Source organism: Cottoperca gobio, chromosome 11, assembly GCF_900634415.1.
Source record: "Cottoperca gobio chromosome 11, fCotGob3.1, whole genome shotgun sequence".
Taxonomy (NCBI): Eukaryota; Metazoa; Chordata; class Actinopteri; order Perciformes; family Bovichtidae; genus Cottoperca; species Cottoperca gobio.
Genome location: NC_041365.1, coordinates 14,748,795 through 14,874,167, shown reverse-complemented (window position 1 = coordinate 14,874,167; position 125,373 = coordinate 14,748,795). Strand labels below are relative to the sequence as shown.

The 125,373-nt window shown below is 39.9% G+C and overlaps 13 protein-coding genes and 1 long non-coding RNA gene across 28 annotated transcripts; 9 read left to right on the top strand and 5 right to left on the bottom strand.

The window, feature by feature from the left end:
* Nucleotides 1-2,507: 2,507 nt before the first annotated feature.
* LOC115015364 (tubulin beta chain) lies at nucleotides 2,508-11,673 on the bottom strand. Its single transcript, XM_029442574.1, has 5 exons — nucleotides 11,542-11,673; nucleotides 7,904-8,012; nucleotides 6,862-6,972; nucleotides 6,305-6,549; nucleotides 2,508-5,405 (listed from the first exon to the last, which is right to left on the bottom strand). The coding sequence occupies exons 1-5, from the start codon at nucleotides 11,596-11,598 to the stop codon at nucleotides 4,593-4,595; spliced, it is 1,335 nt and encodes a 444-aa protein (XP_029298434.1). The 5' UTR covers nucleotides 11,599-11,673; the 3' UTR covers nucleotides 2,508-4,592.
* A 1,483-nt stretch (nucleotides 11,674-13,156) lies between these two features.
* flot1a (flotillin 1a) lies at nucleotides 13,157-22,830 on the top strand. Of its 2 annotated transcripts, XM_029443742.1 has the most exons (13): nucleotides 13,157-13,296; nucleotides 13,769-13,832; nucleotides 14,161-14,236; nucleotides 14,886-14,976; nucleotides 15,707-15,850; nucleotides 16,131-16,250; nucleotides 18,013-18,108; nucleotides 18,357-18,509; nucleotides 18,627-18,808; nucleotides 20,689-20,734; nucleotides 20,928-21,065; nucleotides 21,552-21,716; nucleotides 22,602-22,830. In XM_029443742.1, exons 2-13 carry the CDS (start codon nucleotides 13,790-13,792, stop codon nucleotides 22,620-22,622), a joined length of 1,275 nt encoding a protein of 424 aa, XP_029299602.1. In that variant the 5' UTR covers nucleotides 13,157-13,296; nucleotides 13,769-13,789; the 3' UTR covers nucleotides 22,623-22,830. The 2 variants fall into 2 exon arrangements, with proteins under 2 accessions (XP_029299602.1, XP_029299603.1); XM_029443743.1 differs by lacking the exon at nucleotides 13,769-13,832.
* A 5,024-nt stretch (nucleotides 22,831-27,854) lies between these two features.
* Nucleotides 27,855-41,391, top strand: znf384a (zinc finger protein 384 a). Of its 6 annotated transcripts, XM_029443542.1 has the most exons (12): nucleotides 27,857-27,987; nucleotides 29,130-29,183; nucleotides 30,033-30,100; nucleotides 33,106-33,397; nucleotides 33,828-33,950; nucleotides 34,555-34,706; nucleotides 34,813-34,889; nucleotides 35,078-35,302; nucleotides 36,825-36,992; nucleotides 37,712-37,790; nucleotides 38,083-38,241; nucleotides 39,834-41,391. In XM_029443542.1, the coding sequence occupies exons 2-12, from the start codon at nucleotides 29,135-29,137 to the stop codon at nucleotides 40,251-40,253; spliced, it is 1,812 nt and encodes a 603-aa protein (XP_029299402.1). In that variant the 5' UTR covers nucleotides 27,857-27,987; nucleotides 29,130-29,134; the 3' UTR covers nucleotides 40,254-41,391. The 6 variants fall into 6 exon arrangements, with proteins under 6 accessions (XP_029299407.1, XP_029299403.1, XP_029299402.1 ...); XM_029443543.1 differs by lacking the exon at nucleotides 29,130-29,183 and having other exon boundaries at nucleotides 27,856-27,987; XM_029443546.1 differs by lacking the exon at nucleotides 33,828-33,950.
* Nucleotides 41,392-43,627: 2,236 nt separating this feature from the next.
* Nucleotides 43,628-51,683, top strand: kifc1 (kinesin family member C1). Of its 4 annotated transcripts, none has more exons than XM_029443165.1 (17): nucleotides 43,628-43,752; nucleotides 44,578-44,670; nucleotides 45,250-45,349; nucleotides 45,647-45,700; nucleotides 45,897-45,980; nucleotides 46,186-46,375; nucleotides 46,514-46,679; nucleotides 46,919-47,086; nucleotides 47,294-47,407; nucleotides 47,667-47,753; nucleotides 47,911-48,108; nucleotides 49,051-49,215; nucleotides 49,435-49,573; nucleotides 49,785-49,924; nucleotides 50,103-50,176; nucleotides 50,478-50,553; nucleotides 51,096-51,683. In XM_029443165.1, exons 2-17 carry the CDS (start codon nucleotides 44,581-44,583, stop codon nucleotides 51,138-51,140), a joined length of 1,890 nt encoding a protein of 629 aa, XP_029299025.1. In that variant the 5' UTR covers nucleotides 43,628-43,752; nucleotides 44,578-44,580; the 3' UTR covers nucleotides 51,141-51,683. The 4 variants fall into 4 exon arrangements, with proteins under 4 accessions (XP_029299025.1, XP_029299027.1, XP_029299024.1 ...); XM_029443167.1 differs by lacking the exon at nucleotides 43,628-43,752 and adding an exon at nucleotides 44,126-44,311 and having other exon boundaries at nucleotides 46,192-46,375; XM_029443164.1 differs by lacking the exon at nucleotides 43,628-43,752 and adding an exon at nucleotides 44,128-44,311.
* A 685-nt stretch (nucleotides 51,684-52,368) lies between these two features.
* zbtb22b (zinc finger and BTB domain containing 22b) lies at nucleotides 52,369-63,216 on the top strand. Of its 2 annotated transcripts, none has more exons than XM_029443066.1 (5): nucleotides 52,369-52,525; nucleotides 54,255-54,485; nucleotides 55,672-56,421; nucleotides 56,975-57,250; nucleotides 57,641-63,216. In XM_029443066.1, exons 1-5 carry the CDS (start codon nucleotides 52,502-52,504, stop codon nucleotides 58,736-58,738), a joined length of 2,379 nt encoding a protein of 792 aa, XP_029298926.1. In that variant the 5' UTR covers nucleotides 52,369-52,501; the 3' UTR covers nucleotides 58,739-63,216. The 2 variants fall into 2 exon arrangements, with proteins under 2 accessions (XP_029298926.1, XP_029298925.1); XM_029443065.1 differs by having other exon boundaries at nucleotides 54,249-54,485.
* Nucleotides 63,217-63,533: 317 nt separating this feature from the next.
* daxx (death-domain associated protein) lies at nucleotides 63,534-74,489 on the bottom strand. Of its 2 annotated transcripts, none has more exons than XM_029443069.1 (11): nucleotides 74,103-74,489; nucleotides 72,522-72,779; nucleotides 71,531-71,971; nucleotides 70,857-70,988; nucleotides 70,604-70,720; nucleotides 69,457-69,688; nucleotides 68,628-68,797; nucleotides 68,063-68,213; nucleotides 67,304-67,847; nucleotides 66,422-66,557; nucleotides 63,534-66,030 (listed from the first exon to the last, which is right to left on the bottom strand). In XM_029443069.1, the coding sequence occupies exons 2-11, from the start codon at nucleotides 72,759-72,761 to the stop codon at nucleotides 65,971-65,973; spliced, it is 2,223 nt and encodes a 740-aa protein (XP_029298929.1). In that variant the 5' UTR covers nucleotides 72,762-72,779; nucleotides 74,103-74,489; the 3' UTR covers nucleotides 63,534-65,970. The 2 variants fall into 2 exon arrangements, with proteins under 2 accessions (XP_029298929.1, XP_029298927.1); XM_029443067.1 differs by having other exon boundaries at nucleotides 74,107-74,488.
* Nucleotides 74,490-75,141: 652 nt separating this feature from the next.
* tapbp.1 (TAP binding protein (tapasin), tandem duplicate 1) lies at nucleotides 75,142-81,946 on the bottom strand. 3 transcript variants are annotated; one of them, XM_029443072.1, is made up of 8 exons: nucleotides 81,553-81,945; nucleotides 80,265-80,456; nucleotides 78,681-78,929; nucleotides 78,137-78,496; nucleotides 77,461-77,784; nucleotides 76,361-76,462; nucleotides 76,169-76,197; nucleotides 75,142-76,026 (listed from the first exon to the last, which is right to left on the bottom strand). In XM_029443072.1, the coding sequence occupies exons 1-8, from the start codon at nucleotides 81,614-81,616 to the stop codon at nucleotides 76,015-76,017; spliced, it is 1,332 nt and encodes a 443-aa protein (XP_029298932.1). In that variant the 5' UTR covers nucleotides 81,617-81,945; the 3' UTR covers nucleotides 75,142-76,014. The 3 variants fall into 3 exon arrangements, with proteins under 3 accessions (XP_029298932.1, XP_029298931.1, XP_029298930.1); XM_029443071.1 differs by lacking the exon at nucleotides 75,142-76,026 and having other exon boundaries at nucleotides 76,066-76,197; nucleotides 81,553-81,656; nucleotides 81,876-81,941; XM_029443070.1 differs by lacking the exon at nucleotides 75,142-76,026 and having other exon boundaries at nucleotides 76,067-76,197; nucleotides 81,553-81,946.
* Nucleotides 81,947-82,081: 135 nt separating this feature from the next.
* On the top strand, nucleotides 82,082-83,847 carry LOC115015602 (uncharacterized). Its single transcript, XR_003833009.1, has 2 exons — nucleotides 82,082-82,369; nucleotides 83,276-83,847. It is a non-coding gene; the product is annotated as an uncharacterized LOC115015602 (long non-coding RNA).
* Nucleotides 83,848-88,011: 4,164 nt separating this feature from the next.
* On the top strand, nucleotides 88,012-95,739 carry LOC115016195 (class I histocompatibility antigen, F10 alpha chain-like). The gene is given in 10 exon segments (XM_029443883.1): nucleotides 88,012-88,084; nucleotides 90,177-90,233; nucleotides 90,236-90,375; nucleotides 90,377-90,443; nucleotides 92,496-92,774; nucleotides 93,246-93,548; nucleotides 94,277-94,329; nucleotides 94,331-94,373; nucleotides 94,778-94,872; nucleotides 95,339-95,739. Coding segments are annotated over 9 exon segments (1,068 nt in total). The 5' UTR covers nucleotides 88,012-88,026; the 3' UTR covers nucleotides 94,846-94,872; nucleotides 95,339-95,739.
* A 1,767-nt stretch (nucleotides 95,740-97,506) lies between these two features.
* On the bottom strand, nucleotides 97,507-101,848 carry psmb8a (proteasome 20S subunit beta 8A). Its single transcript, XM_029443885.1, has 6 exons — nucleotides 101,554-101,848; nucleotides 101,058-101,199; nucleotides 100,518-100,629; nucleotides 99,753-99,882; nucleotides 98,818-99,022; nucleotides 97,507-98,020 (listed from the first exon to the last, which is right to left on the bottom strand). Exons 1-6 carry the CDS (start codon nucleotides 101,701-101,703, stop codon nucleotides 97,932-97,934), a joined length of 828 nt encoding a protein of 275 aa, XP_029299745.1. The 5' UTR covers nucleotides 101,704-101,848; the 3' UTR covers nucleotides 97,507-97,931.
* A 471-nt stretch (nucleotides 101,849-102,319) lies between these two features.
* Nucleotides 102,320-107,231, bottom strand: LOC115016196 (proteasome subunit beta type-7-like). The gene is made up of 8 exons (XM_029443884.1): nucleotides 107,090-107,231; nucleotides 106,757-106,844; nucleotides 105,607-105,704; nucleotides 104,320-104,460; nucleotides 104,013-104,128; nucleotides 103,537-103,595; nucleotides 103,054-103,205; nucleotides 102,320-102,741 (listed from the first exon to the last, which is right to left on the bottom strand). Exons 1-8 carry the CDS (start codon nucleotides 107,149-107,151, stop codon nucleotides 102,630-102,632), a joined length of 828 nt encoding a protein of 275 aa, XP_029299744.1. The 5' UTR covers nucleotides 107,152-107,231; the 3' UTR covers nucleotides 102,320-102,629.
* Nucleotides 107,228-110,544, top strand: psmb12 (proteasome 20S subunit beta 12). The gene is made up of 6 exons (XM_029443886.1): nucleotides 107,228-107,299; nucleotides 107,770-107,840; nucleotides 108,145-108,276; nucleotides 108,676-108,805; nucleotides 108,892-109,036; nucleotides 109,580-110,544. The coding sequence occupies exons 1-6, from the start codon at nucleotides 107,252-107,254 to the stop codon at nucleotides 109,705-109,707; spliced, it is 654 nt and encodes a 217-aa protein (XP_029299746.1). The 5' UTR covers nucleotides 107,228-107,251; the 3' UTR covers nucleotides 109,708-110,544.
* Nucleotides 110,545-110,832: 288 nt separating this feature from the next.
* psmb9a (proteasome 20S subunit beta 9a) lies at nucleotides 110,833-114,493 on the top strand. Its single transcript, XM_029443085.1, has 6 exons — nucleotides 110,833-111,129; nucleotides 111,285-111,352; nucleotides 111,763-111,894; nucleotides 112,291-112,420; nucleotides 113,138-113,279; nucleotides 113,462-114,493. The coding sequence occupies exons 1-6, from the start codon at nucleotides 111,079-111,081 to the stop codon at nucleotides 113,587-113,589; spliced, it is 651 nt and encodes a 216-aa protein (XP_029298945.1). The 5' UTR covers nucleotides 110,833-111,078; the 3' UTR covers nucleotides 113,590-114,493.
* Nucleotides 114,494-114,765: 272 nt separating this feature from the next.
* Nucleotides 114,766-121,514, top strand: tap2a (transporter associated with antigen processing, subunit type a). Of its 2 annotated transcripts, XM_029443083.1 has the most exons (11): nucleotides 114,767-115,355; nucleotides 115,675-115,789; nucleotides 115,883-116,013; nucleotides 116,454-116,659; nucleotides 117,317-117,514; nucleotides 117,660-117,788; nucleotides 118,596-118,784; nucleotides 119,038-119,211; nucleotides 119,690-119,843; nucleotides 120,134-120,270; nucleotides 120,976-121,514. In XM_029443083.1, exons 1-11 carry the CDS (start codon nucleotides 114,779-114,781, stop codon nucleotides 121,159-121,161), a joined length of 2,196 nt encoding a protein of 731 aa, XP_029298943.1. In that variant the 5' UTR covers nucleotides 114,767-114,778; the 3' UTR covers nucleotides 121,162-121,514. The 2 variants fall into 2 exon arrangements, with proteins under 2 accessions (XP_029298944.1, XP_029298943.1); XM_029443084.1 differs by lacking the exon at nucleotides 120,976-121,514 and having other exon boundaries at nucleotides 114,766-115,355; nucleotides 120,136-120,158.
* The last annotated feature ends 3,859 nt before the right edge of the window (nucleotides 121,515-125,373 follow it).

The following is a 125,373-nucleotide window of genomic DNA, read 5'->3' as shown; positions in this document are numbered from 1 at the left end:
CTAACATTTCTCAAACTGCGTATTTTTTAACAATGTGTAAGAAAATTGCTCAACTTCTTTAAATGTCCCTATAGTGCCCCCTGCTGGAGAGAGAACTCTCCTCATCTTTACTGCGCTCCTGACTGATAGCCTCAACTTACATGTTCTAGATAGGGCATTGAGAACATAAATACAGAAGCAAACAACTATTTGCTATGTAAAGATGTAGAGTAATGTCTGCCTGAGTAGAGAACAAAGTCACGCTCCCTCTGTGTGTTGTAATCCAACCCTTCCCAAGTGTTCCACTGGTTAGCTAATGGCCGCTGCTCACTGCGCTCATACGGCTGTTACCGCTGATAACTAGCACTGTTAGCGCTTTTAGCACTTTTAGCTGCCAAGTGCTGGCAATCCATATCCATATGTCGTTTATTTTATGTTTCCCTATTTTTGATTTCAAAACTTTATTTGTGTTTGTTATTTTCATATTTTCAGTTGTATTTGGAAGTTTATTGTATTGCTGTTGTTTTTATGATTTTTGCAGAGGGGATGGGTGTTCTGCGAGCGCTGAAAGGAGGTGATAGAGCTTGCGGTAAAAGAGGTAAAGCGGGTAAAACTGAGCTATCCAAAATTGTAAGTGGAAGCAGCAGAGGCAGCATCGGAGGAAGGAAGTGACCTGCTGGTTGTGGAGGTTTCAGGAGAGACTGGCAGCTCTGCTCCCTCCTTTTCACTAATCTAGAAGGTGAGTATGGCTTCCAGGACTTCCTCTCACAATGTGAAGATCATTGTAAAAAAATGTGGTGAAAATACATACAACATCCGGCTAAAGTGACATGCTGCAAGCCTGATGTTAAGAAAGGCCAAGCTGATGAAGCCAGGATCGTAAAAATTGACAAAGCAAGAATATGAGCTGGTTAAAACTGCAGTAACTCCTCCGGTAGAAGACAGGCCAGACAAAGTATCCTCTGGGGGAAGCTTCGTCACTGAAACCATCAAATGTGTCAAGATGATTCTGGAGAAAGATATGACTTTTCAAAAGAGGAATACTCCCTGATTCTGTCCAGCATCTCCCAGGATACAGCTGATGCAGCATCTGAGATTGTGAGGCTGATTATCAATTAAATGAAAATGGAGACGACAGATGGCACACCTAAAAATGAGTCTGAAGCGGGGCCAAAGAGCAGGCCAAGAGAGTGAGTGAGTCGATTGCTGCCACTGATAAAGATGCCGAAGCTGCTCACGAGGCCAAAGAACACCCAGTACAGGAGTGGGACGAACTCTGCTGCCTGAATCAGGTCTCATTCTGAAAAAACGTTCAATTAATCTTTCAAGTGAAGCCATTGAAAGCACCATACTGACCCTGGAACAGATTATATGGGAAGAGGTTTCACAGGCTGGGACATTGCTGGCAAGCCAAGTGGCAGCCATATTTGATTTTAAAAAAGAGCACCATGGACCTGTGCAAGGAGTGGTACAGAGGAACCTTCTGTCATGGAATCCATTGGTTAACATATCTATAATTGAGACTCTAATACAGTGGTTCTCAACCTGGAGGTCGGAACCCCCAGGGGGGTCGCGAGAACATTCCTGAGGGTCGCCAGATGGTTGTGGAGAAAATTAAATTACATATTTTAAAGTGGGGAATGGATTTTACATTTATACTTAGCCTGTACCAGTGATAACATTTACCTTAAATTGAATGTATTTGTGATACATTTACACAAGCAAACACAAGTAAGCCCTACTCATTTAATCATTCACAGCACTGACGTCCACAGGCTTCTCTGTGGGGCTTACAGTAATCAGGCCAAAATGTTTAGACACCACAATGCATTAAAACACTTTCCAGCAAACATCTACCGCTACCTTTTTCACAGCGGACATTTTGACTTGTCAAATCAATCACAATCACGGGTGTAATTGATCATTTCACAATCTCTGAACCCATCATTAGCTTCTGGGACCAACTGACAATATTGTTGGTGTTCTGCTGTAGCCAGCGGCAGCAGATAAAGACTTCCTCTTCAGTGCGCTGGTCATTGTTTACAGTCCGATTAGTAACTTGAGACACGAGAATGGAGTTGAGAGACAACATCTTTGACCGGATTGTTGGCTATTTGGCTGGGACGAGCATAAGCACAAGCATAACTCCAGTTTATTATAGCTCGGGTCATGATACTGGAATTGTAAAAATAAACAAAATAGTTCCCTCCCAGACCTTTTTTAAGTTTTAATTCTATTTAAGGAGTCATAGACACTGTTAGTCACGGAGACTCTATATAAAAGAATGCTGTGTGGTGTTAAAAATTAAAAATAATAAACAGATTAATGATTAATGAAATAATCCTTAGTTACAGAGAACTAATCAGTCGTCACTGAAATAAGACCATGTTTTTGAGAAGTGAAAGATTTCAGATATTTTTGGATGCCTGCCTTCACACTGTATCTCTTACTCCATTTGTTGTCATCCCAAGAAGTGTTCAAACTTCCTGGAAGATCAAACTGAAAGAACCTTACAAACACACTAAAAACTTTGTTTCTGTTACAAATGCCTTTTTATTTCACACACACTGGGTTCCCAAGTCAAACTGTTCCACAGTAAATAAAAAAGGTACTAACAAACAATGTAGCACACACAGACATAAAGACAACATGGTTGATGATCACATACTGAACACAAACAACTTCTGTTTGCTTTGAATGCAAACTGTCGTAGTGGCTCAGAGCGTAAACATTTATCAGAAAGTTCAATTATGCAATTCTTCAGTCCAATTCTGCAAATGGGTGTCTTTTCAAAGAAATAAGAAGAATGAAAGAACCGAGCATTTTATTTTGAAATGCGTTTCCAGAAGCCTTAATAATTAATATGTTAAAATGACTTAGTGTGATGTCAAATATACCCAGGCTCCAGAAGGTGAGCTGTTGAGCTGAGCATATTTGGGGGCTTAGAGAGATACACAGAAACTGTGATGAGATCAAATAAAATGTGAATTCTTTGAACGCATGTCTGCTAAATAAAATACATATCGCTGCGAGTTCCTGGCAGTCAGTTTATCCCTTTTTAAAGCTGAGGTTTTGCATTATTTGTATTAGTTGTATTTTGTATTGACTTAGATGCAGGTGATATAACTTATGATATCCTTTTCAGCTTTCCTTATTCTTAGAAACATGGAGGTCACAGTCACGGTCTAATACTTGGATGATACGTGGTTCTAATCCAACAACAGCAAAGATGTTTCTAAGATGAGCTCAGGCCTGTTTGAGTCCAACATATCGTTGAATGGAAGGAAACCAGATCAGGCAAAGTTTAATATGCTTTCCATGACCTGACCGGGCTTCAGAGCATCCGCAGTGTGAGGTCCTCCGCATGACGTTGGCTGGCGTCTGAGAATAATCCTGCTACTGCTGCTGTTGCATTAAAACTGTACAAATGTTTAAGTCAATTTGTTTGTCAATGAAACAGACCTTTGTTCTGTTTTGCAGAATATGAAATTATTGTTATGTTGACTTGCCTGCAGGCTCAGGAACACATTTTATTTTAAACATGTCATGTCTTTATTATACCTATGACACTTATTTTTGGGCTTTGTGAATAAAATAAAATGTACAATTCACACGAGAAAACAATGATTATGTGAATTTGCCTCCAGCTTCTCCATGAAAGTTAACGTTACTACGGTGTGAAAGACGAGCCCTCTTTCTTTGTGTTTAACAGCAATGGAAAGAAGATGTTGACTTATAAAAACCCTGATCTCAGGAATTAAATGATTCTGCCAGCAGGAGACTGAATCCCACCAGAAGGTTTTCTCTTATCACACCCACAGTCTTAAAAAGGATGTGACAAAGGCAGTCCAAATGTATTTCTGATCAATTCACCTCCAGTACAGGCCTCAGTGAGGAACCATACGGACAGTCCCACCTACTACCAACACATCAGAATTATCTCCGAGATTGGATCTTTGAAGCTGATAAATAATTACAAAAGTAACGAACACTCATAAAATCAATAAACACTGATAATCGTTGGGAAGAAATAATCAAAAGTTGGATTTTTATAACTGCTTACTTTGCAATACAAATCAGTGACGAAGCACAAAGATTTCATTTTTCCAATGAGTGCAAAATACTGTTTCCCACGCGAGAAATAATGTCATGTTAATATTTGGCAAAATGTATAAGCTTGTTTGCATGTGTGAGTGTACGTGTAATATTGCATTTTAAATCAGTAATTTAAGGATTTAACATATTTGTTCAAGCGGTATTAACTTTACAGTATAAAGCCGCCATGATTACTTTGTTGAATTTCTTTTTTTTTTTTTCTAGAGGTAAGTTAAGTTAAGTTATTTTTAACAGTAAAATAAAATCCTTTGCAATGAAAGTGAAGTGGAAGAAGTTCTTCTGATTTGAGCTACAAGGCAAGATCTTAGCTTAAAAAAATATATATTTTGGGTAGGTCTGGTAAAAACCAGCCAACATGGCGTCAAATTAATCTTTTATTCCTATTTCTTCACATCGTGTCCATCCCTCCATTAAAGGGTTAAAGTGCTTCTCTAACCAGCGGGATCCGTTCTGCTAAATTATTTCCTTTCAAGGTTTTCTATTTTTTCTGAATTGTTTTAGGCATCCTCTTCCACATCTTCTTCAAACTCTCCCTCCTCCTCGGCCGTGGCGTCCTGGTACTGCTGGTACTCGGAGACCAGGTCGTTCATGTTGCTCTCCGCCTCGGTGAACTCCATCTCGTCCATGCCCTCGCCGGTGTACCAGTGGAGGAAAGCCTTGCGGCGGAACATGGCGGTGAACTGCTCAGAGATGCGTTTGAACAGCTCCTGGATGGCTGTGCTGTTGCCGATAAAGGTGACGGCCATTTTGAGGCCACGTGGAGGGATGTCGCAGACGGCTGTCTTTACATTGTTGGGGATCCACTCCACAAAGTAGCTGCTGTTCTTGTTTTGGACGTTCAGCATCTGCTCATCCACTTCCTTCATTGACATGCGGCCACGGAACACGGCAGCCACTGTCAGGTAGCGTCCGTGGCGAGGGTCGCAAGCGGCCATCATGTTTTTGGCGTCAAACACCTGCTGAGTGAGCTCGGGCACCGTCAGGGCGCGGTACTGCTGACTACCCCTGCTGGTCAGAGGGGCGAAGCCAGGCATGAAGAAGTGGAGACGGGGGAAGGGCACCATGTTGACAGCCAGTTTCCTCAGATCTGCGTTAAGCTGGCCTGGGAAACGCAGGCAAGTGGTCACGCCGCTCATGGTGGCAGAGACAAGGTGGTTGAGGTCGCCATAGGTGGGCGTAGTGAGTTTGAGAGTGCGGAAGCAAATGTCATAAAGGGCTTCGTTGTCAATGCAGTAGGTCTCATCTGTGTTTTCTACCAGCTGGTGGACCGACAGCGTGGCATTGTACGGCTCAACCACTGTGTCCGATACCTGAAGACAAAGAGACAGGGAACAGCAACAGTTATGTCTGATCACACATAGTGTACACATACTGCCAACTTAAAGCCCGGTTATTTTCATTATCGATTAATCTGCCAATTATTTTCTCGATTTATCGTAATGCCATAAAATAATGAAGAATGTCCCTCCCAGTTTCACAACGTCCAAGGTGATGTCTTGTTTTGTCCAAAACCCAAAGATATTCACTCTAATATGATATAAGACAGAGAAAAGCAGGAAATATTCATATTTGAGAGGCTGAAAACTTTATGCTATTTTTGCATAAAAGAATTCCTTAAAATAACAATTAATCAATTTTACAGTTATTCTTCTGTCAATCAACTAATTGATTAGTCCCCTAATAGAGACCAATAGATGACTTTGTTTCCCCACAGTTCAAGGTGACCACACAAGGTTGCTTTTGCAACTGACAATCATTTAGCGGGGAGAGTTTTCTGGACATTCACTTGTTCTTTAGATGCTCACTGATGGTGAACAGTAAGACCCTGTTATGATGTTATACTTCATTACCTCCTACTTTGAACATTTGAATGGCTCTTTGATATTGCTTGTTGTTACCACTTTACAGTGTTACAGGTCAACAAAACTACTAATTACTTAACGTCAAGTTGGCATATATTTTAATATTTAAACCATATTGATTAAGCAAGAACTCACAGGATAATTCAGCATTCATGTTCCACTTTAGAAAACATAAAACTACAACATTATTACTATAACTATAATTATATTGTGTTTCCATCAGAGCAGCAACAAAGGATGGTATTAATATTTTATCTTGATGACAAATTTCTTAGGAAACAAAACGTAGACTAATGTCTAATTTGCAATGGTATATGAACACATTGGGTTTTCTTCTTTTGTGTTACCTTCGGAGAGGGCACCACACTGAAGGTATTCATGATGCGGTCAGGGTACTCCTCCCTGATCTTGCTGATGAGCAGGGTGCCCATGCCAGAGCCGGTGCCTCCCCCCAGGGAGTGTGTGAGCTGGAAACCCTGCAGACACTCGCAACTCTCTGCTTCTTTTCTCACCACATCCAGGACTGAATCCACCAGCTCTGCCCCCTCCGTGTAGTGACCTTTGGCCCAGTTGTTTCCTGCTCCACTCTGACCTGTATAGATCAAATTAAAAAAAAGCTAGTATCTTTTCTCAACAACCAAACAAATTCACAACAAAAACTTGAATCTGTGTTTTTTTTTCTCCATTTAAGTGATTGATGTTGAAGTATAATAACAAACGTTTTAAACAGAGTTTATGGCAGGAGTGGGCTTGTCTGTGGCATATAGGACTAAAACCACAAAATAGAGAAAAAGGGACCCCCAGAGTTCATCTTGTCCAAATTGTCAAAGTGTCCTTGTGCAAGATGATAAACGTAACGCGTTGGTGGAAAAGAAGGCCACATTAAAGAGTAATGTGTTCTTACCAAATACAAAGTTGTCAGGTCTGAAGATTTGTCCAAAAGGTCCAGAGCGGACTGAGTCCATGGTGCCTGGTTCCAGGTCAACAAGGATGGCTCTGGGCACATACTTCCCACCTGAACACACACACACACACACACACACACACACACACACACACACACACACACGCACACACACACACACACACACACACACCAACACACCCACACACACACACACACAGACGCACGCACACAAACAGAAACATGTCAGCTCAATGCACCATGTATTGGTAAACCTTTAAGAAGGTATTACAACTAGAAAAACAATAGAATTGTACAGAAAATGTGAGAAGGGATGTTATTTTACATGCAGTAGTAAGACTGAAAACTACTGGCAGCCAGGTTCTACCCCTGTGATGCTTCATCTCTTTATTTACTCTTGTCATTAAGTTGCCTTTAATAATAATGACAGTGTATTGAAAATAATTTAATCACATGTGCGTCAATTAAATACAGTGAAAAGATCAGATTATTGCTGTGCAGTATAACAGCTGTTGTATGGATGTAGTTCCACATGTGGCCACTAAGTAGAGTAAAACATATAACTGCAGGAAGCAACAGTTTGTGATGGTAAATGAACTATAAATTTAGCAACCAGATAATTTTCTGATAATTGAATACACTAACTACTTCTATGAACACTCATTTATTATTATTATTATTATTATTATTATTATTATTATTATTATCGTCATGATCATTGTTATTATTAGCAATAAGAATAACAATAAAGAACTTTTTGAAACAGTTTACAAGTTATAAAACATTGAGCAACAGAGCTACATGTTCAAGTGTTAGTGGCTCTTTAAAAAAGTATGGCCCTCATAATGAATCTCATCACGTGACTAGCACATGTGCACATCAGGCCTGTAAATGTGATATTGTTCAATATGCATAACCTGAATGTCTCCACATCGTTGCAGCTGCAGTGAGCCAGTGTCTCCACAGGTGGGCGTCTCACCTTATCAAACACAGACCTCAGTGTATGTCAGGATGTACCTACCAGTGGCCTCGTTGTAATACACACTGATCCTGTCCAGCTGCAAGTCGCTGTCTCCATGGTAGGTTCCTGTTGGGTCGATGCCGTGCTCATCGCTGATCACCTCCCAGAACTACACACACAAACACACAGGCCAATACTGCATCAGTAAACATGTTCTGTACTGTAAGGATGGTGGTATTACTATTAACAAATAACTGTGTGTTGTAACCTAATCCATCTTCCAGGGTTGACTCTGAAAAACAATCAATCTGCCAACTGAAACCTGAAACAACCATTTGCACTTTTATGATAAAATGCTGTGTACCCAGTGGGGGTCAGTCAGTCACTGTTCTGGAAACTTTCCTGAGAAAGAGGTATCTTTGTGTACTGATTAAAGCCATAACTGCAAGTCAATTTAGTGAGGGGAAAGAAGAGAGTGGTATACAATCACTCTCCTGTCCTCTGTGCTTCCCGAGGACACGCCGTTATCTGATTACCTTTTGCAGTCACAAGATCACCTAAAAACAGCAACATGTTCTGTAAAACAGCTGTTTCTTTCTTTGAAGCTGGTTAAATAAGGTTTTCTACAGTCAACAGTCACTCGGCTTTTAATCAGCCATGCTGATTAAAAGCCGAGTTCATGGATACACACTCATTGTATCATGTTTTTGGATGTGTGTTTAAATACAAGCATGCAGCGACCTGTCACAATGCAAATGTATTCTTTCTGACCCAGAGGCATGTTTGAAATTAGAAGGGACTGTAGCTTTGATCCAGATCTCAGGGCCACTGAAAACAGCTCAAAAAGATCTCTCTGCATTTGATTTAAATCATCTGCAAGATTTACAAATGAACCATAGATGTGTAACATCTGTATGAATAATACAGAAATTGCACAACCCTGAGTTTAAACCCTGGGTTTAACCTATCTGAGTTACTCTTCGTACCTTCTCATGAATGGCTTTTAGATTGTGTATGCTGCATAGTTACTAAGGCTACAAAAGGTTGAGCCATTTTGAATTTTTCATAAACACAACATTTAAAGATGTTTGCTCTCTGTACTAGAGATTAAACAATTAGTCAATTAATCCTTAAATCGTTCAACAGAAATGTAATAGATTCATCATTTAAGTCCCGTTTCAGCAAAAATGCTAAACATTTGCTGTTTACAGTTTCTGAGATGTGAATTGTTGTTGGACTAACACACATTTCCCATGGACTGAGATTGTAATGGATGTTTTCCCTATTTTCCAAATTCTTTTATGGCAAATGAGTTTCCATTATGAAAATAATTGTGAGATGTAGCTTTAGTTTAGTGCTAATCTGGTTTCTTAAATAAAGGTCACACGATGTTCTTATCTTCAACATGTGTGATTTAGATTATTACTTGAGATTTACAAAAGGGAAGGATGCGAAGGGAGGATGCTACTTGATTTGGATTCAAACTTTGTTCCCAACACCACCTCTATAGTTTATACACTGTCAGAACTCAAACTCCTTGATCCACTGGGAGTCGGAGGGTCAGTGAGGGCAGAGATTTCTCAGAGGATTCAGTCGGCCTCCTTTCTACATGCGGAGACATTAAGGCCAAACTCAGTTAAGACACAAGCACAGACTGTCACACCAGCTCAGTCAAATGACCCTAATCCGTGCCATGGACAGTGTGTGTGTGTGTGTGTGTGTGTGTGTGTGTGTGTGTGTGTGTGTGTGTGTGTGTGTGTGTGTGTGTGTGTGTGATAATTTACTAAACTAATCACTCACATTTACGCAATCTGGCCAAATATACATTGTGATGTGCATTTGGGTGTAACAATAGAACAAACTTCAAACTGTATTACAGACTTCATGCAACAAATAATGAGCAGGAAAACGAGTGCTGAAACCTGAGACCGTCTTTCATCGTATTTATAAAAAGTTGCAACATGAGCAGAAGCAGATTTTTGTTGGAACTAGATTTGGTAAGTGAGTTAATCCATCGTGAAATGAGGATGACCTCAGGCTCACTAAACCCTCTGTAAATACACTTGTCTTCACAGATCAGGGCCATTGAGTCGTGGAGTTTGAGTCACCCCATATGTTGCTCCTTTGGCACTTGGTTACCAACTGGTAGAACTCAGTATATGCAGCCAATAAAATGTTTGGCTGCAAGTAATGATCATTTACATAATTAATCAATTCAAATATTATTTTAAATGTGTAATAAGTTAAAAAACAAAAGTGAAAAAATAGCCATCATAAATTATAAATCATAAACCCAAAGTGATGTTATAAATGTCCAAAACATTTCATTTATTATTTTATATGATAAAAAAACCCCATCAAATATCAAAATAGGTGCATATTCATTTTCTTTTTGATTGATTAATCGACTAATCGTTGAGGACCTATTTGACTGACAGTCTCTGGAAGCTGAAGTGGATAATCACTTTATAAATCTATGTCCATGTGCAAACAAGGTTCTCAGGTTCGCTGGTGGTTTGGGTGTGCATGTGATACACTGACTAGGAAAGAAGCTTTTTAAATGACCTCGTCTGTACTTTTCAGTGCAGACACTGATCCATTTGTCCCGCCCCCCCCCCCCCCCCTGCAGCCCCCTGCTGCTGTGTTCCTCTGCACTGCCTCAGCTAATTTCTACTTTCTTTTCACCCTCTTGTTTTCTTCTCTGCTCTTTTCTCCGTGACAAAGAGTCTGGCTTACCAGGCGGCCAAGACAGCAGCTGGCCGTGCGTGTCTGCTTGAGTCTGGCCCGCTTCATTAATCATGAATTAATGACTTGAGTCACTGTTTTGTCAACAGTTCCAAATGTGTCAATTGTTAATGTAATCATATGCAAGATATGATTAGTTCACATCCCAGAAATACTGCAACACCACAACCTTCCTATGGGCTGTTCCTACTTATTAGCTATATAGTAGCTTCATTTAATCTTCTATTGTGTCACCCACTATAGAATAACACTTAAATACAAACTTGTTTATACAGAATTATTGTTGGTCTAGTGTATTTGGAGACACCTTTGGCACTTTGTATCAATCTGGTACTTACAGTATTTTATCATCCACTCTTTCAATAGGATTAAGTGTGATTCCCTCATTTCATGTCTATGTTGACTATGATTCGATTGTTATTTCAAAGTTGTACAGATGAATGTGTGCAGTAGTCTTGGGTTTATTTTTTATAAAAGTAAAACATTTATACATTTCCTTTGGACAAAGGTAGCTTACACTGAAAACAAATTAATTTGGTGAAGAAAAAACCCTAACTTACAACTTAAAAACACAAACTTCTGTTATGAATATTAAGAGTATAGAGATGATGCTTTAACAAGGATTGTGGTGGACCAATTACTTTGTCGTAAACTAAAAAAAATACATTTTAAACAAGTCATAGGATTTAAGATCTAACCTAGTGAATCAGAGAAAGATGAACACTTTAAATGATTTACTGAGTCTATGAAAATGGAGGATGGAGTGCAAACAATAGAGCTGCATAGTTTCTTGGCTCATTATATCTTTATATACAATATATATATATATATATTTTGTGAGATAGAAAGAAAGAAAGGCTTATTAAGTTTTAAGAAGGTAATGTTTAACATATGGAATAAACTGCTAATTAAAAAGAAAAAGCGCTCATAAGTTCTCACTACTTTTTTCTTACCTTTGCACCAATCTGGTTCCCGCACTGGCCGGCCTGGATGTGCACGATTTCCCTCATGATGGATGTTAGTTAGTGATGAAAGTAAAGTTCTGGCAGAGATAAAGAGGTGCTGCTGACCTACTGACAGACAGGCTGCAAAGCCGCAGAGTGTGAGTGAATCCTACAGGCGGGGCTAAAGTCTTGGGATGCGTCCGTCACACTGTTCACGACAATGATTGGCTGCTGTTGTTGGAGCCCCGGTGCTGATTGGCTGAAAGGGCAGACTTTTATTCTAAACGGGTTTCCTTATTTAAAAGGCAAGGACCGGAAAAGAAGCAGGAGTGCCGGGTTTGGTCATCCTGCCCCGTTGGAGCTTGGAGCCCCACTAACCTAACTGAAACAATAGAATAGAATAAATGACATTATAATGGGTAGATTTCATTCAATGTTATAATGAGGAAATAAAATTAACATGTCAATCTGATTTTGGCATTGTATATATTGTGCATATTTTGGATTTGCACCTTGTTTGTACCTCATTGTTATTTTTGTTTCAGTTTTATATTTGCACACTTTATATTTCCTATGAAGACAGTAATAATACATAATGTAATCATCCAGATCTGTCTTTTTATAACAAGCAGAAAATTGATAATCATAAAAAGCAAGACACACATTCTTAGAATTTAATATTTACTCCTACATCTGGATATATTGGCATCTGTAATTCCTGAGTATTTATGCATTTAAAATAATTGAAGTTTGGGGAGCATGTCTGTTATATTGATAATGAAGTAGGCTAAGCCTGCAATACTTTAAAATACATTTGAATAAATCATTTGCATTGGACCATATTTGTTTATATGGTTCCTATAGTTACTGCATGGATGAAAGTATTTTAACCATAAACGTACCATGTCAGTACCATAAACCAGTGGTGGAAAGTAGCCAAGTACATTTACTCTAGTACTGTACTTAAGTACAATTGTAAGGAACTTGTACTTTATTTGAGTATTTCCATTTTCTACTTCTACTCCACTACAATTCAGAGTCAAATATTGTACATTTTACTCCACTGCCTTTGCTTTATAATTTTACTTAAAGTTACTTTACAAATTGTAATCAACAAATAAAAGTATGATTACAAAATGAAATAAGATAAAAACTAAATAAAATTAGATCCACCTCTACAAGCTGCAATATTAACGTGATGTTCACATTCATGTATCAATATCTATATTAAAACAAAACAATATACATTATTGAGAAATGGGGCATTGTGCATGATGAGCATTTTTACTTTTGGTATATTTTAATGCATTTACTTTCCTTACTTATTGCTCAAATATTCCAAAAGTGTTCTCCAAAAAGGTTTGATAATTGTGTATTCTCAGTGTAGAATTTTGGATGTAGGACTTTGACTCGTAACCGAGTATTTCTACTTTTGCTTAAGTAAAAGACCCTGAATACTTTTTCCACCCCCGACTTTAGCAGAGAAACAAATGAATTGAAGCTGCTTCCCAGAATAAAGGTGTATTCATGGCAGTTCCCCACCGCGCCACTAGATGGCGGCCGCGCGCAGTTCGACTGATGGCGTGCTGAATAACAGCCGCTGAGCTGCAGTCTGTGTGTTTACTGTGCGCATCATCTCAGCTGTCTGACGGGAATAACAGTCACCTGGGACACAATTACATTACTTTTAACCGACACAGACCGCTACTTATTCCGCCATTTTCATCCTACTTTCCCTAAACCACATCGTTTATATAGTAACCGGTAAGTGTGTGGCTATATTACGCCTCTGTCCACATCCATTGTCGATTGTAAACACAAATATGGGAGCCACATTGATTTAGTTAATGGATAGTAAGCTAGCCGCTAGCAAAATACTCAGAGTAATGTTACAGCATTAGTGGCTCTAATGTATGGGTCTGTCTGTTATTCTTGTGGCTTTTCTGGAAGATTTTACTGCGCAACATTTGTGTAAATGATATTTGAGCTGGTCTGCTCTCGGGTACCCAACCCTCCCTCATCTTTACTTTGGGGAGTTGCAACATACAATCTTACTGATTTTGGAGGCCTTATTATTATTATAATATTTAAAACATGATAATAAAACAAATGTGTGTGTGTGTATAGTAGAATTGCAAACAATTGTTTGATTGAATTGAGTGTTTGTAAGGTGGGACTTTATTAGTGACTCATTTATGATTTTATGTTTTATTCCACTACTTTCTTTGGTGTTCAGTCTGAAAGAGGATCAGCAAACATGTTCTACACCTGTGGTCCCAACGAGGCTATGGTGGTGTCAGGTAAAAGGATGGCCCGTGTGGCAGCATCAACTGGTTTTTTTTTAACAATACAATACCATAATCATGAGTTTAACATTCTTGTTTTTCATTTATTTCCATCCAAGAGTGTCTCTCCAAAGTGGACAACATATACCACAATTTTAAGAAAACTTTGTAAGCAAATTATAAGAATAACTGCACCTGCAACTGATGCTACTTCACCAGTTTTTGGCTGAATATCTAATTCTGAAGTAAAACATGCTACATAACCTAAACATATTTTGTTCACATCACTAAGTCATGTGTGAAGTCTGATTTGAGGCTCTGCTCGTTCTCTTGTCTCTCTCAGGGTTTTGTCGTTCTCCTCCGCTGATGATACCAGGAGGCCGAGTGTTCGTCATCCCGTGCATCCAGCAGTTACAGAAGTGGGCAAATATGAATGTACACTGTTGTCTGTTGATCTTTAATTCCTGGTGTTGGTGCTTTTTAACTGACATTATTACAAGATGGCAAATATGATAAGATGGGAAAAAAAGAATTTCCTTTCTTGGAAAGGAAAGAGGTATTTTAATAAAAAGGTAATAACGATATTACAGGTCATATAAATATGAACAAATTAGCGATTATAGTGCCACTATGACTGTTGGACACATATTGGAAATAGTGGTCATATTCCTCCTCCTCACCAAATAAAAACAGTTAGTAACATCTAGATTTTGTCCATAATGTAATTTGTGCAGTAATCATTGCTTATCGGTTTGTCTACAACAACCGTCTCACAAGAGAAGTTTGATTTCTATCTCCCTGTCCAACCAAACATGTTCAGCCTGCAGGCCGGCCCGTCCAGGACAGTGCTCTTCCTATATTCATTGCAGTTCATCATCTGGCACCAGACTTAATGTTGTGTTTGTCTGTTGTAGCTGGCCTTGATCCTGTACCTGTAAAACGCTCTGTTCTCGCAACTCAATACGAGTTCAAAGCGGAAATAACTACTGTCTAATGTAAACCATTATAGTAGTGGATAATTAATCAATAATCGTCTTTTCCTTTCTATGTCTCATCCTGCCTCTCCAGGATTTCCCTAAACACGCTGACTCTGAATGTGAAGAGCGATAAAGTCTACACCCGCCACGGGGTGCCTGTCTCTGTCACCGGGATAGCCCAGGTCAGTGTGCATCCCTGCTGAAGGAGCAGCAGGCTATTCCATCGGTGAAGCAGGAGGAGGAAGTTTTGCTCAGGGGGACAGGTCTAGACTAATGGACAAATAGTTTCTGTGAGTCATCAGAAGGAAAACAACGGTCAGTTGCCATCTTAACGCAGCTAAACTGTATAATCGAGCTGTAGCTGGAGGGTTTGTGTATTTACTGTGGCAGGTTGCGCATCATGGCTCGTCCACATCTCCGAGTGTGTGACATCTAACAAACATGACAGAGTGGGCAGATACGTGTGAGCCTGTAGAATATGAACATCTCAGCATCAGGGATCAGTATTCTACCTGTTCCTATTCAAAAGCACTTTAGGCTCAAAGGGCTGGGCCATATCGAGAAAATAAAATATCTATTGACTATTGTTGCTTTATCATCAGTAATGTGGATATAAAGCTAGAACAGTCTGGTACGTTTAGAAAAGGACATCACTTTACTGTAATGCAGCCTTTAAACACACTTATGGGATATTACGATATCCAAACTCTAAACCGATATGTCGTCTCCTCACGATGGATATATTGCTGAGCCCTACTTGTGATTGTTCACGATCTCTTTTTAATCTGTCAGGTATTGGTTTGCATATAAAACAGCTGCTGTTTCGCTGTAGTCTTCATTGTGGGAATGAACCCAGCGATCATGTCAGTGTGTCACTGCAGTCACAATAAACAAGGCTGCTGTTTTCTACAGATGAAGATCCAGGGTCAGAATAAACAGATGCTGGCTGCAGCCTGCCAAATGTTCATGGGCAAGTCAGAGGCAGAGATCGCTCAGATCGCCTTGGAGACGCTTGAGGGACACCAGCGAGCCATCATCGCCCACCTGACTGTAGAGGTAAGGGGGCGGAGTCCTGCTCAGTCATTATAAAATGCTGCTTTCCTTGTTAATGTGCTTCAAATATTGAGATTTACTTAGATTCATTCAGTGAGTAGTATAAGTAAGTATCGTATAGTAATAAGTATAGTATAAGTGCAATAGTTGTCTATGTCAAAGGTTTGTTCATGTCACATTGCCTTCGAGGCACAGGTGCTTATAACAAGGTTGAAAATGTAAAATAAATGTAACTTGCATAGTTTTGATTCCATCGTGACCTTGAGTGAACTTCTTCTTACAGGAGATCTACAAGGACCGGAAGAAGTTCTCGGACCAGGTTTTTAAGGTGGCTTCCTCTGACCTGGTCAACATGGGCATCAGCGTGGTCAGCTACACGCTCAAAGATGTTCACGACGACCAGGTAACCACATATCTGCAAACAAGTCTCTTTTATTGAGTTATATTTCAAAAGAAGAAAAACTTTTAGCAACTAGTAAAATATGTTTGATTTGATGTTTTATTATGGGTTCGCTGGGGTCCTAAATTATTTTTAACAAATTGACGAGCAGTTTACCTCCTAGGTCAAGAACAAAACGTAAAAACTGCACACAAAGGAAAGACACAGGCCACCGAGCTGCACATCTCTCACTTTTTTATGCCTCTGCGCCAGAGACAGACGGAGGCATGTACATCCCATTCACGTAAACGCGGTATCTCGGGAGCGCCTTGAGGACATTTCTTCAAGTTTAGCACTGACGTCCACTTGGACTTCAGGATGAACGGATTAGAAATTGGTGGTCAAAGGACAAAGGTCAAGGGTTGTGAGCGTGATACCTCAGGAACGTATAGAAGGATTTTGCTTTGGTTTGGCACAAACGTCCACTTGGACTCAAGGGTTTTGGGGGTCAAAGGTCAATGTCACTGTGACCTCACAAAACACGTTTTTGGCCATAACTCAAGAAATCATACACTAATTTATTTATTTTTATTTATAACCTTTATTTAACCAGGATATGGCCTCATTGAGATTAAAAATCTCTTTTTCAAGAGAAGTCCTGGCCAAGATAGGCAGCAGCACAGTTACAGACAAAAAAAACAATCACAATCACAACATTAATTAAAACATTTACAGACACAGCAGCTTCAATGTCTTTAAGAGTTGCTTTAAGTCTGTTCAGAGAAACCAGCTCTCTGAGCTTCAGCTCATTCTGCAGCTGGTTCCAGGACAGCCGGAGCAGCGTAACTAAAAGCCCTTTTCCCAAGTTCTGTACGGACTTTTGAGACCGTTAAAAGAAACAAGTCCTCGGAGCGAAGCCGATACGGTCCACTACATTTCCTACTAATGTAGATCCTTAGGTATTGTGAAAGAGTACCCAGAATAGCTTTATAAATAAGGATGTGCCAGTGTTTCAGTCTACGGGTGGTCAAGGAAGACCATCCAACACAAGCATATAAGGTGCAGTGGTGCGTCAGGGTTTTGAGGTTTGTTATGACTCAGTGCTCCGTGGTAGACGGTATCCAGAGAGCTGAGGCACTGAGACGATGCATTCATATAAACAACATCTCCATAGTCCAGCACAGACAGAAACGTTGCAGAGACTAATCTCTTTCTGGCCTCGAAAAACAAACAGGACTTGTTTCTAAAATAAAAACCTTTATTCTTAATATTTTCAAAAGTTCTAAAATGTGAGGTTTAAAAGAAAGAGAATTGTTAATGATAATAACAAGATATTGGAACTGAGACACAGATTAAATCTCAGAACCCTGTGAAGTGGTGATAGGAGGGAGGTTCAAGTGTTTGGTTTTTGCTTTCGAGATCATCATGAGCTTCGTCTTTCCAGCATTTAAAACAAGTTTCAAATCACACAAATTACATTGTGCAATGTTAAAAGCAGTCTGTTATTATTATGTTATTAAATTATGATAACTTCACACAAATGTCAAATTGGATAAAATGATGAACTGATGACATTTTGGACAGACATGGATGTAAACAGCAGCTTGACCGGTTGGTGGACGCATATAATTCCCATAATTCCCAAATGTATTTTTCTGTTGACAACAGAACGAGCGGCCATAGCTACATCATGATGCCACCAAAGTAAAAGTAATTTTCTGTGGATTGGATTAGTTCTGTCTTGAATGAAGAATGCACATCTAACTTTAACATGTCTGGTACTCAGGATTATCTGCATTCACTGGGGAAGGCTCGAACAGCCCAGGTTCAGAAAGACGCTCGCATTGGAGAGGCCAAGAACAAGAGAGATGCTGTGATTAGGGTGAGATATATCTCGCTGTCTCCATCCTCCAGGATATTGTTATTTCTATGAAAGTGTTTCTTTTCAACACAAACATCAGGCAATAAACAGAGTTTATTTGAATTGTGGCGATCATCTTGTTTTTAGAGTAGTCAGTCACTTGTCTGTTGCTCAGTCAGCTGTGACATAATAATTGTCAGTTTTTCAATCCTTTTGATCCCTTTTTCCCCCTCCTTTCTCTGTTCATGTTTCTCGCTCTCTCCCTGCAGGAGGCCCATGCGATGCAGGAGAAAGTCTCGGCTCAGTACAAGAATGAGATCGACATGGCAAAGGCCCAGAGGGACTATGAGCTGAAGAAGGCAGCATATGACGTTGAGGTCAACACTAAGAAGGCTGAGTCAGAGATGGCCTACCAGCTGCAGGTACACAAGAGTGAATAAGAGCGGTGTGATTGCAATCGGTAACACATTTACTGACTGGATCTAGTATTTTACAATATTGAATGACGAAATACTATATGCATGTACTGTGCCTTCCAGGTAGCAAAGACGAAGCAACGTATCGAGGAGGAGAAGATGCAGGTCCAGGTGGTTGAGCGCACGCAGCAAATCATGCTGCAGGAGCAGGAGATCACCCGCAAGGAGAAGGAGCTGGAGGCCAAGGTGAAGAAACCTGCAGATGCTGAGAGGTACCGCCTGGAGAAACTGGCTGAGGCTCAGCGGTGAGTTGCAAGTTAACTTATAGCTGCTGAACTACAGTGTGGTGTTGTAAGTAGGCAGGCGGTCTTTCAGTTTTAGTACCAGAGTTTAAGCTTCCTGTGTTTACAGTAAATGTCTCTGCTCTCTGTCTCTGCTCTCTGCTCTATGTCTCTGCTCTCTGTCTCTTCTCTCTGTCCTCTGCTCTATGTCTCTGCTCTCTGTCTCTTCTCTCTGTCTCTGTTCTCTGTCTCTTCTCTCTGTCTCTACTCTCTGCTCTCTGTCTCTGCTCTCTGTCTCTGCTCTCTGTCTCTTCTCTTTGTCTCTGCTCTCTGTCTCTTCTGCTCTCTGTCTCTGTCTCTGTCTCTGTCTCTTCTTCTGTCTCTGTTCTCTGTTCTCTGTCTCTTCCTTCTGTCTCTTCTCTCTGCTCTCTGTCTCTGTTCTCTGTCTCTGCTCTATGTCTCTGCTCTCTGTCTCTTCTTTCTGTCTCTTCTCTCTGCTCTCTGTCTCTGTTCTCTGTTCTCTGTCTCTGCTCTATGTCTCTGTTCTCTGTCTCTTCTTTCTGTCTCTTCTCTCTGCTCTCTGTCTCTGTTCTCTGTCTCTGCTCTATGTCTCTGCTCTCTGTCTCTTCTCTCTGTTTCTGCTCTCTGTCTCTTCTCTCTGTCTCTACTCTCTGCTCTCTGTCTCTGCTCTCTGTCTCTTCTCTCTGTCTCTACTCTCTGCTCTCTGCTCTCTGTCTCTACTCTCTGCTCTCTGTCTCTTCTCTCTGTCTCTACTCTCTGCTCTCGGTCTCTTCTCTCTGTCTCTGCTCTCTGTCTCTGCTCTCTGTCTCTTCTCTCTGTCCTGCTCTCTGTCTCTGCTCTCTGTCTCTTCTCTCTGTCTCTACTCTCTGTCTCTGCTCTCTGTCTCTTCTCTCTGTCTCTACTCTCTGCTCTCTGTCTCTGCTCTCTGTCTCTGCTCTCTGTCTCTGCTCTCTGCTCTCTGTCTCTTCTCTCTGTCTCTACTCTCTGCTCTCTGTCTCTGCTCTCTGTCTCTTCTCTCTGTCTCTTCTCTCTGTCTCTGCTCTCTGTCTCTGCGTCTCTGTCTTGCTTCGTCTTTTCTCTGTCTCTGCTCTCTGTCTCTTCTCTCTGTCTCTGACGCTCTGCTCTCGTCTCTGCTCTCTGTCTCTGTCTCTCTCTACTCTCTGCTCTCTGTCTCTGCTCTCTGTCTCTGCTCTCTGTCTCTGCTCTCTGTCTCTTCTCTCTGTCTCTGCTCTCTGTCTCTTCTCTCTGTCTCTACTCTCTGCTCTCTGTCTCTGCTCTCTGTCTCTGTTCTCCGTCCCTGCTCTCTGTCTCTGCTCTCTGTCTCTGTTCTCCGTCCCTGCTCTCTGTGTATGTCTCTGCTCTCTGTCTCTTCACTCTGTCTATGTATCTATCTATCTCTTCTCTCTGTCTCTGCTCTCTCTATGCTCTCTGTCTCTGCTCTCTGTCTCTGCTCTCTGTCTATGTCTCTGCTCTCTGTCTCTTCACTCTGTCTCTGCTATCTGTCTATGTCTCTGCTTTCTCTCTCTGTCTATGTCTCTGCTCTCTGTCTCTTCACTCTGTCTCTGCTCTCTGTCTATGTCTCTGCTCTCTGTCTCTGCTCTCTGTCTCTGCTCTCTGTCTCTTCTCTCTGTCTATGTCTTTACTCTCTTTAATATATCTCTGCTCTCTGTCTCTGCTCTCTGTCTCTGCTCTCTTTCTATGTCTCTTCTCTCTGTCTCTGCTTTCTGTCTATATCTCTGCTCTCTGTCTCTGCTCTCTGTCTCTGCTCTCTGTCTCTGCTCTCTGTCTCTGCTCTCTGTCTCTGCTCTCTTTCTATGTCTCTGCTCTTTGCTCTCTGTCTCTGATCTCTTTTTGACTCTGCATTTCTTTCTCTCGCTGTCCAGTCTTAAATTAATCATGGAGGCGGAGGCCGAAGCCGAGTCCATCAGGGTGAGTCACAGATCACTTTAGCTGAATCCTAACTCAGCTGTCTTTTAGTTTCTAAATGGTTTTAAATGGATATCATGTTCAGAATTTACGGCCCTTACGCCTCACAAGTGTCCGTGTATGTGTGTGTGAGTTTAATTCACAAAGTATCTCTGATGGGAGTTCCCTAAGTTAGTACGTTTCTTGTCGCGTTCAGATGAAAGGTGAGGCCGAGGCGTTTGCAGTGGAGGCCAAGGGTCGCGCTGAGGCAGAGCAGATGGCAAAGAAGGCAGAGGCCTTCCAGCAGTACAAAGATGGAGCCATGGTGGACATGCTGCTGGAGAAACTGCCTCTGGTGAGAGACAACACAATAATAAACAGTCCAGCTATTTATACCTTTATACACAGCCTACTGTTATTGTATGCATCTGTGCTGTATGTGGGTGGTTTGTTTTGGTAACAAATCCATCCCTGGGTTCCATTTATTGACCTAATTACAGCTAATTATTTTTAAACATTTTTACAAAGACTTTGATATATAATCAAAAACATATTAAGCAGATAAATTGGAAACCAAAAGACAGGTATCATATTGTTTGTCTTTGGATACATAGTCACAGCAATACTTTGGGAACATTGAAGTACTGTTTTCATATTTTATTTGTCACATGCCAGAAAATATTTGAAACTAAAAAAAGAATCATTTTGATATATTGTGCAAATGACCATGTAATAAATCATGTATGTCATCTCTGGGTTCCTCAGAGTCACTTCATGTTTCAATCTGGCTAGATGGGTTGTAAAGGTTTTAACATTTGGTGATATCTGCCTCACCCACCAGATGGCAGAAGAGATTAGCAAGCCTCTGTGTGAAGCCAAGAAGATTACCATGATCGCCAGTGGAGGTGAGGAGGTGGGTGCAGCCAAACTGTCGGGAGAGGTGCTGGACATCATGGTCCGCCTCCCTGCGGCTGTGGAGAAGCTGACCGGAGTCAACATCTCCCAGGTAACATATCCACATATAATTACCCTCATTCCGCTGTACATGCTGACCCTGGTCTGCTGATACATGTAGGATGCAAGAATGTATATCAAAGCTGCAATAGTTGATTATTTTTGGCCAATAGGCGGCAGAATAACTTAAAAACACTGAGGCTGAAACACATACAGTCCAACCTCATTCAATTCATATGGATAATGTGTCAGCAAACAGTTTCCTTCTTACACATCCAGCAGGCCCAGAAACATGATGTTCTGAACGGAACATCTAGCAGCGCTGACATTTGGTGTTTGCCAGGTAGCCTGCAGTGGAGTTGGAAATGAGGTTGATCAGAGCAGTGAAACCACAGAAATATAATGAGAGGAGAACAGATTTTAACATTTAAATCAACATAGCAGTATGGTCAAAGCGGCGGCCATCTTTATGAGTAACGTTGCCCTTGCAAAGAACCTTTTTTTACCTTCACCGTTCATTCACAAGATGGATTTACAAAAAATAAGGCCATTTTTAAAATAACAACATTTCCATCCTTCTATTAAGACTGAACAGACACAACATTAGACATGAAACATTTAACCATAACATAAATAAATAATAAAGCTTTTCAAAAATATAACCATTGCAAGGAACCGTTGTAGCGGGATAACTTAATTTAACGACTAAATGAGCAGTGAGGTAGTGCGATGTCGCTGAGATTTCAGTTGTATTTTGACCTTTGGCTGGAGGAAAAAGACCCAAGGACTTGATAATTATGAATGTGATTATAGGACCAGGCCACAAGCTCGGCCTAAAAACTCTTATAAACTGAAGTTATAATGCTTTGAGCATTTATAAAAGAATGATACATTGAGCTCAAAGAAAGACCCTCCCTCTCTTTCCCTCTTTCTGCAGGTGACCTCTCGTACAGGCTGAAGAGAATCAACCAGTGTGGTGACCGGGCAGATCCTCTCTGCATGAGTGTGCTAACACTAACCGCCTCTCTCCTCTACTCACATTTCTGTCTTACATCATCTGTGATGTGTCTGTGTTGTGAACATGGCATACACATTCTTTTGTTTGTTGGTTAGTTTTTTGGACACTGATACCCATGTCTATCTATCTAAAGTACTTTGCTCCTCTGGCTTTGTCACAGTTGTTATTTCAGTTATTTGTTTTTATATAGTCCACTGGTTCTGCATTCAGCATGAACACAAAGAACTCCAATTAAAATATTTCCCACTTTTTTTCTTTTCAAAATCCAGGCTTGTGACTTTATAAAATGGTCTTGACACTTTTAAATGCTTTGACACAAGCAGCACATGTGACAGTCGCCCCTGTGGATCCCATACCTTTTTAAACCTTTGTTTTTACTCTTATGTCTTCTCTTACCTTCTTCTCTCCGCAGTATGTCACATTTTGTGTGTCCGTTTGACACCAATGAGAAAGTATTTATTTGTCTGAGTTACTCCCCACTGTCTGTGTTTACCTTTAATGTCTCCATAACTACCTGTCCAATGCCTTGCTGCCAAACCTTAAGTGCATCTTAATATGAACTTTTACCACAAACACACATTCAAATCCTTCATTTACTAATGCTACTAACATTGCATAGTCTAATACTAGACCAACACCACAGCCTGTGGTCATAACTAGCACTCATTTCTTATCATGGGATTCTGACAGAATTCATATTTTAAGTCATACATTTTGTCATGGATGGTTGCAAACTAACAGGTAATCAAAACGGAGATGCCATCTGTAAATCTGTCTGCCATTACTACATGTTTTTTATATCTGTCATTGTTTTCTATTATATATTTGTGTGTTCTCCATCCATTCTCTTCTGGTCTTGTCCTGCTGAATCAGTGTTAAGATTTTGAGGTTTTTTCATGGACTGTTTGATGACCCTTTGCTTAAGGCATACCAGTATTATATAGTATCAAACATTAAAAACCTGTGCAGCAGCCCCATAACACATTTTCTCTGTGACTTAAAAAAAACAATTAGCAATTGTGCCCACCTTTACTTCCATCTTCCCTGACTTCAGGTCCTATATTAAGCACTTAAACATGTTTGTTACCTAGTTGATATTTTTCTATCCTCAGAGCACTGCAGTGGTCACTTTAAACGATATGGCCCTTTCTACTGGATGCTTACATCGTTGGAAATTCAGCTGAATTTACTGTACCTCACTGTACGTGTATCTACACAGCAGCATATGTACAATATACATGCACAGTTGTATGTTTTAAGAGAATGTCGCTCTTCATTTGTAAATCATATGAATTAGCCTATGTTATGCTAAAAAGTTCATGGTCGAAGAAAATAGAAATTTAAAATGGATCAAAAGCAGTTTGTTGTCGTTGTAATCTGCTGCTGTAATGACCATCATAGGTAAAGTTGACAGTGGGGTCACAGGTCAGGGATTCTGTCTTTTCATAAAGACACTTAAACAAAACAGGAGCTGGAACCTGGATCTTGTGATTCAGGTTCGCTTGAGACCTTGCCACCTTGCTGCCCACTAATACATACACTGTACTGGATGTATACCTTAAGTAAAGTGGCACCATTTGTGTTATTATGGGAAGTTATGTAGCAGCTCTCATAAAGGTGTAGCTTGTGGAACAAATGGTAAATGTGGTGTAAAGTATAGCTTTAACCTTCTATTGTAGCAATGGGAATGGCAGTGTTATTTTGAGATAACTGTATGGAACTGCTGAACTGTGAATCATTATTGGGTTTTAAAAAAAGAACCTAATGTTAAGAAGTTTGCGCAAGATGCTAAACAGTCAGATATAATATTGATTGTCTAATGATGCCAGCTTGTTCTTCAGGAAAATGATTTTTTTTAAGCTTTGGTCAGGAATAATACATAGATTGGTGGTCAGAAATAGAGAAGATGGGAAGTCAATTTTTCTTGTCGAGCTTACTGTATTTTGTACTGTATTTAGTCACTTATTTGTTTATTATACAAAGTTAATACCAAGCAATCCATTGTAAGGAAGTGAAAATGTCTTGTATATTAGTCATTTCTCATCTTGTAATCAATGCATCTGTCACCCAGAATGATATGCTAGTGAAGGTTTAGGAGCTAGCTCTGAAGTGTTAGTTCCTAAAAAGTGCTCCAACTTGCCTTATACCATAACTGTATCACACTGTCACCCTCTAGCTCTACACTCTGGGGCTCGGGATTCAAAACAGGTTTTTTGTTGGAACTGTATTTCTTTTGTACCAGCATGCATTTTAAGGCATCAAACATTAAAGAATCTTACAATGAAAGCACATTTGCTTGAAAATGAATTGCATGTGTGATTTTGATTGACAGCACTAAATTGAACCAATAGTTGTTCTCCCTGATACCCGGTAAACACCTCACTATGTGTCAGTCTGTGACTGTTCTCTGCACTGCTAAAAACAGCACAGTATTGTATTGAAATGGCTTTCTGAAGTTACATTTAGTTGAAGGTGTATGCCAGTGTTATTATGCATGCACCCATACCTGTAACACTTTAACTGTCATTTTAATATTGCAAACGCATCTGTTTTCAGTCAGGACGCTGTGTACTACTTTACTGTGGAATTACCAAAGTAGGAGGAGATTTAATGGCTAGCTATAGAAAAGGAAATGTGATCTGTCTTCCTCTGTAATGTAATGTTTTAATTTTAATGATACTACATATGGATATTAATACAGTCTATATTTGATATTTAATACAGTAGCACTGTTTGCTTGACAAGCCACCATTAACTCTTAGTGTTTTAATGTAAATGTATTTAAGCTATAATCAGTTAAGTAAATTGTTCTGTGTTATTTGAACTCACTGATGATGTTCTGTCAAGGAAGGTAACTCTGTGTTGCTTTGTCATTTCTGTCTGTGCACTTTAGTAAATTTGTGTTTTTAGGAAAATGTTAAAAACCTGTACACAATAAAGTTAATATTAAATTGCAAAAGGGAATCCAATTACGTCCTTTACTATTTCTGAAAACAGAATTACATTCTATATTCGACAGCCAAATGTTACGCATCAGTCTTTACTCATATATTTCTATAACGGACTAGAGTAGCCCGCTAACATCAAATTTATCTAAAAGGTTCGGATTCCCGGCCACACCAACACAACGAGAATGACACCAAGAAACGTATAAAGTGATTTATTTTTATTGCCACATTACTTTAAAACACCTAGTTAATAAATAGTTAAAATAATGTTCAATGTGTTAAGCAATAGTTCAGGCAAATTATTTAAAAATATCAAAAGTCCAGTTAATATGGTTCAGCTGAGGCGGATCAGTGCGCAGCAAGGAGCAAACGGATCCAATTCAGTCCGATCTGCGGGGAAGCAAGGCAGCAACTGTCATGGGAAACATCCTTCAAGGTCTGGTTCACCAGACGAGGAGGAGCTGCGTAGGACCAGTGCGCGGCGAGGGAAACATCCTGTAAGGGTCTACATCCTTCCTGATCTGGTTCACCAGGTAATCTGGTGTATTTATAGGGGAGTGGAGTCGGCAACTGGCGAATGAGATCGCTGATTTTAGCTGGGTTCAGGTGTGTCAATTAGCACCGCTGGGTTCAGGTGTGTCAATTAGCACCGCTGGGTTCAGGTGTGTCAATTAGCAATGCTGGATTCAGGTGTGTCAATTAGCAATGCTGGGTTCAGGTTTGTCAATTAGCAACGCGTCTGTGTGTCTTTGTTATGACAGTTTGTGGAAAAGGTTAAAGGAAGCATGCAAATATTTATACACAACAAGAGTTCATCGCCATTATAGTGCACAACAACATAAAAATCAAAACAATATATATAACATGCAACAGTCATAAAAACGGTTAACCATACATCACACTGTCTTAAAATATGGCTTTATGACATTTACATCTAATTTGGCTTTGTATATATGTTCCCATTTATATTTATATTTTTTTATTTGTCATCAATGGGCAAGATGTGTTGCTTTTGAATTCTAACTGCATGATGTTTTTATGGGGACTCCATTAAGAAGCTCTCACATGCATGACGGAGTAATAAACTTTTTTTTCCTAATTCTTTTAAAGTTTTTTCTGTCAGTGATCTGTCACAGAATGGTAATGTTGATTTTAGGTGACTGGTTCACACTTACACATCCCTTTGAGCTGCAATTTTCTACTGCTACAGTGCCTTGCCTAAGAGTAACTTGCTGATGTTGCATCTCAATTTATTTTGTCCAGGGATTTAAACTAGCAAACATATAAACACAGCCCTACTGATAACTGTTTGTTGACGCAAAGTGGGTTTTACTGTGATATAAACTACATTTCAGCTGCTGTGGACATAAACTAAATACATTTGGAAAATAATATCAGTGATTGGATGCAAGAACAGCAATGGTTACCTTTAGACTATTGAAAATAATTTCAGAACTGTAATATACTGAATAGCCACAGCGTCCAAACTAAGACCAAAATGTAGATAGAAATTGATCATCGTAATGTTGTACTCTATCTCACACACTGACAGGATAATAAATACACCGGAAGGCACTGTATGTCCGTTTACAGCTGTGTTAAGTTAGCTAGAGATAGCTGGACTAGTACAGGAAGTAAGAGGATTTTGTCTTCAAAATTAAGACATATAAACCGCCTGAGAAAAACAGGCATTAATATGTGTTTAGAAAACAAAATTGAAAACACTCAGTGGAACCAACACATTACATATGGAGTGCATTGTCTACTGCCAAATAGATAGTCGAAATATTATTTTAATGAATGTTCTCAGGCAAAAGAGAACTGATAATTGTAATTATTTACAATTTCCACGTGTGTTCCACCAGTAAAAGAAAAGCAAAACTAAAAATATTGTAAGTCATTACAAAAACAAACTTTTTCAAAATAATGACTTAGTATCTCAAAATAATTATAAACTTTCTTAATAGTTTTAAATCTCATTATCTTTAGATACTAAGCCACAATTTTGAGGAAGCTTCTCATTATTTTTGAGAAAGCTACTGGTTATAATGACTTACATGATTTTTTTGGGGCATTCATGTTATATCATTTTTTTTTTACATTGGAACTATTATTAAAACGCAATGGATATAATCAATATGGGTTTTATTTTTGAAAGATGTGACCGGAAACGCAACTGTTTACATTTGACTAACTTGACTCTGCTGAGGAGAGCTGGAGGGAGAAAAAAAAAGGAAAAAAAAGGAAGAAAAAAAAAGGCATATCTGAGGGGTTTGAGGGGCGGATTTGGACAAAGTTTCCCAACTGTCCCGACCCGAGGAGGCTCCGGGGGGGTTGAAGGGGAATCGATTTAACCGGTAATTAACACTGGAGTTCATAGTCGGCTGTTAATTAACTGTTATTTTCAGTGTGTCTGAGAGTGCCGTCGTCCCCAACCGCCGGAAGTCTGCATGAAGCTGCGTCTCCTACAGAGGCGACGGCGTCGACGTTTTTTTTTTCAGTCTTCGTTTTTTTTTTTTATTCGAGACTTTTTTTTTCTCTTTTTTTATTTTCTCTCAGCGAGATGAGCAGGGAGTGAGGAATGGAGGCGTAGGGAGCAAGGATGTTTGTGTTTACTAAGCAGCAAGCTAGTTAAGCATATGAATATACAGGCCTCCTTTGTAGCTAGAGCGAGCCAGCGAACAAAAGGAGAAAATTAATGGAGGCAAGTTAGCTAGCTCCCCTGGTCTTGTTGCGTTAACCAGCTAACGCTCGCCATGTTTGTTTATAACCCAGATATCCCATTAAGCTCTTGGCAGCTGGTTAGGTGCAGTGTAACACATCTGTGCTGTGCGCTTGGCAAGGGGCTCCGATATTTAACGACTTGTGACAAATTCGTATTTACAAGACTTTCTCAAATAACGGCTAACGCCAGCTAGCTGTGCCCCTCGTCTATCATGGCTCTCCAGAGCACTGAGACATTGACTTTGTATTTCACTAATAACGGACCTTGAAATGTAAAATAGCTACAGCCTGTGGGAGTCTATTCAATTTGCCTTAGAAGCTTGCCCCATTATTTATTTATAGGTTGTGCAACTGCAGAGGGGAGAGGAGGCTCATGCAGACTCAACGTAAAACATGCATTGAGTTACGCATTGCGAATGTGTTGCATGGAATACATCGTTACCTCAGTTTCACAGTTAATTGTATTAGTGTATTACGTTGTTCTGCTGAAATTACATTTTCATGGGTCTATACTCCCCTAAAGGTCTTAACAGTTCTAAGTTATATTAAATGTCAGTTCAGCTTTACTAACATGTAATTACATGCTTGCTTTTCTTGGCATGTGAGCAATATGGCTATGCATGGCATTCACAATCTTCACATGCATACAGATCCAAACCTCAAAACTTATTTTTTACTATTGGTCTGTAACAGTAGCAAAGTATGTGGAAATAAAGTGAAAACGCATGCCAAAATAGAACAATGAAACTATGAAACTTCCTTCTTTGTGCTACAGAAAACATGTTGCCTATGTGTCAGTGGGAGATGATCGGGAAACAGAAGATCAGAGGTTTGATAATGAAAAGATAGACAGCAGTCTTTTAAACAGTCAGTTTTGTCTTCAACAAACCATATGCACTCTTAGAAAGGATATCATTTTTCAACACATAGTGTAATAGCATCTAGTTTGAAAGAACACACATCGCTGTGTTACCTTTCCAGTCAATAAATAGTTATAACATTTTGACACAGCGTTGGGTTGAATTCCAAAACTAGACTCGTTAACACTGATAAAGCAACAACTCTAAGATTGTGTAATTTGTTAATAGCAATGCAAACTGTGTAAGAGACTAGTGATGAAGTGCATGGGCTGTGTTGCAAAACATTATCAAAAGCCTCAAAGACTGATTATTGTTAGTGTTTTCTCAACTCTTGCCTCTTCTATCCTCCTGTAGATTATTTGTTTTAAATATATCCATCCACCCTGGGATTGAACATCTTTGCCTGATTCCTTTCACATCCTCTTCTCTATTAATCTGATCAAATATAACATCAAATAATAAATAACAGCATAAACCTAAAAACAATTCTCTTTAACCAGTCAGTTTTGTAACACCATCTTACACTTTTGAACTGGGATCCCTCAAAACAACGGTTGCTTGCCCATTAAAGTGGCTGATTTACAATCAACCAGCCACAACTCAAATTTAGCAGCTGCTGGCTCGTACTACTCACTGATCCTGAGACATGTTCGGTGTCATCCAAAGGAAAGGATACATGGAAAGGAAACAAACTGAGATGATTGAAATGCAGCCACGCATGGTCTCGTTTCACGTGAAAGTAAAAAAAAACAAAAAACATAGAAGGAGGAAGAGGAGGAGGACAGGTGATTTCTAAGTGTGTTGCTTTTTAATTACAGAAATAATGGACGATTCCCATTTCAACTCATCATACTTTTGGTCTCCCGTCCCCACTGTACAAGGACAGGTAGAGACAACCGTATTGTTGGAAATGTCTTGAAATACACATGGTGTAGTGGTATGTGCTGTCAAAAAGATGCCCCGGAATTATCACATTGACTGGAAATACTTTAAACATTACATAACACCAGAAAACGATTTGACCCTAAACATGTAGTTAACAACACCACGGAATAATGCTCGCCTAGTCGGTGAAGTTGGTTTAGTCTCACATAAAAGTGGTTTGAATATGAGTTCTTGACATGGGGAAGGTACACTTGATCACTCCTCTCCCTCTCATCTCTTCATCTCCCCTTTTTTCGTTCACTTTTTGCGTCTCACATTGCCTTTGTTCAATCGTTTCTCCCATTGCCTTCTTCTCCAATGCGGTTTTCTCCCCACATGGATCTTACTCATTATTATTCCCTCATTACCCCTCTGCTTTGCCTCCTTCTCCTTTCTCTTCTTACTTTCTTTGTCCCTTCATCACACATATTTTCCTTTATTGCCTCACCCATCTTTCTTGCCGCCTATATCACCTCCGTCTGCTCCTCTGTTTTTTCTCTAAATAAACGTAACCTATCCTTGACTCCTCTTCTCCTCCTCCACCCTTGTGTCGTCCTTTCCATCCTGTCCTTTATTCTCTTTCCTCCTCTTCTGTCCTTTCCCTTGTCCTTTGCATCTTCTTCCAATGTGCCTCGCCTTCCTACTTCATACACATGGTTCACCTTGTTTATCATCATCTTTCTTTTCCCTCACCTCTCTTTACTCCTCACCTCTCTTTACTCCTCACCTCTCTTTACTCCTCATCTCTCTTTACTCCTCACCTCTCTTTACTCCTCACCTCTCTTTACTCCTCACCTCTCTTTACTCCTCACCTCTCTTTCCTCATCTCTTACTCCTCCTCTCTTTACTCTCACCTCTCTTTACTCCTCACCTCTCTTTACTCCTCACCTCTCTTTACTTCTCACCTCTCTTTACTCCTCATCTCTCTTTACTCCTCATCTCTCTTTACTCCTCACCTCTCTTTACTCCTCACCTCTCTTTACTCCTCACCTCTCTTTACTCCTCACCTCTCTTTACTCCTCACCTCTCTTTACTCCTCACCTCTCTTACTCCTCACCTCTCTTTACTCCTCACCTCTCTTTACTCCTCACCTCTCTTTACTCCTCATCCTCTCTTTACTCCTCACCTCTCTTTACTCCTTACTCCTCACCTCTCTTTACTCCTCACCTCTCTTTACTCCTCACCTCTCTTTACTCCTCACCTCTCTTTACTCCTCACCTCTCTTTACTCCTCACCTCTCTTTACTCCTCACCTCTCTTTACTCCTCACCTCTCTTTACTCCTCATCTCTCTTTACTCCTCACCTCTCTTTACTCCTCACCTCTCTTTACTCACCTCTCTTTACTCCTCACCTCTCTTTACCTCCTCATCTCTCTTTACTCCTCACCTCTCTTTACTCCTCACCTCTCTTTACTCCTCACCTCTCTTTACTCACCTCTCTTTACTTCTCACCTCTCTTTACTCCTCATCTCTCTTTACTCCTCACCTCTCTTTACTCCTCACCTCTCTTTACTCACCTCTCCTTTACTTCTCACCTCTCTTTACTCCTCATCTCTCTTTACTCCTCACCTCTCTACTCCTCATCTCTCTTTACTCCTCACCTCTCTTTACTCCTCATCTCTCTTTACTCCTCATCTCTCTTTACTTCTCTTTACTCCTCATCTCTCTTTACTCCTCATCTCTCTTTACTCCTCATCTCTCTTTACTCCTCACCTCTCTTTACTCCTCATCTCTCTTTACTCACCTCTCTTTACTCCTCACCTCTCTTTACTCCTCATCCTCTTTACTCCTCATCTCTCTTTACTCCTCACCTCTCTTTACTCCTCACCTCTCTTTACTCCTCACCTCTCTTTACTCACCTCTCTTTACTCCTCACCTCTCTTTACTCCTCATCTCTCTTTACTCCTCACCTCTCTTTACTCCTCACCTCTCTTTACTCCTCACCTCTCTTTACTCACCTCTCTTTACTTCTCACCTCTCTTTACTCCTCACCTCTCTTTACTCCTCATCTCTCTTTACTCCTCACCTCTCTTTACTCCTCATCTCTCTTTACTCCTCACTCTCTTTACTCACCTCTCTTTACTCCTCACCTCTCTTTACTCACCTCTCTTTACTCCTCATCTCTCTCTTTACTCCTCATCTCTCTTTACTCCTCACCTCTCTTTACTCCTCATCTCTCTCTTTACTCCTCACCTCTCTTTACTCCTCATCTCTCTTTACTCCTCACCTCTCTTTACTCCTCACCTCTCTTTAACTCCTCACCTCTCTTACTTCTCACCTCTCTTACTCCTCACCTCTCTTTACTCCTCACCTCTCTTTACTCCTCATCTCTCTTTACTCCTCACCTCTCTTTACTCATCTCTCTTACTCCTCACCTCTCTTTACCCTCACCTCTCTTTACTCCTCACCTCTCTTTACTCATCTCTCTTTACTCCTCACCTCTCTTTACTCCTCACTCTCTTTACTCCTCATCTCTCTTTACTCCTCACCTCTCTTACTCTCTCTCTTTACTCCTCACCTCTCTTTACTCCTCATCTCTCTCTTTACTCCTCATCTCTCTTTACTCCTCACCTCTCTTTACTCCTCATCTCTCTCTTTACTCCTCACCTCTCTTTACTCCTCACCTCTCTTTACTCCTCATCTCTCTTTACTCCTCACCTCTCTTTACTCCTCACCTCTCTTTACTCCTCACCTCTCTTTACTCCTCACCTCTCTTTACTCCTCATCTCTCTCTTTACTCCTCACCTCTCTTTACTCCTCATCTCTCTTTACTCCTCACCTCTCTTTACTCCTCATCTCTCATGGCATTTAACCCTTCATCTTCCTTTCCTGTTCTCACTTCCTGTGATCCTACATCTCCCAATGTTTTACCCTCACCCATCCCGCACTTCTTTCCTCTTTATAACTTCATGCCTCCTCCTTTCCTTCCTCTTACCACCGACACGCCCCTCTACTCATCTCTATCTAGATCGAGAACGCCATGTTTCTGAACAAGGCAAAGGAGCAGTTGGGTCACGAGAAGGCCAATGCGTCCTCCTTCCAACACGCCTCTGCGTCTTCCGCCTCTTCCCCCCACTACCCCACGGCTGTGCTCGCTACCCCCGGCTCAATGGACGCAGTGTCCGGGGTTCGGTTGGTCCCCAAACAGGAAGGAGGTGGTGGCGGCAGTATGAGTGTGCTCGGCGGACACCTGCACCAGTCACACACCACCCAGAACATCACAGTCGTGCCTGTTTCCTCTACAGGTATCATGACTGCAGGTGAGCGGGCTGCTATTTCTTCTTCCATTCCTGAGTCATGGCACCCCCTCTCCATTTTTATACATCAACATCATGTCACTATATTTGTTTGTTGGTATCACTTTAAGATGGGTTCATGTGAGTCAGCAATACTATAAATATTCAACTGTAGCTGCTTCCTTTTCATAAATCTGTTTGTATTCAATATCAGTATTATCAGTTTGTAAGCAGTTTTAATGTTCAAGATTATAGTCTAAAAGTCTAATTGTGTTAGTGCTGTGGCTTGACCCTTATACAAAGTGTTTGTGTGGCTTTAATTGTTGTCAGTGTCTGTATTGAAGGTTATTCGGACAGTGAACCTATTGTTAGTTCCTCTTCGTAGGAATGTTAGCCGAATGTAAAATGTTAGTTTTGACCAACAGCCACATCACAGTTTGTCTCTTCCTCTTAGCGGGGTTAGTGATCACCACCCCTCAAGGCACACTGGTCCCCACTGTCTCCACACAGTCATTTGTAGCTGGACACCCCAATGCCACCACCATGATAGTATCTGCAGTGCACCACACAAATACAGGTAAAACACAGCCGCAGTTCACTGTCACTTCAGTCATTTCCACATGTGAAATGCAACTGCATTTAAAGGTATCCATATTTTCAAAGTTTATGCTATTCATATTTTAACAAGGAACATATTTTGCATGCTTTTACAGCAATGTCTTGCATTACAATCCGCACAGTTAAACTCAACAGCTAAAACCTTCCCACTGTGAACATTGCTGGCCATTGAGCAGCTCCAGTGCAGCAGGTGGGACTGAGCACTTTGCTCGAGGGCACCGTGACACACACTGATCCAAGAGAATTTGAAATAACTTTGATGAACCTTTTCTTTCTCAGTATTTTGAATTCTTAAAACATTTCATCTCCTGAAATAAGATCAAAGTGAATGAAGGCCAGACACACAAGAAATTCCTGTTTTCGATCCACCATGTATTGATCACACTTCTGTGTGTCGCTACTCTTTTGTAAGATTTGAGCATCGCAGCGCCTCACTACATAACAACTCTTGTATTGGATGTGTTGGACTGATCTCGTCAGATCTTTCCGTGTGACAGATGTTGTCTTCACACAACACTCACCAACTCTCCCTTCCTCTCTTTTTACTTTTCTCTTGTTTCCAGACAAGAAGGAGGACATCGCTGTCCCTTCCGCAGTCGTCATGCCGATGTCAAAGCGAGGCAGGAAGGGCAAACAGATGATGGGCAGAGTGGCTGGGGTCCTCCCTCCTGGAAGTGATGCATTAATATTGGCACACCTCGCCGCTGGTGGACAGGTGAGGGCCTCTTTTATTCTTTGCTTATAATCTTTTGTGTTAGCTGTTACTGTTATAGATTGTCAGTGTTTGTCCCGTCAAAACTTAAAGGTTGTTATTGTTTTAGCACCACACTGCTGACCCGTATGACCTGTCAAATGATGAGGATGAGCACACCAACAAAGATGGCCCCAAATCCTACAGGTAGTGGAAACATATTTAGATTAAAGAAAATCATTATCTTTTGTGGCCTCACAGATATTTTGTTGAACATTTAGAACAGGTAATCTGCCCAAACAGAAACTATAGTCTCTACTTTTTAAGCCTTCATCTAATCCTACATTAAATCCCCATAAAGGTTTTCTTCTCTCTCTTACTCCTCACTTGCCAAGGTGTCGGATGTGTGCAGTGACGTTCTTCAGCAAGTCAGACATGCAGATCCACTCCAAGTCCCACACGGAGGCCAAGCCCCACAAGTGTCCCCACTGCTCCAAGTCGTTTGCCAACTCCAGCTATCTGTCCCAGCACATCCGCATCCACAGCGGGGCCAAGCCCTACACCTGCACGTACTGCCAGAAAACCTTCAGGCAGCTCAGTCACCTACAGCAGCACACACGGTACTGGACTGAGTGTGTTTGTGAGGTCCTGTGTGTGTTTGTGCCTGCTTGTGCATGTGTCTTTTGTTGTTAAAGTGAGTGTGTGTGTGTGTGTGTGTGTGTGTGTGTGTGTGTGTGTGTGTGTGTGTGTGTGTGTGGTGACTGATGAAGGAGGGGGGTGGTGTTTTGGGGATGTGCCAGGGTCCTTTGAGAGTGTTGACAGTTCAGAAAGTCTAAACATCACCTTTGAAGGTGCATCACGTACACCAAACTTAAATGAAATGGTTCTAAGCTCGTTATTTTTCTGTCTTGATCAATGAAGAGGGTTTCCTTTCTGGTGACCGATTCATTATCAGGACAGGAAGCCAGCTTCATTACATTTAACAGTTGCTTTGATCACTTACAAGTTAAAATCGTTGCAGAATACATACTGGGTAGATACATGCTACAGTGAGGTCCACTTACAGTACCAGTTACTACCAAAATAAACCTTCATTTAGCGGGGGGGTTGGTGTTGTGATAGTGTCACAGGTGTGGCTTGGTACTGCATGCATGTTGTCTTATCTTAGCTATTCTATTTTCTCTGCATCCTCCTCTGCTTTCACACAACTCATTCAAACATCCCCTCTTTACTTTGAGGCACCTTCTGAAGACCATTCACTGTCATTGGAGCCATTTGTAATGTTACAACATCCCCATTAAAAAAGCTGCGAACATAGAATTTTGTCTAAAATAACATTGAGGCGATAATGACACTGTTTACGTTTTACAAAGGACAAAGTTGATTACCACATAGTGAAAATGTTGTCAGCTGGAAAAGTCATTCTGTTCTTTAAATCACAATATTGACCTCCTTAAAACAATACACATTCCTTATTGCCTTTTCCATTCTTTTACTGCACTGAGTCAGCCTACATGTTTTACACACCCTCATGATCATATTTACAAAAGAGATAAAGCTGCTAAACATTTAGAATGGTTTTACCTGTAACTGTTACAATGTAAGAGATGAAAGCACCTGTCTCCCATTCATGCCGTCATGACTCATGATAAATATTTAAATTTCACGTTTGACCTTGTCCTTCACCTTCTTCATGTTTTCCTTTCCCGTATTGCCATGCACTGGGTTTTCTTTGGGGGTTTCAGGACATTCATTTTAAATGGGACGATGCGCACCACTGGCCTGCCACACGTCTTGAATTTACATTTCAACTTGGCTGCAGCAGAGCCAGACATTTCATAGACACACTCACACTCAAAGCAGGGCACACCAATGGAGAGAGAGAGAAAGAGAAAAGCGTGACTGTGCTTGCTGTATGTTTTTGTTCTGTGTTTTCACGACTCAGACACAGCACAAAGAGCACACTTTCAAACTTAGTGATCTATGATCGACACAATTGATCTCAGATCCTGTTAACTTTAACGCATGATTTGGTTAATCGTGAAGTTTGGTCATGCTGTAGCTTAAAAATCTCTCGCTGTTTCTCTCTCTCTTTCTCTCTCTCCACCTCCTCACCCCTCCAACCCCGGTGTCCCGTGTTAGAAACCACACGGAGTCCAAGCCCCACAAGTGTCCTCACTGCTCCAAGTCGTTTGCCAACTCCAGCTACCTGTCCCAGCACATCCGCATCCACACCGGGGCCAAGCCCTACGCCTGCTCCTACTGCCAGAAAACATTCAGGCAGCTCAGTCACCTACAGCAGCACACACGGTACTGGTCCGGGCTGGGCGGGTTTCAATGGCCGCTTGTGTTTTTATGTGTGCATTTATGGGAGCAGGTGTGTACAGAGTTGTGGCATTGTGGTTGTTTGCTTTCTTTTAGCACTTTAGTTTGTGTGTGTTTTGTAACATCTTTCAAATTTGGGATGCATGCTGTGTTGTCAGGCAGGACACAATATATTTTAATAAATCAAATCAGACATTAAGAGTGGCTTTAAAAAACAGGTCACCTATCAGCCACAGCCAAGACCTGGCTTATGGTTATTTCCTGCCTTGGTGAGTTAATACTGTACAGTTATTATTGATGCCACACTTAATAGTCCAAAATAGTCTCAGGGCAGGGTTTGGTGTGTAAAACACCTTTGAAGGGGCACAAATAACCACAAAGGTTTTCACAAGTAGACATAATACTCTTTTGTGCTAGGAAAAGCAAGAGATTGAGCGACAAAGCTATGATTTTAATGCCATTAAAATACCCTTAATATGTTTACTTTTATTTGTAATTGATGGTAAGTGACAGATGTCTAAGGAGGAATGACCACACTGCATTTTAATTGGCATAACACAGCTGTATGTACAATATGTTGCTTTGGATAAGAGAAAATATACTAAATACTTGCACCTCTTATTTTAATTTTCTTTCAGCAAGTGCAGCAATAAAGTATCATTTATATTGTAATCAACTAATAGGGCCTAACTGTGATTTTTCAGGATTCACACCGGTGACCGACCGTACAAGTGTAACCACCCAGGCTGTGAAAAAGCTTTCACTCAGTTGTCCAACCTACAGGTAAATTCATTCACAGCAACTCAACTGACCTGACCTTTTTTGTATTTCAGTCCTTTTAAAAGAAACAATCTGAGTTTAAAATATTTCCAGTGTAGTTAGGATCGAGGTAAATGTTCTTCTTGGCCCGTCGATTCATTTTTCCACTGTTTGAAGAATAAATGTTTGCTAGAAAATATGAAATCAAATGGAGGTTTTTGTGGACATTTTCTCAACATCAAATTGTGAAACACTGTGTATTTGGAAATAATAACGTATTGATCGTGCTAATGTCTGTTTATTCCTCTCCCCACAGTCTCACCGTCGGCAGCACAACAAAGATAAGCCGTTCAAGTGCCACAACTGTAACCGTGGTTACACAGATGCTGCCAGCCTAGAGGTGCACCTGTCCACACACACCGTCAAGCACGCCAAGCTGTTCTCCTGTGGCCTCTGTAACCGATCCTATACCTCGGTAAGCTCTCAGACTTGTCAATCACACATCGGACACACAGTAGTTCACACTTTGCACAGACTCTGGTCTCACTAGGACAGAAGATAAATAAGGATTCAAGATTCAGGACTGTATTGCCACATCAACATGATGGATTGAGGGAGCTTTAGATAGTAAAGCAACACAGTCATAAAGCACATACTACATTAAACAAAGTATAGAACAGTTATGTATATCCATACCCATAAAATATTTATAAAAGCATACATCAAATGGGTAACACATAAAAACACTAGCACCTGTAGGGAAATTAGCAGCAGCAATAAATGACCCACTAGAGCAGGGGTGGGGAACCTTTTTCCTATCAAGGGCCATGTTATTTTATGCAACATCCTTCGAGGGCCGTACTAATTATTGAATTCATAACCTCTGCACATATTTTTTTCATTTCACCTTTCTTTTATGCTAAATGCAAAAAAGCAACTGTTTTATCCCTGTATCTTCTGTTTAATCAGAAAACAATCCTTTATTAGTCCCACAACGGGGAAATGTATCTTGTCACAGCAAAAGAACACATGAAGTAAAAAGGCAGTAAACAATAATTAAATATAATAAAATATAATATAAGTACCAGGTGGTTGATAGAAAATAAAGTGAGTATTGTAAATGGCAGTGATAATTGCACAGCAGTGGTGGAATAGTCTGTTCTTGGTGTGGTGGTCTACCGATCTATCTCTCCATGTTTGTATGTTACGCTCTGCAGAGAGCTGCTTGTTGGGCCAAACTCCGCCGAAGAGCGTTAACTTTATCCAAACGCACTCGTCCTCTCAGCTCGTGCAGTTTAGCATGTCTCGTGGTCTAATGACTCTCAAGATTATTTTTCATCACCGCAAGCGCGTCCACACAAACTAGACACACAGGCCTTTTACTTCCACAGATAAATAATCGTTCGTCCATTCTGCATCCACCTTTCTCTTTTTTACACTCGCCACGCTGCATTCACTGATGTCAATGACAGTCTCGCTTAATATTGAAGTTTGACATGACGTGACCACGTGTTGTGTTCAAGGAACCTGACCTTGCCAGGAAAAACAGTCGCCTGTTTTATTCTGTTGCTGTCTAAATTTCTTTGGGGTTTTTTCGAGTTGATTTTTTTCCGTGTGTTTATGAATTACCTCGAGGACCGGATCAAATGGTCTCGCGGGCCGTACACGGCCCGGAGGCCGGAGATTCCCCACCCCTGCACTAGAGGAAATGCTTCAAGTGCATTAAAAACATTTGCCCTATATTGCTCATTTATTGAACCTGCCCAGTGACCTGCAGTGCTGTGCTTGTAAAGTTAAGGAGGCGGCAGCTTCAGGATATGTGCTGTCCTGGACCCTGCATGTTCTGGCTTCATGCTTCTTGGTTTTCTGTAAGAAGGAAGGGAATTAAAAAGGTTGTTAGCCGAGTAAGAGGGGTCCTTTCAAACTTTAAGACCCTTCTTCTGGAGTCTACCCAAGGAGAGAGTGGACAGGAATTACAGGCATGGAGAATATACTGTATGTAGTTATTTTTGTAGTAGCGCTGCCATCATGTCTTCTTCTTCTCTGTCTCTCTCTCCCCAACTATAGGAGACTTATCTAATGAAACACATGAGGAAGCACAACCCCGACCCGCTAACAGTGGCAGCAACGTTAGCTGCTCAGCAGGCCCAGGGCCTTACGCCAGGCGGAGGCAGGGGCCGAGGCCGTGGCCGAGGGAGAGGTGGTGGTGGAGGAGGTGCAGGCAGAGCGGGTCAGCTCCAAAGCCAGACTAACCCAAACAACAACAGCCAGAACCCTAACCCTGGTCCTCCAGGCAGCTACCAGCAAACTCAGCAGCCCACAGAAGCTGTGGTTCAATGCCCGTTTGACCTGCACCAGTACAAGACAGTGTCAGCCAGCGAGATCCAGTACAAACCAGTTACTGTGGCAGACCTGCCAGTGGCTCACAAAGACCTCTGCCTCACTGTCTCCACATCAGCCATACAGGTGGAGCACATGAACTCATAGGCTGCGTCTTCACACTCTGTTCAAGGAATTTCTAATTGTGTCTGCAGTGTAAAAAGGTCCATATATAAAAGTAATTTAACTGTCCTCAGTATCATTGTCTTCTTAGGCAAGAAGAAAATGGCACATAGGGTGGATACAAGATTTAATTTAATTCACCCTATGTCATTTTTTCCTTCATTTTAAGAAGCCTTAACTCTGAGTACAACATTAAATTACTTGTTAGAACACAGATATTTTACAATGTGCTTCTCGATTCCTGAGCCCACTTGTGCCAAGTATCTCTCAGTAGAAATGCTGGTCTCGGACACTGATATAAGTAGTTAGTTAGTCTGGAGCCCATTCCTCCAGTTTGTGAAGACTTAACCAAAACCTAATCTGAGATCACTTTTGGCTTTTACACCATTAAGAATGATTGAATCCAGACCTGAATTCCACAAAAGCATGATTAGTCTAATTTCATCTTTTTTCAACTATGATTCTCTATAGTCGACCTTTTTAAAACACAATTAAGACACTTATCCAAAACCAGCAGTCCGCAGCAGAGAATTTTGATAAAAGAGGCTCACTGGTTTCCTTTCTCTTTTTTTATTGCATTGTTTGCAATGGTGCATTGGAGGATGAAGATGTAAAATATTTGTAAAATAAAAAATGACACTACTCTCTGCACATTTATGGTCCAGAGAACGGTGTCATTTTTGAGCACATTCAGATCACATTAATCTGAACATTCTCCATTATTTAGTTCAAGCCAAAACAAGGTAGAGAAACAAGACAAGGAATCAACGACGAAAGACTGTAAAGAAGGAATGAGTAAATAAGTCTGGATGACTTTTGAATGACACCTCTTACAACAGAGGTTGGATCAGAAACGTTGAATTGGAGCCTTAGAAAAGACCACAAAAGAAGAGGAGAAAGAAAACAATGAGGTGTATTATTGGATAGGGCTAAAACCTGGGGCTGAATCTCAAAGTGTTCACTTCCCCAATCATGATGCCCTTATTCACGCTCACCTCAGACAGGATTTGAGGAACCATTTCTTCGTCGGACCCCAAAGTATTGAACAAAAGAGACGGACCGGTTCAAGAATGCACTAAATATGAGGAATCTGCAGCAGAGTGAGATGAAAACATGAGAGAGAAACGGTTGTGGGTGGGGGGGAGGGGTCAACAAGAAAGCACTTGATGAAGCTTGTACTTCATGTCTATGTTTGTCATTATTGTACTTTTTTTTAATATATCATAATGTATGTATTTTTCTACCAACAGAGGAACGTGTGAACAGTCAGAGAGAAAGCAAAGTGATGCATGAATGTGAAGGGAACAGAGAGAGAAGTCCGAACAGAGCGTTCTTGTCCCATTTTTTTGTTTCTTGTTACTATTCAAAGAAAGACAGTTTACTATTCTCCAATAGTAGTAAAGACTGCCCGACTCATCATATTCAGTAGTTGGGAAATAATGATTGTGTGATAAAAATGTCTGACAGGTACTGTTATCAATCTTTTTTTAAAGAACTTTTCATACATATTAGTAATACTTTCATTATAACTATTGCACATGTTATCCACCTTATTATCAATCTGAGGCATTATTGTATTGCAGTATGCTGTACATAGAATAGATAGAAAATACTTTTTTCATCTGTAAAAGGGAAGTATGTCCTGTGTAAAGCTTATATGGAAACTAAAGGAACTCAAATTAACAAGTACCAAATGATTGGCTGTCTCCCAGGTCACCTTTAGAGCTGATGGACCATAACCTCCAGAGCCTGCAAAATAATGATACTTTCAAGGCCTGAGAAGTTTGGGAATTTCCCCAAAAGTTGGTTACACTACAGGAAAATATGTATCTTTCTGTAATGTATAAATACACAACTTTTGTCTGTAGTTTAATCCATGCTCGCCCATTACTCGTGATATTCATTCTAATTATGAGCACCTGCAATGGTTTCACCAAGTTAATATAATAATAGGTATTTTGTAGGAATCATTAACAGGGACCGTTATTAAGTTTATTAGACAAGAATGTTGTGCAAAACTGAACTAACTGTAACCTGAAAACCAATTTTAAACATTGATCACCCGTGAGAATTCCTTCATTAACACAACAAACGATCTGAGAGTATACTTTAGTGATTAAATAACAACAAAGCTCGGTGACCTGGGACACTGCTGCCATGTTGTGCACAAGCTATCTCTACCCAATCAAAATGTTCAAGCAGCCCAGAACAACGGACTGCTTGTCTTCATGTATACTTGTATTTCATTGTGTCTTTTTATGAAAAATAACAGATTCTCAATATTCTTGTTAATGTTATTACTGATGCTTCTGATAATAGTACAGTTATTAACTGCCCTCTTATGCTACACTCTTGCATACTGTATGCACAGTTACACCTCTTGCTCATATGAACAGACTGTTTCTTCCTTTAAGGAGAATAAAGTACGCAAACAGTTTATGATGAAAAAAACGTAATTGTCTGATTTATTTTATTCAAATCCAGACTGGTACTGATAAGAATGTGTGGTCATGTCATGTCATGTTTTTTTGTTTTTTTTGAGTGATTTGATCAAACATGAGGCCCAAGAATTGTAAAAGCGCTATTTGACACACAAGGTGAGACATAAGTTAAGTTGTACATAAGTTAATATCTTTTCTTCACAGGTTACAGCGTACAGTGTGACTGGAGTATTTGTGTTTCGTGGTAGTTAACTGTTTGTAAAGCAGCTACAATGTGTAAAAGGGATCCACAGACAGAGAAGGGACAGGTGTCCAAGACAATAGCTCCCACATTTAATGTTACTTTTTGGACCAAGTGAAATTGGACTGTAAAAGAGAAAGATATATATGTATAAATAGCTTACCAAACATTGTGAACCAGGGAAGAATTAATGCAGCACTTGTGTCTCAGTAAAGCAGAAAAATTTTTGTTTTGTGGTGAGAAACTTTTAAACAGGTTTGTGGGATTTCAAGTTATCAACAAAGTATTGTAGATCATCTGCTGAGACATTAGACTCAAACATCTGAACATCATCAACCATCTAGCAATAAGCACACCAATATATCAAACGCCTATTCAAATGAATAATTAAAAAGCCTTAACTATTATGTATTCGAAAAACGGTGAAGGGAAAGGAGGGTAGATTAAAAATTACGATACATGCAACGATTCAATAATAGATTATATATTTAAATAAATGAAGTGAATCATATTTCATTTGTGACGTAGCTACAATGTTGCGTAAAATATGATTCGTTTGATCACTTACAAAGTCAGCGACTAGACTAGCCTTTACTGTACCAACAACGTGTATCCCGCCCAAGCGGTACACTCCGTACAGCTGTATCAAGCACACATAGAGACGAAGGCGGGGTTTACGCTGACTCAACCAATCACGGCAGCTTATCCGAAGCGCCCACCAAAACAGTTTGATTTCAAATTCAAACGGCCCGGATACGGAGGACTAGAGACATCATTTTGCGAAAAATAGACTTTAATTAAGGTAAATATTTGTATAACTTGAAGCTCTTTTTTTTTATTCATCTTGTTTTAAAGGGAGTTGCAAAACACTGCTCACAAACGATTGTTCCTGTAGTTTAACGTTACTATTTACATGTTATGCTCAAGCTAACAATAACTTCTAACGATAGCTGACGCTAACTGTTACGTTATCTAGTGATAACATGTTGGTTAGTCGGTTTTACATGGCTAACTGTGATCCAGTCAAAAGCTAATTTAATAACTTAACTTTAGCTAACACACTCTTATGACAAATGTGGTTATGTTTCAGCAGACAGTGTCGGCTCTGAATGTTACGTTATCGTTTATAAACGTCATGTTAGCCTCGTTTACGTTAATTGTTAATGCTGCATGGTACGGCACGGTTCTAACTAAAGTTGCTCAACTCGATACATGGTTACTTTTCTTTGGTACAATCTCGGTCGAGGGTCCATCCGGCTGAGCCAAAACTAGAAAACACTGCAGAACACTGATTAGCCTGAAAGACTAGTCACTTGCGCGACACGGGACATCCTACACAAAATAACCAAGCTACCCTAATGGTGTGTCCGAACAATGAAATCAAGATGATGTGAAGAGTCTTAAGGGGTTTGGAAAGGTGAAAACAGCAGTGGGTGTTGTTAGAGGACCTTTTTGAAACATGGCTTGGGATTTGTTTCTCAGAAAAATGGATGTTTAACGCTGCATCTGTAATTAAAATGTAATGTAAACAGGGGATAATATGCTCCTGATTGAGAGTCGCGTGGCAGAGAGGTGTTTTTCTGTGATAGTCCGTTTTGTTCATAATTTACCTCCTAACCCTCAACAGAACATGTCCCGCCTGCCAGTTATTTCTAACAAGAGGGTCCTTACAACCAGCTCCAGCAGCTCAGAGAATGGACAAGACTTAGGACCTGCTCAGGTTTGTTCTAAAATCATCTTCATCTCTTTTTCATTGGCTTTACCAGTTATCCTCTGTTTATGAGTTTTATTCTGAGCTCATAAATTCCAGCACCCAAATGTTGGCCTATTACTTTCCACATGAATTGTATTGTTGTACACTGTTCGGTGCTGTTACACAATTACACATACATGTACAGTGTAATGTAATACAAAGTGTTAAGTTCTTGTTTACATCTGTCTATATGCATTACATTAACACACACCTTTTTGGACTTTTATCGCTGTTCAATTAATTTTTAATTTATTCTTAATACTGAACTTTTCTACATCCATATATTATAATATTTTTGCACCTTCCTGTCAAGCTCTTTCCTTTTCTTTTTTACAATAACATTGTACATTTTTTCAATAGTTTAGTTGTATTTTGATTGTACATTTTTTCTAATCTATATTTATGTTTCTTGTTTATGCACAAACACAACAAAACACATTCTTTGTATTTGAGAACTTTGCAGTGAACCGGATTCTCATTCTAAAAAACAATGGAAGTTGAATCATTGCTCTTGCTTTATGCTGGTGGTGTTTTTTGTGTTTGCAGAAAAAGATTCGCAAGGACCCCGAGCCTGTCAAACCACATGCAGCAGCTACAATCATTGGCGGCAGGCGGCCTCCTGTTGCAGCAACCAGGGCACCTATTTGTAAGTTACAAGCTCAAACCTGACTGTTGTTTAGAGTCTTTTGTTTTTCACCAAGCTCAGAATGCAACAACACTGTGTACTTTATGACATACTTTGAGGCAATGTTTCAGGGATTTATTAGTATAATAATATATAGTATTAGTATAACTAAACAAAAGTTCAGCTCTTGTTTTTTTTTCTTTCTTCAAGTATTTGTATTTTTTCATTTATTATTATTTTAAGGTTCCTCTGTCCTATTATCTTGTTTTTCTTTAGACAAAATACATACCGCTCTTTCTCTCTTTGTCCCCCACACAGCTAGGCCAGTCAAAGGTATGGGAGCTGCCACTGTGGCTGCTGCTCCTTCCAGAGGTAAGATGAGCTGTCTGCTTGGTGATGGAGGAAGGTGTATCATTTATATTAGTGTTAATTTATGCAGGACTTGTGTTTACAAAGTCATACTGGAGCAGGGATTGAGTTTATTTCGGGTGTAACATATTAATATAGACAATATTTCACAAGTTGTATTGTGATTGTAATGTTATTTACTGCGTTCTTGTTCCATCAGGCGTCCTGAAACAATCCATAGCTTCAACTGCACCAAAGGGAGGAAACATGAAACTAACTGCTGCACCCACTGCCACAAAAGGAGGTGAGAAATCTAATTTACACCTGTGCTTTTCCTACTGTGACATGTCGAGTTCTCTTAGTTGAAAAAGGCGTATGTAGAAAAGGTTTGTTCTGTAGTGGCCTGAAAGAAAAACTGACTGTCACACCTGATGATGATGATGATGATGATGATGATGATGATGATGATGATGATGATGATGGGGGGGTGTGTGTGTGTGTGTGTGTAGGCGGTGGCGGTGGCGGGGGTGGGGCAACAAAGCGGCATGCATGGGACCTGAAGGGCAAGGTCAGCGACATGGAGAGTAAGGTCCGTAACTACCAGACCAAGTTCCAATCAGTCAACCAGGAGAATGAGGTTCTGAAAGGCACGATGGTTGATATGAAGAAAAGTCTTCAGAGGCAGAAGATCCAGATCAGGTACAAGGATCATTTCATTTAAAATAAGAAAAGACAATTATTTATTTATTTAAATGTTTCACTGTGATCATATTGTTGTGTTAATAATAATTTGTCTATTTGGACACCTAGTTAATCTCCTCTCTTTTGTGATTCTAGTGAGTATGAGGAGGAACTGCAGGCATTGTCAGGAGTCCGGGATGAGTTGGAGAAAGTGTCCAGTGAGAAGAGCGGTATTGAAAGGGAGTTCTCCAACTTGGATGGAAAATACAAGGTCATGGAGACACTCCGAGACAGCCAGGAGACAGAGCTGCAAACTCTCAAGGTATAAAGTCTGCTGCTGGAATGGCAGCTAATCCGGGTTATCTTGGTGGTGTGGTATCATTACATAAATATGTCATTTGGCAGAACTGACTTGCCCAAAGTCAAATTCAGCAACCCAGAAAGGACCTCTTACTTTCCTGAACTCTCTCTAAGAAGTTAATAATATTTAAAAACAGGTAATATGGCCAGATTTTGGGAAATATTTATTTCTATGCTTTTCTGCCTGTCTTTCCTTTCCAGATGAAGCTTTCAGTCCAAGAGTCGACTCTGGCCCGCCAGCAGGTGACTCTCAGAGACACAGATGAAGAAGTCCGCTCTCTCAGGGACACTGTGGTCCAACAGAAGGACGAGCTTCATGCCGGGGAGATGGAGCGCAGACAGCTCCACAATGCCATCCAGGAGCTCAAGGCAAGTTACAAAGTGGTGTAACGGCTCAACACAGCACCCTCGAAGGCCTTTCAGCTAATCCATGTGCTTGCTCATTACCTTGCCTAGAGTTCTATTGTAACTCTACTGAGGAAATCACTGGCAAACAATTGGTTCTTTATAACCAAACAAAAGTTACTCTTTTCTCTGACTAATGTCACTAATTTGTCCACCACACTTTGCATGCAGGGCAACATCAGGGTCTTTTGCCGAGTGCGCCCACTGGTGGAGGGAGGCCTCAGCAAGCACATTCAGCTGCCGACCAGTGACACCAAGGCAATAACACTGGCCAAAACAGAGGAGGTGAGAATCCTGTCAGAATACCAGATCTAGAAAGAAAGAAGTTTGTAGTTATTAAGAACAATGTTTTTTTCTTTTATGGAGGAAGTATCATCCAGAGTTTCTGTGATGTCTTTACTGTCTAACCGGCCAATTACATTGTAAAAAGAAAAATGGCAATATCTTGAGTTTAATTCCACAGTTAAAATAACAAACATGTTTCTCAGTGATGAAACCATATCTTGAACTACAAAACTTAATTCTGCCCTTTTCTGCTTTTTAGTCTCACACAGGCAAAACTGCTGACACCCAGAAAAATTACAACTTCAATTTTGACCGTGTTTTTGGCCCCCAGGCTTCGCAACAGGAGGTAAACAACATGTATCACAATTTACAAAATACAAGGAGTCCTCAAGTCATCATGAATAAATTCCAAATGTGTTTTAAAATACAAAAGATATGAATATTTTGTGCCCGTTTCCCACCAGAGCAGGACATTCATGATGTTTTTGTCAATTTGTTTTCAGGTCTTTGAAGAGATCTCGCTGCTGGTGCAGTCTGCATTGGATGGCTACAACGTCTGCTGCTTTGCCTATGGCCAGACGGGAAGCGGAAAGACGTTCACCATGGAGGGAGCCGAGTTTGATGAGTCCAGAGGTGTAATTCCCAGAGCAGTGAAGCAAATCTTCAGAGCAGCAGAGAAACTTGGAGCACAAGGCTGGGAGGTGAGTGAGTAATGCCATGTATAGTACACGCATGGGGGAATTTAGCCTCTGAACTCAGTTTTTCTGGTCACGTTGGGGCAGCAAAAACAAGTTATGAACACAACATTGCCAGGAAACAGTTAAGATGCTATGGTGCATCATTATCATTAAGTGTGTGGTGTGTTTGTGGCCACCTGATGAATGTAAGTCCAACACGCATTCTTCTTTTAACTCTGTTTTTGATTTGCTCAAACTCCTAGAGGAAATATCTTCCTCTGTTGTGTCTAAATGCTCCACTATGTTCAGCAGCTCGTCTCTAACTGGGTCTGTGCTGTTTGCTGCTGAGCAGGTCGTGTACAGGGACCTTTTAGAGCCTTTTCTATGCGAACAGCTGCATGTGTTGTGGCTCAAATTGACGCTATCACTGATGAGAGTGAACCAAAGCAGTAAAGTTGTGGTCAGACAGCGAAACACTGAAACTCACTATAAAGCCTCGTAAAGCTTAGGGGAGCTGTGATTCAGATGATAGCTCTCTGTAGGTTCATCACTACGAGCGACCTCTTTCACATTGCCATGTGTGAACAATGTCGGATTCAGATACATGTATGGATGATTACTATAGTGAGAAAGTACATTCTGACATATTTAAAGGACAACACAATGTTACAATGCAACACAGATGAACTGAGACAAGTTCATAGAGAGCTTTGGGAGAATTTTCACGATGGTGTGACTTCTGCTGGAGCAACGCAAAAAAATAGTTTCCCAAAGTCTCACATCGGTATAGATTCATGCTCTGTGTGCCCCTGTTGAAACCACAGAAACACGCCACCAATTTATATTTCCTATTTACACTCGGGGACTGTGGCATCCAGTGTGTTTGTACTCTGGTGGAGATACAGTATGATGAGGGAAAGTGAACATTTTCATTAATTGTTGGAACCATTTCTGCTTTTATCTCAGTTCACCTTCACAGCGAGTTTTGTGGAAATCTACAATGAGAGTCTTCGAGACCTCCTGTACACCGGAAAGGCCAGCAAGAGGCCCGAGCACGAGATTCGAAAGTCGACAAGCAACGAGGTTACAATCACCAACCTCACGTACGAGAAGGTCTCCAACGAGGATCAGGTACACTCGACGGATATCCAGAATCTTAAGTTAGTCGGCAGTTCAGCAGCATGATTTGCTCGCTAAAAAAAGAACCTCATTAAAGATTGCAGTCAGTCAGTTGAGGGTAATTCATTTTTAAATCGGTAAAGAAGTATGATTGATATATCAGTTAACTATGAACACAACATATACATCTATACATTTGGTCATTAACAGTCAATGATCCCCTCCTGCCAGGTTCTCGGTCTGATTATGTTGGCCAATCAGAATCGCTCCACAGCCCAGACAACCCAAAATGACCGCTCCTCTCGCTCCCATTCGGTCTTCCAGCTGGATATCGAGGGAGTGAATGTTGGCAGGGATGTCAAATGCAAGTGTGAGTATAACCCCTCTGATTATGCCAGTATCAGAAATGTGGTTTCACTTGTGTATATAGAGTATCAAAAGTAAATGAAGAGAGACCTCTTGTTCGGTTGTCTACAGTTGCTGCAGCTGTGCTCTTTTTATAATATACTTTATTTTTGTTAAACCTGCATTTACTTTATTTTTTAATTAAAGGTGTATTCTGTTTGTTTTTGTGTGTATAGCCACCCTGTGCCTGGTGGACTTGGCTGGCAGTGAGCGCTTGCTGAAGAGCCAGTCTCAGGGCGAGCGCTTCAAAGAAATGACGGCCATCAACGGCTCGCTGTCCAACCTGGGCATCGTCATCACGGCGCTGGCCAACAAGGTCTGTAAGCAGGAGCCTGGCTGAAAACAACAGTTCAGAGAGGCTGCAGCTTCTGAGTCTGTGAAGCCTAAGATTTATGGTTTATTTGCGCTCTGCAAAATGCTAAAGAAATCTGAATTCTGTTTATTTTTTTATTCATTTTTGTTTGTGACTTTAATGAATTCTGTTTGTGTCCCAGGAGAGCTACGTTCCATACAGGAACTCCAAGCTGACCTACCTTCTGCAGAGCTGCTTGGGAGGAAACAGCAAAACGTGAGTTCTTCAACGAAATGCCATCAAGACACAGCGGTCTCCTCCAACAGATGCTGTGCTATGCTATCAATCATTTGTCCACAGTAACGGGTTTTATCCAAATCATTCGCTAATTTGGCTGCAAGTAAGCTCAGCCTCCTCCTTATAGCTGGTTCCCTCCTAAATCATGGCTGACTAACTATGACATTGCCATCTATGGCATTGGATTGCTGAATTTAAATTAAGAAATGAGGGCATTCTGAGTTATGTTATTCTAATGAGTTCATTTACGTTTGTTGTATTTCTGTTTTTCTCATCCCAGGCTGATGTTTGTGAACATCGCCCCAGAGTCTGATAGCTTTGGGGAAACCCTCAACTCCTTGAGGTTTGCCAGCAAGGTCAGTGTAATGTCTTGATGAGACAACTGGTAAAACATGACATGAGAATATTAATGACCTGATGTGAAAGGCTCTGAGAAACCTATGTTGTCTTATCTCATAATGTCATTTCCCCCACATTATTTGAGAAAGCTCTTTTTAAGATCAAGTACAGTAGTTCCAGGGTAAAACTATTTTTTTTTTTTAAGACGAAAAGATCCTCATCAATTAATTACCCGTTCCCTTGACCCACAGCTTTATTTTCCAACATAAAAAATAAAGAAATAAAAAATATACAGAAAAATACTGTAATCTGGATGCAAAAACAAAAGAAACGGAAATAATTAATTATTCTATATCCACATTTATTTATATTTATTTCTCCGTATATTACCATATTTCCTTTTATTTATTCCTTTTTATAATTAGGATTTTATCTAATTATTTTACAGAATATTTAACACTGATTATGTTACCGTTTTAAAAAATCGAAATGTAGCATTTTATAATTTTCTCATAATTGTGACTTTCATTTTTTGATTTGTTGTTTGCTCTGTTTACAGGTGAACGACTGCGTAATTGGGACTGCAAGTGCCAACAGGAAGTAGAGCGAAGCGCTTTTAAAAAAAACTAAACTCGGTTCTTATTATTTTTAGCATTCTGTTCACAACGTGAAATGTTCAGTATGCTTGTTTGCCATGCCTTCGACTTACACGTTGTGCTGATCAGAAGGAACCAAAAGCTGAATCATTTTGTATATTCTCAGGGCTTTGATTAGTGATCACTAATACGGCCTTTTAAACATTGTTATGCTTCTGTGTAAATCAAGTGGATGTGTACATACGCATGTTTTTAGTTAGAGTTTCCGACTTTTGAAAAATCCGCATATACAGCTGTCAAGGGTTCTTGACTGAGGGGGTTATTAGTTGAGACATTTAACTCCATTGGACAAAAACGGACACATATTATTCTTTTATTTTCAATTCAAAGATGGTGTTTTTTGTATAACTTGCACATGCATTTATGTGTAGTCAAACTGATACTGTCATTTTTGTTTTTATTTCTTGTCTTTGTTTGGTTGTTTTCTATCTACTTACATACATGATATAATGATTATAATAAAGACCGTCAGTAGATGGGCTACCTATGTTTTACTGTGTGTCTTTATTTCAAACAAACTATTTGAAAGTCTTAAACATAAAGCAAGTTATGGCAAACCTTGTATTCATTACTCAAACTGTTCAAACCAAACCCCAGTGTTTTACCTTTTTCAATTCCCGTGTTCTATTTGCTTCAGTCGTTCAACTATAAAATAGAAATCAACTTTCAGTGTTTGAGAAGGCTCACAAACTTTATTGCAGTTATGTTTACACACCAATCCTGAAGGACAAACCATAAATAAGATTAAGAGGAGTTTGTTATGCAGTACTTTTCTTAGACTTTATGTTAAAGTGGAAAAGGCAAAGTTCATTGCTTAATTGAACATTATGATGCACTTCAGGCATCAAAATCATCCCTTTTCTTTCTAGTTTCATTTATCTGCAGTATTTCATTTAATGGTAAACATTTTAATTACATGGAAAAATTGTGGAAGAAAATTATGGAAAGTAAATGTTGCGTGTTATCCAACATATTTACAATGTATGTATATTAACCTTTTGAGATAAAGATAAAATAATGTATTTCTTACTGTTTAAAATAAAGCTTTAGTTTTCTACTATTACTGTTATTCACATTATAAATATTAACGCCGTATTCAAATGTGTGTTTTCCATTGTTTATTTTATTCATTTTCTGTCGGCCGAAGTCTGGCTCGTCTGTCTGGATCCTTTTAAAGGCGACGCGTCGCTGTCTGTCTGCCGCTGCAGAAGAGCTCAGATGGGAAGAACATTTTCTAAAAATGGTCCCCAAACCTCAGGGCCTGGATAAACGGGGAGGACACCCTGTCGTCAGCTCGGACAGAGACTGAATGCTGCAGTGTCAACTAAAAACGGTGAGTTTAATGTCCCGCAGCGGCTCTTGTTTTTTTGTAGCCAGCCGTCTGAGCTAGCTAAGCAGGCTAACGTCACATCTGTGTGATTGGAGTCGGGCTGCAACTGTGTGTCAGTCTGCTGTCTGAAAGCAGAGGACAACCACCAGCGGAACATTTTCACAACAGCGCCAGATTGAATTTTCAACCTGCAGCTTTTGCTCGTGTAGCTTGTCCGTCAACTAAAAGTGTGTTTGTACTCCAGCTGTTGATTTTTCCCATGCGCTAATAATAACACAACAAAGTGGTGTGGTCATGTATGTGGTGTGGGCATTTCCTGTTCATTAATTGATTACGTGGCGTGTTCTTGTTCTCTGTAAAGTACACCATTACACAGTTGATCTGAGCTTTTCATAACTACCATTATGTTGTCAAAGTGCAATCAGTTCACATCTGCCATGAGCGCAGGGACAGCCTGATGTAACCCACACAGTGCATGACATGCAATACATATTAAATGCATATAACTGCGCTGCAGATATACATAATGTGCAGCTTGTGGGTGACATGCTGCAGAGGCTGGCTGCACAAAGACACACTGAGGCTGAGATCTGACAAAGACACTTCAAATGGACACTTAAGGTTTTCAGTTGCAAAGGGCTGCACTTCTAGACTGTCTCGAGTAGGACTCATTTGCAGTGTATTCTGGGTAAATTTGGAGTCTTTTCTAAATGAACGGCTTCCTTGATTGGCAACTGTTCACTTTGCATTTACAATCTCATGCTACATATTATGTAATAAAGGATTTTATAAATGTTGGAGTCCTTTCTCTCGTTGAGAAATAACCTTGAGTTATAGATAATTAACTCAATTTGGGCAGTTTGAAGAGTCAAATTAACTTGTGAATTATATTATTCCAATGCTGAGATTAGAATTAAAGCTTTGTGTTTGCTCAAAAGGTCAGCTTCTGTACTTATTGTAATTGTTAAGCCTGACTTTAACTTTACCACTGGGCATATCTGTAATATTATGTATTTCTAAGAGGTGGGATTCACCGACCATCAGTTTCCAGTTTAGAGTAATTCAACAGTCGTGACATTTAATCACTTGTAGAAAGGTGTTGATTCAACCTTATTGTCATTTCAGAAGCTAGAGTTCGTGGTGCCTTTTGAATTGTTTTGCGTTATACATACAACATTTTGTCCACCCCATTAATATTAGAGGATAAAGTAAATATATTTAAAAGCACCTCTCAGTATCGTCCCATTCATTAGTTCATGAATTGATCAGCAGCTGTTTTCTGATGTTTTATAGAATAAACCATTAATAGATTGATCAAGAAAATAACCAAAAGAGTAATCGGTAAGGAATATAATTATTATTATAAAACAATTCATCACTGTAATTAAGGTAGACTTGATTGCAGGGCTGTTGTATTCGACTGCACTGGTGAGACTGAGTATCTCACTTACTTACTTCTGGGACTTTTAAAATACCATGACTTCATAATATTGCATTTATTACCCTAACAAAGCACTTACTAAGTTAAAATGAGTTAACGGCAGTCATGTGACATTTAAACAAGTGAATCCTCCGTACCTGAAACAGATACGGTGATGTACTATGTCTGGACATCAGAACAAGGTTCTCTGGTCATTTTTTTATCTCACATCCGACATTAAACTCAACTGTGGCCTGGACGTAATCAGCAGTAACTGGGAGTCATGAAAGTTTTTCTCCCACCTAGATGCAGTCCCTGCCCATGGAAGTGGGAAGCAGCAGCAGCAGCAGCTCAGCTCCCAGCAACACATCTGGCCCGGTGGTGCAGGTGTGCTTCCCCAGCGCTCAGGCCTCGGTGTTGGACAGCCTGAACCGGCAGAGAGAAGACGGCAGGCTCTGTGACCTCTCCATCCACGTCCAGGGACAAGTGTTCAAAGCCCACCGCTGCGTCCTGGCCGCCTCCTCCCCCTACTTCCATGACCAGGTGGGTGTTAAGCTGCTGATGTTTTCTGATCAGTATGAACACATTGAAGCTACACAGAGTCATGTTCATGCTTTTCTGACCTGGATCATGTAGAAAATGTGCCGCAAAAACAGATTCAAAGGCATGCAACCTCCCATACATGCAACTTACAACACACTTCAGTCAGCACTCATTGTATTATTATAATGCTGTAATAATTATAATAAACGTGATATGTTTCGCGCCTTTAATACAAGACATGCAGCTGTTGACATTTAAAAAAGAATAAAAACAGGAAACACATTTCTGACATCACTCTCAGTTTGTGTTGTTATCAGGTGTAGGTTACATTAAGTCTGCATTAAGTTTCTACTTCACCGATAACTAAGATTCGTCACCAGAGGACTTGGTTAAGGGTTTAAACTGATCTGCTTATTGTTATTTCTTGGTTAGAAAATTGGTAAAAACCCAAAATGGTGAGTGTGTCAGAATAGAAATGAAGAGTCGTTCAGATGAATCGGATATAAACACACATTTAGAAGTGAGAATAAAGGTCTGCGGCGTGACAGCAGCTTCACACAAACACTTATTTTATTTTGCCAGGAATATTCCCATTGAGATTCACAATCTCTTTTTACAAGCCACGAGAGCAGCATAACATGTTTCATAACAAAGTAACTTTAAACATTACAGCCAACAATGAATTTGCAGTGTTCAGTAACAGACATGTGCTTCAGTGGTCCAGTCGTCCTTAATCCTGTTTTTAAAATCATATAATAATCATAATTTGTCTGCCTTTCCTAAGGTTGCAGCGACTGCTAATAAGGAGGAAAAGGATAAATACGGCCTTACAAAGAAAAATGACTGTCTCATACAAACTGCAATGATGTGTCTGTTTCCTGTTTTTAATGCTTTAATTATTCTGTTCCCAGAGATGGTTACTTATCCGCCAAAGACCAGTTTTACTGTGTGAGGTTGTATCGGACCCCAGGTACCTCTCTGAGGGGCTGGCACACATTTGCCGACCGTAGAGATCATAAATTAACATTTTGTTTCAATGGATTTTTGGATTTGCCCCGTAGGTTCATTTTCCACCTTGATAAGTGTGTACGAGAAATAAGAGAGGGGAGGAGGAGCGGGAGAGGCAGGACAAACCATTCATAAATTAATAAATGTATTATTGTGATATATCTCCACCCACCACCAGGTCCTCCTGAAGAACATGTCTACAGTCTCCATCCCGGCAGTAATGGACCCGCTGGCGTTTGAGAGCGTGCTGAGCTGCGCCTACACCGGTCAGCTCCGGATGCTGCGCGAGGACATCGTCAACTACCTCACGGTGGGCAGCGTCCTGCAGATGTGGCACATCGTGGACAAATGCACCGAGCTGCTGAAGGAGGGCCGGGCATCAACGGGAGGAGGGAGCAGTGGAGGAGGCGGCGTGCAGGACGGAGCCAGTGTCGGAGGACGCGGAGGGTCAGCTAACCTCGGATGCAGCAGCAGCAATGGTGACGGTGTTGCAGGCGGTAGTAATGGATCTGGTAGTGATGGTGGTGTTGGTGATGGTCAAGCCCAGGTGGTGGGGTCCAACGAGCCGCAGCGTGCCTCCCATCATCCCAGCCGCCCGTCAGTGAGTGAGAGCCAGTCTCCCAGCAGCACCAACTACTTCAGCCCCCGGGACGGGAGCAGCTTTGGAGGAAGCGGGGCGGCAGCGGCCGGGGCTTCTGTGGATGGAGGCGGGGCTAGCAACACCCCCAGCTACTGCACCCCATCGGGAGGAGAGGAAGCCTTCCTTATTGAGGAAGAGGAGGAGGATGTAGAGGAGGAAGAGGAGGAGGTGTTGTACCATCAAAGGAAGAGAGGAAGAGGAGGAGGCAGCGGGAGGAGGAAGAAAATAAGCTCGTTGTCAGAGCAGGAAGTTGGGGTCAGCGACAGCTTTGGCGTGTCTTCCTATCAGGTGAGGCCTTAAACTTCATCTGGAAACATTTTTATTTTGTTTAAGTTTTATTTTCACGAAGCTCCAGTTATTTTGAGACTCGTGTGTCTGTCAGAAAAGAAAAGAAGAACTTGATTTGTTTTGGTCATGAAGGAAACTCCTGGTTGTATCTTATTTTCCTATTGGCAATATAAAGATGTTATAGAAAAGGACTGAATGTATTATTTAGACATTGTTACTATTTGGATGTTATTACAATGTTACAAAAATATTACAAAGCATGGATGGAAATAATAATGCAAAAATAAGCATTGCAAACATTTTAGCGAGGAACATTCTGTATCCTAAACATCCAAACTGTAGTGGTGCTATTTATATTTATTATTTATTTCAACTCATTCATTTTTAAACTTGAAGGTTTATAAAACACTTGTGAAACACAGATCATGGTCGTCAAGATGCTTTTCCTTGATCCTCAAAAATGTGCATTCTGAAAATGCAAGTTTTCACTGACAGCAAAGATTATTCTCCTGAACTGTATTATAACGATATTGTGCAATATCTCAATCGAAAGGACGGGGAGGACTTAGCAATGCCTCTGAAGCGTCCTACCTACAGCCAGCCCAGCATCATGCCTCGTAAACAGTGGGTGGTGGTCAAAACAGAACGCATGGAGGACGACGACCTCATCGTAGTGTCCGGGGAGGAGGGCGGAGAAGACGAGGACGACGAAGATGAGAGGGAGATCGAGCTGGCCAGAGAGAGGGAGAGAAGCGACTTCAACATCTCCAACGTTAGGAGCCTTTCAGCCGATCTGTCAGGCAGAGCTGAGAACGACATGGACTCACAGGTGAGCTGAAACTCACGTTAAAGACACAATGTGTCGAGTCTTCTTGGGATTACGGCATCTTTCCAATTATTCTGATTTTGTTTGTAGAAAAGTCTTTTTTCGAACTGGTTTCTACCACCAGTAGGGGGCGCCAAAGTTGCACACTTTCAAATTGTACACAAAGAGGCTGAAACTGCTTCTTTCTTCATCTGAATCTGGTTGATGTGCAAAGAAATATACATTTTTTTACTTTTATAGATTCATGCAGAATATGAGACTCGCACTGCACATTGTTTGTCCAACATGCAGGTGTGGAGGACTGTGCGCCGGAGAGAAGTCTTTGTAAAATCACTCAAGTCACTAGTTTGCATTCAGCACAGGTCTAAACCTCCCTTCTCTGTCTGTCTCCAGGTGGACTACTGCCAGTCCTCAGAAGACTACCTCAAATTTGAAGGCAATTTAATGGACCAGACTTTAGCTCAGCACCTTCATGACAGCGCAGCAGGTCAGAGCCAGAGCGCTAACCGTGCTGTTTCAGCGCTGCTGGGCCAGGTGCAGTCTGCAGCCTCGGCCCGAGCCCAGCTCTTCCCCCTGGACATGCAGGGGAACCAGATCCTCCTCTACAGCCAGGCCTCCGGACTCTCTCTGGACGCTGCCGCCCCTCCCCTGGGGATGGCAGGTAATATGATCGGAGGAGCCTCTTTCAAAGGTCCCAGTCTGGAGCACGGTGCGGTCCACCTGTCGGTGCAGGGCGGCTTGGGAGTTGATGGCATGGACAGTGGGGGGATTGGAGGTGGGAGTGGCGGCAGTAACGGCAGCAATGGAGGTTCAGGGAAAGTGTTTATGTGCCACTGTGGTAAGACCTTCACCCACAAGAGCATGAGGGACCGCCACATTAACATGCACCTGGACCTGAGGCCCTTCCACTGCCCCGTCTGTGCCAAGAAGTTCAAGATGAAGCATCACCTCACAGAGCACATGAAGACGCACACGGGCCTCAAGCCGTACGACTGCCTCGGCTGCGGCAAGAAGTTCATGTGGCGCGACAGCTTCATGAGGCACCGCTCTCACTGCGAGAGACGCAGCGGGCTGGGGGAGGGCGGCGAAGGCGGGAGCGCCGGCGAGGGAGGGAGAAGAGGAGGAGGTGGAGGTGAAGATGGGCCAGATTTTATGTCCTCCTCTCACCTCCTCCTGTCTGCAGGCGAGGGAGGACAGGGCGGTATTCTGGGAGGAGGGAGAGGAGGAATGTCTGTTTCTTCTCATCATCTTTCTGTTCTGTCGCCGCAGCACACCAGCGTCTCAGCAACAGGAAGTAGCAGCAGTAACAACAGTGTGAGTAACAGCAGCAGTGCTGCTCTAAACAACATGGCCGCCGCAGGAGCACTGCTAGGGGTCGTCTCCCAGGGTCCCGGTCAGGGATCAGGGATGTTTGCTGGTCTAGGGTTGAGTCGAGGTGTGTGTGATGAAGACGTGTGTGAAGTCAGTGCCAATGATAGTAGCGTGACCTAAACCAGAAGTGTGTGTCAGGTCCAACGGGTGCCTCTTTCTGAGCAAACAGTCATGTTTCTTGTTCCTGCTGCTGTTTTAGATTATAGTAAACTTGGAAGAAGCTCTTCGGACACACTTTTAACTGCCAACACTCAGCATTTCAAGCCAGAAGTGCGTACTCTGTCTTGCGTGAGGAAAAGTCGAGGCTCCCGTTGGACACACAAGCTGAAGAACCCGGGAAATGTTTATAGAAAAACGGGACTTTTAGTTTCCAGTCGACTGCCGCAAAGTTTCTGAAACAGACCTGCGCTGGTGCTCATGCCGTCACAAATGATCCGCAATTGTTTTGGAAACTTTCCTCCAAAATTGTCTCAGTGAGTAAGCTGTTGTTTTAAATATCTGAGATGTTATTAAGGTTAATTATTTTGGTTTATTGGAAGAATGCTTTGCGAGTTGAGAGGAAACCAAAAATGAAGAGACAGTGCTTCACTAACTGTTAGTATCAGTAAAACAATGGCTGTTCTAAATTGCTGTTCTGCAGTATTGTATTGTAATGTATCACGTCATATGATTTTCTCTTCTTCTTTTTTTTTTTTTATCTGAAGGAGAAAAACTCCACGCATAATTCATAATCCAACTAAGAAAAGAAGAAGCTAAAGTCGCAGATTAGTTTGTTTGCCTTACAGCAGCAGTGTCCGGTGGAACAGACTGTCAGCACTGCCATGTTGTTTCAGATGATTCTCCGGTGCTGCTTGGCCTGAAGCCCAGACTGGATTACAGTGAAACGATGAATCCTCATCACAAGGGAACCCTGGTAGATCCCAGACAGGAACAACCTGTAACAGCCTGTGAGCTCGAGCCTCAAATGACTCTTTTCAGAACGTAATGTCGGTTTGTTGAAGTAGTAAAAGATTAAATCGTCAACCGTCAAAACATGGTCCAGCCCTGCGTAAACACAAACACTACCTGTAACTGATAAGCTCAAACTTTCCGCTCCTGAATCTGCTCGGCAGTAGAATTCCCGATGCTTTCAGTTTTGCTGCTGTTACCTGCGTTCACTTTCTTGTTGTTCACAGAGTTCTCGTGCTTTGAGAAGTATATTATTACTGTAAATATATAGAAATATATGTCGTTTACTTAACCAGACCTGGAACAAATACTAACTTGTAATACTGATGCGTGTGCTGCCGTCTGGTCTGCTTTGGAAGGAGTTAATCACTTGTAGAGAAAGCATTTGAAAAGGTTCTGCACTGGGTTCCCCAAAAATCACCCTAACCTGCCGTGCGTCTCTGCCATAGCTCAATGAAGAGTAATCTTATCTAAGCTATACAGTGTATAGTGTGTTTACAAGCGTACCTCCTCTGAAAGGCTGACAGAGCAGAAGTTATGGACCCAAAGGAAAAAGAAAACCTCTTTTCTCAGTAGCTGTAATGAACACAAAGAAGGCAAATGCTTGTTTTGTTCGTTGTACATTACCACATTGTGTTTTGAAGAGTGCTGCACATTTCATTTTTTTTTCTTTTTGTAGATTTCTTTGGATTCAATATTTATTTCGACGATGGATTTTCTTCCTGCGGTCATTTTAAAAGCATGGCGGAGTCATGCAGGTCCTGACCTCCCAGAAGTTTGTAAATGTACATGAGATCAGAGGTAAGAAGAGTTTCCCTCTCTGCTCGTGTTTATCAGCAGTGGTTTGATTTCACTTGTTGGAACTACTTTAAAACATCTTGTATGAAGAATATCTGTCAAACATTCAGAATATTTTATTTCCTTTTTGGATTTTCTAAATGTTCAGTAACAGTGGTTTAAAGATTAGTTGAATTAAAATATTTCTATTCTATTATAATAAAATAATTTTTAAGTATTCGGTGAAAATACTAAACATTTTGTGGTTAAATCAGTTGATTGGTATTCTTCTCTTTATTCATATTGCTTTAAATTATTATTTTTTCTGTTAATATAATTCTGAAAATAATGGTCTAAGAAGATAATATTTTATGGGGTTACTTTTGGTTTTAGTAACTTGCAAAGGTCATTATGTTCTAAACTATTAATATGACTGAAACCATAGTAAAATAAAATAGCCATGTTGTTGCCACTGCTGATGAATATTTGGGGAAAGGCTGAGTAACTTGAGTAACTTGAGTAACTTGAGTAACTTGTGGGATCTCAGGACTTGAAGTTCATCATTGTGCTCTCAAGATGCCAAATGAGAACCGGTTGATTTGTGCACCTCACAGAAATGTCTCTCAGAGTTTCTCTTTCACAGTTCTGCACCGTACACACGTGTCCTGTGCCGTGTCTGCACCGGGACGTGCTGAACATGAACCGGTACCGCTGACCGTGCACATTTTAAACACTTCATGCCTTTGTTTGAGGTTGTATTTGTTGCCATGTCAACATTTTTTACCAAATAGCTTCAGGTGCCTTTCAAGCACGTTGACTCAACACTAATTATTTCTGTTTGTAATAATCTCGTCTTACACTGGAAGCAAACATGTGGTAGTTACATGAGTTAAAACAAATGTATATTTATATATATCATTGTTTGTGTTGTGAAGTATGTTTATACCATGGCGTTCATGAGTACCTTGTATTGGGACATCTTCAGCATAGTTCAGTTTAACCGCCATCTATAGACTGGAGGTAACCATAGCAACACCACTGATGCCCTGCACGACATCACTAGGTGACGGTCGCCGGTGACGCTCAGAACATACGCAACACATTCCTGTGTGTCTTGTTAACGAACGTTACAGACTCCAGAAGAGGAAACACTTTCTCCACTTTGTTTGTTTTTCTAAATGGTCCAATCACCTCTTTTTGTTTTGTTCCCCGTCCGGACACCGCATCCTGCTGACTTAAATTATTTTGATCATATCATTAGTTTTAACAATGTGCTGTGCGTCTCATTCAACATACTTCAGTGTGCCAGTGTCGCTACAGCGCAGGACAGCTAGTGGTGGAAGAAATATGACACAAGACCTCTTTAACATTTGACATGCCTTCAGAGATGTTTCACATTTCCAGTTACGCAGAGCAAAGACATAAACTATCTGAATGTTTTTTCCTTCTGTGAAGGACGGGTTTGGATATTTTTATATGCAGGTTTGGAGCTCGGACTGTTGGCTTTTGTACGTGTTCAGTGTTCTGTGAAGTGTGACCTCCAGTGTTTCCTCTTTGACTGCGTCAGTTGTGTTTGTAGGTCATTTTTGGTTTCACATGTGAGCCTGTTTGTTTACTCCTCTGCTGAACACTTAGAGAAACCACGGGACGATTGTAGAAGCAGAATGTGTGAGAGACGTGTTTAATGCTTGTCTTAAGTGTGGCGTTAAACACATTTGAAGTGCGCCAACACTTTCAACATGCATACAGATAACTTTCACTGAGAGTGAATGTAGGTGAACAAGATGGGCACGTTTAGTTACATGTTTTATATTCCTCAACAAACACGACACGTGAACTCTCTCGTAGCCTCGACCTGTGGAACCAGTCTAAACAATGGAAGATAATCTTCTAGAAGATCATCTCTACTTTTTACATCCAGTAATTGAAGAAGATTGTCAGAAGTTTCTCTTCTACAGATGTCATTCAGTTGACCCGGCCTGTGTCCTGTAAACTGACACAGCTTTAAACAGCAGTTTGTATCTGAGTTAGTTAGCGTCATGATGTGCACTGCAAGAGTTTACAATTTGTGACCATTTCAATCTGTCAAATAATCAATAAAACCTCAACATGTGGTCTGTACAGTGTTAATCTTATGGAAAGTGCAAACACAAAAAAGAAGTATATCTTAAAATACTTCAATTATGACAAACAAATGTAACAGAATAGACCCAAAATCAAAGAGAGTTCACTTTTAATTAGTTTAAAAGTAGCTGAGGGGAACAATAAGCACGCTGTTAAGACACAATGCCTTTGGGTGTCCTTTTAAATAATGAATTGACATGATGGGTGTGTAGTTGATTATTGTATTCAGCAGCAATTAACAATTAAAGACTGTAAACTGCAACCAGATGGTCTCTTGCAACATGTCTTATTTGAGTGAGTAATAGAAAAGCTGGACATCCTTTATCAAGAAAGTAAAGATGGAAGGATCCGTGTAGAGCTGAAAGTATTATTTTTGTACATTTCACAAGCTGTTACACAACGTCTTACATGTTTTCTGATTGACCAGTTGATTGTTGAACAGAAAATGACAGTTGTCTATAGAAATTATGTAAATCCTGAGTGGTACTAATAATGTAATAAACTACGGTAGATCAATATTCACCTCTGCCCTGTATCAAAAATAATGGATTAATAAATTATTTGGTGCGTATTATGCACTTTGTCAGTCTTTAATCTCTGTTCAAGTCTTGAAATATATTCTACCTGGACAGGTGGAAGAGCAGCTGCAGAGTCTAGATGCCTCAATATTCAGACAGAATTGCAACAGCAACATTAGTGTTGTTCATTTTCAATACATTGTGTGGAAGTCTTTTGCATGTAGGTAACAGGAGGTCAGGGATTGCCATGACGGATATGGAACTGATCGTGAAAACACTTTGAAGATTTATAGAAAAATAAATCTTTAAAGTTATAAATGTTTCCACGATCCATATAGATCTGACACATCGTGGCCGATAAACGATCCACTCAATAAAATCTGTATTGGTGCGTCCAAATGAAGGTTAAAACAGTTGTGTGATCTGTGAGAACAACAACCAGGGGAGACTAAATAACATGTACAAACACATCTGCAGTCTTTTGAAGAATAGACCAATTTAATATATTTATATTCAAGAAGTAAAAATATGAATCCGAAACAAGAGGCTGTTTATATATATATTAATAAAAAATATCATTTATTTATCAAAAATGAAAAAGAAAACAAATTCAGTGAATGATGGATCACTCCTCTGTCGAGACGAGGCCCGATAGATCGTAGCTACGATAACTACATTCCAGGTCGACATGACATTATTTCACCTATGTGGTAATTCAGGAGGAAAAGACAGAAACAGGGATTGTTGTCAGGATAAAAAGTTGAGAATCTTCCCTTCACCAAGAAGCCCGGACTTCTGTCAAGATACTCGCGCTCCAGGACACGAGCACCAGCAGACTACTGGCTGTAATAAAAGACGCAATACGTCACGGGTCACAAAAACTCTCATCAATCAAATGGTGGAGATCTGAAGTGCTGGGAAAAAAGAAACACACTTTTCAAATACCAAGGAAACTCCAAGGCACTCTTTATAAACTATTAAAATACCCTTATTGTAAAGACATGTCAATAAAGGCCCGATGCAGAAACACGTCAGTTTGTTTTCACTTCTAACATGACTATGACTATAGGAGGTATTTTAATTGTTTAAGTGCCTCTGCATGCATCCTTATCCAAAGAGCACCTCAAACAAACGGTTTTGGAATTCAGGAAGCTACCCAAACATCTGTTGAAGAAACCAACTTTATTCTAAATACGACAGGGATGTAGAAATTCTACTTTAATGGAAGAACGTATCTGAATAACCAGTGCACCGACAGGAAGGAACACATTTGTATTAAAAGAAAAAACATTTTGTGTGTCGGAATAAAACTGGATTACTTGCTGGTCATTTATTAGACTCCGGTGTTTAGAGTCCTTAACTGGGCCAGGTGAGCTTCACCAGGTGAATAAATGTAGTCGTCACGGCTGGGCAGAGGCACCGGTTGAATTTATCAGTGTCAGACTCAGACTGAGAAGCATTAAAGAAGATTCTTCAATCTAAACTTCCCCTCTTTTGCTTTGAGACTTCTCAGAATCATGAGGAAACATTGTTGTGCTATAGCTCCGTAAAAGGAGAAGGCTTAATGTCAACAGATCCCACGTGAAGATCAGAACCAACTATGTGTTAGTCCATCTTTACCCTGCGCTCAGCTCTAAGCCCTCTGCAGGATACTGTAAATACTACTCAAGGAGTAAATAGTGCATTTGTTTGGGACTATTTTCAGCCGCAGATTAATACACATTTAATGCTCGAGGACAGTATGTGGGACCGACTTAAATCAACTACAGTCCATGTTCATTATAGTGAAGGAACATGTCACCCAGTGCAACTGTGTGGCTCAGTGACGCGTTTTAATAGTTTTTAGACAACAAAGGAGCACTGAGGAATAATATATGCATCTTTGATACGGAGCATTCAGCAATGTTTTGGTCTTTCATGGGATTTGTTGACAAATAAATAAATATAGCATATTGCTAGCCTTATCCTTCAAACATTGTGTATTAGCCTCGTCAACGTTTGTCATTCACAAACTAATGAGCTATCCTGCAGCAGACACAGATCTGAATAAAAATAGTAACTTACTTTAAACTTTATTATAAACCTAAAAATAGAAATATGTGTAGAGGTAAAACATAAAAAGAAAACATTTAAAATGTTCTCTCATTGCTGCAGTCCACACATGTCGCTAAGCGGAGTACAAACCAATCACTGCTTCAATGCACATCATAGATAGCAAGTAAGACAACGTCGTCTCAAAAGTCCTTTTAAACAGCCCAAATCTCTTGGTGATGAAAAATGTGATTGAAATATAAAAATGTAAACAAACTGGCGGTAAGCCTTCGCCAGTCGAGTGTCTGTGAAAACAAAACTCCCCGTCTGGGCCACACGGCCGGCTGCACGGTTCATGTTTTCAGGCACTGGTTTCTTACCTAAAGCACACTAACAAAAGTTCAAATTCTTGGGATGATTTTCCCAAGAGACGTAGTTTTAGCTCCGTGTTTAGAGCAGCAAAATAACTCATTTCAGTGCTACTACCAACTGTAGCATCATTTCGTGTTACACTGAGAGGCAGGAAACACGGCGACTGAAGTCTGGCTGCTTGGATCACCCAATAGAGTCGGATTAGGTCACATTGACATTAGACAGGCGAGGTCAACATCAGCCAATGTTTCTCTGCTGAGTAAACGACAGCTGTATTCTCTGGTGCACACAGCAGCAGAAGACGACTTTCCCGATTTCCCCCCCAAAAAAATCGTGTTTAAACAGCTTTCTTTCCAATGTTAGGTTACACTTATTTTATTTAAGCCTTTTCCAAAAACACTTGTCTTGGCTTTTGTTTGGTAATTTGTAATCAAGTGATATGAGGTACTAAATTCATAGTTTTGCCCAGAAAAAAAAAAAGGGACAGTTTTTGAGCATTTCCTCTTCTTACGAGCCAGAAGACAAGACCAGTCCTTAGAAATGCAAATACTCTTGCAGTCCAGTGAGAGGTCAAAAGTGAAGTCATTCCGAATCTGACAGGACGATGACCTCATCTGGGTCACATTGGGTTGCCACGTTGACCTGGAAACACAAACACACAGCACAATGTGATCAGAGCTCATAATTAAAAACTCAGGAAGTAAAAATCAGTTTCAAAAATTATGAAAAAAACATTTAGCAAAGATTCTTATTCAAACATTTTGTTTTTCGGAAGCATATTCTGAGCGGCATAACTTGTATAACATAGTGTATGAACATCCTGAGAAATAAGATTATTTAGCTAAATATTGTATAAAAGGAGACAAAGTTGTAAACTACAGTCTACCAAATCAAGAGGTACACTTTTACAAGTGTAAAGTCTTGATCTGCACACCTGAAATGTGACTGATCTAGGTTTTGAACATACAATCGTCACGATGAGCATAAATAAGCATAAATGACCCTAAACCCTCATCTCTCTAAGTGCCCCCACCTTATTTTTCTTGGGCGGCGGTGTCGACTGTGAGCTGCTGACCATTTCCTGGGTTGGAGTGTCTGCTCGGGTTGACTCCGCCTGCTGCGGAGAATTGCAGCTGAAAACCCCCATATCCAGAGGGATATCTACGTCACTGAGGGGGACAATGGAAGTAGAGCGGGATGGAGGGAGAAAGAAGTGAAGAGGTAGAATCAACACAAAGAAAACGCAAACAATCGTCTGACAACTTTCCTAATAAATGAATCCAGAGCAATATTATTATTATTCAAAGTTTACTCGAGATACAACTAACATTTTATATGGGCCTTCATCCGGCACAGTTACGTGCTTTAAAAGTAGCATTTTAAATTTGGGTTTGACATTTCTTATCGTCCCAGACTAAGTTAAACAAACTGCATTTCAACATCCTCGGTTATTCTTCATAAGAGAGTATGTTTAGTTTAAAGGTGCTGATAAAAACTGGAACGGAACAGAAAGTCCATCATTTGGTGGAAGTCAAGACGTGCGGATGTTGTTAGGTTGTTGATAGTTTTGCTCTTACATAAATTATTATTATTATTAATTACAAGTTGTTTAATTCAAGACAAGTTGAACAGGTTTACTCCCTCGACCAGGAAACCAGCCCCGTGTCTCTATGATTCTGCAGCAGCAACAAATCCTCGTGTCATCATCGCATCATGCCACGCTCACACAGATATATCACATTCTGTATTGATTGAAACTTAAAATGTTCAAACAGAGCAACCAAAAAATGCATCAAATGTAAAATAGATTTATACCTACTCTGACATGTATTTATTTGCATTACTAATATTACTATCACAATATGTAATACATTTATGTCATGCAGTCCTAATGCACCACCAACAAAGCCTATACCTGTCATGGATGAGTATGTGCTTTGTATTTCGGGAGTTCTCTGAGTTCTCTGACTTTACGTCTTCCCTCTTCCTCTTCTGGCTCCTCGTGGCTCTGAAGCTGGGCGGAGGCGACGTGCCGTTGGTAGTCTGGGTGTCACAATTTTCTACGATGACCACTGGCGACAGGGGCAAAGACACCTCATTGGCTGCTGCTGGAGAGACGTCTGCAGGGTCCTTGGTGTCTTTGCTGGTGCTTACTAGAACATGATTGGATGAATCCACGGGCTCCTCTAATCCTGCAAGGTTACCATTAGACAGCAGCGTCTGGTCATCGGTCTGTATTGGCTCCGATTGGCTGGGGCTCTGTTTAGGAGAGGGGAGGTCAGACAGCGGAGAGATTTGGGAGTTGCTTTCATCAGAAAGAGGGCTGAGTCCACTTGTGACAGGCTCCTCGTCCTCATCTTTCACGCTTCCCGATAACTGATCCTTCTGCTCCTCCCTGTTGCTACCGTCACATACGGGTTCCGCCTCGTTACTGTTGTCTTCCTCATTCTCCTCATCGTCTACAGAAAGAGGGAAATTAATGCAATCAAATCTTTTAGCCCCATCTCTGCCATCAGGTTGTACCTGAAAAGGCATCTTCATAATGAAAACGTGAGATGAGATATTCATCACTAATTAAGACACTTAACCGAATACCATCCGAGAGAGAATTACTTGTTGAAAACTAAACGCAAATATCTTTAGGGAATATGTTGAAATATATCTCCGCTCTAACCTCCATCCTGCTGAGTGCTGGCCTGGATCTCTTCCTCGATGTCTGGGTCTGAGGATTCATCTTCTTCATCTTCATCCTCCTCCTCTTCTTCTTCCTCTTCTGCAACGCCGTTCACCTCTTTATTTGCTTCTCCATTTTCTGATTTGTGGGCCTGAAAATATCCCGTGTGAAGGTCAGACAGGAGGAAAGAGAAAGAGGAATGAAAGGAAAGCACACTCGTCAGATGCAGGATCAAGTGTTGGTTCCATGTATGAAGTTTAAGAGTTTTATCACATTTACTAAAAGTTGTTGTGACATTACAGCTGGCCATTTTCCAAAAAGATATTTTGTCTTTTTCAAATGTGAAGTTTTCTTTTTCTTTTCTTTATTAGAGAGAGGGAATGCAGTTGTAAGCTTATATGGAATAAACTATTCGACTACGGTGCATTCAGGTGTCGAAAGGAAGATCCGTCATCTAAGATACTAGTCATCATGCGTAACTAAGAAACCATGCATGTAGCATGTAAAACACTGAAAACAGAAGGTGCCGGTGATGATTCTTCTCCTTCCGCAGATTCTCTCGTACCTTTTTCTCTTTGCTGTCTTTCTCCAGTCGTCTGGCCCTCTCCTGCTCCTCCGTGTCCTCTTGTTGGACAGCGTACTTGGTGATGACCTCCTCGAGACGGGACAGAGCCACTTCTCTGTTCGACCGGAGCTTCCGCAGCAGTGATGGGTCCGACAGAGCCGGGTCTGTGGCTTCAGGGGGGGGGGAGAAGGGATAGATGATGGGAAAAGTGAAAAGGAACAAACGAGGGCAAGAACAGAGAGGACAATAAATTAGTCAGATAAGGGATGGACCAAGTGAGGAAGAGCTTTATCTGTGCACCAGTGGTCCCCTAGCAAATAATATCACTATGTCTGGAGCTTAACTGTTAACGGAGACACACTTTTACATGTTTGTGTATTTGTATTAAAAAAAAATTAAATGTAGAGACATGGTAGAACTAAAAAAACGGAATCTGCATGTTTCAGAAATAAGGGTAGAAATCATTGCATTTCATACAAAAGTTACTTATGAAACAGTTATAGTACTACAGGATAATACAGGAACTGTAAATGCAAACCCTTTTAAAAAAGGAACAAATAGTATGAACAAATATAAAAATGTAAAATCAGAACATATTGTGGACTTTGCTCTCAAGTGGGGACAATACAATTGTAAAGTTATATTTTTTTGTTCTGTACTTTTGTTTAACTTTATTTTTGTGTACTCTATTGTCCAAATAAAGGTTCCTTGTGGTGTGTTCACTGTTATGTGTTGATAACCTGCCATTCTGTATTGTCAGAAAAATGCATTTTAACAGTCAGGCTGCCGCAGCAACCAGCAAACACAATATCCCAGCCCGAAGCCTTACCAGGCTTGTAGGCGTCAGTAATGCGGGAGCCGAAGTTGTACACCAGGTCCAGGTGACGTCTCTCCTGCATGTGGCTCCCGGTCTCTCTGAAAGCATCCAGGGCGATCTGATTCAGCACTGTTCGGCTAAGGCCCAAGTTGTTGCGGTCATTGGCGCGCTGCACCTGATGGAGGATGTCGTGGTAATCCGGAGGGTTCCTCTGCGCCTCAGGACTGTTGATGAAGCGCTCAATCTGACAGGAGGAAGGAACATAGGGTATGCCATCAGGAGCATATCAAATTCACTCACATAAAAATACAGTAATCCCAAATGAAACAGCTCCGACAACCTAACCACAGTCCATATCCCAACACCAGACACTTTGTTATGTCTTTGTTTTCAAGTGTAACTTCGCTGCTGTATGATGTTTTGTTTTATTGAAATCCCAAAAAAACAGATTTCCTTCTACAAGTAGACAAAGTAACTAGAGATGCCCCCGATCCTGATCTATATCTTTTATCATTAGTGTCTGATTCAGAGTCTTATCTGATACTAGAATTACCCAAATGTTGATTAAATATGTATCGGACACATAAAACAGCTGTTCACTACTACATACTTAATTTTCATAAGCGACTTGATCCAAATACTGACGGTCCTGGTTCAAAACTATCGATATGAATAAAAGTTAACCGGTCAGTGTATTCATTTACATCAATTCATCTTTAGGTTCTGTCATTTTCTTTTTTGTATGGTGCTCTGGATATTTTTGAAAACCTAAATAAAAAATAATCAAATCCATTTGAAAGCAATAACAATCCTGTTAATGTAAGATTTAGGTTAGCTTTATTGTTTTATACTCAACATGGTAGATGTTAGGGACAATCTGGTGTCATTTTTGGAGACTTAGTCCATGTGAAAGAATAGTCCTGAGCTCAAGATATAGCTGAGTGGGTTAGAGGTCATTACTAATATCTACTATGGGGTTGCAGTACCCTTAGGGGATTATATGCCATTTTTGTAATCTTTGTTAACTTTCCAACCTGCTTGTAGTCCTGGTTGGGAGCGGGACCCATGTAGAACAAACCAGCCACACTAATAGTAAGCACAAAGTTTAACCCAGCTTGTTATTTTAAGTTAACACTTAAACCAACAAAAACCAGCCCACCTTCCTGTTGATCTCAGGAAAACGAGTGCTAGTGTAGCGGATCCTCTGCTCAATGACTCGGCCCGTTAGTGTGCCGCAGCTCTTTAGTTCACAAAGCTTTTCATAAATCTTCATCATCTGGAAGAGAAGAATAGGACAGGAGAAGAAGAAGAGTGACTATCTTTCACACAAGCTGGTGCAATGGTTCTTTTAACAGCTTTCAGCTGTGTTTATAACCAGCAGAGCCCCACGCTGCATCAACCTCCAGCCTGACCTTGCGTTTGAGTTTGTGTTCCTGGATGTATAAAGAGCCCTCCGTTCCCATGTCGTCTAAACTCAGCTCGGCATGCTGCAGGTGGCAGATCTCGTCGTTGTACACCTTCAGTAGGTTCTCCAGGTACGCTATCTGAGAGAAATTGAGAAAAGACATGGAGGGTACTTCTGATCATGAGTTTAGGTGAAAACCCCTGGTTGTTTGTGTTTACTGTCTCAAGTTGTGTGTCAGGGATGAAAGGAAAAAGACAAATACAGGTGACAAATACACTTTAGTGAGGTACTAATAGCATTGTAGCATTGAATAAACTGATGTGGCCATTACAACATAAGATATATTATAAAAATCCATCACAAGCCCATTTACTGCGGTGAACTAAATGAAATGGGAACATACTCGTACTTACAAACGTCTACCCTAGTTTAGAATCATTTAACCTTTTCTTCATCCTTTATTGTCTACCTCATAACAACGTTATTTAATTGACGCATAGAGCAGTTATTGTTTTCTTTTATCATTCACACTTTTATTCTCTTTTCTGCTCCGATGTGATATTTTTCTGTTCTACTTTTATGAAAAGCACTTTATAAACACTAAAGAAACATTTGGAAAGAGCCATACAAATAACATGTCTAATTATTAGAATAAGCAGCTGAATTATGTCCAACACTAACCTGTTTCCTGGATGCCCTCTTTGCCTTTTTCTCTGCTTCCTGTTCCTCCATATCATTGCCCTCCTGCAGCCCTGAGGTGGAAGGTTGCTTATCCCCTGCTGCCGGTTTCACCCCTTCTTCTTGCTCATCCATCTTAACTTTAGTCTCGTCTTCCCTTTTGAACATAACAGAGGTAAACTGGACAGAACTTGATGTTGAGGTAGAAGGCTTAGAGAGGGTCAGCCTCCTCTTGGCTGCATGCTGCCTGAGTGCAGTGCACAGTTCATTGATGTAAACAAAGGCCTTGGAACGGTTGGCCTGAGCGTGAGTCAAACATCGTCCCAAGGTGTTCCTGAACTCCACAGATGACAGATAGTCGGGGGAGGCCTTAGCATGTTTGGTTTGGAGGAAGCTCAAGACCTCGGGGCAGTCCTGGGTGAGAGCTGAGCAGTGCTCCACAAACTAGGAGGAAAGAGAAAAGAGAAAAGAAAACATGAAGGATGAAAAGGCAAGGTGACAGGAGGGAAAACGCAACAGGAACACATACAATAACAGCACATTGTGATTCAGGTTTTTCCAGTTCACACCCTGTACCAATGTCTTGTCAATATAATTACAACTCTCTGGTCTTACGATTATTGTCAAGAGTTAAGATGGACGCACATCTAATGAAACTTGTTAGGGTCAGGTGCTGGGTACAAAGATCAATGAATAAGCTTCATGATTTTTTTTTAACGGATTCTTTTAATTCAAGCGTGAATATTAATTTCCATTTCATACATTATCACCAATGTAAAAGGGTGAGCAATTAACACAGCTACCAGCAAAAAGCTAATATAGTTTGGACTGGACATGTACATTTGTTTACCACCGTTATCTAAGCAGAAAACCAACCGCCATTTGTCAGATTTCAAAATAATCCAGAAGGTTTGTGGATAAGTACAAAAAAACACTGTTAGAAATGACAAGCCACTTTGAATAAAACACTCAGCTAAACTCAAAATAAACTCACATCCTTGAACAACCTCTGGTTCTCTGCCTGCAGAACATGCGTTTGCTTCTTCGTCGAGGCAAAAGGTGACTGGGTGATGTGAGTAGGGACAGGCTGCTGAGCTCTGAGTGGTGAGACAATTTTGGCTTGATGCCGAGAGGATGAGGTGGAGGCAGAGCAGGAGGGTTGAGGACTCTCCTCTTCATCGTCATCATCAAGGACTATGATCTTATCCGTCATCAAGGCGGGAGCCACGGCCATCCAAAATGTTGGTGGTTTCTGCTTTCAGAAAATACAAACAGGGAGAATGTTGATAAGAAAAAGAATTGCATGACAATCAAAAAAAAATGTTTTGGTTTCATATCACATAAAGTCAATTTAAATATATACATGTCTGTATAGAGTTGTGTAATTATAAATTAACCATACTATTTCCTTAGTTATGAGTTATATTTGTTATACAGCTAGGATAGATATTCTTGACATATCCCACTTGCTAATCATCAATATGACGGGATATTTCAATGTATTGCAGATAAAGAAATCAGGTTTTTATACCAAACATAATGTAAAATTGTGGTATTCTGGAAATGATAAGGTTTAGTATAATTGCATTGCATAATTTAGGTGATACCTGTGCACATATACCAATCATATGTCAAAACACTGCTAAATTTGGCTAATTTATAAATGCCAGAAGTGGTTATAAATGAAGAGCCATTTGGGAGCCAAAATTAGCCGGTTCTTATTGCGGAGCTGAGCCAAATGATATGGCTCACTAAAAATAGCTGAAAAACACATCACTAATTTCCATCACTGTACTTAAGTAAACTTATGACATATTTTACTTTACTCGAGTATGTCCATTTTATATTACTTAATACTTCTAACTCCACAACATTTAACGCAAATATTGTATTTCTTTACTGCACTGCATTTATTTGATAGCTTTAATTACTAGTTACTTTGCAGGTTTATATTATAAATACAAAATAGATATTAACTAATAAATTCTAATTACATTATGATAGGTTAAGCTACCCAGAAATATATTAAGTAATTAAAATTAGCTCCACCTTTACCAGGCACAAAATCAGAATTATGTACACATAAATTAATCAATAACCCAATAATATATATATATTATTCTGAATAATTTGTACTTTTACTTTTGGTACTTAAAGTATGTGTTGGTGCTGACACTTTATTACTTTTACTTAAATTAGATTTTGAATGTAGGATTTTTACTTGTAACAGTATTTCTACACGGCTACTCTCACTCCTTAATTAAGTAGAATATCTGAATACTTCTTCCACCACTGGTATTAAGACACTGAAACACAGCCATTAGCTTGTGAATTTGGCAATGATATTCTAGTACTGCTCCTCAAATCACAGGCAAACAAATAGGTAGCTTAACATGAGAATTATGTTGTCTGTGGTTTAAGACATGAGACGAAGTCAGGCAACAATAAGTGAAGCTAAAAAGAGACGTGACCGAAGCTTGATGACACAGTAACGTTACAGATGGCAAATTATACACAAGGTATCGTTAAGAAACAGTTTTACTTGTACACATTAATACGACACAAGTACACATACCGACCTCTTGTTTACGAGCTGCTTGACGTGAAGACAAAAGAGGATGTTTCTCCACGACGCACCATTAAAATGTTGTGTTCAAGTTAGCTTACGTTAGCATTAGCTAGCTAGCTAGCATTGTGACCAAGTAAGTGAGCGAAGTAAGAAAACAACGAGCCAGAAGAAAAGCCCGCATATTGTTTAGAACATGATTTACAAGATACTATTAGCAATCCACGATACTATTAAAAACCGTACTTTAATCCCACATACTTTCTGTTTACCAAAACAATGCTAGTTAACTTCGCTATGCTGTCGACTATGGAGAGCTCTTTGTCGAAAGTGCACGAAGAGTACGCGCTAAAGTCATATCAGCACCAATGCCTCTGATTGGTTGATAGATGGTTTACGGTCAGTAATGTCGTTAACCATTGGGTGGCTTGCGCCCGAGTACCATTTGTAGAGTCGTATACAAATCTCTCTGCATTGATATATAAATATTTATTTTTAAAAATAACATAAATTATTACATCAAACTTCGATTCTAACTGAAATTCCTTAACTTAAATGATATAAACACAAAATAGTTAGAAAGTAAAATGTTGTATGAAGAGTTATTTTACGTTTACACGTCATCTCATAAATGTCAAATAAAACATGATCTTATCTCCTAACGCTGACCCTGATGTTCATAGTTTACATGTACTTAACAATTACTTAATAATCATGTAATAATGATAACAAAATAGGAATACGACAATACAACGACATTAAGATGGTAGTTCCTGATATTAAAAACAATATCAAATAATGCTCTTATTTTGACCTTCTTTTATATTGTTTTTGATATCAGGGAGCGCCATCGTAATTTCGCTCTATTGTTGTTTTCTTATCCAGCAACAAATCTTGCAGCAACACAAGATGCAAACAAGCAGGCCAATGAAAAGCAGTGTATGAGTAGCCTGTAAACGATGGCATATGGGCATAGATACATAGATACTTTATTCATTAATTAGGGAAATGTAGGCATCCAGGAGCTTAACAGACATGACATAAAGCATTAAACTGGGGGCAGCATGTTTTATGAAATGTATTTATTTCACTTTAAATGAACTCAAATTAGAATTTTTAAAACAAATGTAGAAGTTTCCATTTAATAGACACATGTGCTTTGTGTGTACCATTTCCTTCACAATAACATTAGCCCAGGCTGTTAGAGCATCATTTATACCAACACGTGATGAAAGTATTACCATGACGCACAAACACACATAAACGTCAGAATATACATACATTAGATTTTCTGTATATACAAAAACAGGATTCAGTTCGTGGGTTTGGACAGTTTAGTCTAATATTGATTTTACCGTCCTGGATCCTTTACAAAAGATGTTTTTGGATATTTCATTTTCTTAAAACACACACACACACGTCATTATTACCTCAAAGATAAAAGTATTTTTGCCTTAGAAACATAGAGGAAGCATTAACATCTCCAAATTGAAGCTGATATTTCAACACATTTAAAATTCTTCTAGGTTTCTGGTCCTTTTCTAGTGTTCATGGCTAGATGTATGTAAAGTATGTAAATGGTGGGAGGCCAACATGATAGAACAGCTATATCACTTTAAAGTCAAATAAATATCACAACAAACATGTTTAGACTGAGCAAAAGCCCCTTTCAGAAAGTTCTCGCTGATATCCCAGCAGAACAGAAAGTATTATTACTATTTGAGAAAAACAGTGAGAGCAGGCAAGTTTCTCTCTGGATCTGTGGGGAAAAAACAACCTCTAAAAGTAAAAGATTCTACAGATTTATCACTATGTCTGCTTGAACAGGAAGATATTCACTCTTGAAAGCCCATCCAAGATATCAAAAGACAGGTTTGTTGGTTCAGTATCAATCTTCAACAGCAGTGTACGTCATTCTTCTTTACTTGTCTTTCTATAAGTGGTACAAGTGGATAGTTATTATTTAGGGATGCAAAACAACCAGGGATATAATAAAATAGAAGTGGAAAAGTGGTTCATTTATGTGAACGCATTCAGAATTATGAGCTTTGTAGTATTTTAAAATGTAACATTACCTTCTCTTGTGGACCAGCCTCATCTGAGCCTGTGTACAGTCAGAAGACACAAAGTCATGTACAGAAATCATACATTTAAATATCTTAATGTAATTCTTTACATAGTGTACAGTGTTTAGTCCAGACAATTATTAACTTCAGAAATGATTATTATTACCGTAGCCAAGGCATTCTTTCTGGATTATTTGTTACCTGAGCTGGTGAAGGTCCAAGACACAAACTTGATAAGACCGTAAAGCACCAGCGCTACACCGACCATTGCCATTGAGTCCTCAATGGAGGGAGTACTGAAACCTGAGAAGACAAAAGAACAGAATTCAAGTCTTAATTGATTCCCATTTAAATGACTTGTATCGTTGTTATCAAGCTTAATGAAAATAATTAATTTAACCTTCAACAATCAACCTTTAAGAGTGACATATTCCACCAGAGCCATCATATATATTAGGTGTGTTAAAATAATCTTATCTCCATTGAAATGTTATTTTTAAAGAGGATAAGCTTTGCCATTCATGAGTATGTTTTTACCAAGCTGCTATGCTGAAGTGCCAAAAACGGCAACTTGAGGCTGGCCCCAAAAGGGAGTCGATCCCAATAGACCCCCATGTTAAAATGCCCAACTTTACACCAGAAATAAACATGTTTACAACCTGGTACAAAAACGGTGTTCATTTTTATATAACGCACCTGTTTGAATTATATAAAGCCTTAAAGTTATGCATAATTAAGGGCGTGGCAGCTTTGAGCCACAGGTGTGTACCATCACAGGTGGCTATCCGCTAGCTGTCTGCTGCGTCACCGCCTCATCTCCATCAACGATCCACCTCTTTACCTAATTTTGGATTAGCCGGGAGTTAGGCCGTGTTATCACGGCGAAGATGGCGATGGCTGAAGCCACTCACTTTGAGCTTCACAACAGCTCTTCAGAAACCAATAAATGAAGACGTGGAGACTACGTTCATATTTATGGTCTATGGTTTTTTACTGGCCCACAGCATAAAATTACCGTAATCTAGCTCAGTGAGCACCAGTCACTTTACAGCATCTGTCAAAGTCATAAATGATGACTTGAAATGTATATCATTATAACCAAAATCCCAAACAATGGACTTACATCACACTATCAGTTTTACATTTATATATCTGCCTCTGCTAATTCACCATTAATATCTTGGCAATGTGCAGAAAAATCCTTATCTGGCCTCTGTCTTGTTATGGAATAAAAAGATCAAAACCATTGTCGCCAAAAGAGCTTCATAAATGTCTAAAACAACAAAAGTATTCCACATTACCGATGACATTGAGGGTTACGCTGGCCCGTCGTGTTCCTCCAAGATGGACAGCCACACAGGTGACCTCCCCTCCTCTGCCCAGGTCCAGCTTCGTTGTGTCAAGCTCCAGCCGGGTGCTCTGGCTATAGGTTCCATCCCAGGCCTGCCTGTGGCCTGTTACGCTGCCTGATCCCAGAGGCCTGGACTTCCCATCGGTGCCTTTAAACTCCCAGCTCAGTTCCAGGGAGAGGGGGGCAAAGCCAGACGCCTCACACTGGACAGTCAAAGTCTGGCCGTGAACAGCGAGGGGCAGAGCGGACGGGTAAATGGAGAGGGATGGAGGTTCTAGGTCGAAGGAGGAACGAATGGAAGAGCAAAGAAAAGAGGAACGACAATAAGAGAAAGTTAATCAAAATAATCTGGTTCCCAATTAAATCTGGGTTATTCAGGACCTTACTATGTGCTGTTATATTTTCTAACAGAATCATTTGTTTATTTCAGTTATTTGACAGCAGACGCTAAACAATTACAGGCTTCATGTGACTGCCAACATTGACAGTCACTGATTAATAGTTAGAGATAGAACTTTCTTTGAGAGCAGAGGCCAAGGGTTAGAAGAATAATCTCACAATTAACATTTTTAAGCATGCAGGTATGTTTTAAAACACACAACAAGAAGTACAATCTTTTCCCTCACCTACAACCTCAAGCTCCACCGCCACCTGAGCCACAAGGTACGGCAGATACACCGTACAAATATACATCCCGGAGTGGCGCACTTTAGCCTCCTGCAGGATCAGAGACGCATTTCCTTTCCTGTGCAAACCCTCGAAGTCCAGTGTGGCCCCTTCCTCTTGTGTATCAGCCAAGCGGTCCGTTTTCCCGTCGTAGGCCAGAACCAAACGTCCGTCGCCTCTGAATTGGTAGCGCCACTCTACGGCAAACCCCGACCCGGATAGAGGTGAAGGGGGGTCGGCCCAGAAGCCACAATCCAGTAGCACTGGTTCCCCGAGTCTGGACTGCACTGAGACGGTTTTACTGGTCACACTGAGGATCACTGAGGAAACAGACAGTGAGGAGGTGAGACTCAAACTACCACATATGACTGACATTAGATTAACTTTTGTCATTTTTGACCATCTTAATTATAGATGTGTGTGTATCTCTAAATGGTAGCAGCCATGTGGTGGGGGGTCCTGGGTAACAATCATCATCTGGTCTTTGGTGTCATAAATCATTACCATTGGGCTCTTGGGCTGCTGTTGGAGCACGCGTGATAGTGGAAATGGCCAGCTGTTTGTTGAGGCCCTGAATGGAAGTTGAAAACCAATCAGCTTGCAGGTATATGGGGCTTAAGGCGGAGTCCGTGAGTGGAGCAACCCATTTGAGGGTGGAGGGCTGCGGCAAGAAGGGGTTGATCTCACAATGGGGCTTGTTGACAGAGCCTCTTGGAGGGTTCAGAGAGCGGTGGCAGAGAGTGGCAGCTGGGTCTGAGGAAAGAGGAGTCCGAAGGGTAACATTTGTCATTGTATCAGTAGATCAGAGATGCTCGCTTTGCTTATATGTAAAAGAAATGGAATTTGACAAGAGAATGTTAACTTGATCTGAAGACGGAGATGATTGAGAGATACATATTAGGCCTGTTTAAAAATAATAAAACATTTATTTTCTGATAAATACCTAATTAATTATGGAATCTCTAGCTGACACATTTTATTTAAAGTCTAGAAAACATAAATTAAGACATGAAGCAACACCAAACCCATATCTACAGTGTACAATGTAATGTTTAACAAAGAAACTTTGTACTGAATCAGTAAAAAGGCAGAATAAAAACTACAGGATGCAGATAATGCATAACCTGGATCAGGACATCTGAATCACTAATCCCATCTCTGATTTTTCCAGCAATTCAAACATTTAAAGGTCACACATTGTAAAAAGTGAGATTTCCATGTCTTTAATCGTCAGGACTTCCTAAAGGTTGTGATGAAACAACTACACAATATATAGGTAAGGTAGAGAGTGCCGTTACAGTTATTCCCCGGCTGCAAAGATGGTGCATAGACGCCAAGATCGAAGACACGAAAGAACAGGAAACAGTGAACTATCAGAGAAGACTGGACATTTTTGTGAAGGGGCTTAAAGAGACAGGCACTAAAACGGAGCGTTTCAGACAGAGGATGAATACAGGTATATTCAAACAACAGTATGAAAAAAATGATGCGTTTTTTGAACATTAAAGCATGTAAACAAGCTCTAGTAGAAACACAAAATACAAGTACGAACCTGAAAATTAGCCTAATATGTAACCTTTAAATTAAACAACATGGTAATTCAGTCAGTTTTGAGGATAGAGAACACAAGCTTGCTATATTTGTGTATCCATTCAATGTTTCCCATTTTCTTCGTATGAAGGAAGACTCTCTTCTAACTAAAGTGATCAGAAGGAGACAGATAGCCCTTGTCAGAAAAAACACTAATAGACTGAAATTTAGATAAAGTAACTTCCAGTGGGGAAACCCATAAATGTTCACCTCTTAATAACAATTGTAAGTAAAGGTATCCTCATACTGGATATTAACTACATGTGAATGCATGCAATTCAGAGAGACATGATGAAAAAGTGCAATGATGCTCAACGTATAATAATGATTTTACATCTCTGGAGACGTATAACATACCTTAAACTAAGACTGCTGACTCACAATGAACGAGATGGAAGAGCATGGACCCAATGAACAGACACAATGAACGAGCATGGACCCAAACACATGCAGAAATAAACCTTGTGCATCCTGTTCAGTGTGTCACTTTGAACTAACCGGTAATAAAGTAAACTCTGTCGGGGTTGATGTCAGATGGAGCCTGTTGGGACTCTGCAGAGTGGCTGTAGGCGTCTGTTCTGATGTGAAGCAGAGATTTTTCCTGGCTTGTAGCTGCAGCTAAACCTCCTCCTCGACCCGCTTTCTCCTGCACAAACCAGCACTCCAACACTGGACAGCTGCTGCTGCTGGCTTTAGACAGTAGATTCAACAAGGAATACACAATATTAAAAATGTTTTAAAGCACTGTGAAACAGGTGCGATTACACTATATTCTGATATTATAGTCCATAGCTGTTTGTATTCTTCAGTGGCAACACTACAACATTTCCCTAATATTTACCAATACATCATTGCATGTTGCATATCCTTCCCAAACTTATTACACAACCAATCCACTAAATAGGGCATGTAGCACTAGTTAATGTCATAGGAAATACCAAATGCAGAAGCAGTTATGACAAGCATTAAGGCATTGTAGGAATTAAAATCTAACAGACAAAAATACAAGTAAAACTGTGACTCTCCTCAGGGAACCATATACATTGTGGTTGACTGAAGTGTCTTGCTTTCATTTTGATCATTTCTACTGCTTTCTTTTGTCAGTGTTTGGACTTTGTACACGAAATATGAACAAAATGTGAAGTAGCCTATTCTCTAGAAAGTCTTAAAAACGTTCAGACTAAGTCTCTGTGTATTATTATGTAGTATGGATTTTAATTGTCTCAATTGTTGCCCTTTTAAAACCACTGGGTTTTAGTCAAGCACACCAATCTCCTTTTAGAAATATACAGTAGTTTAACATAATCTATGTTAAAGTTAAAAGTATAGGCTACTTTAGACATTATATTAGGTGGCTGGATTTTGTGCTAAGTTCGACATATGTTTTACAAATAATCACATATTACAATATGTAATAGCCTGAAATGTAAAGTTAAAGTCGTTTTGCACACTGCAATCCTCCATTGTCAAATTATTATAGTAACATTAGAAAGCTGTTTGACTATATTTGGATTTTCCTAAAATGATTAATGACTCTTAAGTATACTCAAATGTCAGAAATGTGCTTCAATTCACTATATCCTATGCACATTAACATTAACTTTGCCCATTTGTTCCACGCGTTTGGGTCACTTAATTACACCAGTAAACATGCATCCGGGCTACAGTACATGTAGTTATACTGCATGTGCATACAAGTACACTAGTTCGTGTATGTAGCCAGCAGCAGAGCAAAAATATCGATGTATATGTTTTTAAATATTGACAGATATTAGCGTAACTTTACCTTTGATGAAGCAGATAACAGCAACCAGGGACAGCTTGTAGATTGACTTACTTCTGTAAGTCATGATTGTATGTCTTTCCTTTGCTGTCAGGTACTCTTTGCTGCTATCGTACGAACAAAACACGAGTTTAGATTATCTGTTTTTCCCCTTTACTCTGGGTTTATTTTACTTTCACTTTCACGTACACCGATCCGTCAAGTTAGCCATAAAAACACAAGTTCCGGTAATAGTTTCAAAATAAAGCCACCAGTACCAACGTTGAGCGACCTCAAAAGTCACGTTATATCTGAAAATAAAATTAACTTGAAACTCAAAGACAAACCTTTACCAGAAGTTGAAAGCAAACACTCGCTAAATCTAGCGACTTTCCAAACCCTCTTGGTGACAAAGCTACTAGCGAAAAATCTAGCGACTTTTTCTAGTGTTTTTGGAGACTTTCTGGTGTTTTGGAGACTTTCTGGTGTTTTGGAGACTTTCTGGTGTTTTTGGAGACTTTCTGGTGTTTTTGGAGACTTTCTGGTGTTTTGGAGACTTTCTGGTGTTTTTGGAGAGTTTCTGGTGTTTTGGAGACTTTCTGGTGTTTTGGAGACTTTCTGGTGTTTTGGAGACTCTGACGTGAAGCGTCCTGCAGTTACTGTCCTCAACGAGCAGCGGGTGCTGCCGTGAACCCTCCGCCGTCCTGAAGCTCTCACAGGCGGTCAGTGTCACAGTAGCCTCGCGCAGCAGCTGCAGCCAGAGCAGAGAGGAGACCCGCACTCTCCGCGTCCAGACGGCAAATGAATCGCGCATGCGCACAGCCGACGCTGATATGAAAATGTAAATGCTTCTTCACTGTCTCACTAAAATAAAGAATAATAATTTGTAGTTCTAAACATATGCTTTTTAGTCACTTTTTGTCTCTCCCTGGACGTTATTCCTCTCTCCTACAGCCTCCATTACAATTACATGCAAATGATCAATTATGCAAATCATTTAGCGATTTCTAGCGACTTTTTGGACAGCCAATAGCGACTCTCCTTACCGAGGAGTTGGCAACACTGCAAACACTGCCTGAGTTGGAGACTGAGAGCCTCGGTTGAACAGTACAATGACAAGTTCTCCAGCTCTACAGGGAGATGGCGCTACACACTAATCCTCCAGGATTTCTGAACGTGCCCCTCTGTCTTCCTGTAGCCTGCTCTTTCTTTGCTTCCTTGGTACATTTATCTGCGAAACATGTCCTGCTCCTGAGAATTAACATAACTCCGGTTGTTTGGAGTGTGTGCATAACGGGTGTGTGTGCATCTTGACTCCTTTAATTGTTTTAAACCGGTCAGGCTGCAAACGTTCAGAGGAATCCACTCTGTGAGAACAGAGGTCAGATTAGGACAAGAGAAAAATGAACAGTCATGAATGGACCAGGATACTCACACATACACTCTTTGTTTTTATCTACCTCACAGCAAGATGAGCAACGAGAACTCAATTTAATACATCAAGGTCACAACCCTCATATCAAGAGGGAAAGCATGTTTTTATGTGCTTTAAACATGCACATTTTGTTTTATGATAAGTAAAAATAACGTCCTGTTCAATATAGTACCCAAAATAGTGATTGTCCTTTTTGTGCTGGAGTTTCCTATAGATTTAATGCCATTGTACACACTTCATTTATGACTTGTCAGTCATATATTATCGACATTTTACTTCTGTTCGTCTGATCTCTGATTGTTTTTCCTGCAGAAAATATTTTCTTTGACACAATGTGGCAAAACAAGGAGGACGAGAAGCTTCGATGGCCTGGCAGGGACAAATGACATAACAACCATTGACCGCTCTTTCTTCCTTTGTGTGCCAAAATTACAAATCCTGCCAGAGCTGTGTGTCACACACCAACACAGAAACGAAACCTACCAGACTCATCAGATGATTTCTCAGAAACAGTACAGAGGGATGTGCTGTTTGTGCCCAGTGGAGGAGCTCTAACACTGTTACTGAGTCCTGAAAAGGCAACTATCATTAATGCCACTGGCCTACATTCATAGCTGCACTTTAAACCTGGCTTAGTTTGGTGATCTACCTCATATATGAGGAATAGAAACAGAGACATAAGAAAGTTGTTAATCAAGTTGCATTCTGGGTTCAATGTGAGTCACTGCCTCTGCCTGTTCGACGATGATTTAATTGTTTTAATATGTTATCTGGAGACTTTCATTCCTGTGTTTATAAAACAATTAAAAGCCCCAAATTAAAACACATGTCTTCTTATATTCTTGATCTACTGTAAAATAATAAAGCATGTGAGTAAAGTGTAATGGAAAAATGCTGCATTGCTTAAATTCCTTTACTGTTTTTGTATTTCCCCTGTCCTCTTTTAACATATGGTACGGGCTGAGGGACCTTTTTCTATGTCCAAGGTGTTGATGGTAGGGGGAAGCAGTAGATTAGTAAGGAGACGGTGGGGCTGTGTTCGACAGACAAATGTCCAAACTGATTAACTATTGTCTCAACAGTGTATTTACCTTGCCCTATTCCTGACCCCTCAGGTGTATAAAGATGAGACCTTCACACAGTATCATTGTTTGACAGTTCTTCGTGCTGTATGCTCTGATCCCTTCTGCAGAAAGCCTTCTTTATAATAAGATACTTAAAGACAAACTTTGTATCTTTTGATCATCTTTGTTAATAGAATTTCCACGACAAAATAATCCAATATTGATGCCCAATTTGCCCTGCAGTGACTGCCAGGTGAGAGAGAGAGCGTGTTTGTGTGTCTGCATTCAAAACATCAGAGGAAGACTCAAAATGGCAGCACACAGGTTCTCAGAGTTAAGGGTGTGGTACAGGGACAACGTGCACTGTCATGTATTTGCGGAAGTCATACCGTGTGCATATAAGCTTAGGAACTTTACAAAACCACACAGCGCTGTGTCTTGCAGATCTTTGGATTCATGTCAGATTAAAAAAGAATAATTCTGACAATGCAGTCAGAGCTCTGCTTAGTTAGGTGTTGATTCCTCATTCTCCTGTGAGAAACGGCTCATAAACACAATCAATCATTTCACTATACAAGCAGTAGAACATAACACAATGTTGTACTTCAGAAGCTTCACTAACACATTACATTACCGTTCATTACAGTTCATTTTTTACATTAACATTAACACATTAAATAGCAAAATGACTGATTTCAAAGATTTCACAAATTTCAAATGTGAGACAGACATATAGATATAATTGTTTTTTTCATGCCATAGTCCAGTTATGCAAATTATTGCTTCATTTCCTACACTGCAACTTATTTAATCTAGTTTTAAACAATGAACTTGGGTGTCCATGATGATCTAAATGCTGTTTGGAAGGCTGAAATGTATCTCTGAATATTTGTAAAGTGAAGATAATAAATGTCAACACAACGTATTTGCCTGAGGTGAAGTGTAACCATCATATACCAAAGGGTCAGCAGTGGATGCTTCACCCTTTTTCCAATGTCTCTGAGTTGTTAGCAGTTCCTCATCTCTAAACTTCTCAGACGGTTGATTTAAATAACTGTTTAAGGCTCAAAGAGATACAACTATCCAATATTTCACAAACAAAGCAAAGATTAGAGAAAGGTCTTCAAAATACAATACAACCATGCAGCATAACTGTGCTTACTATCTCCCCCTCCCCCATCAATCATCGCAGGATCCCCCAGATATATGTGACCCTTTGGAAGGGGACAGAGCCCTGGGTTGGGAACCACAGAATGAAACAACCCAAGTCTTTATGATGAAGCAGATAAATCAAGTGGACCTGCTGCAGCAGTAAAATGCTGCTTACACATTCATACATCAGTATTAGCAATAATGTATCATATCAATACATATCACTCACAGGGGTCATACTTTTACTTTTGATCATTTAAGAACATTTAGCTGATAATACTTTGACTTTACTTGATTAAAGTATTTTACTTCTTCCACCACTGCTGTGACTACTTCTCCAGAGGTGTGTTCAGGACAAGTCACAACATGAAACCTAAATGCTTTAAACATTTCTAGAAAGATGTGAAATGACGTCAAGAAAACATATATTGTATCACAACTTTACTACAATTGTACATTGTCTTTAGCAAACCTGTACTTCATTAAGTCACACCACATAAGTAATATTATGATTAGGACAATATACAGTATATATATGCATACTGTGTATATATATATATATATATGTTAAATGAAACGTTCCCATGTTTTGTTTATTCGTGAGGCTTTTATTAACCAACCAGATTGTGTAATTGACTTCACCCAGCAGGGACTCCCGGGAGCTTAACTGTGTATTTGGCCATTTAGCTGTGCTGAGTATTTATTAAGCTGCCTACCGACATATATCACCTGATACCAAGCTAAGCATCAGTACATGATGTATTTTTCACTTGAGTAACTACTTTGTATATTTCTCTAAAACCAGAGCAAATAATAATTCATGACTTTGAGGTTTTCCTGAATGAATCAGGAGTTTGTTGTCTTTTAGGTTCATAATCTGTCTTTGATCTGTTTTGAAAGATAATGATGTTTATTTCTAGCTGAGAGTCTGAAGGGTTGTGGGATGTTTTAAGCTTCTCAGCGAAGCTCAAAGTCACTTCTGGTTCTTGTGTTGGGTTAAGTGTGAAAGTCAAATGAAGTTACTCTGCTTTTTCATTCCTTTTGATCTTTTGTTTTGCTTTTCAATAAAGTTTCCAATATTCCACATTTCTGTCTTTTTGTGATTCCACGTGTCCGATCACACTTCTGTGGCTGAACAGTTTTATGAATATTGTAGCTACATTTAGTTTCTCATTTGTCCTGTAAACTTTGATCTTTAGTTTGTTGATATAAAGACAACATGTGAGTTGCTGGATATGGATAAATAATAGTTGTTTGAAAATAGACCTTTAGATTGGCAATTTGTTTAGTAACATGTTCATTATAATATTAAGATACAAAAGATACACAAACACTTTGTCCCTGTTGAAGCCCGGACTTTGCTGAAAACAAAGGTTTGTGGATGAGCTCCATGTTCTCATTGTTGACATCTTACTTTGATTTCTTCACTTTTGGTCAATAGCTACTTTTGTGGAACCTAAAGTCAATAAGCTTTTATAAAGTGCTTCAACAACACGAAGTGAGGATTGAAACAGAGTACAAACAGTGCTGAAGAGAGAGCAAAATGTAAAACAGCATCAGGTGTTCAAACATCAACACAGGTGTTACTTTTCTCTTGTTCAAGCACTTTCCAGCGTCCACAGCTCCACATCAGTTCAGACAGCTGATCTGATGTTGTGTTTAAGAAGCTCTCTCACTCTTTCTGCTTTGCTTTTATTTATTGTTGCTGTCATTTCAAAGTTATCAACTGCAGGTCTGACCCCCCAGGGGGAGCACCTCACCACATGTACTCACTGTGACTCAGTGAAAACACACTTGGATTTGTTGTTTGCTGTGGATGTTTTGATCAGGACTGTTTTTAATGGCAGGGCAGCCTCACAGAACACAAGAGCAATAAGACACAACTGCATCCCCTCAGACTGCATCTGATGTGTAGCTGACAGTGACCTCTGACCTCCCAGAACATTAAGACTTCTGCACATTACATCAGCCTACAAATCCTCAGTGGTGGAGGAAGTATTCAGATCCTTTACTCAGTAAAAGTACACTACACCATAAAATACTCCAAAATAAAAATAAGTCCTGCATTGAGAATGTTACTCAAGTAAAAGTATTAAAGTTAAATCAGGAAAATGTTCATAAAATAATAATAATTAAAAGGAAAAGCAGCAAATCTTCACATTTGAGAATCTGTAACTATGAAACGTTTTACCAAAACAAAATGTCACAATTATCAAAGTTGTTGCCAATTAATTTTCTGTCAAACCACTAATTGTTTCAGGTGTACTTAAATATAATGTTGGATAGTTTAACATCAAAACATCCTATTTTACAAGTTCTTCAAATGTTTTGTGTGTAAAAATCTTAATTTAAATGAAATAGTAAACTTAAGTTACTATTAAGTAAAAAGTACAATGTTTCCTTTGAGAAGGTGGAGTAGAAGTATAAAGTGGCACAGAAGGAAAATACTCAAGTAAAGTTAAGTACCTCAAATGTGTACTTAATAAAGTACTTCAGTAAATGTACTTCGTTACAGTCCACCACTGCAAATCATTACACAAGATCTGATCAGCATAATACTGCTTTCATATTGAACAAAGGAGAAAGCAGAATAAAGTCTCGCATGTGTCCATCCTGTTACAGGCTCAATAACATCTCTTTACTTTCACTTTCGTTAATAACCTCAGCGGGACAGTTTCACCAGGTTACAAGTGACGTTGATGCTCACACTGAATTCCCATTGGCTCAGATGGAGCTTGAATTTAACCCCCTTCTTGTCTCGCCCTCATTTCAGCCATGTTCACGAGCTGGAAGGACGGTGTCTTTTCCTCTGGATAAAGAAACATGTTATCCTCGGATGATTTGAAGATGAAGATGTGGATGTTTCTCCTCCTCCTGGGAACAGGCCCACATGGCGCGGCCGCACGTGAGTTGAGACTTTTTATTTATATATTTATTTTTAAAGTTGGTTGATTGTAAAAGAAGAAATGCTTCATGTCTTTATAAACCATCAGTGTATGGTTCTTTTGACAGTCGTTAAGTTCCAGGAAATGTTAGAAAAGTAACGAACCCATCATGTTAAAGTTCACGTGAGTTAATCCTTTCTGTGCAGCTCATTGATCGATCCCTCGGGTTTGTTGAATTGTCGCTAAAACGAATAGCCTATATGTGTTTTAGTAAAAGGTAGAAGTGATTTTCCCTCTCCTGTCTTTTATTTGGGCCATTATTCTCTAACCTCAGGACCATGGAGACCGACAGCTGATGGATCTTAATGCTAACATGGCAGCTTGTCTCCGCAGCGCAAAACAGTCCAGTGCACTCAGATAACTAAAGAAAACACAAGAACAAGTCGAAACTGTTCACAACTATATTTAGTGCACTTGATTGTTTCACTCTTGAAGATGTTCATGACCGTTTTATATACATATATGTTATTGTTTTTATTCATGAGGCATAGCTAACATGTCCACAGTCTGAACGACGTCACTATGCTTCATCTGAACACCTCTACAGGCTGCTGTGTAGCTTTTACATTTCTATTTCTACAAGTCAGTAGATGGCGTTGTTTTCCTGCTGAAGACAAACTACTTCCTGCTTTGTTGCTACAATATTTAATATCATGTAACTTCATAATTATATCATTTCTCATTAAATATCTTTTCTCAATCACATCAAAGTTCCCAACACAACATATAAACAGACATCTGTAACCAAGTAATACATATTTCATATTTATACTAATATCAGCCTGAAATATATACTGCTTAGGTATTTGGTCTACGTGACAGAATTAGATTTATACTTGGACAGATTTGTAAAGTTATTTTTCAGTGCAGTTGAAGAGGAATATGATCGACATGCTTCAGACAGCAGACTGCTGAACATTTACTCTGCTCACACTTTAAATCTCATGTGGAATAAACTTTAGTATCAGGACACAGAAATGAAACATTAGTTCATGGTGGAGGCAATGTTTGAATTTAACAGAGATATTAGATTTAATTAGTAAAAGATCATCTTTTAATCTGATATAACTGATATTAATAGAAACTGTAGAACATGTCTACATGAGAGATCAAATATTACTTAACAAAACCTTCCTAAATATAAAGATGTGTCTAATAACATTTTTCTGAGCTTGCTATAAAAATTCAGAAGATTTAGTTTCACACACAATATTTGTTATTAAAGATATTGGGAGTTCAAGTTAAATGTAATTCTTCAGTTGACATAAATCAAGATGTATGAAAGTGAGGAACACAAGGGACTTGGTCTTTCTTTGTTTTATTCAAATAAAAGAAAAACTTAGAATCAAACAAACAGCAAAGAAAAGAGCAAAACAAAACTTCCAGCCGTATAAGTGCTGCGAACTTTAGCTTCAAGAAACTCAGAGATCAGATTTGTAATTCAAACCTTCAGGAAGAAGAAACTTAAGTTGTTATTGGTCACAATTTATAAAACATAAAATAGAGATCATAAGGGACGAAATATAATCAAAGAGCAAATGTTTCTATCTGTTGAATACAGAAATAAAATCCAGCGTATATATTCTGCTCAGAGGTTTGTGATCTCAGACGTCAAAGTGATCTGATAATGAGGCGTGTAAACTGCTGATGATGCGTCCTGAAGAAGAAATGACCACGAACTGCAAACTAAACTGGAGCTTCAGGTCACAGTGAGATATCCAGCTCACACTTTCAATCAGGACGCCTGTTTCTACAAACTGCTTTCTATCTAAGAACGTCAGATACACGACTGCCTGATCTAAAGAGTTCACTCTTTTATGTGTTATATCATAATAAATACACATTTCAAGACACATTCATCAGAAATATTAAAGTAAAGAGTTTCTGGAGCAATAAATGTATTTATGCATATTTCTGTATTTACTGACGACAGAGATTAGTAGGATCTTGAATGCACTGTCGTTCTTTTTTAATCTGTGTGTTCGGGGAAATAACAATGTTCAGTGATTTATAAAACTGTGATATAAAAAGTGAATTTACTTTTTGTTACAGTGACTCACTCTCTGAAGTATTTCTACACTTCGTCTTCTGGAGTCCCAAACTTCCCAGAGTTGTGATTGTTGGGTTGGTTGATGAAGTTCAGATGTATCACTATGACAGTAACACCAAGAGAGCAGAACCCAAACAGGACTGGATGAGCAGAGTCATAGAAGATGATCCTCAGTACTGGGACAGGAACACTGAGGATCTGTGTGAATGACCAGCAGGTCGACAAAAACAACATTGAAGTTGCAAAGCAGCGCTTCAACCAAACTGGAGGTTTGTTCATGTTTCACTTTCTACTGACAAAATGTTGTTTATATTTTCATCCTGTATTTTAGTCAACAGATGTTACCACACACACACACACACACACACACACACACACACACACACACACACACACACACACACCACTCTTCATCTGAGTGTGTATTCACGTGTATTAAACAGTTTGATGACTTTTCTTGTCTGAAACACAGTCAATAGAAACATTAGTGAGACTGAGACGACAGGATGCTGCTATACTACACTGATCCAGAGTTTCTGTCCATCCCATAATAACCAGCAGACATTATTAACACTTTGTCTGATGAGATGAGAATAACTCTCCTGAAGTGCCCACAGTGAGGTGGTCCATAATAACTCTGCTGCAGGAAGCTGTTTCTCACAGCAGTTTTACATCCCACAGCTGATAGAGGAACATTACTGCCTGGTTTCTTAAACTACGGCGCAGGACTGTAAACGGGACGCAGGCTGCTTCTGCTGGGTCCTCATCTGAGAGGAGGAGCAGTGTGTTTTATAAAGCTGGCTGACAGGACGACATGGTGAACGTCTCATTCAGATCACAGGTTTAAACAGTGTAACAGCACGACGCCACAGTACTGACCACAGCGTGTCCATCCCATAATAAACAGAGACAGTGCTGAAACAAGAAGTCCATTCATCCGTTCATCAACACAAACTTTAGTGACAACTATTTAGATAATCAGATAAGAGTTTAAGTCTTTTATTTAAGCAAAGTAACCAAACATCTTTTAGTTCTAGTTTCTCAAATATGAGGATTTTCTGCTTTTCTGTTTTATATGATTTTATATGAAATACTGTTCAGTGTTCAGACAAAAGAAGCAATTAGAAGATTTCAGCTTCGCCTCTGGGAACTTGTGATGGACCTTTTCTTTATTTCTTGACATTTTAAAATGTAAACAATTCTTTGATGAATCAGACAAATATTCATTCCATAATCATTAATGACAAGAATAATGAGTTCAAACACTAAATATGAAGCAGAGCAACAGGTTAGATGAACTGTTCTGATACACAGTGTGTCCATCCCATAATACACATAAAGTGCAGAAACTGTTTATCAATTAGTTGATCAACAGAATCTTAACTGACAACATTTTGATCATCAAATAATCCTTCAAGTCTTTTATTTAAGTACCAAACATTTGATATATTATTTTAAATTCTCTTCAGTGTTGGCAGTTTTCTGTCATTTTAAAACCAGTAAATGGTTAATTAATAAATCATTGATGATTAATAATCCTCTGTCTGTCTGTCTGTCTGTCTGTCTGTCTGTCTGTCTGTCTGTCTGTCTGTCTGTCTCTCTGTCTGTCTGTCTGTCTGTCTCTCTGTCTGTCTGTCTGTCTGTCTGTCTCTCTGTCTGTCTGTCTGTCTGTCTGTCTGCCTGTCTGTCTGTCTGCCTGTCTGTCTCTCTGTCTGTCTGCCTGTCTGTCTCTCTGTCTGTCTGTCTGCCTGTCTGTCTCTCTGTCTGTCTGCCTGTCTGTCTGTCTGTCTGTCTGTCTGTCTCTGTCTGTCTGTCTGTCTGTCTCTCTGTCTGTCTGTCTGTCTGTCTCTCTGTCTGTCTGTCTGTCTCTCTGTCTGTCTGTCTGTCTGTCTGTCTGCCTGTCTCTCTGTCTGTCTCTCTGCCTGTCTGTCTGTCTGTCTCTGTCTGTCTGCCTGTCTGTCTGTCTGTCTGTCTTCCTGTCTGTCTGTCTGTCTGTCTGTCTCTCTGTCTGTCTGTCTGTCTGTCTGTCTGTCTGTCTGTCTGTCTGTCTCTCTGTCTGTCTCTCTGCCTGTCTGTCTGTCTGTCTGTCTCTGTCTGTCTGTCTGTCTGTCTTCCTGTCTGTCTGTCTGTCTGTCTGCCTGTCTCTCTGCCTGTCTGTCTGTCTGTCTCTGTCTCTCTCTCTGTCTGTCTCTCTGTCTGTCTGTCTGTCTGTCTCTCTGTCTGTCTCTCTGTCTGTCTGTCTGTCTGTCTCTCTGTCTCTCTCTCTCTCTCTCTCTCTCTCTCTCTCTCTCTCCCCCCCCCCCCCCCCCCCCCTCTCTCAGGTGTCCACATCTTCCAGTGGATGTACGGCTGTGAATGGGACGATGAGACCGATGATGTTAAAGGTTATGAACAGTATGGTTATGATGGAGAAGACTTCATATCATTTGACCTGAAGACAGAAACATGGATCGCTCCAGAACAACAGGCTGTCATCTCCAAACACAAGTGGGATCATAACAAAGCTTTAATAGCACAGAAGAAACACTACCTCACCCAGGTGTGTCCTGAGTGGCTGAAGAAGTATGTGCACTATGGGAGCAGCTCTCTGCTGAGATCAGGTAGATCACATGAGCTGATGTAGTTTCATGGACACAACAATGTTAATATGTCTTCTGTGTTTCTCACTAACAGTAACATTACAATACATGTCAACAACATACAACATCTTCTTTTTCTCTCATGTTCTCACCCTCCTCATCTCTCCCTCCCTCTCCCCTTCACCCATTTCCTCTGTCAGCTTCTGCTGCTCATGTATCACCACTCTTTCCCTCCATGTTCTCTCTTTCTCTCTGCTGCACTTTGATGTTCTGTCTTACTGTCTTTCCCTCACTCACTGCTCTCCTCCCTTTCTGATCTATCTCACCCTCTCACCTCTCTTTATCTGTCTTCCCTTCTGTCCCTCCCTTCTCTTCTCTATTACACTGCAGTGAGGTTTACAACACATTATTAATACATTGCATCAAACAGGAGTGATGATATTATAAACATTAAACAATAATAAAGAAGCTATAAACTGTCTCTCTCTGCAGACCTCCCCTCAGTGTCTCTCCTCCAGAAGTCTCCCTCCTCTCCAGTCAGCTGCCACGCTACAGGTTTCTACCCTCGCAGAGCCGAGATGTTCTGGAGGAAAGATGGAGAGGAGCTTCATGAGAACGTGGAGCGCGGAGAGATCCTCCCCAACCACGACGGATCCTTCCAGATGAGTGTTGACCTGAACGTTTCATCAGTCCCAGCTGAAGACTGGAGGAGGTACGACTGTGTGTTTCAGCTCTATGGTGTGAAGCACGACATCACCACCAGACTGGACAAAGCAGCGATCAGGAGCAACGAAGGTAAGACTTGTATCAGAAGTGGTGAAGCTCTAACAGTCCTGCAGTTCGTGTATTTCTACGTGTGTTGGATCAGAAGTTTTGTTTCCTGAAATTGTTTTGGTGTCGAGTTTCTTTCATCTAGTTTTTGCACATGAACACTTTTTACATTTATGACCAAGATGTATTTAGTGCTGCCTGTTCACTGTTTACTTTGCTTTGATTGATACAGAAAATGATCAATAATGAAACATACGAAACACAATGTTATTAAAAGAAATTGGTTTCTTTTTTTACCACCTTTTGTAAATGAATTTGACTTTTTAAATCACAGTTCAGAGATCATAGACACTGTTTTGACTGAACTACTGCTCAGTTTTACAAGATAAGTAGATAAAAATGATTTAATAACTGGACGGATGTATTTATCTGTCAGTAAATAAATCAGAATAAAGTTTATTGGTCTAGTTTTCTTATAGTTACTGTAAAAACATTATATTCTGATTGTCAGAAGCTCATTGGACCAAATAGCAACACAGACACACAGCTAAACAAAGACAACCAAGCTAGACAAGGATACTCGAGCATAGACGCAGTAATTATGTACAAGTATAAAAGATGACATGGACAACAGCAGCAGGACAAACAAACATCTGTACACAGGATGGGGTTCTGTTGTCACGTGATTCTTCTCTTCTAACCTGCTTCATCTCTTCAGGTTTGTGACTCTTTGTGTTGTTTTGCGTCCACAGAGAAGCTCGTCATCATTTACATCCTTGTTGCTGTGGCGGCTCTCGCTCTCGTCCGTCCTCGCTGTGATTGGATTCATGTGCTACAAAAAGAAGAATGGTGAGAGAGCAGAACAGAAACTTTGTCTCCTTTGTTTGTTGTCAGTATTTAGATGTTAGGCTCTGAGTTGAAGCTTTTATCTGGATCGTGAACGTGAAGCTTCAACAGTCAGCGGTGTGAGGCTCAGAGCCACAGGGTCACGATGATATGAGGGAATTCATATTTAAGATGATTCATTATATGTTGATATTTCATCATGTTTGCTTCCATCCTTCATATATTATGTTAAAGACGCTTCACTTTGTATTTCACAGTAGAGAGGAGTCGCACAGTTCTCCACTGTTGTGGATAGTGTTTGGGACTTTCTAGGTTTAATCGGATTAATCTTTGTTTTGTCCCGTTTATATTTTGTACCGGGGACAGTGGATGAATAAATCCTTTGTTCTCTTTGCTCTTCATTTCAGCCAAATGCCCTCCGTCTCCTGACAGCAGATCTGAGGCCTCTGAGAAACTGAATCCAGACTCTCAGTGATGAACACAGCAGCCTGCACACAGTGAGGTGCTTCATATGGGACATGAACTATTCACACCTGTTGTTGAACAAAGCCGCCCTAAACTATGTGCAGAAGACCCGTCTGTGATCCTTTATCCGCTGTGACACCTCTGTGACACGTTGTAGCTGCAAAGAACATCTTTCACATTTTCTATAACACGGAGGGAAACTGTTTTGTATGAAGTGAGATGCTTTCAGAAGCCTTCACATCAGCAGGTCAGATAAAGTGTTAAACTCAAATATTAACTTTAGACAAACCGTGACCACTTTATTTAAATAGTGTCAAACCAAATACAAACAAATAATGTTACTTCAGAAGCACAGAAGTTAAATACTTACTAAACACTTAAACCACTGAATTATGGATATTTGAGGTCTAAATGTTGTAAATATTTGGCTTTGAGGAATTGAACTCTTTTAACATTTATGGTAAAATATTGTGTTTTCTCTTTTTGACATTTTGTGTCTTTAGGTTCTTGGTTAAATATTGCCCTGGATCAAGGAGCTGTGCCCCCACCTTCTCCTCCGTAAGCTGGGAATCCTTTGGTTATTCATCATCATATCATAAACTCATCATATTGGGGTTTGTAATCTATTAGTAGATGCTCATTGATTACAGAGAAAACTAATTAGAAAAGTTGTTAACAAATATTTTACAAATCCAAATGTCATCAAATTATTTGGATAATTTAGTTTGACATAAAAGAAGTGGTATTTATTCTGATAATTCTTGTTTTGCTTGGTAAATCAAATAAAGATGATAATTTTTTTCTCATGTGAAGAGAAGCAAAACACAATATTAAACATGTCTGCTGTTGGGCTTTTCTTGTAAAATCAATATTGGTAAGACAAATGTAAATATACACATAAACACACACCAACACAATTTATTTTATGTGTTTTGATTTCACCCAGGTAGAAACAAATAATATTTTTTTCTAAATTAATCAGTAGATTTTATTCATAATATCTTTGATCTGCTTTGAAACATAATTTGTTTTGTGTTCTCAGCACAAGGACAGTTGTGTGATGTGATGTTTGAAATATTCTTGCTCGTATTTAGGGACAAGGGACGTTTTGTAAAAATAGAAATTGAGCAGCGACGTTGAAAATGATTTATTGTGTTGGGTTAAGAAGGTGAATGTCTAATGAAGTTGCCCCGCTATGTCATTCCCTTTTATTTTGGTGTTTTGATTTTCAATAAAATCCCAATATTCTAAATGTCTGTTTCTTTTTGTGACTCCACATACACATCTGAGACTGTGGCTACCATTATTTGAATATTGCCTGAGTATTTACTAGCGTCACATAAACTAAATAAACGTGCTCTGTAGATGTTAAACTAAAGAACTAAATTATTTAGACAAATTTACGATTGTTTAAAAGGGAATTTGACTTTTCACACAAGAAAATTATAAAGATAATTTTGTTTGTTTTAGACCGTTTTTGTGAAACTTGCCTTCTCTTTCTCTCGTATGGTGTTTTAGTGTCTGTAATAAGAAAGGTCTTAACACACAATTAAGATGTTATTTGTTTCTCATAGGAGGCAAATTGACAAAATAATGTTAAAACAACTGATTCATGATTTCTTACTATTTCTTATTGTGTGTTTTTTTATCAACGTGTATGACTCTACAGCCACTAAGCTCTTCTTCACACTGCACATATCAAGACACAGAGTGGTGCTTTGTTCCCTACTGAAACCTGTTGTACTGAAATCTGCCTGGCAACTGATGACATTACAACTGTCCTGGAAATTGTCCAGTTCTGTGGCTCCTCTAAACTCTCAACTCTATTTTTCTAACTGGATTTAATGTGCTGTAGGTTATACTTACAGTATAAAATGTCCCGAACAGATGCACTCACCCATTATATATCATAGTGTATACATACATACATATAGTTACAGTTGGTAACTGGTGTGACCCAAACTTGCCTTTGGTTTTTAATGTATTTGTTCATATACATATCGTATTTATAGCAATATGTTTATTTGCAGTTTATGTTATGTGATAGAAAACAAACATCCTCACAGACCTGTAAAGATTAAGTTGATGACCTTTCCTTTTATGTGACCAACATACCTCCATCAGCAAAACCTATGTGGCTGAGTTCTGCATGGAAACAGATCACACCACAGGTGTTGTGTCAACATTTCTTATTGCGTTACCTACTTATATTATGCTTTAAACTATTAATTATATAATAAACCATACTTAAAAATACAAAAGTACTCTTTACATTAAGTGATATAACGTAGTTTCTACAGTAATAATCTGGAAAGGTTTGGCATCCTGCATATTTGGGCTCACATTTCACCAGACGTCAGATCAGGTGATGCATCTAAAGTGTCTCTTCCACAGCTCAATACAGAAATAGAATATATATATATTTCAAAAAGCTGCAACATAGATTTTCCTCATTTTTAAAATGTGATGACATGGTCAAAGGCATGAAGTGGAATATTATTTATACTATATACACATCACCCACATGTCAACATATTTTGACTAGAGGCTGAAAATGCCTTTTGTTTTGTTTTTTAAGTAATGACATACTGCATCATTCTCATGAATGTTGTACCTGACACTTTATATCATGAAGCAATATAATGTATCGGATCAAGTTACACAACAGCAGTGAGATGAACAACAGTCTTTATTTGGTTCTGTATGTTGTATTGGTAAAGATTATTTTAACAGGATGTCAGGTTAGCATAAACCACAAAATACTACACAGAACCATGTACGCATCAACATACACAGTGGCTGCATTACACTCTATGAAGAACAATAACCAAACAAAGTCTAAACAATTGAATTAAAAAGTGATTGTGCTAAGTTTAGCTTCATATGTAGCTAAAGAAATGGAAATGGTTCTACGTAGCATTTCATACTTTGACATTTCATTCATCCAAAATCAGAAACAGATCACACACTTCCTTTCTCTGCTGTAAGAAAATCCAAATAAACTATTTCAAGATGATTTTGTAAAAATAACTTGAAATAATTAACAAGAAAAAGTTATTCCAAGTGCTGAGGATGATCTGGGTGTAGAGGTGAAACTCAGAACATTCCCTTCCTGTAGCGGTGGATCAACTGTGACACATCTTCCTTACACACCTTTATCCAGCCATCCTCCTGCATGTGGTACACTAGAAAACACACAAGACACAGACGAGCACACATTATGCACCGGCCTGTGGTTTTAGTTTATACGTACACTCTGTACTTTCATGTGTTTTTTGATTGACAGTGTTCATTAATTTGATTTCTCCTTAGTGTTGTGCAGATGAACACTTGTAACAGAAATACAGTGCGTGTGGTTTGCAATAGAGCGAGAGTCCTCAAACGTGTGTGTTGATGTTATTATGTTGATTGTTTTGTGTCGCTTGGATCATTTTATTGTATTTGTTCATGTATTTATTTCTTCCATGTTTTTATGTCTGTGGATCCCCTTGAAAACTAGATGATGGATCTCAAGGGCTTTATCCTCAAATTAAAAATAAACATAAATAAATTATTACCACTTAACTTGGTGTGCAGCTGAGGAGGATGGGAATGTCATTGGTTTTAAAATTTTGGTTGATAAAAAGTCAGAGTATCACCAAAGTGGTTGCAATTCATCCTGAGGGGGACATGACTGTCTGTACTAAATGTTATGGTAATCCATCCAAACGTTGTTGAGATATTCAACTAAAAAACTAAATGTGAACCTCATGGTAGCACTAGAGGGAAAGTTAGGGGATCAATAACATCCGTAGGCTTCATCCTTTGGGAGCCACGAATTTCTGTACAAGATTTCATGACAATCCATCCAAACGACTGATCACTGTACCAACAAACACTCCGCTAGTGTGGCAAAAAAAGAACGTCTTAAATAGAGATATATAAAATATACTTAATGCAAAATCGGAAGCAAAATGTCGGATCATTCTCAGAGTATACTCACTGTTGACCACCCCGCCAGAGTAAGCGTCCCTGTGTGTAGCGTGAACGATGCCCCGACGGCCAAGTTCATACGCCTCCTCCACCGTCATGTCGTCCCGGTAACCGCTGTCCACCACACCGTAGGCGTAACTGCTGCCACAGCCGGTGGAGAACATACAGCCAGACAGACGCGTCCCATTATCGTCCACATAGTACAGACCAGGGCCCTGGAGAGCACAGTCAGTGTATGTTCTGCTGAAATATCTTTTTATACACAGGACAGTTACTGATTACAGCAATACTTCCAAATAGAGATGTGGCAATAATAACACCACTAATGTCCAGTGATAACACAGTGATAACACTTTAATGTAAGAGTTTTGAGATATAGGCCAGCTGGTGGCTTCGGACCATATGGTACCTTTTATGTGTCATATTGAGATGTAGTTAATATTTAAATATGTTGTGGTTTTATGTGCGTGTTCAAGATGTGATGTGTTAAAAATCATGCAAAAAATAATTACAGTCTGTAACCTTTTCGCTGCATTGATCCCTATTTGTTGACTGTTTGCTAAGTGCAGCCTTTTCTCTCTAAGTGGTGTCTATATTCTAATAGTTTTATAACGATGTAGGCCATGTGAATATAACTAAAGTGATTTATCGTCAAATAAGTGTCATTACCAGTAAATAGAATAAATGATAATGCTCCAGTATCACTTGTTTATTATACAGGAATCTTAACAGAAACAGAAAACATCCAAATTAAGCATCCTGCCCAAACACTCTCCTGGCTTGAACTGCAACATTACAAGCGTCTACAACCACAGTGAGGACGTTTCACTCACTTTACGGGAAGTCATCAAAAAGACTGATGATAAATTAGATTATAATGTTTTCATTGCTGATTGTAAGACTCACACACGCACACGCACGCACGCACACACACACACAGCTTACCTCTTTGTCCCATCCACAGATCATGCTCCCCATAGAGAGGCCCATGCCTCTGTAACCCAGCATCATGTTACACAGCAGCTTGGAAGCAGCAGCCACAGAGATCCTGTGGTTGTTCCTCAGCCTGTACAGCCTGAAAACATAAAACAACGTACCAATCACTTCATAAGCAAATCAGTCATGCAGGTGGGACAGATTAGTTCATTGAAAACAATTTAAAAAACAAATACTCAAGATACTCCTGGGTTTATAAGAACACAGACTTTAGATACATTGATTTTATTTGAATGGAAGTAATTCAAGAATGTTTTCATTTAAAAACAATATTTGTGATAAAATGAAAAAGCTCTGTAAACTAGAATGAAAATTATTATAATCGAGCAATTATGTTGTTCATTTCTATTTTGATAAGTTCTATAACACCTAACATGTCCTCACAGGCCTCAGAAGGCCCATGTGGAGACTAAACCCGGGACCTAAAGTCAAGGACCCTCTGGCAGTGAAGTCACAGTCTTAACCACTGGACCTCTTGTGTCACTCAAATAGGACAAACTTAACAGAAATGGAGACTTCACTACGGACTGAGCTACTGCCGCCACAAAGAGAAATCCGAGAGCTTTCTCCTGTTTCTTTCATTGTGAATGATCAGATATTACTCAACTATGTATACAACTTCATGACACATTTCACATAGGATACAAGCAGTATGCAATACACAACCAGAACATTAGGGACTGACAGACAATGGGACAAATATCCAAAACTGACCTGCATTCTTTGGCCAGCAGTCTCTCCCAGTACTGGCAGTCTGCAGCGCTGCCTGACATGGTGCCAAGCAGGTAGGGGTTGATCTCTATGACCTTGTTGACATCATTGGATGCTGCAGAGCCGTGGCACATTTGGGAAAAGGAGACATTAAGTGACCAAGAATACAGGTTGAAGCATGAAGTAGCCCAGTGTAGCAGCACTTTGGTTACACTTGTTGTTTCTCAACAATTTACATTTTGTAACCTCATGGTCCCGGCATTTTACATTTCAAAGCTCCACACCTCTTTGAGACCTGAGTTCCTTGAGTTGATGAGAGTCTTTTGATATGATGTAGAGTATTGTGATGTTGGCTGGGCAATATGACTGACTGGGTCATGTCACTCATTTTCGTTAGAGCTGATAGACTGTCAGACTATGACAACTGACAGGCTATACGTTGCACAGTGTGCCCCCATGTTTTGGCAGTTCCATCTTTTCTTACATTTCACAGGAGTGGAATAGAAATAAGTTTTACATATATTTTCAGACATGCGTATTTACCTAAGTAACGGCCAGCTGAGGCTCTAGAGTCCACAGCCACGATGACTCCATGTCTGAACTTGAAGGCCAGGGTGGTCGTACCGTGGTTCAGGTCTATACTCACACCTCCGTCACGGTTGCAGGACTTGAGAAACCCTGAAGGCTAAAATGAAACCAAAGAAAAGATTTCAGTTGGACGCCTGATGTATAATGGCATATAATGTGTGTGTGTGTGTGTGTGTGTGTGTGTGTGTGTGTGTGTGTGTGTGTGTGTGTGTGTGTGTGTAAGATGAGTGTAATACATATCATAACCTAATATTCTTTGACAATAACTCGTGATAGTTAAGATAAATGCATGATATGACATTTCACAAGACGCAGACCTGCACCACACTGAACCACAGACGCGTAAAATAACTTGAAGCACAGCGCGTCTGACGCTTCACGCTTGGAGCAAGTTTACCGGATAAGATTCAGCATATCATTGCTTTTTTAAACTTGCTGAATTGATACTCACGTCTACGCCCACAGGCAAAGCGAATTCGTGAGTTTTGGTCCCGAAATCGTAGTGGTTGGTCCGGTCGACGAGATGCGTCTGTCCTGCTGGAAGAATCTGCCCACGGAGTTCAGCATACGGCTTAAAACCAGTTACTTGGAAAAGAGCCATTACGTATTAAAGTGAATAAAGTATATTCTAATTATATTCTATAGTTTAAGTGCTAAGGCTTTTCAAAATGACGAATGCGACTAACAAAACGTCAAGGATAAGTTCCTTGTACTTTAGGCTACGTGACGAAGAATTCGAAAGTGAAAGGGTTTAAAAACTATTTTATTTTGGTGCTGTCCTCTGAAAAGATCATGCAGAAAGAGTCAGTAACACAACATAGATGCGCAAATACATTTGGCCAATCCTGGCTATTTTTAGTAAAAGTTAATCGATCGAAATAGAAAACCAAAACTGATATTCATCTTATTAAATTCTTATTTAAATAAAAGAAAGATGGCTCAAAACCGTATTAACCAATAGGAGAGCACTATGTTTGTTTCATCATCAGTCTCTAAGCGGAAAAGCATCACTCAGGTTTGGGGAAGCCACCCATATATATCATACTAATAAAAATACACAATCTAGTGAAGTTGGTTAATGGTGAAGTATGACATAAAAATGAACATAATATGCAGCAGTCAATAAGGCCTTATTGGGTGTTATCATAAGTAGGCAACTGGGCTGCTGTTTGGGGCTTCAACTATTACAGTCAACAAATAATTACAAAACACAAAAAGAATTTAGCAACAGGGGTCACATATAATTTTATTAAATGATTTTCCATTATTATTATTATCCCACATTGTAAAAACATGTTACTGTCTCAGTATGGCGTTGTAGCAGTCTCTCTTAAGGCCTGCAGTATTTCTGAACTATTCCACATCACAGTGAAGCATAGCAGCAGAGTAAAAAAACATGATGACAATGTTAATCAAATATCTGAGATGTTTCACTACTTATATAAAATATGTTGTAAATAATAATGTAATACAATTAAAGACTTTTTGTTTTACTGCTGATGTTGTGGTGTGATTGTGCTGTGAGGCTCAGGCTGTATCCATCTGCTGCACGGTCTCCTGTACAACCTCCAGCTGTAAGGGGACTACTTCCTCTGTCAGAACTGATGTCGTGCCTGAACGATATTTGTATTTCATTTTCCTAGAAGAGAGGAAGAGATAGATCGATACATGGGTGATGCTTGATCAATCATAGTTTTGTTTTACAGAATATATAATATATTTAATCATTTGTTCGATCTTGATATTCAAAACTGTTGTTTTGTTCTTAAAGTGGTCCGTTGTTTAAGAATTAAAACGCTAAAGGGTTACATGTAAGTCACAAACAAACACACACACACAGACTGAACATATTCTCTGAGAAGGAAAGCTGATTTCACATGGTTCAACTTAAAATCTTTTTTTAATAATCTGTCTAGAGAGTATGAATAACGTCATACTCATACTGGCCTACCTGTTGTCTTTGTACTCGGACTCCTGGTAGGGTCTGATGTAGTCCGCTCCTTGTCTGGTGATGACGCAGATGTCGATGTTGTTGCCTGAGCCGAGGTCACTCATGATGCCCGCGTGGATGGCATCACGCACCAGCTCCTTTGCCTTCTCCAGCTGAGAGAGTTTAGAGAAATGATGGAGAGAGGAACAACATAGAACATGAAGGAGAAGACACAGACACATTTTCAAATCCATCTGCAATAATTCCCAAATGCCTCCACACTCTTTTAACTATTTATATTTGGTAACAGACACAATTCAACAGGGAGGAGGATTCATTTATATTGTTGTTGTACATTTTCTCAACTGTTTGCATAACATAAAGGCTTGTTTGGCCTACAGCACTGCAGTTACTCAATTAAAGATTCCTAAAAGATCATATCTAAATGATCACAACTAACAATTATTGTCACAATATATAACAAAATCTGTCAATGTGGCGTACCTCCAGGTCGGGTTTGAACCCATCCTCTAGAATCCCAAGAGCAGCCAGATCCCCAGATCCTGCACGGACACAAAGTGAAGCTAGATGAAACAGATTCGATGTAGTCTGAGATTGAATAAAATGCATAACTGCAGCAACTTAAAATGTATAATGTAATTTATATAGGTATTATAGAACATAATTATAATCTCTGACACATAAAATAGAGCATATTTTGATCTGGCATTGATAGGTAATCAATCTATATAAACTCTTGCATTTGCTATTTCAAACACTTGGCGTGTGGTTGCTAAAGAAAACTTATTTCATACATAAAATGACACATTTGAAACACAAGGCAGTAATAACCAGCACGACTGAACAGGACTGAACAGAGAAAAGAGCATCACAAAATCTCAACCAGCAAGAGAGCCCAAGAGAAAGAGGTCACAGAAAAAGTGCCACAAACTATAATAGAATAGAGTTCTGTCACATACCCATTGCAAGGAAAGGCACCTTGTTTACACTCCCATATGGTCCCACCGTGTACAGGTGGTTCCCAGTGCAATCTACTCCTCCCAGTATAAGACTGGCACCAATTTGGCCGCGATACCTGAGGGGCACAGAGATCAAAACATACGAAGACTGATGAACACCACATTTTAAATAAACAACAACTGTGAGTTAAACTTATGATTATGTAATTTACACACCTCTAAATACAAGTACGTGTGTGTGTGTGTGTGTGCGCGTGTGTGTGTGTGTGTGTGTGTGTGTGTGTGTGTGTGCGTGTGCGTCACAAACCTGTACAACATATCCTGTAGTATGTTGACGGCCATGACGACACGAGGGTGCCTCCCGCTGTTCAGAGAGAAGATGGTGAGGTTGGAGGAGAGAAGCTCTGTGGTCTTCTCTGTATCGGCTGCTGTACCTGCTCCACAACAACTAGGGAGAGAAAGAGAAGAATTAGAATTGGGAAGACAAAGAGAAAAAGATTAAAGAGAAGAAAAAGAGGGAAAAGTAGAGTGACAGCTTCTTTCTCAAAACACTCATTTTCTTCAACAACTACAGCAATCATTCATACTACAGTCTGTAGGCACTTGGCTTTGAAACCGGAGGGTTCAAGGCACCAGAGCACCATTATGTTTCTCAGGCGCTGTATATATAATAGTTGCCCACTGCTCCTAATACTAGGATGGGTTAAATGCAGAGTCTAAATTGCACTGTGAGTGCTGTGCTGTGTACATGTGTGACCATTAAATGTTGATGGATTTGAAGTCTCCATTTCTGTTAAGTTTGTCCTATTTGAGTGACACAAGAGGTCCAGTGGTTAAGACTGTGACTTCACTGCCAGAGGGTCCTTGACTTTAGGTCCCGGGTTGAGACTCCACATGGGCCGTCTGAGGCCTGTGAGGACATGTTAGGTGTTATAGAACTTATCAAAATAGAAATTAACAACATAATTACTCGATTATAATAATTTTCATTCTGGTTTACAGAGCTTTTTCATTTTATCACAAATATTGTTTTTAAATGAAAACATGCTTAAAATACTTCCATCCAAATAAAATCAATGTATCTAAAGTCTGTGTTCTTATAAACCCAGGAGTATCTTGAGTATTTGTTTTTTAAATTGTTGGCTGGCCTCAAGTTCAAGACCAATCTGTCAATTCAAAAGACAAATCTACTTATTTCTTCTTCCACAGTAGCCTCAATAGTCCAGAATGCAATGCAACCACACCTTGCATCTTGGGCAATCTGTCATAGATAGGGTGTTAGGCTCTCTTTAGTAGATTTTTCAACAAGTAGTCACCATAGGAGAAGACTGTGTACTTGCAGGATGAAACTGTTCTTATGTGGCAAACCTTCATTCTTAATACAAGATCACAGTAGGGCATTCTGGGATATGTAGTAAATCACAAGTAAAGAAGGGAGTTAATGGTAAAATGTGCAGCACACCAAATAAAAAGTATCCCTTCACTGCAAAACAACTGGAATTGGACTGAACACCACAGACTGATTAAAGTGAGAGTATTTCAAAGGTTTAGATTTCTCCGCTCATGGTCTCAGTGTACTGTGTATGAGACTTACTATATGTTTGGAGCAATGTAATGTATCTTTGCGCACATCTTGTCGGCCACCACTTCACTGGAGGTGGCTCTTGTGTCTGCTCCCAGCACCACCCCATCCTGCACCAACACAAATTGGGATATTAGTAACCAAGTTTATTACTCAAATGTTATTGATGTGCTTGACATGCATTCCAACAACATCTCCAAACAGAGAGTGCTTCACTCTAATACAACTACCCTTTGAGTGCCATTGGGCAAGGCACTGCAATCTAGGTTGTTCCAGTGGAGCTGCCCAGTCACCAGTTAGGGATAACTGATGAACTGAGCAGCTCCAGTGCAACTGCTTGAATGAATAACATATATTAGGGCTGCTGGTGGCCTAGTGGTACAACTTCCAAATATAACACCAGAAGGTTGTGAGTTCAATACCAGGGCTGCTACCATTGAGCCCCTGAGCAAGGTACTTAATAACTCTGAGTTGCTCCAGGGAGACTGTCCCTGTAGTTAGTTCACTGTAAGTCGCTCTGGATAAGAGCGTCTGCTAAATGATCTGTAATGTTGTGCTGCTGAAAAATGTAAAACAAACACACACACACACACACACACACACACACTATATAACCACTTATAGGCCCATACCAGAGTGTTTGCATGTTTAAGCCCATTAATTACAGCTGTGGACATTTTACACTACTGTTGATCATTGTTCAAAGTATTCAGAACCAAGATGTAATTACCAATTATGTAAATATACATAAAAAACATTCTTAAAGCATGAAAATACCAAATTCACATCAATGTTTTTGCAATGTCCATGTTGAGTTATTGTTTGTCTTCTGAATGTTTTCCCCTCTAGCAACTTAACTTACGTGCCATTTGTGTGATGGAGAATCTGTGCTCACAACTACAGCACCATACACAATAAGTAACTTAGATTTTTCTAAACACAAATAATTAAGGCATCTTAAAGTTAAATTGTTCTGCAAGTTTATATTTATGTTATACTGGAATGAAAGGAGAACAATGGCTGCCTGGAAGGTAAAAAACAATCTGCTATAGACCTACTCTAAATAACAATGTTAAGAATCAAATTCATGGTGCATGGACTGGTCACTGGTTTGGTCCATTAATAGTTAGCTAGTGCAGTTTACACAGCTTCATATACTCGCCTTGAACACCACTCCTGCAATGGTGGTGCCTGTTTTCAGAGGTTTAGGGGTTTGTCCTCCATCAAAAAGACCCTCTAATGCAGAATTCCTAGAGAGAGGGTGAGGGAGGAGGGGGTAACAGGGGCGTCAACTGATGAATATATATTATAGATATAATAACCGTGAACACATCATCACTATACGGCTTCATTGATTAAACTGATAAACAAGCAGGAAAAAGTTACTTTCACTTTTGATCGCAGTGAAAACTCAGCGTAACCGACAGTTTATTTGTTGTTTTCTTTATTGATACAGTTTGCTGCTGAGCAGACATTAAAAAAAAGAATCTCATACCTTGCTGCGTTGTCGAAATTAAACCCAGGTACAGGGGTTTCGAGGACATTTGATAGTGCCATACTGGATACTGGACTGCGGCTTCTCTGCGCGTCTCAATACGCCTGAGGTCGCTGTTCTGAGCGTTACCTCTCCTTCTTCTCTTTCGATTTAGGAGTGAAAATGGAGAAACGCTGCATGGACTCACAAGTCAAAGGAGTCAGCACAGGGGTGAGTAAATCCGGACCACTCGTATCTTCCTCTACTGAAGTAATACCCAAGCCTATTAGTTGTAAAAAGATCGATTACCGATTGTGCGGATGAACAGGTGATACTATACCTGAATAGTAACCAAACACAATGTGAAATGACGTCGACCGGACATTTCACGTGTTTTATTATCAGTGAATTGTTTACATTTTTAGCTCTGAGCGAGTTTAATCTTTACATTTCTACAAAAGCAAAAACTGGCTACACTTTAATTTTCTCTTAATATCCCCTGAAAAAAACATTCCTTCGTAGAACTCTAAATCCCAGAATTCATAGCCTTCTTCAGTCTGCTGAATGGACGTGACACCATGAGAAATAAGACGCCTGATCCCAGGGTTATATTTTGTCTTCTGTCATATTTGGCTTAATATTACTACTTCTTTATTGCTGGATGATGAAAATGTATCAGCACCCACACTCTCCTCCCGCAGACCACCATCCTGGCTGCCACTTTTGATGGAGGGGTCGTGATTGGTTCAGATTCAAGGGCTTCCATTGGAGGGTGAGGATGTTTTGAACATAGACACTGAAGTTGCACTTATTGTTAAACGCATCATTTGCTAATAATAACAACGTGTTTTAAATAATATGGTAACTTCTGCATGTTACACCTTTCCAGTAAAAACTACATTTCATATAAACTTAAAAACTTTATCAGTTACGTTTTTATGTATTGCTTTAAGTACTATACTTAAGTACAAATATATTGTTCATTACTTGAGTAGGCTACTATATACTTTTACTCCACAATTCAGAAGGAAATATTGTCCTTTTTACATAATTTTATTAAATGTTTCTCTCTTCAGGGAATATGTATCATCGAAGACAATCAACAAGGTGGTTCAGGTTCATGACCAGATCTTCTGCTGCATGGCTGGCTCTCTCGCAGATGCTCAGGCCGTCACCAAGGCTGCAAAGTTCCACCTGTCCCTCCACAGGTGCCTGCCACGCACACACTCATACATCAATACATTGGCACATATTACACGAGTAGGAACACAGAGAAAACCTCATCACATTTTCACAGCACATTGAAATAATATTTAATTAATCCCACTGGTTATTTTCTTGTTCATTTCATTCCTCCATGACTCCTAGGCGGAGACAATCATACACAGTTGTGTGCATTCAAACTACCCTCCTGTATGTGCTCCAACAGTCGGCTCTCACACACAGTATACAGCAAACACACTTGTAACACTAGTTCTTCACCTTTACTAAATAATTTGAGAATCCAAGAGAACACATAATACAATCAAAGTCTCTTCTACTTCCTACAGCACAAAGTTTAAAATGTGACCCATGCCCTGATCTTTCTTGACCCCTGTTATCCACAGTGTCCAGATGGAGATCCCTCCTCTGGTAATAGCAGCAGCATCAGTGCTGAAAGAACTGTGTTACAAAAACAAAGACGAGCTGCAGGCCGGTTTCATCACAGCAGGCTGGGACAAGAAGAAAGGACCACAGGTAGGTTGGTGGTTGTGAAGACAGTCAAACAGCAGTGATTATGATACATCAACTAACTATTACTGATATTCTCCATCCTTCTCCAGGTGTACGTCGTGTCTCTAGGTGGGATGTTAATCCGTCAGCCGGTTACCATCGGTGGCTCAGGCAGCACTTACATCTACGGCTACGTTGACGCCAAATACAAACCCAACATGAGCAGAGAGGAATGCCTACAGTTTGCCACTAATGGTACTGTTGTATTATTTCACTTGTGTACCCAAACCTAAATAAGTTCATAGTTGTTTTGTCAGTAAGTTGATGTCAGGGTTGTGATTAAATTAAAATGTACAAGGATGTAGCTAAAAAAGTTCAGTAAATGTTTGCTTTGTTATGGTTGGAAATGTAAAATTACAGTTTGAAATAATCTTAATTATGACCTAAATATGTCAATTTAACTTGAAATGATTTATATTCAGTGGAAAGAGTTCAGACTTCAGTTCAGAGGAAGTTTATGTTCTTATATGTTCAATATTCAAGGTTCTGCAGTGTTGCATATTACACCTTTTTATGAAAAGGCTTCTGTTAGCACTTAAGGAAAATAATTATAATGAAATCCATTATGTAAGTTCAATTAAATGTTTGGTAGTGAGCTGGTAGTTGTTCGGAGGTGTATAAAGGTTACAAACTGTACATTGTGGTTCTTCAACTTGACCTATATTTCTCCCGCTTTTTGTTCCTGTCTTTCTTCCTCTGCCGTCCCTTTGCTTCATCCCTCTGTCCCTGTGCTCACAGCTCTTGCTCTGGCAATGGGCAGAGACAACGTCAGCGGAGGCGTGGCTCACCTGGTGGTGATCACGGAAACTGGGGTGGAGCATGTGGTTGTCCCTGGTGACAAGCTGCCCAAGTTCCATAATGAGTAACCACATTTGAACAACCAATGAAATCTAGATTTATTTTTTTGCATTGAATTGTGGAGTAAATCTTTGAAATCCTTGAGCCACAATTTCATCAGTAATTTGCTGTATAGGACTGGGATGTAACAAATCACACACACACACACACACACACACACACACACACACACACACACACACACACACACACACACACACACACACACACACACACACACACATGTAGAAGAAGTAGTCGGACACATGAATAATAACTCTCAACACTAATATGAAGAATATATCAATCAATCAAAGTATAAAAAATACCATAACCAATGACAATTAAGTGAAATATTTTCATTTTGAAAACTTTATTCTTCAAAAAGGAGCATGAGCCGGGAATCCCAGTTTCTTTCATTTGGATGTGAATTTATAATTATACTTGCTAATCTCTGTGAAAAAGAAGCTGAGAAGGCAATAACTACAAAGCAACAGACATATTTTCTTCTTTCATTTATCATCATAAAAACATTGAATGATTGGAGAAAACACTGACACCAATTTCTAATAGGACACAGGTCCCCTTGCCCAAAAGAAAGTCTGTCTTTCAGACACTTGTAGGTGGAAGCATCAAAGAATTCCTTTTATTTTTGAGAGTGGCAAAGCGATCTATCACGCTGTTGTGATTCAGATAGAAAGTCACTTTTGTTTTGTAATTTTCATTTGGGTGGGCTTTAAAACATTTGACCAAAATTGGCCTAGCTACGCCACTGTCTCTGCCCTTGTCGTTTTGTGTAGGTTTTTTTGGTAATGTGTGGACATATGTGAAATGAGAATAAATAAAATAAAAGATTTCCAAAACTTCCTGGTTCTTCCTCTCTCTGTCTGTGAGTTCTGTGCTTCAAAATGTCTTCATAGATGTGTGAGCTGTTCTGTGAATTATTATTAACTATTCTTGTTGCAGTTTCCCCTTTTTAAAATGTTATATCTAGTGCATAAGCTACTGTATTGTGTTATTGCGTTATTAAACAGCCATAAAGTCTAATGCACACCTAAAGAGAACACAGTCCTCACTGAATTGAAATGTGCGTACATTTCAGTGAAACGCAGTTGTTTGAAATACGGGTTTACAGCTCATTGCAGAGGAGGGACAATTTAACTTTCAATTTCGATTTAATTCAGGAAAACATGGAGTCCGTCTGATGTGTGATTGTAGAATTGATTTGATAAACCGAACAGTTTTAGAGCTTTAAAGAAAACATCCGACAGAAAGAACACTTTATAACGTAAACCCCTGCTCGGTTGAACGTTTCAGATTACGCCTGGTGTCACGTTAACTTCCCTGGCAGACATATACGGTCGTTGTTGTCGTTGCCGGAGTCCCAGCAGTGAATCAGCATGTTGGAAGAAACCGGGCCGGAGTGGTTGTCTGAGGAGGTGAAAACCGGAGTAAGTAAGAATTTTAATGTTTGACAGATTTGGTGGTTTGTCTATGTGCACGGTGTTTAAAACAGGTAGCGTAGGCTACTCATGTGCCACATGCGTGCAAAATGTAATATATGGAATGAACGATAAAGATGTATTGCTTTTACCTCTGCTTTTAGACGACTATCATTGCCATAGAGTTCAATGGAGGGGTCGTGCTCGGGTCTGATTCCCGAGTGTCTGCAGGGTAAGTTCGTGCGTGCGTACGTGTGCCTGCTTGTGTTTGCATGCACTGTGTCCAGTTCTATCTGCATAATACTATTACTCAGCCAACAGTGATTCTTAAGCTTCTCGTGCATAATGTCCGCAAAGCCTTCCACATCTCCATCTTTCCTTACATGCAGTATATCCTCATCTTTTGTATTAGATTAGATACATCTCAACTTTATTGTCATTGAGTACAAGTAACCGACAATGGAACGCAGTTTAACATCTAACCAGAAGTGCAAACAGTAGTACAGTACAGATAAATGTGGATATGTATAGTATCATATATATAAATAAACAGTAAGGGATAGATATTAATACACTAAGATATATACAGTATGAACAACCCAAAATCACACACACACTCTCATTCTTTGTCCCTCAATACAGGGATTCAGTGGTGAACAGGGTGATGAACAAGTTGTCTCCCCTCCATGACAAGATCTACTGTGCTCTGTCAGGCTCTGCAGCAGACGCCCAGACCATCGCTGAGATGGTCAACTACCAGCTAGATGTTCACAGGTAAATACACACTCAAAGAAGGCAGACAGACTTGTTACACTTTGATCAAATATCACATAATGGCAAAGTATAGTCCAACTCTGACTGGAGGTGCCATACTACATAGAAACCAGCCCATAAAATATGAATGATTTTGCATATTTGTTGTATACATATAATTGCTCAGATAATAGTGTCCCTTAATGTCGTTACAGAAGATTCCAGTGATATTTTTAAAAATGTAACATTTATCATCCTTAAGTTCCAGCTACTGGCAGCTTACATGTAAATATATCAGTATTCAATTGGACATCAAAAGTTCCATAAATCTAAACAACAACTCACACAGTGTTTGTCTCTCTCTCTGTTTTTATGGCAGACCCTGTTACAGTATGTTTTTATGTCTTTCTCTGTCAGTATTGAGATAGATAAGGACCCCCGTGTTCGCTCAGCTGCCACTCTGGTGAGGAACATCTCGTACAAGTACAAGGAGGAGTTGTCAGCGCATCTTATTGTGGCTGGCTGGGACAGAAGAGATGGAGGACAGGTCAGTAACACATGTTGGCTTAAACAAGAAATATTACTGGGGAAAAAAATGTTAAAGGAGTAGTTCAAATAGATCAGATGTGGGGTTGTATGAGGTGTATGAGGCACTTATCTGTAGTCTTCCCACAGTTTGGAGAAACAGATAGGAGTTCTGCTGTCAGTAAAACGTATTTTAGCCACCACAAAAAACACCCACCTAAGAATTAAAATGACTGTTTATTTCAATGGTGACTTTGGCAAGAGCATAGATGGATATAATGACTTCAGTTCCCCGTCGGAAAGGGCTGTCTCACGGCAAGGTTAAGCAGTGAAAATATTCACAATATAGGGTACACTTAAACTGATATTGATTTGTTTTGGTGGGTCTTTCTTTTATGTGGCTAAAATACATTTTGCCCCGTCACCAGCTGTACATTGATTAGCTTCCATTTGGTAACTCTTGACTGCTTCACCAAACTTGGGGCGTGCCGACCGCCATGTACAAAACATGTGAAGTATCCCTATAATAATATCAAAATGAATGCCCGTAACTTCTGCTAAAGTGACCCTGACGGTGCTTAATAGACAAAGCAGCTGCTGACGTTGTTTAGTTATTGCTGAATGCTTTGAATAAAAGATTCTCTCCAGCCAACACACGTGATGTTATAAGTGTCCATACAGACCGACATTGTGATCTGTCTTGCTCCCCTCTGTCCCTGTGCCCTTTGACCTCTCCCAGGTGTTTGCCACCCTGAATGGTCTCCTGACAAGGCAGCCTTTTGCAGTTGGTGGCTCTGGCAGCTCATACGTTTATGGATATGTTGATGCTGAGTATCGCAGGAACATGAACAAGGAGGAGTGCCAGCAGTTTGTTCTCAACAGTACGTTTTTTGTGTGTGTTTGAAGTAAACATTTTGTTAGATGCTGAAAGAGAAAACCAGACATTTGCTGCCTCTTGTTCTAGCTGCTTCAAGCTAGCTATTCAGTTTTGTTCTGTAATATAAAATATGTTGTCTTATGTCTTGTCTCAACCCTTCTCTTATTGTTTTTCTCTCTCTTGTAGCTCTGTCTTTGGCAATGAACCGTGATGGCTCCAGTGGTGGCGTGGCCTATATTGTCTCCATTGATGAACACAGCACAGAGGAGAAAGTCATTCTAGGAAATGACTTACCCACCTTCTTTGATCAGTGAGCAATATGTTCTCATCTCTAGTCTGCCAAGCCACTGTTGTGCAGGATACAACTAGGGATTTGTTTTGCTCACAAAAGCCATTACACACACTTTTGCTCAGCTGTCAACAAATTCAGCTTGTAACTAAAAAACATTTATTTTTAAATACTGCAATAAAATAATAATTTCCAAAGCTATTTCAAGTGAAATGTGGGGTAGCCTTTGTGTTTGTGTAATTTAAAAAGCTGATTGCACCCTCACATCACCAGGTAAAGCTGATGGAGTTTGTGGCTCATTATTAAGAGACTTTGAATTATAATGAAGAAGAAAGTTATCTCACCAGAGGGATGTTGGCAAAAATTTAGTTAGCTCCATCCCTTGACTAAGTTAAATTAAGGACAGCTTCAGAGTCAGACATGGAAATGATCACTGTGTCTGTCCTCAAATGGTCTTTTTCTCGAGCCACTTACTTCTCCTAAACTTGTTGCAAGACTCATTACTCAGTCCATGAGGCTGCAAACATGACAACAGCACTATCAATTTGTGTGTAATGGTGGCAGAGTAAATAAAAGTTCATTTAACAAAACCTGCAAAACCCTTGACATTCCTTAAACCTCTCTATAAATAGAGCCACAGAAACTCTGCCACACTCTGTAACATCAGCAGCAGCTGTGTGAGGTATTCAGTCTGACAAACCAAAAAGTGAAAGTCACATTTGTTGCACTACCACTGGATTATGTCACCCTCCACTGTTTACCTCCACTTGCCTGGTTGATGGTTGGTCACCTGCCCACATGATTTAGACTTGACATTTTTAAAAGCCTGCTTAAATTTAAAATGTGCACTATGAGTCGTGCATAGAGCCCAAGCATGCTTTTATGTCAATAATGTGAAATTTAAAATAAAGCTTGTGTTGAAAAATGAACTTTTTGATTTCTCTTCTTTACAACGAGCCATCCCTTTACAAAATGTGTTTACTGTTTAATGCTGTCTCAGACACTACGACTGCAGTTTTCATCCAGGTGGTTAGTTGGTTAGGAAAAAGTTGACAATGATGAAGATGAAGGTACCAATACTTAGAAATAGATCATGTGTGTAAACACTCAGTTTAAGAATCCTAAATGGTCCTAATTCAGAGTTTAGTTCTGAGCTCTGCCGTTAGGGTTTCAGGGAAATCCCTGGTCCTGCCAGAAAATGAAACTGAAAGTGGATGAACACTACAACACTGGTCTCTCGGTACAGCAGTTCATATGAGGACGACTGTTATTGGAAAATGGCAGGCAATACACCGACAGTAATTCGCAAAGTCATTGCTTTGTTCTTAGCAGTTTTCGTCGACCTTTCCTTAGTTTACGTATCGGGATTTGTAGTGACCCACAGCGTGTTTGGACATCTTGCTCGTCTCTGGGTTTCTGCGGCTCTCCGGTGTTTGGCACTAACTGCTGTAACTCTGATCAGCCTCGGAGACCTCAAGCCGTTACTGCTTCGTGTTATAGCGGCGCACAGTCTGCTGCCCGCGGTGTTTGAGACCGGGACCAAAGCGCTCTGCAACGAGGAGACCCAATATGGCTTGTTAGCGGATATGCGCTGCTGGCTGATGTGTGCCGCAGCGTCTCTGGCTGGGGCACTGTTTTGGGAACTCACCATCCCGGACTCCGACGTTACGGCCGCTAGTAAAGACAAAAAGCAGAAAGCCAGAGTGCTGTTTGTGAAAGTCCTGCACTTGTACAAAGCCGACTTTCTACTGCTGCTTGGAGGGCTTGTGTTCCTGACGCTGGCTGTTATGTGTAAGTACAGCAGACGATGATGATGCTGATGATGATGATTTCAGAAATGCTAAGGAAAAGTTGCTAATTAGTAGTGGACAATTATCAACTAACATAATGGAAAGTTTAATATTATTTAATTGGCATTATTTGCATATATTTGTTTTACTTCAGTCACATTGTGGGAATAGAAACACTAGCCTTGGAAGAGTTGCTACTGTGCTTCTGGGATACACAGGACCACATTAGTGATGATGGATATCTAATGTGGATTTACCTGGCTGACGTATCTACATCTCTCTGTATGTGTTTGATTATGTGTACCTGTGTTTCTTCTCAGGTGAGATGTTCATCCCGTTCTACACTGGGAGAGTCATCGACATCCTTGGCAGTCAGTACCAGCCGGATGAATTCATATCTGCACTCCTCTTCACGGGCCTGTTCTCTCTGGGAAGGTATGAGGCAATGTTTAACCTTCATCCACCAGCATGTGTCTGTGGCTCACAGGTAAACAATCTAACAGACTTTCTCTTTGATTGATTAATCAGCTCTGTGAGTGCAGGCTGCAGAGGGGGTCTCTTACTGTGTGCCATCAGTTCCTTCACATGCAGAGTGAAAGTGAAGCTGTTTGGGGCTTTGACCAAACAGGAAATTGGATTCTTTGAAACCATAAAGACAGGTAAGGATCTTATAATATAACATGCAAATATACTGTATGAATAATCTCTCAGTGCACATGAAGGACCAGGGGTGTGAATATTTCGGTATCTCACAATTTGATTCAATTTCGATTCTTGGGGTCACAATTCAATTCAAAATGGATTCTGGATTCAGTATTTAGAGGTGCCAACATTATGATATACTCCTGGCAGCTGTTCGCTAATAAACTGTATAAGATATTGGAGTTTCAAATCATACATAAGTTTGAAAAAATCGAGTTTTGAAAGTTGTGAATCGATTCAGAATCTTTTTTCTACCACACCTATAAAGGATAGAACAAGTCAGGTCAACATTACATAGACCTACATAAAGACAGGGCATTCAAGGCAAGATATACAAGAGCAGGACACAACAGAACAGAACAGGACAGAAGATCATTTCTATTCATTTTCCGTGTAGGTGAAATCACATCCAGGTTGTCTAAAGACACCAACTTGATGGGAAGAACAGTGTGTCTGAATGTCAATGTGCTGCTGAGGACATTCATCAAGACACTGGGTATGATCTCCCTGATGATGAATCTGTCATGGAAGCTCACATTCCTCGTCGTGATGGAGACGCCGATCACTGTCCTTATTCAGAACATCTATGACACACACTACCAGGTAAAAAAGCAGGTTCATATGTATATGATATCCATTACCAAGAAACTAATCTTTTTTTTTTGTATTGTTTATTGGGGTTTTATTTGAATACAATTACATATCCTATGAACTTATGTTATTTAGCCTACATTTATAAGTGCAAAAAAGAAACAAACCAGAAGGGAAGTAACATAAATAGTCGTAGATAACATTGTGTTATCAAATGTGTTTATCTTGTTGTAATAATTTATGCCATATCAAATAGAACATATGTGTTTCAAGTGTTTCATCACATCTTTCAGCAGATGGGTCTTTGGGCTAACAATGTCACAAGACGTATCAGATAATATTGGTCATTTAATAGCTCTATCGTAACAACTTGGTGTGGATATTCTTAGTCATTTTAACTGATTAAAAAATCCCTTCATTTAAAATCATTTAGCAGATAGGTCGTTATGTTTTTCAAAATACAAATGGTGCTCAGAAAGAGAAAACTAATATTTAACAATGTGTTTTGCTGCCTGTTGCCATGAAGCTAAATTAAATTTAAATCTTACGTCTCTAATGCCAATGTTTTTTTAGACGTTTAATCAGATTAAAATTATAATTTTTTCACTTTACAGGGTTTTGGTTCACCCTTACTTATTCAATTATTCTTCATTTTTATTCCTCCCTCAGCGCTTGTCCCTGGCAGTGCAGGACTCAATGGCTCTGGCAAATGAAGTTGCAAATGAGGTAATATCCGGTATTTATGCGGTACGGAGCTTTAACACAGAAAAACACGAGGCACTTCGCTATGACAACCGCTTGTTGGATACACATACACTCAAGACCCGCCGGGACACCGTCAGGGCTGTTTACCTGCTCGCACAGAAGGTGAGAAGTTCAGAATCTTTTGTTAAATTGTGTTTTTTGGAGATCAGATAGTGTTGAGCATATCATTGTATATCACCTTATTTAACAGTAGTTGTTCCTATGTGTGTGTGTGTGTGTGTGTGTGTGTGTGTGTGTGTGTTTAAAGTTGACAGGGTTGGTCATGCAGCTCCTCATGTTGTACTACGGCAGGATGCTTATCCAAAGTGGACAGATGACAGCTGGCAACATGGTTTCCTTCATCCTCTATCAGTCAAACTTTGGAGACAACATCAGGGTGAATAAACTGCTTGGTTTTAATAAGCATACACGTACACTTTACTCATTGTTAAAAGATAATAGAAACAATGAATGTTTTGAGGTTTAGGAGAAGCTTTTAAAAGAAGTGTATGAGCTTTCATATCCTCTGGAAGGATATTCCATCCATTTTTGCTATACCCGGTTTAACATTGAATGTGTAAAGGTAACTGAGATACATTTCAGAGTGTGTATTTTTGAAAAACCTGAGATCAAATAGACCACGGGGAAAAGAGGAAGTTTCTCTGATAAATTGGAGAAAAACTGGCTTTAACCGAAGGGAGTAAACCAGTTGAAAGGCCACAGGGGCCCATTGTTGATCTCATACTTTCAAAATATGGCTCTGATAGTTTAAAACATTTACAAGAATGGTGTGATGAATGTGGTTTCCCGGCAGGAGGGTCGTTAAGTACGGCACAGATACGGAAACTAGGCATGATTTCCAATGTTATTTTCTACTATTTTAATTCTGCTATTTTATAATGCTACTTCACACTCGCATCAACACTGTGATTATTGTACTGTAAATGCTCTTATTCTGTCTAATCTTGTACTAATTGTTATGTTTTTGCTGTGAAGCACTTTGGGCTGCAATTCTTGTATGAAAGGTGCTATACACATGAAGCTTATATATTATATATCGGCTCATAGCTTTTAAGCTTGTCTAATTAGCCATATCGTGCCACACTGATTGTCTGCAAATATATTTCCATGTAACATAATACAGATTGTAGTCTATAAATTAAAATGTGTGTTATAAATCATTTCTATGACTGCCATCTTTCAGACACTTACCTACATTTTTGGCGATATGTTGAACTCGGTGGGGGCTGCTGGGAAAGTGTTTGAGTACCTGGACCGAAAACCTCAGGTCAGCACGGAGGGAGAACTCAAACCTGATCAGCTGACAGGACACATCAGCTTCAACAACGTCAACTTTGCCTATCCTGCAACCCCCAACACAACTGTCCTGCAGGTGAGGTCTGAACAGCAGATATAAAAGGGGAATTCACTGGTTTCAATTTTGACATTTCATGAAAATATATATTTTAAAAGAATAGTGGAAGAACAAGATGACAGTAGAAAGTGAAAAGCAAATGAGAATTATTTACTCAGGCTCTTCCTCAAAAGTATTCAAAGTTACCTATAAATGTATGCATAGTAAACTAGAGACACGTTACAGACACAAAACTCTGTTTTCTGTGTTCATTCTTATCTTCTTGTTTCAGGACTTTTCTGTGGAGCTGAAGTCAGGTCAGATGACGGCACTAGTGGGTCCATCTGGAGGAGGAAAAAGCACCTGTGTGAGTCTGCTGGAGCGATTCTATGAGCAGCGGAATGGAGACATCCTATTGGACAATAAACCACTGAAATCCTATGACCACCGTTTCCTCCACAAGCAGGTAATTAATCATTACTGCCTGTTGGGAAGATGTACAACACTCTCTTCTGTCTTAGACTCACATACAACACCAGCATTAAACAATTGGAAATCTATCTATTGTTAAAGAAGCAGATATTACAATTTTTGCCTATTTAGACCAGAATGCAGTTCAACATCGACACATGTTGCCTGTTGAGTAATGGGCCTGATGAGTAGACTGGAAGAGTAGGTATACACACCAGTTAAATACATCAAGTTCATTGAAAATGTATGCGAGCACTAAGCATTTATCTAACGGTGCACACAAAGGACCTTCCTTCCAACTCACTGTTAATTATTTGGACCATCAAGAATCAGCTGAGAGGACATTTTCAGATTTGACAGGTGCTATTATTGTTGTTATTATTATTATATTCAATACATACGTAATTGTGTCCGAAATTTTTTATATGTTAAACATGAGTTATTCATTCAGCTGATGAGAGTGTGTTTAACAGATTGCAGTGGTGAGCCAGAAGCCTGTGCTCTTCTCTGGCTCCGTCAAATACAACATTACATACGGACTTGCTGAATCGGTCAACTTCCAGGAAGCAGCACGTAAAGCCAACGCCCATGACTTCATCATGAAGCTGGAGAAAGGCTACGATACAGGTAAACTGTTTATACATACATACATACATACATACATACATACATACATACATACATACATACGTACGTACGTACGTACGTACGTACGTACATACATACATACATACATACATACATACATACATACATACATACATACGTACGTACATACATACATACATACATACATACAAAACATTTGGGGATCACCATGCCTCTGTTATTTGAGTTTTTAAATCCTCATGTCTTTTTGCATCTGAATCACGCCTTGAACCTGAAGCTGTTATCATTTTATAATGTCCATTTCTCAGAGGTGGGTGAGGGTGGGAGCCGGTTAGCCGAAAGCGAGAGGCAGCGGATCGCCATTGCTCGAGCTCTGGTCAGACAGCCACGGGTCCTCATTCTGGATGAAATAACCAGCTCTCTGGACCCCGACAGTGAAAATAAGGTATGTCGCATCTTCATACACAGTGGTGTCCTTTTCTGCTTCTCCAGGGCCAGAAGCCTCTGGGTTTGTATTGCAAACAGGTTCTATGCCATTAGTTAAATAGTGAGCAATATGTTTATTTATCTATGAATTATTGTCTGCAAGATGTAAAGAAATGCTGCACAGAAATAGCCTCAAAAAATGTGTGTGCTGCCCTTAAATGTGACCACCCAGCTCTACATGTCAACATTCATATTGCAAGATACGGTATATAGAGCTACATGTGGGGTTGTTCCAGAACAAAATGTGCAGCACAAATTGGGTCCGTCAATCATACACGCCAAATTTATTTCACTGCTTAATAAAAAAAGACAACTTCGTCATGACAATCTGTATCTTTTATGACCAATCTTGAAGAAATTTGATCTAATCCATCTGATAAATTACTGGTCTTGGATGCATGTTCTGTGTGCTCAATGACATCCCGTCATATTCATTCCCAACGTTTTCATATATAATCCTTTAAACTCTCCCAAATGAGTACTGCAGTAATTATATATTTATGAATGAGCTACTAAAGGTCTATTGGAATTCTGTAACTTCTTTTATTATTTTATATGTCACTGTATATATTAAATAATATATCTAAATGTTTCTTCCACCTAAAAAAGAGATCTACTGAAAGATAATGAAATAACAGATATTTCTGGCATTGGCTCGGCACAGATTCTGAAGGCCCTGGCTGGTTGTTCCAACCAGACCCTGCTGGTGATCGCTCACAGGCTGAAGACTATTGAGAAGGCAGATCAGATTGTCCTGATCGCTGATGGCACCGTTCAGGAGCGAGGAACTCACCAGGAACTGATGGACAGTAGAAAGAGCTACTACAAGCTGAGAGAGAACCTTCACTGAGGGGAACTCACCCCAAAGACAAGCTGCTGTCACTACGCTGATGCTATATGATGCATTTCTGTGAGAGAATTGTTCTGTATGACTGTGCTGCACGCGTTGGACAGCAAGACCAACAGCAGCTTACCTGATAGAAATAGAAGAGAAAAAGCTGAATTTTATGTATTTTTTCATATATATAAATATTGAAAATGAAATAATAGGATATTGTGTGTTTTTTCAGTAAAATTCTGTAACATGTGGCCTAAATAACACCTTCTTAACTCTAGTAGTATATTTCTATTCTTATTTATTTTGCAGACTGTTGATATCAAATTAGGTATTGTATATTAATAAAAGTATATGAGTGAGCGACATTTTGTTCCATTTCATGTCCATTTATGATCAGAGTGGCCAAAAGGTTATCTCAAAATAAAAGATTGATTAACAGCATCAGATGTTTTGAATCATTGTCAATGACCTCAGTTAACTCTTGCTAAATGTAAAATACGGAGCAAAATGCAATATTCTAAGTTCTATGCAAGAATGTGCTTGTAGTTCAGTTCAGTTTAGTTTTAAATCTACAGTGAGAGTTCAGAGTTTGTAGGTTTTACATTCTACAAACCCAATTGACTGCTTGATTTATACTGTACTGTGGGATGACAAGAATAGAAACACATCACTTAACAAATTACTAAAAATGTCATTATTACCGAGCATGGTTATTGCTAATTAGTTTTACTGGCAAGACGTCTGAGCGTTGTTCGGTGTTTCTAATCACATATGAGTGTCACATATAAACGCAGTATGATGGGGGTTGGGTTTTATTTTTAGAGCTGACCTGGGAAGTCCCTGACTATCAACGCTGTTTGTTTTTTCTGGCAGTTAGGCTTTTTGGAAAGTTGCCTGATGATTTGTGTCATAAACACAAAAGGTACAAAAGATCAGGCTCGGCGTAGACAACATTCAGCACCATTTTGTCAAGACGTGTGTGCATCCACAAAATGGCGAGTGGAGTCACGTGCCACAGACAAGTCAGGGATTTGTTTCTCTTGCCGTTTAATGACGGAGTTTTTATGTACATTCAGGGTGTTTTCTGTCTCTGAAAGTGCATGAACGGTACAATTATCTAAAGTAAGAGTGATTTGACCTGGAAAAACCAAAACGCCAAATTGCAGACAGCGTGCATATAAAGTTAGTAAATGTAGTATAAATACTGTATATGTGTCTTTGGCTGTGCATATGTGCAGAGAAGCTTTTGCCTAACCAGTTCTGCACCATACCACTGCACCACCACCGCCTAGCTGGAAAGTCCCTTCTCTTCTGTCTTTCACTTTCTGCTTTACTGCCTTGTGCATTCAGCCTGACTCAGCCAAACCACAGCCACGCCTTGCCTTGTCTTGCGACTGAAAGCATTCTGGTTTGTTGACACTCTTCGACCTTTTAGGTATACAGCTACTGTGGATTATTTTCTAATGTCTACATCAACATTTAGGCACTAGACAGATGACCCCGTCCAGAGCAACAGTTAGTAGTTTGGTTTTGATTTAGTAGTCTTCTCTGAGGACACCTTGACAGGATAAGTTGCTGTTGTCCTTTCCTTCCACCAGGCCTGATATAATACTATAGAATAATATAAGAATCAGGTTGTATCAGTGGCAAAGAGCCATCCTGCAAATATTCCGTGGTGGACAAAGCTTTCAGATCCTTAACTCAACTGTTAACTCATTTGGTTTTTTTTTCTCAAAAAATACTCAAGTAAAGTACAAGTGCATAAACATGTTACTTGAGTGTAATGTACTAGTTACCTTCCACCACTGCAAGAGAATGTAAGTAATAACTTTCTATCACTGAAACACCAACACAGACAAACTAACTGCAAATCAAAAGGGAGTCATTTTAGTGACATAAAGAGTCACTTGACAGATAAGCTTCAGTGTAACATAATACTTGAATAGAATAGAACAGAGCAGACAGGCAAACATGTAATAACAAGTATTTAAAAAAATGTGCAACTGACTTTGAAAAATAAAGTGATTCAGATTAGTCAGACAATAATATTCTGGATATACTGTTTTGCTTGCGGTAAAAACAAAACAAAAACCGACATCTATCTCCACTGTGCAGTCATCTTTACTGAGCAGGGAGATCTTCTGCACTGCTTTATAGTCAGGTAAACCCCCACTGTCTTTGTGAATCCCCTAATTTCCCCAGGGAAGTTTGGCAACTACAACATTTCCTGCAGCACACGTTTGTCAAATTACTAATGAGACACAAAGCTGCTGATGTGTTGTTTCCTTGTTTAATATTAATATTAATAATAATAATAATTGGCAACATTTGGCAAACAGAAACTGATCTTCTGTCAGCTAAAAAAAACATAGCAACCCTGTCCTGTAATAAAGCCTTAAAGGCAGTGTAACAGCGCCCCGGTTGGTTGTTTTGGCACTTTTACCAACAGTCATGTGATTTATTGGAAACTGTCTGCCTGGCAGATTGATACAAATTAGGGGATTTTCCGAAGTCTTGGCAAAAGGTGGAATCATTGCCCTTGAATGCCATCTAGTGAGAGCAACAAAACAATACTGCAAATTAAAAAGTCCTCAGGAAACCCCCCGTAGTTCAGTGCTACTTGAAAGTACAAAGTGACAGTGTAACATCTGGAGCCATATGACAAGAGATCAATTCCTGGTCTATTTTAGATTGCACGGGCATGTATACAACCTGTATACAACCTGTATATTTGTATACAACTGTTGTGTCATCGCCACACTGTTATAGAGAGAAGCTTACACCATGCAGGACAATCAGATTCTCAGGGTGTCCGGAGCAATTTGGCGGTAGGGTGACATCATTTACTAAACACAGAGTTGTGGTGAAGAGCATTAGTAGGAGCAACAGCACCCCAAGTGCTTATCTCAGGCATTTTCACCAGGCAACCATGTGATTTCCCGTAACTCCTCAGTGGTGAACTGGCAAGTCACTGGCTGATATAAATCTCTGTCAGAAGTTAAGAGGAATAACAGATCTCGAGTGCCCCCAAGTGGGAGAAAATAAGAAATTAATTAAATCCATTAATTATAAGCTAAGAAAAGATAACATAACATAATAAGATATATGTTAGTAGTGCTTGAGAACAATCAATGCACCTCTTCAAACATGTTGTACTGACAGATATACAATTACAAACCCATTTTTTGTAAATGACAGTAGTGTTCAAAGTGTATTTTAAATTCTAACCAAGGTCCCAAAGTTCCCAGAGACACCAGCAGGTTGTTGCTCCTCCTGTTCACATGTCAAGGTGTCCTCGGACAAGACAAGAAAGTGCTTTATACAGTCCACATCTAAAATATGTAGATTTCACATAATACATGGTATATATTATCAGTCATATTCTACGTGTTGGAATAACCACAGAATTCTACATCTGTGGTATCATAAAAAATGCTTTTCTTTTTTACTTTAAAACTATTCACGGTTTTAATACCTTGACATACGGTTTTCTCTTGGCGTAGCTATAAGGTTGTTTGACAGTATCACACATTATTCTGTATCAGCTGTTACAGAACCGTATATACACTCAATTTAAAATCCATGTTTTGGTGGCTGCACCATTGCACCAAATAGAAATATTCTCATTGTCTTCCGCCTCATTTACACATTTCCCCAAATCTCAGTTTGGTTTGACAGATTGACAGATTGAATGTTGGGATCTCCACTAGAATATAAAACAAAGTTCTGTGATTTTGAACAGAGATTGGCAGCCCAGCATGTGTTTGAAATGACTGGTGTGAATCATGACCTTTAATTTAAGTATAATGCTTTTTATAGACATGTAACTTAAGTTCACATCATTCATTGTTATTTAACAGTAGAACCTGGAGGTGTGTGTAGAACCCATTGAACCACATCATCCACTAAACAGAGAAGTAACATGACATCTACAGAGGACTTACACCTGCAGAGGAACTACACCAGAACCTGCTTTCTTTGTTCAGTCATGAAAGGATTGACATGTTTACAATTAAAAAATGTGAATGGATGAGGAGTCAAAGGAGTCAAATGACAGGGTAACAAGGAGCAGGCCATGCTCATGGACACTTCAGCAGGCACAGACCTGTTGGCTGTTGCAGAGATCCGGGGCTTGTCAACGTCCATGATCCCTGCATGTTTTGATAGTTTGTTTTGATTAAATCCAAAGTGGCAGAAACGAGAAATTGACCGGCACCCTCGCCT

Excerpts from the sequence above, each read along its gene's own strand:
- LOC115015364 (XM_029442574.1), bottom strand. The coding sequence starts at position 11,598 with ATGAGGGAAATCGTGCACATCCAGGCCGGCCAGTGCGGGAACCAGATT. Across the intron at positions 8,013-11,541 it reads GGAACCAGATTGGTGCAAAG|TTCTGGGAGGTGATCAGCGA; the intron begins GTAAGAAAAAAG and ends TTGTGTGTGTAG. Across the intron at positions 6,550-6,861 it reads ACCTGACAACTTTGTATTTG|GTCAGAGTGGAGCAGGAAAC; the intron begins GTAAGAACACAT and ends TGATCTATACAG.
- znf384a (XM_029443542.1), top strand. The coding sequence starts at position 29,135 with ATGTTGCCTATGTGTCAGTGGGAGATGATCGGGAAACAGAAGATCAGA. Across the intron at positions 33,398-33,827 it reads TACAGGTATCATGACTGCAG|CGGGGTTAGTGATCACCACC; the intron begins GTGAGCGGGCTG and ends TCTTCCTCTTAG. Across the intron at positions 34,890-35,077 it reads GATGGCCCCAAATCCTACAG|GTGTCGGATGTGTGCAGTGA; the intron begins GTAGTGGAAACA and ends TCACTTGCCAAG.
- psmb12 (XM_029443886.1), top strand. The coding sequence starts at position 107,252 with ATGGAGAAACGCTGCATGGACTCACAAGTCAAAGGAGTCAGCACAGGG. Across the intron at positions 108,806-108,891 it reads ACAAGAAGAAAGGACCACAG|GTGTACGTCGTGTCTCTAGG; the intron begins GTAGGTTGGTGG and ends ATCCTTCTCCAG. Across the intron at positions 109,037-109,579 it reads CCTACAGTTTGCCACTAATG|CTCTTGCTCTGGCAATGGGC; the intron begins GTACTGTTGTAT and ends CTGTGCTCACAG.
- flot1a (XM_029443742.1), top strand. The coding sequence starts at position 13,790 with ATGTTCTACACCTGTGGTCCCAACGAGGCTATGGTGGTGTCAG. Across the intron at positions 14,977-15,706 it reads CTGTCACCGGGATAGCCCAG|ATGAAGATCCAGGGTCAGAA; the intron begins GTCAGTGTGCAT and ends TGTTTTCTACAG. Across the intron at positions 20,735-20,927 it reads CCGAAGCCGAGTCCATCAGG|ATGAAAGGTGAGGCCGAGGC; the intron begins GTGAGTCACAGA and ends TGTCGCGTTCAG.
- kifc1 (XM_029443164.1), top strand. Across the intron at positions 48,109-49,050 it reads TTGGAGCACAAGGCTGGGAG|TTCACCTTCACAGCGAGTTT; the intron begins GTGAGTGAGTAA and ends CTTTTATCTCAG. Across the intron at positions 49,574-49,784 it reads CAGGGATGTCAAATGCAAGT|CCACCCTGTGCCTGGTGGAC; the intron begins GTGAGTATAACC and ends TTGTGTGTATAG.
- LOC115016196 (XM_029443884.1), bottom strand. The coding sequence starts at position 107,151 with ATGGCACTATCAAATGTCCTCGAAACCCCTGTACCTGGGTTTAATTTC. Across the intron at positions 105,705-106,756 it reads TTGCAGGAGTGGTGTTCAAG|GATGGGGTGGTGCTGGGAGC; the intron begins GCGAGTATATGA and ends GTGTTGGTGCAG. Across the intron at positions 103,206-103,536 it reads GGTTCAAACCCGACCTGGAG|CTGGAGAAGGCAAAGGAGCT; the intron begins GTACGCCACATT and ends AAACTCTCTCAG.
- psmb9a (XM_029443085.1), top strand. The coding sequence starts at position 111,079 with ATGTTGGAAGAAACCGGGCCGGAGTGGTTGTCTGAGGAGGTGAAAACC. Across the intron at positions 111,130-111,284 it reads CTGAGGAGGTGAAAACCGGA|ACGACTATCATTGCCATAGA; the intron begins GTAAGTAAGAAT and ends CTCTGCTTTTAG. Across the intron at positions 111,353-111,762 it reads GATTCCCGAGTGTCTGCAGG|GGATTCAGTGGTGAACAGGG; the intron begins GTAAGTTCGTGC and ends CCCTCAATACAG.
- daxx (XM_029443069.1), bottom strand. The coding sequence starts at position 72,761 with ATGGCCGTGGCTCCCGCCTTGATGACGGATAAGATCATAGTCCTTGAT. Across the intron at positions 71,972-72,521 it reads ACCAGAGGTTGTTCAAGGAT|TTTGTGGAGCACTGCTCAGC; the intron begins GTGAGTTTATTT and ends CTTTCCTCCTAG. Across the intron at positions 70,989-71,530 it reads AGAGGGCATCCAGGAAACAG|ATAGCGTACCTGGAGAACCT; the intron begins GTTAGTGTTGGA and ends AATTTCTCTCAG.
- psmb8a (XM_029443885.1), bottom strand. The coding sequence starts at position 101,703 with ATGGCTCTTTTCCAAGTAACTGGTTTTAAGCCGTATGCTGAACTCCGT. Across the intron at positions 101,200-101,553 it reads CTTTGCCTGTGGGCGTAGAC|CCTTCAGGGTTTCTCAAGTC; the intron begins GTGAGTATCAAT and ends GTTTCATTTTAG. Across the intron at positions 99,023-99,752 it reads TCTGTGGATGGGACAAAGAG|GGCCCTGGTCTGTACTATGT; the intron begins GTAAGCTGTGTG and ends TGTGCTCTCCAG.
- zbtb22b (XM_029443065.1), top strand. The coding sequence starts at position 52,502 with ATGCTGCAGTGTCAACTAAAAACG. Across the intron at positions 54,486-55,671 it reads CCCCCTACTTCCATGACCAG|GTCCTCCTGAAGAACATGTC; the intron begins GTGGGTGTTAAG and ends ACCCACCACCAG. Across the intron at positions 56,422-56,974 it reads TTGGCGTGTCTTCCTATCAG|GACGGGGAGGACTTAGCAAT; the intron begins GTGAGGCCTTAA and ends CTCAATCGAAAG.
- tap2a (XM_029443083.1), top strand. The coding sequence starts at position 114,779 with ATGAACACTACAACACTGGTCTCTCGGTACAGCAGTTCATATGAGGAC. Across the intron at positions 116,660-117,316 it reads TCTATGACACACACTACCAG|CGCTTGTCCCTGGCAGTGCA; the intron begins GTAAAAAAGCAG and ends TTCCTCCCTCAG. Across the intron at positions 120,271-120,975 it reads ACCCCGACAGTGAAAATAAG|ATTCTGAAGGCCCTGGCTGG; the intron begins GTATGTCGCATC and ends GGCTCGGCACAG.
- tapbp.1 (XM_029443070.1), bottom strand. The coding sequence starts at position 81,616 with ATGACTTACAGAAGTAAGTCAATCTACAAGCTGTCCCTGGTTGCTGTT. Across the intron at positions 80,457-81,552 it reads TGTTATCTGCTTCATCAAAG|CCAGCAGCAGCAGCTGTCCA; the intron begins GTAAAGTTACGC and ends TACTGTCTAAAG. Across the intron at positions 76,198-76,360 it reads TTGGACCTTCACCAGCTCAG|GCTCAGATGAGGCTGGTCCA; the intron begins GTAACAAATAAT and ends GACTGTACACAG.